This window comes from Grus americana, chromosome 3, assembly GCF_028858705.1.
Source record: "Grus americana isolate bGruAme1 chromosome 3, bGruAme1.mat, whole genome shotgun sequence".
Classification (NCBI taxonomy): domain Eukaryota; kingdom Metazoa; phylum Chordata; class Aves; order Gruiformes; family Gruidae; genus Grus; species Grus americana.
The window spans coordinates 123,359,727-123,503,905 of NC_072854.1; the positions used below are offsets into that span (position 1 = coordinate 123,359,727).

General features: G+C 37.7%; 2 protein-coding genes across 2 annotated transcripts; one reads left to right on the forward strand and one right to left on the reverse strand.

Moving 5' to 3' along the window:
* Positions 1-25,920: 25,920 nt before the first annotated feature.
* On the forward strand, positions 25,921-55,774 carry FANCL (FA complementation group L). Its single transcript, XM_054820744.1, has 14 exons — positions 25,921-26,060; positions 29,767-29,825; positions 30,810-30,870; positions 31,283-31,339; positions 33,047-33,144; positions 39,700-39,796; positions 43,787-43,855; positions 50,974-51,124; positions 52,953-53,036; positions 53,624-53,669; positions 53,768-53,849; positions 54,663-54,779; positions 55,113-55,184; positions 55,638-55,774. The coding sequence occupies exons 1-14, from the start codon at positions 25,968-25,970 to the stop codon at positions 55,671-55,673; spliced, it is 1,122 nt and encodes a 373-aa protein (XP_054676719.1). The 5' UTR covers positions 25,921-25,967; the 3' UTR covers positions 55,674-55,774.
* On the reverse strand, positions 55,432-101,069 carry VRK2 (VRK serine/threonine kinase 2). Its single transcript, XM_054820743.1, is given in 16 exon segments — positions 55,432-55,980; positions 57,604-57,654; positions 57,657-57,695; positions 58,356-58,532; positions 58,858-59,031; positions 63,055-63,236; positions 65,093-65,151; positions 67,746-67,866; positions 77,498-77,630; positions 86,353-86,445; positions 87,874-87,982; positions 88,120-88,207; positions 89,023-89,092; positions 89,613-89,668; positions 100,441-100,581; positions 100,912-101,069. Coding segments are annotated over 15 exon segments (1,731 nt in total). The 5' UTR covers positions 100,577-100,581; positions 100,912-101,069; the 3' UTR covers positions 55,432-55,737.
* Positions 101,070-144,179: the final 43,110 nt, after the last annotated feature.

The following is a 144,179-nucleotide window of genomic DNA, read 5'->3' on the forward strand; positions in this document are numbered from 1 at the left end:
ACAGTTTTGTGTATTTAATATACAGTGTGTGTTAATATCACAGACAGTTTTATAACAGCATTATAACATACACCATTCCCTCCAGCTTTTTATGGACATCCACGCTTCTGCATTAAACTACTGTAGCTTGTGGAATTTACAGTAGAAATCAACAATGAAGCCTGATGAAAAGCCTTTTAAATTGTGTTGTATACCTCCACTGCATCCATCTTGCAAAAAGACTAAAATGAAGAGAACTCTTATGTGATAATTTCTAGCATTGTATCTTAGCAAGAGTACAGGATTACCATTCTGCTAGAGAAACCATAAAGGAAAAAAGATTGTAGTACAGTAGGGAGGCTAACTTCATCTTTTTATTTGAAGTCAAGTTTAATTATTTATGTTTTCTGAGGAAAATAAAACGGCACCTATGCAGTCTTAGTTTAATAGAAGTCTCGTTTTAGTTTCTGCAGCATTAAAATACAACTAATATATCCTATCTAGAAAAATAAAAGCAGAAGAGACCCAGGAGAGAAAGAAACACAGACAGACAGATAGATACCTCTCTCCCTACCTCCGCAAAAAATGGAGCTAAATAATGAGGAATTTTATAATTACAAATCAGTCTATTTATTGTACTCTGAAAATATATTAATTCTTAATTTGAGAATTTCTATATAATTTTTAATGTAAGCTTTATGCAAGTGACAGAGTTCTTCTTATATTACCAACCAAAAAGACAAGACACAAAAAAGCTGTTCTTTTCACCTTAGAAATGCTTAGAATTTCTACTGAAAAATATAATAGATGACACAAGTTATACTTCACATTATCAGTAAATACTACCATAACCTCACCATGAGGCAACACAGGTTGTCATATCTAGTTACTATTTTCTTAGGAAATAAATGACTTCTGGTTATCATGGGCCGATGTGACATGACAGTGTAAAATCACATTCCAGTCTGTGGTGAGCAAGATGATAACATATGTCACCACTCTACTAAACCTGTGAAAATCCCTTGGAATTTCTATTTATTAAACCTCATGTTCACCACACTGTACAGTACATGGCTTCTTCACTGGTTACAGTAAAGCACTGCTTACTGTTAATTGCTTCTGTGGATTCAATTTCAATAGCAATCAACCTTAAACAAACTAGTGAAAACTCTCCTTAAAGAAATACTATGAGCATTTTTCAAAAGTACTAGTATGCCACCAAATTAACTCAAGGACAGCTCTTTAGCAATCCGCATTGCCTGTTCGCAGTCTACTAATTCAACTAAATTTAGCTCACAACTAAAGCACAGCTGACCCATACTAAAAGTGCATTACCTACATTTAAGTTCTATTTACATAACAGTTCTTATCCTCTTTATCACTCTATCGCTCAATTTTTCTCTTGTTTATCTTACTACAGATGTTCTTAATGGGGAATTATCATCCTGAAAAAATACTTTGAGGAAAATTATGATTAATCAGTCTACATATAATAGATAGAAGCAATTCCTGCAGAACTATCTTTGCAAAGCAAAGCAAAAAGGAAACTGGAAAATTTAACTCCAGAGTTTAAGACCTCTATGTTCATCTAAATGTCCCATCCTTCTTGGACTTGTGCCACATTGCTAATGTCCCATTGCAACATGCTCCACATTGTGTGAGAAGTTCGTCTTCTGCTTTAAATTTCACTGAATGTTCTTATCATACATGACAAATCCTAACCATCCTTATCAAGACATTACTTTGTAGCTTTTTATCATATCTATCATGTAGCCCTTCTGTGAAGCTGGTGATGCCAATTGTTTCAGTCTTTTCTCCTTATCCTCTGTCATTCTTGCCAGATAGAACTGAGCTGCTTCTAATTTTGCAAAACTTCTGTTTGCAGTTGGTGACCAGGATTGTACATGGTGTTTAAAATGCGGAGGACAACTGATTTAATGATATTAAAGAGTTTTTCATATTATTCTTCCTTTCTGTACCAAAACTTTCTACTATAGCTGCATGTCAAGTGGAGGACTTTATTGCACTCTTGACAATGCTATCTAGGTCTTTTTCCTTTGATACAATTAATTTAGAACTCACTAAGGTGTAAAAATAGATAAAAAAGAATCCTTGTAAAGTACATTAATTTGCATATATCACACTGAATTTAATCTGCCATCAGGCTGATCATTCACCTGACTTGTTTATTTTCTTCTGAAGTTTCTTATTACCCTTTCTGGACTTGATTAACCTGAATAATTTTGTGTCACCTGCAAATTTTATCACCTCAATGCTCATCCCTTTTTCCAGTTCATTAAAAAATATACTAAACTATGCCACTCCTGCAGCAGAACAGTATGCACTTGGATTTCAAATTCTACTATGGTGAAAACTGAGAATTCATTTCTTCCTCCTTTTTATACCTCCTAGTTGGATTGATCCATGACAAAAACTAAGTGAAATCCTTTTTGACCGAAAGCTACAGGAACTTCCTTGGCAACGGAATTTCCGTTTTTGTCTCCAGCTTTGTGACTACTTAATTTCTTTAAATTTTGTGAGGGTTTGAAAGACAAGACTTAAACCATTAAGTGGTTTACCTTTACCCATGCTTTTATGACATATTCAATGTCAATGAGCTCTGATAGATAAATTGGTACGTGAATGTCCTGTTGTATAAAATAATCAGAAAAATAATTTTTGTTTACCAGATCAGGTTCCTTTAATAGTAGTATTTATATTATACTAATTCTAGGGTGTATTGTTCTGAGCACTTTGGACATTTCAGCATGTGTCTTCATTTAGAATATTTGTCTGAAGGAGTTAATCGAATTCCTTCAGAATGTGTGGCTCCCCATATTTGTCATTTATGTTTGAGAGGACACTCAGCTCACTTGGAGCCTCTTTTAGCCCTGCCAGGTTTCATTTTCGGGAGCAAACAAGCAACCTGTTTCCCCACCTGACATGTAATTGCTCCCTAGGATAGTCTGGCAAGCAAAATCATTACCAGTACTGAGAGGCTAAGTTTCTTGTTTGTGCAAAGAAGGATTTGCAGTTGTTAGTTTGAACATAAAAATTCTCAGTATTTCTAACTAGCAGATTTCCTCAGTTCTCTGTCCCTTGAGAGCAAGTTATCAGTTCAATGAAGGCCAAAGAATGGGCAATACTACTACTCTGAAAGTAACCAGACTGTAGGCAGGTATGTCAGGGCTACCTGTCTTCCCTCTGAAAGATGAGACTCTGCTCTGCTGGTGTCCTCTGCCTGATGATGAAAGTGAAATTAATAGCAATATTGGAGTCTTCCACTGTCTGAAACAGGACTTTCCTCAAGCCCAATGATGTTTTGGAAGGTGGAAAAGGGAATGAATAACAGGGGATAGAGGGAATTATTTAATCCATTTGCTGACCTCCCTAAGACATCTTGGGAAAGTTTATTGAGCTAAGGATTTAGTAGAGGGAGGCAACTGGAAGCTATAGAAGTTTCACTGATGCTCCTCTAAAATTGGAAAGCAATCCTCAAAGTTATATTAATATTTAACTCCACATCTTGATGCTCTGTAATTCCTTTAAAAGGACTCTATATCATTATTTTCCCAGGAACATGGGCTACAATATATTATACACAGGATTAACATATCTGTTTGGTATTCATTTGGAATTTTTTTCCATGCCTTAGCGATTTTTGGAGCTTTTTGAACACCTGAGAGCTCAATATGCAGAATAGAAATATTTTTACACAAAGGAGTCCTTTTACAAGAATGACCCCCTACCTCTTTGCTGGATTATCTGTAGTATACGAGATCACTGTCAGAAAAATTCTAGTGAAGGGGTGGCACATGTCAATTTTTTTTTTTTCTAAATTCCTTGGAAATCTATATTGTGCAGTTTCAATATATGCAAGCTGAATTTCTGTGGTGATCTGATAATTTAAGATCATCTCTTCATATGAGATGAGGCTGAGAGAACTGGGACTGCAGCCTGGAGAAGAGAAGGCTGCTGAAGGATCTTCTCAACATGCATAAATACTTGATCAGAGGGAACAAAGGAGCCAGACTCTTCTCGGTAGTGCCCACTGACAGGACAGAAGATGACAGACACAAATTAAAAAGCGTAAAATTCAGCCTGAACACAAGAAAACTTTTTTACTGTGAGAATGGTCAAACACTAGAACAGGCTGCCCAGACAGGTTGTGCAGTCCATCTGTGGAGATACTCAAAACTCAACTGGACACAGTCCTGGGCAACCAGCTCCAGCTGACTCTGCTTGAGCCAGGGAGTTGTATTAGATGATCCAAGAGGTCCCTTCCAACCTAAACAATTCTGTGTAAATGTATACAGAACATTTAATGATTATTATTTAAAATGATTTAATGTTAGCTATAACTACTAATAGACAGTCTAAACACAGGAAGTAGTTAACAAGTCAAACAGAATCCAAACCAGCCAAACAAAACAACAGATTAGAGTAATTCAGTCTATGGTGAAGCTTGGAATTTCCAAACCACTTAACTAACTCCTTTTGAAGTCAGTCCTTCAAAACTTCTGAGATGCTTTGATGCATTTACAAAATTTATACCTAATGCCTCTTCTTTGTGCATAAATTTAGTCCAATTATACAGGTCCACTAATGAATATAAGCTGTCAGAATTTCAAAACATCATATAATCTATGCACCTCTCCCTCATGAAGAAGTGAGAGAAGTGAAGAATCCACCTTTTACTGATTCAGACAGTAACAATTCAGTTCCTTGTCTCAGTGTAGTTAAATCCCCAAGACATGATTTTACGGGTGAGAATCTGAGAAACGCTTTAATAAAAACTAATGCCTAATTATTTTTTTCCAGTAAAGTCATAGAATAGAGTACTAATTAAATTATGAAACCCTTATGCTCTTTTGTAAAGTCTACCTTTTTTTTCCTAGTACAAATGATGAAAATGTTTCAACAATGGTACTTAAAATATTTTCAAAGGAATCTTTATCCCATTATTGCACATTAGACGTGTTTTATGATATGTTAGTGTTTAGAGTATGAAGAAGAGACTTTTCTTCCAAAGCAACAGAAGGGACATCTTGAAAACAGAACACAACGGACACAGGAAATGTTTATGAGTTAGAGGAGCATGTGCTACCAGAGCCAACTTAAATAAGAGGTATCAGATGCTTCTAGTGATGAAAATCTTTGTGTAAGGTGAAATGGGCTACATTCTATTTCTTTTATTCCAAAGATGAGATGGATTTGAAAAACATACCTGGCTCCTTGATGCAAGGACTCGCCACATGAGATAATCTCCAGCACATTACTATTGGCAAGCAGATCTTTCACCCTTTTTTCTCCATGCATTACAGAAAATATTAAATCAGTTTGGTGTCCATAAAAACTTTTGATCCTAGGAATAGCCTAGGGTACTATCATTATCTTCAGGAGAACCATTTGTAGATCTTCAGTAGGTAGCACTAATTTAATTTCCTTGCTAGAAAAAAAGTGGCTGATTTTCTAGATCAATATTTGATTGAATATGTTTGAAATGTCAGCAGATAAAGGCCCCTTTTTCTGGCCCAAAGAGTTTTTGAACCACAGAGGTATACTGTTCTAGCTCCCCTGGGATCTGACTGCAAGGAGGTCTCAAAGATCTGTTAGAAACCTTCCTGCTGTTCCTTGTGTTCTTCCAGCAAGACTTTCTAAAGGTTGAGATGAGAAGAAAGAAGATCAAGAACCAAAATGTCTTTATATCAATTTTTTAATCTTTCCTGGTGCTTCTCTTAACTAAAAATAATCGTTTATAACACCAGTTTACAAAAAAACTCCTGTAATAGGATCATGTGAAAGGAAGAAAAAAAAAGTGAGGGCCAGTCCTTCAGATTTGCTTTAAGAAGATGCTCCAACAACTGTTGCAAGCCATTGGCATTTGAAGGGCTTTTTCTCTTTCATGACACTAATTAAAGCAGAATATCAATGTATCATCATCTTGAAAGTGATATATTAAAGAGATATGCTCAAGGCTGAAAAACCAGGGCAATGGACATATGTTTTAGAACTTCAGAAGAAAAGTTGCCCAGTTATGTCAGATAACTACAGAAAGGCATGAAAGTGAAAAGATATTCTTAAACAATGATAAGAGATGCTGTTGAAAAAAATGGCATGATGTGAGACCCTGCGTCAATATATTCCATATAAATTCATGCCAAATACATGCACACACAGACATCCCCCTCCCTCCGCCCCATACAGAACAGTGCTCATGTTCATGCTGTTCAAATGGAGAGGTTTCTTTAAATCTTCAGGACCTGGACGTACATTTTTCAGAATGAGACAATGAAATATTGTGGATGGAAACTTCTTGTAAAATTGAGATAAGAAATACATCTAAAGAGTAAACCATATTGCCCATCTTGACTATATGTATAGTTTGATGTTACCTGATTAACAGTATATATACTTCTACATAATAAGATTCATTCATCTTAACATTAAAAACTAATTTAAATAAGAGAAAATCGATAGTGATTTGCTTCATAACGTTTTACTTAGAGCTTTGATTTTATTTTTAAAGGTAAGTATGTTTAACTTGCTAATAATGTACGTGCACACTTTTTCAATACAAAATTAGAAAGAAAACTGTATCAAAGATAGTGAAAGCATGTGGTACCATATTAGTTCTGATGAAAGCAGTTCTTACTCATCTGCTGCAGTGTCTAGTATCAGTTTTCTGCCATCTTTATAAATATGTTATTTGCACGGATCCAAAGTCCCTTGCTTTAAAAATGCCTTTTCAATTAGCCAGTATTTGAGCCACATAATATACTACTATAATTTATTTGACTGTGAAGTAAAACTTACCCCTATAAGCAAAAAAATGTGTAAGATAAACCAGTAGCTGTTTCATATGTCATTTCAGTGACCCTGGGAAAGACTTTCAATCTTTTCATTTCTTTTAGAAGTAGCAAAAACGTACCAACATTTCTGTTAATCTCTTGGGAAATACAGGGAAAAAACAAAACACTACCACTCTTGTATCTACTATGTAATTTAGAAAGATGCTCTAGTAACTCAAATGCCTTGTATGTAAATAGATTGTTGGTTGCTTATTACTTCATAAAAAAAAATTAGCAGCTTTGCCACCCACTATTTCTGCATCATACCTAAATGACTAGATTATATCAAAAACACCTCATCCAGTTGCTGTACCAGGTTCTGCTAACCGAAACCATAAGCCTCCAGCAGCGAAGTCAGATACCCAATAGTCTCTCCACGGATCAAAGTAAGCCAAACAAAATCTATGTTTTGTACCTGCTTCCAATACGTTTGGGAAGCACTGTTAATGAAAAATGAGGTTGATGTACCTATTGCACACTTTTGGATTATTGTTCACTACCATCAATCTGAAACCTAATGAAACAGAGACCACCTACAGTGGAGGGATATTGTGTCCATCTGACAAACTGCATCCAATTTACTAACTGATGGGATGGCATAAGCTGCCACTGGCCATATGATTTTCAGCTTCTGATTGGTCATACATTAAGCATTAGTAATGGGGCAATGCCATTTCCACTATCATTCTCTGGCACGAGTAAAAGTATTACATAGTACACTATAATTCTGTGATAATGATAGCATGCAATGTGCTGTTTTCTCCCCTCTGCGGACACAAAAATTGTAGGAGACTTGGCTTCTCCAGACTGTCTTTATGGAATTAACAAAGAAATACACTTGCCACGACATATATTGAACCTTTTCAGTGCATTTCTGGGTAACTTTATGGGCACATGTGTTATGTATGTCACAACCAAACTCTGCAGGAAGAGATAAAATAGTGCACACATCACACAATGGGTATAAACAATGGGCAACCTAGGCTCCAACCTGCATAGTACAAAGAGGTTTTTTCAAAGAAAAATGCTGACTTTCTAAATGGAAGATGCTTTTGTTTCAGCACCTGTTTTGCTCAGTATCTTGTTAGGCTGCTTCTACTTCTACTATACGTCATACTAATAGGGAGAAGTGAAACAGGGAGAAATTATGATGGATATTAGTTGATCCTCTTGTTATTGCTAGATGTGATTATTGCTTTTTCCTGCTTGGGCTCCCTCAGTGTACTCCTAACAGAGTACAGCTTATTAAAAAGCTCTGCTGTTTAAATTTCACTAGCATAATAACCAGTTCGTTCTTTATGGTCGTTCTGAAGGCGATTCACTGGCCACCTGTCAGTTTGTGAAATAAATGTTAGGTTTTCCTAATGACTATTAAGGTTTTTCATGGATTTTTCTCCCATCATATCTCTCTGAACTTGTCCAGTCCTGTGTTCATGCTTGTGATTTATGCTTAGCAGGTGTTTGTTTGCTATGGGTTTCTAAATGTTGGCTTCCTACTGTAAGAAAGGAATGGGAAGGTGGGAATGGGTTTATTGTATTCTGTATATTGTTCCACAACTACGAAATGCATTTCCAGCTGACACGCTATGCGCTGCTACGTATTAAGCCACAAAACCCTATCTATATCGGCAATATACCAACTAATGCAAGGGAATTCACAGTTAAGACTGAAGCTCCATTATTAACTCACCATGTTGTGCCTAGGTATTGGTGTACATATTGTTTTGATATATACCAACAACACTGCAATAGGTAAACAAAAGCAGGTGAGCTCACAATACAACTTCAGCCTTCACTATGAGATTCTGTGCCCTGACTGTTTTAACCAGACCTTTTATATTCCCTGAATTTTATCTTTTGCTATTTCATTTTTTCCACTTCAAAATGTTTGTTGAGGCTATGTGATCCAGTAAAAAATATCCATGGAGATCTCTTGTGTAAATATGTAAAATGTTTAGCTAACTTCTTTTAAAAGATATTATTCACATAATAGTTTGGATCTACATGCTAAAAACCACTGCAATTAGCTAGATTAGAGCAACCTAATTTTAAAATGCATATTACTCACCAGACAAACTGTAAAAGCTCTTGTCAGAGTCATTAGAGTGTTTATTATAAATATTTTTTGCCCCTAATTCTCACAGACATTATTCACTTTAGAGAGGATAACTGCTGCTGTGAAGTTGTGGATTGTTAAGCTTACTGACAGCACTGAGGTTGTTTTCAATACTGTACCTATACAAAAGCTTCTGAGGCTGCTTCTGTCACCTGCAGGATCATTATCCATAGCCTCCTGACTCAGCAGAAAAAAAAAAATCATCGCCTTCAGTTGGGTTTGGATGAGTCTACATTTTACTATACATTTCGAAGATGGGGTTTATACATGCACAGCCACTTTTTTCCCCCAAAGACAGATCCTACTTAGCCTATAAGTCATAATTTACTTATGTCCTCAAGGGGCTCCATTGCATTTTGGTCACCATTTTCCCCCAAGTTAGGTCATCTTTTTTCCAGTGCTGCTGACTGAGCATGATTTGGGGCTTTCTTTTATTATTACATTCTCATCTTGTCACTCATGTTACTCAAGGAGTCACTGGCATGATCTGTAGTTGACTCTTACAGTTTTATAAACTTTTAACTTTTTTCCTGGTGACATATAATAGCACTGGTATGCCATAAAGGGGAAAGAAGATATAGCTCAGCTTTATGGAAAAATTATGAACCAACCCAATACAAGATACTGCAAAAACCTGCAACTGGTTATCACACTTAGTACTGTGGGCTGGTTTTGATTCACCTTAAAATCGTGATTATAGAGGTTTAAATCAGCATTTCACTTGAAATTAGAGCCTACCATAACAAATGAAATCTTAACAACAAACCCACTACACTTCATGGTGTTTATAGGACTCTACCCAAAATTTACATTTAAACTAAAATAACCTTGTATCCATCCTTTGCAGGAATTTAGTTACTGGTCTTCATTTTTCAGCCATTCAGTGTGTTTGGGAAGTTGCAATGCATACAATTTTATTTATTGTATAACTTTCCTTCATATCATTGAGATATACACTAGAGCTAAGATTGGCTGTCATTTGCCAACAAAAGGTTGTTATTTTTGTTGTTAAGTGTCTGCATGCTGTTTTGACAATAACTCTTCTGTTTTCTTGTCTCTGCTTAAACTTCATAGCACATACTAGATAATTTAGAAGATCTTCTGAAGACTGCTACTTATCAATATCTGTTAGCTGCATTTTGTAACTCTCATTTGAGGAAGGTGTCATGTGATTTATTTCTTTATTTGGATTTTTGCTACTCTATAATAAGAATACCCAGTCAATGCTCTGGGCTCTGCTGACAACCTTTTAAAAATATGCACATAAATAAATAGAATTTCCAATTGTCACAAGATCCATCAGAGAGTCCAGCAACAAAATAGATATAACAAAAATTATTTGTCCCTACAAAGTGACTGATAGTTCCAATGACCTCACTGGAACAGAAGCTGTATATCACTACCATAGTACCATAATGACATCACCAGTCCTTTCTACCTGTATTCTTATGGGGTAGGGAGAAAGAATGGGATGAAGATGAGAAAATAATGATTTGATAAACTGAGGGAAGGCACCTTGTAACAGTTCTAAGAGGGATGCTTCTAATATCTGTAAGACAACTTAAGAGAAAGGAATCTGGATGTAAGAGATCCGCATTATACCACTGTAATCATTAGTCTTAATGTGGCCCATCAATTTCTGTGGATTTTTCCATAATTTTATTGGTTTAAAAAGAACACAGCCAAGCTCATAATAGGCCTAGTTAGCATTGTAAGAATACTAACACAAACTACCTGCCAAACAGAATCACATATACATGTGTGGGTTTTGTAAAATCTGAATTCCAGTATTGTACCACAGTGGAATCCTTTTTTTCTCATAAAGTCTGCAATGATGCTGTATAGCTCTTGAGAGAGGAACTTTTTAATATAGTGTTTGAATCACCTTCCTTTTAAAATGCTGCTAAGTGTGAAATTAGTGTTGTCCCTCAAAGTGCATGAGAATAATTGTCAGTAATTGAACACAGTTTGGGGCTAATTATATCAAAATTGATATTAAAAGAATACTACAGGATTGATTGAGTTTTGCAGTTCATATTTAGTTTTCAAATTACTAGAGTTGAAAGGCTGTGGTAAGAAACAATAAAAATCCATTCAAAGCTGCTAAAGCAAATTAAGGTTTACTAGTCCTTTGAAAGACAAATGATCCAAGTGAGGTAATGTAGGGAGAACAGTAAAAATGTTCTTGACATTTACCATAGATTTAAAATATCAGGTGTTTTAGGATGTCATATGTTGAACACATTTAATTTTTCCTCTGAATTTCAGTTTAAATGGTTGGGATTTCTGTTTTGGTTTGTCTTTAAGAAGGGAAAAACTCATGATGTCGTGGAAGAAATGCCTTCTTTAGCTGTATCTGCTCCAGAATTTTGTTGAGGTTTCATTAGTCAATACATGCTGAGATGTGAGAGGAGCATAGCCTGTCATGACCTTGATCTATGCTTGTGAATGGGAGCAGGAAATTAGTTTTGGGGAGAATTTTTAACCACCACTTGTTCTAATTATATAGTGTCAGAAATAAATGGGAACTTGACAAAAGTAGAGCAAATGAACTTACCACTGTTCCTCATGCTGGAAGGAATTTTGCAACCCCAGAAGCAGTTGAAGCACTCCCAAATTTTCCTGGAAGAAGAACTGTAAAAAAAAAAAGACAGAACAAATCATGTAGACTGTTGCACGTCATAGGCCCAGAAGGTTTCAAGATCTATTGTATATGTCTTTGCAACCAGAAATAGCTGGAAATTGCTGAACAATTAAGGAAAAAAAAGTCAAATAAACACTGATCTACCCCAAAAAGTTATTGGTACAGAAACATTTCCTGTTTAAACTAGTAGCATGGAAACACCACTAAGCAATATTTTCACATGCATGTGACAGTGCTGAATGTTTTAGATGTGAATAGCCTACTCATGGAACATTCAAAAAAGTGGTCCGAAACAATTTAATTCAGGGCTTTTTTTTCACTGAAGCTTATAAGTATTGTGAGGAAGATGATACCCTCTTCAGATTTGTTTATTTTACTATAAAAATGTCATTCCCTCTTTATCAAAAGATCTAGAGAAGGTTTGTAAAAATGATCGCACATATTTTTCTCTTAATGAAAAAAAAGTATTACAATTACAATATTTTATCTAGAAAAAAAGTATTACAATAATATTTGAAAAAAATATAGGCTAGCTAAGGATAAAAAAAAATCTTGTAAAATATTTTTAAAAATCTGATAAATTTCAATTTCCATGTAATTGTTTGGAGGGTTTATCTTCCTATAAATAGTTATCATTTTATGGGATTATTGTATCAAGTAGTTTGGATATTACAAAACCATTGAATATTTACATTGATAACAAAAATATTTCTAAATGAAATAGCAAGTTTTGGAAAAAGAATGGAAATATATCTGAGTAAAAAAATCCATTTCTCTCAATAAAGACAAATTTCAAGGCTAAACAATTAAAGAAAGTAATTCCAAAGAAAAGTAATCACACCAGGATGAAGAGATATGAGGAAAGACTGCATAATACTTGCAACCTCTAAATGATCATACATAAGGAATCAGCCTCTGATGAATCATGAGATTATCGCTAAAGTCATTGCTTTAGGGAAAAAACTTTTTCTTCTATTTTACTGTTAGTATAGAGAACACAGAATTTGTGCTTCCAAGGCCTTCCTGACAGCCACAATGTCATTGACTTAAGCTGCTCTCAGCAGGTAGGCCTTTTGAAAAAATAGTCATGTTATATAGAGTCACATCTCTAAAATTCACAAATTTGGTTGGATACTAGGTATACCATGACAGCATCCATTCTGCAAAATGGTTTTATGTCCAGAAAAAATTTAATATTTGGAAAAACAAATTACATGCCTGGGCATACACTCGAGAGCAAAGTTTAGATGGTCATGAAGAAACAGAGTTAACTATTCTGTTTCCATACAAACATTCAAAACCAGACCCTTTCGGTAATAGTTTGTGACACTAGAAATAAAAGCAACATGCAGTAGTTTTGCAAATTGGATGAAATGTAATAGTGGTAAACATATGCAGAAAAAACTAACAGCCACCCAACGCTCAAATACTGAAGTACTAAATATGATTCATTAGCAAGCAATTAAAATGTTAAGGAAATGAAGCCAAACTGTTCTTTCTACAGAGGAGATGCCACTGGCTAAAGTTATAAGCAGTGGAAGAGGAAACACATTTAGATATACAGCCAACTGCAAATGCATATGATCAAACAGATTTGTCTACTGAAATGGATGTACAAACTACAGTTAATGAATCTGATGAAGTTTTTAATGGATTGGGATGCATTAAATCTATAATATATCACACTGCTATAGGCCCCAATGTGCTTTCTGAAGTAGATGTGCCACATAAAACCCAATTAACTCTCAGAGACAGAATACAAACTGAACTTCACCAGATGGCTCAATCATTTGGAGTTAATTCAGACACTACTGCCTGGGTTAATAGTATGGTCACTGTACTAAAACAACAAAAAAAGTTATGAGAACTTTAGAGATAAGAAAGACATGAATAAAGCAATCAACCTAAAGCAGCTCCCCAGAAGAGTAGGTGAAGAGGTCACATCTAGACTTCAAAATGCAAGAGAGCTTTTAGTTCGGGATGTCAGCCAAGGAGCTTGGCAAGTCTAATTCTGTAAAGAATTTATTCCTTCAACTCTTTTCAGAAGAGGTTTGCAAGAATGAATATGTTTCACAACTCCATCAGCACCTGATTTTTAGGAGTATTTTATCTCAGATTTTGAAGGGTGTGGACAGCATGGAATCAACTAGTTACTACTGACCTCCTGGGAAGTGAAGATCAGCTCCCATATCAGAATGTTTGTTTTCTATAAAGGAGAAAGAACATTAGACTGAACAGAAACACACTTCTTGTTCAGCCTGGAAGAATTTGGTTATGTAGAAGAAACTAGTGACAAAGAGCCAGACTTGACCCTGTAAAAATGGATTTCAGTGTATGAATGGAATATCCCAGAACAAGAGGCTCTGGCACACACACATTCATGGGCTTGTTCCCATACTTGAACGTATTCATCCACAACTTCTTATGGTTAAGTACTTTCTTTAGTCAATACATAGTTACAGTAGGTTGAATGACACAAGAAAAGCTTTTGGAATACAGAAGACATTATGGCACAAGTATTGGAATATTTTGAGATTAAGCAAGGTTCACAATCTCAACTGTGTTACAGACTATTTTAATATTTACTGACATGTACTTCTAAACCTATAAAACATAACAGAACGTTCACTCTTCTAGTTCAGAAACAATCTCTTGTTTAATGCCAACAGTATCGAGATTATTTAAAAATAAAAATCCCATGTACAAATCATTTTTTCATAAATCCTGCTGTCCTTGCTGAAGCCTAATTTTATATTAACACCTCTGTTTTGAAAGATAGGGGAATTATTTTACTTTTCCTATCTATCACTGCAATTTTAAAACATGTTTAACTGAGATTTGAATGTTACATAGCAAGCAGGAATCTTCATTGCCGTGAATGTTACCATCTCTTTAGCTGCCTTAGAAATATGAGTCTAAGGGCACTCTAAAAAACACATTTTCCTTACAAGTAATCCTTCCTTACAAGCAGCTCACACATATTACTGAGTAGTACAACATAACCATCATATTACCCAGTTTCACCAGAAAAATCTTTCAAGCTTTCAATAGCTTCAAGGCCACGTAGTTTGAAAAAAGAAACTTCAAACACGAGGCACAAATCCTAGTCCTTGTAAATGACTGCACTCTTAGCAAAGCCCCTCCCTATTTTCTTTGCAATCTTTCATGATTTAATTAGAAACATCTTTAAAAGGCACTTTTTTTTTTTTACTATAGTACTATAACATCTGCATTTTCAGCAGTATGCTATTTAATCACATTGGGTTATAAAGTGAAATTCTTAGTACTTAGTGTAATATCTTGTAGAACCCATACATTTGGTCTTTTAGTGTCCCTGACTCATCATCTTATATTCCTTCATCAACATCTTAATAGCCACTCTTAAAAATGTAATTTGATGGATAATTCTCTAAACCTGTTTCAGTTTTGTTGTTTCTTTTAAAAGTTGTGTCTCTGCACATGTTTTCTTTCTGTGATTACTGCACCTGAAGTTAATTCCAAGCATTCAAACATACAGACTTAAACCTAGGGCCAGCATAAACTGAGAAGTTGATAGAGCTATGCTAGGTTATGTTATGCAGGATACTGATTCCCAGGTAAGAAAATTTTGTTGGGGTCAAGAATTTCAATTTTAGCTTTAATTGAAACATGTTTATTATACACTGATGTATGCTATGCAATGTAGTTTGAGTTTGGACACCTGAATTCTGTTTCAACCCTATGTTCTGTCCCCTTGTGCTTTATTTGATCTAGCACTTGCTAGCTACAGTTAGTCCTCTGTTCCAATATAATTTAGTCAGTGACTCTAAAAATCAGCTACATGTAGCTATTTTGCAGCAGACTGTGTAGAGCATTTATTCACTTACTTGACTTATTTATTGTTAATTTGACAAAAATAAAACTCCATACAGTGAAACTGGATATTTATGAATTTTAGGGAATTCTGGATTCAAGTTTTCCTGAGGATAGCACCTACTTAAAACTATACCTGATCCAGACAGCTCTGAAAAAGATATTTATATTAAATGTTTACTTAAATCTGAATGATTCTTCTTTCTTGAATATGGGGGGGTGGTGAAAAGTTGTACTTATTTCAACTGGACTATTTAAGATAAGTGAATTACCTTTGAGAGTCTCTGTTCCTTTCATCTCTAGCAATTCACAAATAGCTATCACAGAAGCCAGGGGACTAGGCTGACTGTGAAAGCCCAAAAGAGAGTTCCACTGCCATATTTTTTCTTTGACAGATTTCTGCTAGTCTTTAAAGTACTGGGAAATAGGGAAATTCACATTACTCCCTGGACTCTCTGGAAAATGCCAATAAGGGCGGCGGGGGGGGGAAGACAAAATAGAACTGGTATTGAATTAGTGGTAAGACCTAACATGAACTGCATAGAGTTAAAAAAAAACCCAACAAAAAACCCCACAAAACCAAACCCAAAACCCAAACAAAAACCCTTTAAGGTGTTTGCCATTGTTAAGGAAATTCCAGAAAGATAAATAACTTCAAAAAACAGAGGAAAGAAGGTGTAAATGTTAAATATCTGATGGGGAGTCTTCACCTAGAACTTGAAAATGTACTTTAAGTTCTGGCTTGAAAAATGACTATGCAGTACTGATGCTAGGTTATTCAATAGCTGTGTACACTATGGAAGTCATATGTGCCTACTTAGGTTTTTAAACCATGTTCTGCAGAGTGCACAAAAATGAGACAGCATTTTCTTCCTATGTGTTTAAAAAAAACCCCACCTGTATACAAAATTCTACTACATATTTAATGACACACCCAGAATATGTTTCTATAGGAATAAAGGAATGTAGCGGGAAAAAAAACTAAGTTTTTGTCTAGAGAGATTTGCCTCACTAAACTGCATTAGTTGTTACAGATAGACAGGCCCCTCTGGGAAGTAATACAGAGCAAAAGCCTAATTTTAAGTGCTTTGAATTGTTTTTGGAAAGGTTGGGTTCTTGCTATATAGATATTGCTTGACAGCACTAAAGTCAGCATATGTGCACATCCCCTAAAGAATAGGATGGAAGCACTGAAACTTGAGGCCAATATCTTTATTATCAATCTGGATATCGAAAATAATTAATCTGCAGAAATGTGGCCTTTGCAGATTCTGCGTAGTGTTACCACCCTTTAGGGAATTCCACCAAACATTGTAAACTGAAACCCATAAAAATTCTTAATGCTTCTACAGCATGCACACAGAAAGTTAACCTTATCAGTTACATTGGATAAACAAAATCATTTTTTGTATCTATATATGTAAACATTATACCAGGATACCAGTCCTTATTTTCAGGCAATGTTGCTAAAGTCTTCATGCCTCGATATGCCTACCTCTTGCTTTCTTAAGCAAAATCCTCAAAGCACTTTGGTCCTTGGAGCACCATTGGACTGAATATATGTTTTGACTCACAAGTGATAATTTTGAAGCCTTGTTTCAAAGGTGGAAGGACTCTGTATTGCAACTTACATTACTAGTTAATTCTTAAAAAAGTAATAATTGGAGCCATCGTCTGAACTCAATATCATTACACATGAGCGAATCTGGAATAAAGCTACTGCAGTCAGGTTAAAGTCAATGAACTATATCAGATTTATATTGGCTTAACTGAGATCATAAATTGGTCCTGTAATAGGACCTTTACTTTTAAATATAACATTTGCAATTGGCTGTTCTGCCCAGGGAACAGACAACTGTATCTTGACAGAGTTCTGAATCTATTAGAATTAGTTGGGAGAGAGTGACTACATAATGAACATCTAATTCTATAAAAGAGAGGTAAGTAAAACTAGAAATAGGGAGATGCTGAATTTGAAGTAGATTATCCTTAAACTTCCATCTGCATTACAGAGTTTGTAGACCAGGAGGAGTGTTAACTTCAAGCAACACAGGTGGTGATAAAGGGTGTGAGGTCCATGTCACACTTTTTCTTTTTAAACTTAAAAAAAAAAAGAACTTGGGTTGGGTTCAATTGACTGAATGCCCATTTTCAGCTGGAGTGCATTAAATGCATTATGGCATGTTCTACTACAGCTTAATCCAAAAGGAATTCAGTTCATGTGCTTCAATACATCATGATGTGAATCAGAGCACAGAACATCAGGACAATCAGAGATCTGCTTCAAAAGCACAATGCTGATCTGAACTAAAATGACACTAAAGAGAAGAACTCCCAGGTACAGAAAGGTTTTATAGGCTTTGCTAAGATTGTTTATACACTTTTGTCTTACAAAAAGGCCCTGAGTGAATCCTATCTGCATTCTTTCCTGAAGTGGAAAGACAGGGCAAGAAGGCCTGTGAGTGAATTGCTTTTTAAATGAGACAAAATGATCTTGTCAAGATCAGACTATGCTTGCTGTGCTTTAGCCAGCTAAACCTAATCATCTAATATAAGAATGGTATATAACACATTTCTTAGGACTGAATTGTTCCTAAGAGAAACTATGTGGAAAGGAACAAGGACTTACTGAGATAACATTAACTCCTCTGCTGACCTTTAAGAGAAAACATTGACTGCAGTGTAGATACTTTTAGCCCAAACCAGCTAACCTGGCTAGGTTAAGGGCTGAAATACAGGCTTGCTTCCTTTTATATAACATCTTCCATTTTCAGTGCAGATGAAAGCCCTAAATATGTTGATAGTCCCTTTACACCCTTTCCAAGCTCACCCTCGTGGGCCAACAAGGTGTCTTACAAGTCAACTTGTAGAAGAATCCCATGTTACTTGACAACAGGTCATGTTCAGGGGAAGTTAGAAACTGTGAGGAATCTTTCATACAGATAAGGTTTGATAGCGAGAATGCTCAGATGGTGACTAGACTGTCTTGCTTATGCATGTGCAGCAGCCATTTCAGCTCTGGATGTCTGCTTCCAGAGCTTTTCTGGAAAAGGCAACATAATCAGCTTCAGTCACTGTCATCAAATACTTAAGTCAACCCAGATGGCTTTGCTAGAAGCAGAAGGATCTACTGTGTTCCCTCACTCTGACCAATCAGCTAGAAGAAGCACTTTTGGGCACAGAAGGGACAGTCAGGTCAACAGTGTCTTGAGCATCTTCAACCAGTACAGCTATTCATGAAAGGAGTATCTGTCCATGGCCTGACACTGGGGTACAAATTGGCAAGTTAACTGTATGCTGCAGACACAGCCTAAATGTAATTAGTTCTTTTGTTTAAGAATAAACTGACTCTAACCACTTCTTGGGCATGTGGTTCTTTCAAGACAAAAAGGCAAATAACTCAGTTACATTTAGAAAAATAGCTTTAATGAACAGGAAAATCGCACTTAATCTTTTGGTGCATCCTGCATTTTATGAGTAAATTCTGTGGGAAACTGTGTAAATGGAACATAATTATTTTTAAAATAGAATCCTTTGTTATTAGCTATATAACTGTCATGTGTACATAAAGCACCCTGCTGTACAGACAAAAGACTGGAAAAGTTTCCTGGAGAGTTTCTGCTATTGAAAGAATAAAAATTGAAGCAGTGGGGTGAACTTTTGGTTCACAGACTCAAATACTGAATGTTAAACCTGGCTGAGAGAAAATCACTTTATTCTGATAACCGGATTACTTAGAACAAAAATAGAGAAAATTAAGAACTGAAGAGCAGAAAATTAAGGTGGAATGCAATTTAAAGAGTAAGTAGATGATGTAGGCTTTCATTTTCATCCCCCCCAGTGTCCAGCTAATTAAAATTACAATCAAAATGAAAGTCTAAACTTGTAAATATCTTTAGCTAATGATTTTGTCTTTTTAATCATCTTCACATTCAAAGACTTTATTTTATTCATTTAGAGCTTTACAATAAAATGAAATTGTTTTTATCTAGTAAAATCCTTTTAATTTTCGTTATCTGTTTCTTTTTACATCATACATTATGTATTTTTCTTTTTTCTTTCTAATTTCTGCACAGTATTCTCTACTTTTACAGTCTGCCTCTTATGCATTTACTGAAAACTATTATAAAGTTAAATGTAATAAAGTGCTATAATGTAAACTTTTTGCTTAGCATAAAATCACTAGAGTTGCATCTACTGGCTTGAAAACTGATCTAGACAAATACTAGCTTTTTTCATAAGGTGCCTATGCAGATACAATGAACTTTTAAGCCACTGACCACACAACTTTAAATTTAGACAGAACAGTAAGTATTCAACTTCTTTCTAAGACAAAGAATAAATTTGCCCCAATTTATAGACTGTTATCCATGACTAATGGCTTTTTCTGTGAGTTGAGGCAATTCTTTTAAATGGTTCAAGGATTAAAAGTAATGAAAGACATTCTTAGTGTAACAGGCAGCAATGATTCACCTTTCTGACCTTAGTGTCTGCTGTCAGTATACTTTGCACTTCCTAACAATATGGGAATACAGAGTAATTTTATCATTTAAAAAAGCATACAAACTTACAGCCTTTGTTTTACATGTTTATGTCATTGTGAAATTCATAGTTTTGCTTCAAAATTTGTTTTTGTTACTTAAGTTTTCTAAACTGAGGGTGAGGAAACCTTGAAAATGTAGGGCAAATACTGTTCAGTGATATGGGTCTATCTTAATGACTTCCCTCATTTTGGACAATACAGGCATCTTATTTTGCTAGACAATATTTACTTAAAATGGGCACTAAGGTTGGAACTTAGCCAGTCATAACAATATACTTTAACAGCACACAAATACAACATTTATTCAGTAACCCAGTTAATTTCAGCCTCAGTGCTACTTGCATGATCCAGCTACAGTGTGAAATCTGAGGATTCTGAATGGGATCCTGGGAGTTGCCCTGTGGATTCTGAACTATGCTTGAGAGATTGTTTTGTATTCCTATAGTGTTTAGAAAATCCCACAAAAAGGGGTGTCAACACCCAAGTGAAATACCATAGGTTCAAAATACTCGGATTCAGTGGCTGGCTGATGGACAAAATTCAGTGTGAACACATCTGAAGGTGCTAAAGCCTTGAACTTTACAGAAAGACAATTCTCAAGTTTCACATCTGTAACAACTGTCATGAATGCTATAAGTCATGTGTGTACTGGAGATCTCGTTCACATGCAAACATAGACCATGGGTGCATTTGCAACTTTTAAAACCTACCTGGGAAGATTCATACTGTTGATCATCACTCTGGTATCTGAATTATCTCCACGTAAAACCTATTAGCAGCACAAGAGACCCTCAAAGCTATTGTGAAGTGTCTGACATGTTTTGGGGGTTATAAAACTACCTGGAACAAGACAATATTTTTCTTTGTTTGTTATCTTCAGTCTAGTTTTCTTGCGAATTAAGAGGAAAGAGGATGTTAGCATTATACTCGGTCTTGCAAGATAATGATCAGTTTTATATTTATATTGGTGTACATATCTCCACTCAAATATTCTCATCTTAACACTGGTAAAAGCAAGGTCAGATTTTGGCCCAGCATCTTTTGGAATCTCTAACAACATATATCCCCTGGTTCTAAAAGGCAACTTTCATCTGGCTGCTTGGAAGATCTCCAAGAGTTTCTGTTCTGCAAGGTTTGAAAGGGATTAACTGCATACTCTTGTGCCTTTAGAATCGATACAACATATGGATTGGCCTCGTCTTCTTGAGTTGCCACTGACTGCAAAGGGAGTATTTGTACAAATCAGGAAGATGTAATTGGGCTTAAAGCCTCTTTGCTTTTTTTATGTGCAGAAGTTAATTTATGTGAATGCATTAATGTTCATACATGAGTCATTTCATTGGGTCATCTGCCAAAGAGAGTGCCAAGATTTTGCCTATATGTACAAAGATGAACATGAGCTTTGAGAGCCCTCTAGACCTAAGATATTTTAAAATATCCAATGCTTAGTTAATCATTTTATATTGTTAATAGATCAATCACTGTTCTTGGTTTTGGTACCAGCATATGTTTTCTAATACTACAGTTCTGAAATACAGAATAATTACATTTAAAATCATCAGAACAGACACATTTGCTGCTTCAGATGCTTTTGTTAACAGCTGCACTGCTTTGTACTGAGGTATTAAAATAGAGATGTTCAGAGTCTCCACCTGAGTTTGTGAACTGTTAATGATGCAAAAAGGTTTTAAAATAGCCAGACATAAGAGTACAGTGCAAGACAACTCTATGCAAATTGCTAGAAATATTTTGTAGCAAAAATTCCTTGGGTAAAACAAAGGGGCATAAATGAAAACTGTGCCAGTAATAGGCTGTGGACCAGGAGGATTGTGGTAGAAGGGGAAGCCTGGTGGTTCTCACCTGTGTGCTCTTCCAGTGTCTGATCAAACCATCCTTTTTAGAAAAGTGAGGCGTTAGGCTTGTGGATGTGTGCTTCTGATGCTTTCATGTCTGCTCTACTGCTTGTCACAGCTTCAGCAAGCCAAGCCAGCCCAAAACTAATCAATAAAAAAAAAAAAGGCAATTAGTCTTTGGTCAGTGAACAAACTGGCCCAGTGTACAAGGGGATCAATGGGGAACCAAAGTTGGCAGAAGTGAGAAGGGGCTGCAGGGCCAGGAACAGGGTGAAAGGAAGACCATGACTGTCCTACACAACAACAGTGAGCTTCCAGTAGGAGCAGTAGTACAACAAAACCTCTTTCAAACAGCAACCATAGCCTGCTGCTTTAGTCACAGAAAACTCCATCTGGTCCCAATGGCTGTTAGTGTGTCTGAACTGTGCTTTCAAACAGTGGAAAACTAAAGCTCGAGAGAAGGAAACTCCTTAATTAGCTGAGGACAAGGTTTAAGCGTTGGGGGTTTTTTTGGTCTAGGACTTCAGTTAAGTTTCACTGGTTTTCAGTATGTATACTTTTGTTGTAGCTTTTAGGCATAAGCGAGTAAATTTACCTTTAGTAAAAAAAGATACAACTGCATACTATTCAAAGTGTTCTTTTTCTGTATTTGAGTCCTTTGATATGCTTTTACCTTTAAGAATTCGTTAGGGCTAGAATTCTAAAACTGGTCTATGGTGCATTTTGTAGAGGCCTGTGAAGTTGTTCTGTGTCTTTAGGTCTGCTTAAAAGGCAGCTAAAATATACTAAATATTGTTCTAGTGTGGCTTTTCCTTACAAACAACTACTGCTTTTAACACAAAACTATGATCACGAGGTAGATGAGGAATCACCTCAGAAGAGAGGTGCTCTCTGAAATAGAGATGTTCTGTATGAAAAAAAAAATCTAAACTAGGAAATTTTAAAAACACTTGATCGATGACTTTGCACTCTTAGTAACATTGACCTTCAATGGTTTGAAATACTATTGTAATTTTTCAATTTGCTATTATAAAATCCAGATTTCATAAACATATTATTATCTTTCCATTATGATTACTTATTTCCTCTAAGGTCTACAGTGCTTTTCTATAACATCAAAATGGAAATGGGATTAGGATGAGATTCTGTCACTCAGGGATTTGTGGAAAAAGGTGGGGATACACACAGAAAAGGTCACTTCTTAGGGGCGAGATGAATAAAATGACACTGAGTTATGAAGGACAGCAATAACAGTATTAGCAATTTTTCATGGTTTTAAATTGATTGTTTTATGTTGGAGAATAATGCACTGTTATTTTCTTGCCTTTCATAATATCCTTAAATAAAAAAATCAAGCTCTTAAGAAATCTCCATTATTTCAATCATTTTTTTTTTAGGTTACTGAGTGGTTTCACGTGAATTCTGTCTTCTGTGAATGTACTTGCTGTCTGACTGTTTGTGGGATAATTTTACTAACAAAATGTCACCTAGAAATCGTTGCTTTCAAGTGTTTGGTCTGCATACTATTTGTTTTGTCACCCAAGTCATGATTTTTTTTTATTACTTAACTAGCTGAATGTGATATTTGAATGGACAAATAATTAATAATACACTCCATTATGATTCTTCTGGCAAACAATGATTGTCATTAAATTAGTAAAGGTGGCCTGTGGCTGAAAGATCACATCAGGACTCCTTTGCCTTAAGAAGTACACCTGTCAAACCTCTTTCTTGCTTTTATTTTCTTTTTTTTCTGTTTTAAAAAAGCTGAAGTCTGTGTGCCAGATCAAAGTAACACGATGTTGCAAGTAATTGCATTTTTATATGAAGTTGAAAAGTGTGCAGTATATACAGTATAAGATAATGATTAATGTTCTCTGGGCCTCAGTACTAAAATATTTTATGGTTCTGATATTACAGTATTTTTATTTAGATACATTACTCCATAACTGCACTTGGCTAAAGTGACTTGACATTCCTTTTAATGTCAGAGACCAAGATAAACATGGCCAAGAGTACAAGAAAAAAACCCCTCTGTCTTCAGTTCTGCATTTGATGCAATTAAGAAATAATCTCTGTACCAGGTAAAGTACAGAGATACTTCACAATTTAAATAAAGTAATTTCTAGTGTAATGCATATTGAGAGAAAACAGCTCAAGAGAAGAAATGTTTTGATTAAAATGAAATTAACAGATAATATGAAGGATGCAATTTACTATGAAGCATTGGATTAACTGCTGAAGGCGAGCCATGCTGGGTATTGAAACGCATGTGAACAGCTTCAGGGGAGAAAACTATGGGCATACAGGTTAAATAAAATGGTATTTAAACCCTATTTGGGCATATATATTCAGGAAATGTTTCTTGAATTGGTAACTGAGTCTTGTGTTGTCCAGAGAACTCCGGACAAAGGGTGACTAGAGCAACATTCTTGCAAAGAACTGAACTGCTAGAACATTTCTTTCTCAGGTACACTAATAATTTGCTGGAAGTCTGGAACTCATCAGTGACATCTGCAAGGTGTAAAAAAAAATATATATATATATATATAATGTTAACCAGTACATATTTTCTATTTTTATTCACACATATTCCTGAAAAATCTTACTATGATGAATTTAAATGGCGAATCTTGGGAATTTTTCACCTCTCTATTGACTCTTCTTAGTGCATTGTATGCCTGACGCTTGGGCAAATCATTGGCAGAACTTGGATACAGGACAGAGGAACTTTAGTAGAATACAAAAAGAACACAAGAAACTTTAACATACAGATCATCATCATCATCCTGTATTTCCATGCAATCCCCGTGACAGGTCTCCCAAGCTAAGGGAACAAGACCTAGCTGCAGGTATAAGCACTTCTGTTGTTTTCTCTTGCTTCTCTTTCAATTCTCCTCTTATCCCTCAGGTACTGAGCTGCTGCCAGCAATCAGAGACAGTGGTTTGCTGACTGCCATAAAAACTTGAGCAAATACTTTCAGCCAGTTCCCACTCAGTTTCTGGAACACCTGAGCTCCTGCTAACACTTCTATATTTTGCTGAGCCTTCTGTACTCATTTACAAAGCGAGAAGCACTGGTTTAGAGAGATGAACAACTCAACACGTGTTGGGAGAAATAACCCCCGCTGTTACAAGAGATAACTGGAAATGTTGACAAGGTTTAGCCATGTGACTCATTCATACCATGTCCAACAGTGGAGGTCTTATCAGCTGGCCTATAAACATATGCCCTTCTACAAACTTCTGTAATATATTGCATACTAATTGGATTGCATTTGTTCCCAAGGGAAGCAGCCTCCCCGGGATTCTCAAGATTCAGTTGCTAGTTCTGCAACACACCTCTTAGGTGACTTTGGTAAGTCACCTATCCCTTTGTAGGACTTTTTTTTTTCTCAAGCATGTCTATTCAGGCTGAAACTGTCTCTTGCTGTGTCTTGTGCAATGATCAGCCTTAGTGATACGTGAAGTCTTCAGGCCTCCTTAAGTTTACATAATAAATCCCAAAGTTTTAAGTATCTTTCCTCAGGTTTTCCCAAACACAGTGACTGTCAGGTCCTAGTGGCAGCCCACTGAGAAAAGTGAGGAAAGTGAGGAAAGTTTTTATCTCAACACCTGTGTGAGAGGGCAGAAGAGCTTTTATCACCCTAAATGTGTTGCGGTGGGGAACAGTGTATGATTTCTAGAAAAGCAACACATGAATTGAGCCCCAAGTGACCCCTTGCCTTGCCTTGGGTGGCACTGCAATCTGCTTGGCACAGCTGGCTGCATATTAAAAGCCTTGCTCGACGGTCCAGCGCGCTTGTCTCCTCATGACGCGCTTAAAGTGTGAAGAAGCCGCGGGGCTGGTCCGCGGCTCGGCTCTGGCTCCCAGGAAGCCGTACTCCTCAGAGTTCTGGAACCTGCTTCTCGCCGCGGGAGTCTCCACAGGACTGCCCGCCTCAGGTAACGGCCGGCACGCGCCCTCCCCTCAGGTAACGATCGGCACGCGCCTACCCTAACGGCCGTGCCGCGCGCCCCTCCCTTACCCTCAGGCGCGTGCGCCGTCTGCCAGCGGGGGCGGTGCCTCACTCGGCGGCGCGTCGGATTCGAACGGCCGTGGCGGGCGGGAGGGAAGGAGTGACGCGGCATGGCGGGCTCGGGAGCCTTGCTCCGCCAGTGCCCGCTGCTGCTGCCTCAGAACCGGGAGAGGACTGCCTACGAGGGCTTCGTCACCGCGCAGGTACCGGGGCCCGTGCGCCGCTTGGCCGGCGGCTGTTACTCCGTGTCAGCCTCTCCGAGGCCTGCGCTCGCGGGCAGGTCCGTGACCCTGTCTGTGCGAGGAGGAAGCGTTTCCCGCCTCGCTGGGGCTGGCAGCTTCCCGGCCGAGCGCTGAGCCGCCGGGTTTGTGAAGCAGGAAAAGCCGAGGGGGCATAGCGGGGTCCCTCTGCTTGCGGTGCCGTCCTGTGCCCGGTTCCCTGCCGTGTGCCGTAAGGGTGCTGTGGAGAGGCGCCCCCGTCGCGATCCCGCGGGTTTGCACTGTTAGCGCACGCGGAATTGCTCTTTTTGGCGGTGCGATCTTTCTGATGGCTTGTGGGCTGGATTTGTTGTGCTGGCAAATGTTTTATTTTGGAGCCGATTCAATGTTCCTGACTTGGCCTAGGGTAAAGGTTGAAGCAAATGACTAATTGCGGGTGTTTTCCTTTCACTTATTGTATTTGTGAGGTTTCAGCTTAAGTAGCTGCATCGTCTTTTTGAGGAGCTGGTAAATTGCAGTGCAGGGAGAAGAACAGCGTGGACATGCTGGAATTAGTCCAGTGAAGAGCTACGACAGGTTGAGAGTGAATGTTCTTAAGCAACTTTGCCATCAGAGGCACTATGCAGTGACGCTACAGCCACAGCTCATTAAATACCACACATGTGCCTGCACACAGACCACAGAAACAGCTCTTAAGAGATGTATTTTCATTTAGAAGTAGCATGGGATTATCTTCCTATAAAAATAAGTAAAAGGCAAAAGACGTGGGCTATGTCATACTTGCATTTTCAAAAAATGTAGTTTTGCAGTCAAAATTCAGGAAGATTTTTCTTTTACATGACATTTGCAAATGTGTTTGTATTTGCATTACTCTAACAGCTGCAACTTTTGAAATGCTCTGTTAGAATGCATCCTGGAGTTAACATGAAGATTAAGACATGAGAGTGAGCATCTGTTCTCAGATGATTTCTTGATTAGGGCTAAGGCCATAATGTCACAAAGTCTGAGGTTATGTGTTTAATTTAAGCATACACTAAACATTAGCTTTGGAGGAGTTTGGAAGCAATTGATGGGCCAATGGGCTGTATTCAGCTCTGCAACACGTATCTTGGTTTTGCTCGTGAGAATCACAGAAACACTGAGGTTGGAAGGGACTTGTGGAGGTCCTCTAGCAGGGTCAGCTGGATCAGGTTCCTCAAGACCATGTCCAGTTGGGTTTTGAATATCTTCAAGCATGGAGACTGCACGGTCTCTTGGGCAGCCCGTTCCAGTGTTTGACCACCCTCGCTCTTTGAGGGTTTTTTTCATTGCATTTAGGTGAAACTTCCTGTATTTTAACTTGTACCCATTGCATCTCATCCTGTCAGTGTGTGTCACACAGAGTCTTGCTACACCTTTAGTCCTCCTCCATCAGGTATTTGTACATGCTGGCAAGATCCCCCCCCGAGCCTTCTTTTCTCCAGGCTAACCAGTTGTAGCTCCCTCAGTCTCTCCTCCTATGAGAGGTGCTTTTCCACAGCATTGCTCTCTAGCTGGTCAGCCACCAGCGTGTGCTGGCACATGAGGTGAATCCTTTCCTGGTGCAGGACTCTGCACTTTGCTTTCTTAAGTTCATGACGTTCCTGTCAGGCCATTTCCTTGGCCTGTTGAGGTCCCCCTGAATGGTAGCACAATGACACGGTCTATCAACCACTCCTCCCAGTTTTGTGTCCTCTGCCAGCTCACTGAGTGAGGGTGCATCCTGTCCCATCATCCAGGTCACTACTGAAGGGCAAGTAGCGTCGGCCCCTGGTGTGCACCATTAGTCAGGGACCTCCAGCTGGCCTTCATCCTGCTGATCACAACCCTTTGAGCCCAGCAGTTCTGCAAGTTTTCAGTCCACCTCCCTGTCAGCTTGTCTAGTTCATTCTTCAGTTTGTCTATGAGGATGTTATGGGAAACAGTATTAAAAGGCTTTCTGATGTTGAGATAAAGCATCCGCTGTATCGGTCATCTAATCACAGGAGGAAATCTGGTTTTGTTCTTAACTTCCTGCTGAAGAAATCTTACAATTTGTGGACATAATTCAAGGTATGCTGAGCTGGAACAGAGTCTGGAATAAAAGTTTTGAGATGAGTTAGCTGCCCTCTTCCTTTCAGGGAGAAGTTAAACTTACTTGCAACCCTTCTTTATTTCAGTTTTATTTTGATCATCCCATAAGAAAGTAGGAAGAGGATCACAAATAGGGACAATTACTGAAAATACAAGTAGGTGGTATTTAGGAACAGCCCCATATGGATTGCACTAGCAGGGAAAAAAATATATATTCATGTACTTGGGACTGTTTTTGTTTACAGTTTCTAAAACCTTGCTGAAATGTGTTATGGATCACTGCCCAAGTTCCTTTTTAGTGTAGTACTTTCATGATAAGAATCTGTTTTGACTTTTACTTGAGTTGAAGACAGACTTTCATGTACTTCAGCATGACTTGGATTAAATTATATTTCTTGGGTTTGTCCAGATTTGGATAATGTTTATTTTTCTTCTAAAATGTTATTTTGCTTTATGAAATGTCATACACTGAAGAGTTTTTACTAAATACTGTGAGTTAGAGGTCAAGAGTATTTCAACTTCAGAATTAAAATCAGCGTTATTTACACCTGTCACTGTTGTGGTTTTGCCCCAGCCAGCAGCTAAGCACCACACAGCTGCTGGCTCTCTCCCCAGCAGTGGGATGGGGGAGAGAATTGTAAGAGTGAAAGTGAGGAAACTTGTGGGTTGAGATAAAGACAATTTAATAGGTAAATCAAAAGCCATGCACGCAAGCAGAGAGAAACAAGGAGTTCATTCCCCACTTCCCATTGGCAGGCAGGTGTTCAGCCATCTCCAGGAAAGCAGGGCTCCATCAGGTGTAACAGTTACTTGGGAAGACAAACACTATCACTGCGAATGTCCCCCCTTCCTTTCTCTTCCCCCAGCCCCTTATATGCTGAGCATGATGTCATATGGTCTGGAATATCCCTTCGGTCAGCTGGGGTCAGCTGTCCTGGCTGTGTCCTCTCCCAACTCCTTGTGCACCCCCAGCCTACTTGCTGGCAGGGTGGGGTGAGGAGCAGAAAAAGCCTTGGCTCTCTGTGAGTAATAACAAAAATATCTCTATATTATCAACACCATGTTCAGCACAAATCCAAAACATAGCCTCATGCTAGCTACTGTGAAGAAAATTAACTCCATCCCAGCAAAAACCAGCACGTTCTCCAGCCCTTATTCCATACCATTTACATCTTGCTCAGGTCCCACATTATCCAATACATCCTCATTAACTACCACCCCCCTTCTCATCCTTTGATATAACATGCAGATATATATCATTCCCTTAGTCTATGGATCGCCCTTGTAAAATGTCCACACAATGTCTGCTGAGTTCATTTAGCCCATGAGTTTGGGCTCCATCTGTTATGGTGGTTGCTCAGGTGGCGTGCTGCATGGAGTTACTGGGCACCAAAACCCGCTCAGGTCCGGTCCAGCCAAAACCAGCACAGTCACTTATGCTGCTTTTCTCCCTAAATAAAGAAATCCTGAATAATATTCCAGAAAGTCAGATAAGACAAACTTTCTTTCTTAGTAGCTGATTTTATGGGGAATACTTCCCATAAGCGTCTAACTATTTTTCCTTGCTGACCTTCCTATTACCTAAAATTTTATTTTCAAGGGTAGAGACTTCCATATCAGGATACTGTTACCAATGGATTTTCAACTGAAAAATGCAAGGTAAGATAGTTTTATGAAAGCCATTTTATAAGTGTATGTAACAAAAGTTTATTTTGATAAAAGCCATGATGGATATGCATATGAATTAATTATTTTTTCCAATATCAGTGTTGGTAATTAATTCTTACTGGTTTCAATTTAACCTTGCAACAAAATTGTACAGCATCAGTGTTAATAAACGCTGACAATAAACATTGCCTATATCAAAATATTTTGTTATTAATTTTGAAACCTGTTGTAATTAATTAGTTTTATTTATATACAAGTTAATGTACTTGGGAAAAAATGTTCATTTAAATCAGATTATTTATATGTCACCATTTGGGAAACAGAAAATTCAGTGCAAATTTGTAAATTTAAGCAATTATGTACTTGATCGTTAGCGTAGCTTTTTTTTAACTTCATTTTCTCTTTCCTATTAATATGTATTAATTTGCATTACCCAGCTTTTCTTTAAAAGCTCTGTTCTTATTACTGCGAGTGTTTATCATAGTAATATGTGGGTGTGTGTGTATATTGTGTGTATGCACAGATACACAGATTAGTCTTTAACACTGTATCCCATACTTCTGCCTAGGCCAGCCTGCTCTGAACTGTGAACAGATGTGGTATTCAATAGCTTTATTACATTCTAGGTTGGATACTTAAAACTGCGTTATAGGTAACTTTGACATTTTCAGGATATCATTTTTAAATATTGGTATATTATATGAAGTCATATTAGCTTGCAAGAATTATGTTGTTTTCAGCAAAGAACAGGCTTTTGTAGATAAATACTTAATTTTTAATGGGTTCTGGGAGAGTGACATTTAAAAGTTTTAAATAACTTTGAATATGAAACTCAAAGAAATTTTGAAGCATTGTTTACTTCCTTTGGTGTTTTTTTGAAGAAAAACTTGTATGTTTTTGTGTAGCAGACTTTCTGATCTTTTCTAAAAATCACGTACTGTGAATTTAAAATTTATAAAAATACTGTTTGTCTAGAATAGAGTGTAGCTGGCACCTAAAGAAGATACTGCATGGATATCAGCATATTTTAAAGCAGGTATACAACTTTTAAAACAATTTCTGTTAAATGTATGCTTATAGTAATTCTGAAAAGCTTATGCTCACACACCTATTCTAAATGTAACCAAATAAGAAAGATTTCTGAGTGATTCTAAAGCTTCTGTTCTCATTGATGAAGACTTTAGTCTTCACCAATGTCTTCATAAATTCTTCACAAACTATATAAATGTGTAATGTGACATGTTGTGACGAAGGTGGTGGTTAATTTTCAGTAAAGTTCCCTGTACTCTAGGAGGTTCGTTCTGTAATTGAAGTATTTAAACATGTGGTATATGGTTGGGGGGGTATGTTAGTTGGTTTGACAATACTAGAAAAATAGACAGACTGAAATGGTTTACCACTGAAAGTTATGAGTTGAAGAAAATGATCTGATACTATGTTCCTTCCAGAGGTTGCACAGCTGTCCAGATCTTGTCAGTTTTATGGTGGAGCTGAAAACTGTTTTGGTAAGTGACAGAAAATATATATATGGGAGAAGGGATGTTCGTAAAGCTTTGGTTTTCACTTTCAGCTTTTTACTGTTTACTATTTGATAGATGGATTTATGTGGTTTATTTTAAGAAGAGGTGACTTTGCATGCTGCTCATGTACTATTTGTGTAAATATCCTTTAGGATTTTAAGTGACTGTACTCTTTGGAAATTGGAACATTACAGAAAAAATAAAATCCCAGCAAGAGATTTTAGTATAAAGCCGCCATCTTCACAATGATTTTCTTGGAATTCCTGGTATTGTCTAGATGGTAGAGAAGGCTTGCAATCATACAAAGGATTATACAGCCAGTGAATTGCTGAAGGTGCTTTCACCTGTGTGACAACCTGACCAATAAATGAAGAAAGCTTTCTCTGTAGTTCAGAGACTGCTGTTTATTCTTTTTTTAAAAGTTTTTTCTAATCTGGGATTGAAGAGTAGCAAAGTCTTTAGTCAACAACATGAAACTGACAATTTCTTGTCTGTTAGTAAAACATTCTATGAGCATTCTTGGCAAAGAATACTTGTGTACAACCTACTTAGAAACAAAACACAGGAAGTATTCTACAAAAGAATAACAAATATACCTGCCTGGTACTACACCACTGCTCTATGCCAGGAATGCTGTTCCTCAGTATTGGTTCAGTCCCTGCCAAAGTGGATTACATTGAACTGGGCAAAGGCACTTGGAATAGCACTGAATAAGAATGTCTCCATGTGGCTATTTTTGAATATTTCAGAATAGTTATTCCAATCTATTTGCCTGGATACACAAGCACTCAGAAAATGAGAATGCAATGAAGGTATAATTCATTCGGAATAGTAAAATAGCGATCCTCAGTGCAGATAGAAAAAACGGCAGAAGACACTGGGAGAACTGGGCGGAAACGATTCTTACACTGGTTTTATTATTAATTCTATTTATTATTTCTTTTCTTTAAATTAATTTTATTTCAAATTATTAATAATTTTATTATAAATGTCTTTATTTGGCTTATTTATTTGTCCTGTAAGCGTAATTTTAACTTAAGTACCATTTTAAAGAACAAGTTGCACGACATGAATATGGGACGTATGGTTTCATTTTGTTTTTCTCTCTAACCTGGCATTACCTTTTTGATACAAATTTCTTTTTGAGGCATTACGACACACTTGATGAGTGTCTGTACCAAAACTTATTCTCTGGGATTCTACGATATTAAAACTGAGAAACTGATTTTTTGATTTTTTTTTTGATTGCTATATAAAGTTGTATATAGCTACTTAAAAATAATATGGAGTATTTCATATATGTGTTGTCTTTTGTGGCTGTGGAGCCCAGGAGACAGCTGTGGGCTTAATAGAACCTTCTTTTGAAATGTTCTTTCAGTCAAGATGCTTGACTTCAAATTTATTAGCTGAAAAAGAGGCACATTTGATATTTGCATCTGAAGACTATGTTGTCAACATCTGTGGTGTTTTTTTTTTTAAATTGCAGATGTTTTCATTACCAGTATCTGAAGTAATTTACCAAACAGCTTCTTTGTCTGCTTTAGCTGGAGGCTATAACAAAACAAATGCAGTGTACAGTTAATTTTACATAAGCTTAATATTTTTGAATGACTTGCAAAAATCACATGACTAAATAGATGCAAAAATATTGAAATCTCTCTTAATGATGTTTTTAAATGTTCTTTTAAACAGGAAATTGCTTTAAAGAATACACAAGACCTGCATATACCACGGCCGCCAGAATACTACTCCTGTCTTGTCAGAGATCTAGAAATATTGGGTTGGAATAAGTATGCTTGTTTCAGTTCTTAACAGACATTATCTTTAGAATATCTGTTGTTTTATATTTGTGAGTTGAACATATCAATGTACTTGTCCTGTTAATTTATCCTCTTTAGAAACTGGTTTTGCTTTAAAAACTGCTGCTTTTTTAATTTAACAAACAAACAAACCTGTATCAACTGAAGGTATATTTTCAGTCTCAAATAATCGAGCTGAAAGTTGAGATGCTACTACTAAGAAATCAATTCTTCTTTGACCTATAAACTATTGCCATAGTAAATGTATTTAATACAACTTTTATAGTTCTCCTTTTTCTTCCTTCTTTTCCCTACTTTGTACAGCCTTTTTTGACTATTCCCATGCTATGGTTGATCATCATTTACCTTTATGTTCTCACAAAAACAGTTCATACATTGGTGGGGTTTTTTTAGAACTAGAATAATTACTCTTAAAGAACAGTTCTGTCTTGCTCTCCATAGCACGAGGATCTCCTTAGACAAAGGAATAACATAGTTAATCCAAAAAAAGGTAAATATACCAAAAAAAAAAAAAGGTGCGTGGAAGGGAGAATTTGGAAAGCTGTAAATCCAGAATTTCAAAACAGCCAGCTCTTTACAACACCCACAGAGAGAAACTTAAATATTTTTTGCTGTCCAGATAGGCTCAGAGATGAGGTCTATTGAAAAGCATTCCTTAGTCTCCAAAAACTGTGCAAGCAGACCATGTTTCGGGGAGCAGGGGGGCATTTCCAAGTGGGAAAAGTTTTCGTTACTGCACAAAGAGTATAAACTGTGTCACCTGAGGATGGAAGCTCAGTGCACCCAAGAACATGGTTTCATGTATATATTTGAGGTCATCTTCTGAGGGAAGAGCTAGAAGTGAATGTTTTCACTCCAACTAAAATGGTTGGTTTAACACTATGGGAAAGAAAGGATATTTGCAAAGGATATTTGACTTTGTTGAGGAATGAAATGTACACATAGCTGCCTCTGGGTGCCTTCTCATTAGGATCTTGAATGAGTTCAAACAGATAATATTATTCACAGTACCATATACTCTCAGATGAGGTCATAGAACAAATTTAATTTTATCCTCCTACAGAGGAAAACAAGATTGTTCTCCTCATATAGAAACCTGAAGGAGCACGCAGTTGTGATCAAGTACTCAAGGTCCATGTGGAAATTTTTCAGAAGTCTGCAAAGCTTCCTGTTTTGCTGACTTTTACTTGAAAGGCTTTAACTGCCATCACATGTGCCACGATTGGCAAGTTCTCTGATACTGAGTCTTTTACTCCTGCAGCAGAGAGCCTGAAATGGAATATATTGGAAGGCTGTCTTTAATAATATGCAATTAATGTTGCAGTGCATTCTTTCAAGGGGTTAAGATGAAAGATTGTGTAGGATGCTGAAGAGTTTTGAAGGAGAAGCTACTTCTTACTTTCAGTAAAATGAAAGTTTAAAAAAAAGTCTACATTTGCGGTTTTCAACAAGACAAATCTACATTTACCTTAGTCTTGGATGGTAAGTTAACTTTAACAAAGTGTTTATTTTGCTAAATGTAATAAAGAAGCCTTTGGTTTAAGAACAGTTTTGAGTTTTCTCACCTGACTTGCATATTAATAAATAACATGTGATTAATGCTAAGTAGACATTTGCTTTGAAAGCCCACTTTTCTTTAAAGATTTAAAACATCCTTGTTAAAACAGCTGAAGTTTTTTTTCAGTTATTACCTTTATTAAGTATGTAGTTGTGCCAGCTGATGACATACTCCATTCAAATTTCTCAGACTCAGGTCTGAAAATATTAGTTAAAATTTCCTAAACACATCAGAAATAAATTTTTAATCATGCTTGGTCTTCCCCGCCCCCCCCCCAAAAAAAAAAAAAACCCCACAACCCCAACAAAAAAACCCAAACAAAATCTTAAAAGCCCGTGCCAGCAAAACAGACACTGACATGCAATGAATATATTTTAAAGATATAAATATATGAAATATACTATATTTATAATTGGATATATATAGTATATAGCTAAATATACTAAAAAGACACTATATAGTATATAGCTAAATATACTAAAAAGACACTTTCAAAATACAATTTAGTAGCTTATTTCAAAACTGGTATTTCTTCTGACTTGCTGTACATACAAAATATCCAGTGGTTTATTATTAAAAAGCACATCATTGTTTATCAGAGAACGTGCTTCTAGGACAGAATTTCACCTGGTTTCTAGGCAAAGGTTTTCTTCATGTAGACACACAACTTTGCTGTTCTTTTGTCCAGTGTATTAATGTAATTCAGTAAACATATGCCTCTTGATTGACTTATGTTACAGGTAGGGTCTCTGGGGGTTTTTGGTTGGTGAAGTCAATCATTAATCAAAGGGCTAAGCTGTACATAGGGGATCTGATTTACTATGAGTTGGAAAGAAAATAACCTAGAGAGGCGATTTGAAGTACATTAGTAAGTTACACCTTAATTTTAGTGTGCTTTTAATAATATGATGAAGTACTAAGAAGGCCTCTTAACCTAGACTGATTTTGAGTTGCTGATGATGCGTATTTGCATGTTAGTAAAAAAACACCCTGGTATGGTCTTTCAGCACAAAACTAAGCCTGCATTTAGTACTGGCAGTAAGGATCAATCACTGCTCGCACCTTGAGAAGCCTCCAGCTTTATTTATCAGGATTTTTCTTAGAAAAGAATTGGCTTGTTGAGGACCCTAGATTTAGTTTTTTCTAGTGAGTTTTGGGTCATGCTGGAAGCTGACTGCATCCAAATCCAACTGAAAAACTGAAGGATATTTTGTTTGAAAGAGAATAAAAGCAATAGGCCATGGTTCCTTAACCTCTGAAGTGGGTTAAGAAGCTCTCAGGTGTGGCACAAATTCATTGTGTTCTAATGGCTTTCATCTAAGGAGTATGTGAAGTTTCTCAGAAACAAATTGAGGACATTATCTGCAATGATCTTACACCTCTTTCCTCCTAAACCACTGAAAGTATAAACAGTAATGAAGAGTGCAAATGGGCTTGCTGCTGTGATTAGTTATAATCACTTTCTCTGTGATACAGAAAACTTGATTCTTTGACCCAATTTAGGTGTGGGGGAGGGTGAATATGCTTTCATATTCAAATACTTGTACACAAAAGTCACAGTTCAACAAGTTATAAAATTGTACCCAATTTCCAGTGCTAAGTGCTGAAGGAGGATACTTCATTTTAAGAACATGGAAAAAATGCCAGCAACAAACCTAATCAGCTGAGGTGGGAGAGAGTACACATGTAGTAGCATTAAGCTATAGGAAAGGCTCTTCTAATACTATCTCATAATCTTGCTAGTTGATTCAATGACAATGTCTTGGGAAGATAAATTATCGACTATAAAACATTCGTAGGACTCTTATAACCCTCATGTGGATTCATAAAGGTTGCCAGTGTCTCTTAAGTTCATGGTGTGAGTCATGATCCCAATAGTCTAAAGGCTCAATGCATTTCTGCTTGATATTTGCCAAGTTTTTTCATAGAAAGTATCTTCTCTTGCCTTCTCCATTTCCATGGGAATCATGCCTTGTCATGTGCTCTCAATGAAATATCGTGTGTATGTTATGCTGAATTACAGTACTTCAGGGATTTCAGTGAGGCTTTGCATCTTTATGGTCATTCCATTTTTTTCTATATGATAAAGTGATGGAGCCTACAGAGGAATAAAGGTTTGAATAACTGCAATATCACCTATGTAAACAATTCCTCATTTGATTATATAATCATATGAAGAAGTTCATACAAATTTTACAGTGCTGAGCAACTTTCTCCAGTCCTACAGAACTGGCCCTTTCATCTCTTTTTATCCAAAGCTTGGTAGACTGATGTTAGAGAACAGGTAGCCACAAAGCTACTGAGTTCCTTTTTTCTATCCTAAATGGAAAATTGAATCCTCCTTCATTCCCCAGAGGCAGTTTATTGTTTTTACATTCTGTTGAGAAGAAGGAAGGCTAGCTATGAATTTTCATTCTGGGCATTCTTCAAGCCTGTATGCTGCTTGTCTGAGTAGTTTTTAATTCCTTGGTGTTCCTGTTTGTGAAAAAGTTTGACAGGGAAGAGAACAGTTTACTAGAAAACCTCTAAATGCATGGTTTATAATGAATAATACTTAACAGGTGTTGTCTTATTTAGCTTGAATAGTTGTCTTCTACTAGCGACTAGTTGTTGAAGTCAAAATGAAATAAAAGTCTTAAAAATTTCCAGATTGGTCTGGATTGTAGTGGTGTTTCATAGCAATAATGATCTACTTTTTTTTGTTGGTTGTTTTGTTGTTTGTTTTCTGTTACCTCCAAGCTCAGTGGAAATCACATTTTTAACTGGTTGTAAAAGATAGTTTAAATATGAATTCTAAAACTAAAAATGTTAAAAATTGAATAATGGACAGAACTTGAAAATAACTTTAGAATGTATTGCTCTACATAATTAAACTGGTAGCCATTATTAGTGCTCTTAGCACCTTTTCCAAATGCTTACATATTTTTTCTAAACTCTAATTTACTTTGTCAGTAAAACTGAAGTGAAGGTTCTTTACAAATATGATTGAACACAATGATATTGTCACTATATTTTTAATATAATGTGCATATATTTATATTTTAAATATATAAATAGACATATTTTAGAGTCTGTCAGGTTGTTAAACTAATTGTAAAAGTACCAAACCCTTAAGCATTTAAGAAATAAATTTTAAGATATCTATGTCCATTGCCTGTTGCTATTTAAGAAATAAAAAGATTTTTTTTAATCTTGTTCCCTCCCACCCAATATAGAGTGAGGAACTGCAAAAATGTTTGATTTTAAACTAAAATTCTGGCACCTCAAGAGTGAAATGGTCCAAACAAGATGACAGTCAGAACAGAGAATTTTAAATCCTAAACACCTTGACAGCATCCCTTTAATTTTTCCATTCTCTTTTGCTATCTAACCTCACAGTGCATTCATGCAAGCACCAGTTGTGCTTTGTTTTGGACACTGCTATATATTTTATTGCAGTAACCATTCTGTGCCTTAGCTGCTGGTTTAGCATTTCCCCACCCCAGGCAACCGTAGATGGAGGGGTGGGATTATAGGTACTTTCTTATCTTTATAAAACTCTGTGATATAATTTTGAGGTAAAGTTGGAACAAAGCAGGAGTAATGATTTTTTTTTTCCAGTTAGAGGAAAAATGCTCTAGTTCTTTCTAAATAATCAAGTTTAATTGACTACAGTTGAATTACACTTTTATCGAGACTTGTATTTCTTTCAACTGTTGTAGAGAAAAGGAGTGTCAGAATACTCCCAGGAATCTGTAGTTAATATTGCATTAAAGTTAATCAGCATTAAACATGAAATAACATATCTCTTCCCCTCCTTACTACCACCGCTGCTTTTTCCATCTGTATTTTTCAGTTCCCTCATTGAGGCTATGTCATTTATGTAGATAATTTTTTCTTCTTTTCACTTCCCTCTGAGGAATGTGCGCACCCTTTGGTGTATGCCTACTTTTTCTTGTACAGGCTTCTGCAACAATTGCCCGATTCACTTGAAAGAGAACCATTTTTCCCAGCATGTTGACTCGAATGACTGGCTAGTACGTAATGGCTTAAAAAAAAAAAAAATTACTTAGGTCAGCAAGCAGATGCTTTCTTTGAACTCTGATAGGCCTTTCCATCAGTCTAGATGATAAGTTGTACAATAATCTTGGACTGCTTTTTATCTTTACATAAGAATGACATAGTAAAAATGCCAAAACATCCATGTGCCCAGTTCATTGTTAAATATATGGAGAAGTTTGAACCTTTTTGGCAGTTGTTGAAGCTAGTCAGCAGAACGTACTTCTAGAGAACAATGTATTTTGCAATTGTATTCATCTTCATTGTTGTAGGAAGCACAAATCGGTGACATCTTAAGCAAAGAGGCAGTGATTATGTCAGAAGTTTTAAAACTTACCTACATTTAGTATGTACTTGCTACTTGCTTGAGTGCATGTATACTGTGTAAAACTGTCATGAAATGAAGGCAAATCATCATAAATAACTCATTCGGTACCTGTTTGGGTACTGTTTTCTGCAGAAAATCAATTTCAGAATATGAACCAATATCCACTGAATTTTCCACAATAATAGTATTGATAATAAAAGAGAACTTCATTGAAGAGAAAAGCAAATCAGGAGCATAAAAGTCTCATACAGTAAGGAACTGCAGAAATGGATCAAAGATTTGACAGGAAGTTTAATGTGTACATAAGTAGAGGCTGACAGGAACATGCTGTGTGTGTCAAAGGTTCCAGTGATGGAAAACTGAAACACAGTGCTCACTGACCACAGCATGAGCCTTGACACACATTGTAAATAACCCAAAGATATATGACTGCATTAAGCAGTAGACTGGTGTATTAACAGCAGTAAATCTAGAACAGCAGAAATGGTTGGCATATAGGACTTCCTCTGATTAATATTTGTAACAGACTAATAAGAGTATTGCAGACATTTCAAACTGTACTTCTTAACGGCGCTGTTAAGAGTGTTCTTTTTTCTTTCAGAGTCGTGTATGTGGATACTGGCCTTACCACAGTCAAGCTAAAAGCTGAAGACTCTTGTGGTAGACAGCATCTCGTCACTCTGAAGTTAAATGCAAAGGTGAATTTATGTGGGAGAAAATGTTTTAAGGCTTCCTCGAAATAAATGGATTTTTCTTAATTCATGAGGATTTTAGAGAGTTGGTTTGTTTGTTAGTATGTCTGTTCTGCAAGATAATGGTGGGGTTTTTTTTGAGAAATTTTTTCATAAAGAGTTTTCAGACTTTCAAATATATTTAAAATTAATATTGCCTTGTGGTTATCTGTAAGAATCTTTTCATATGAAACTGTGCATCACATGAAAAACACTTTATGATATTGCAATTATTTTACTGGATTACAGACAAAGCCATCTGGGAGACTTTCATTCATTATCACTCCATCCAGAGACTATGCATATAACAAGAATTAGAGGATGCTGGGTTGCTTCTTTAGCACGTCTTACTGTTAAAGCTGTAGATATAAAGATGTATGAAAAACTGACTACAGAAGTGAGTTCCTTATTTTAAAAAAAATATTTTTTTTGGTCTAAATAATGGGCTGATTTTGACAGTGCTTGCAAAGCAAATCCAAGGCGTGTGCGGAAGCAGAAAAATTTTAATTCTTCCTGGTACTTAGAACTGAACTCATGCACAGAGTAATGAATGCATAATTAATTTGCTACTCAGTCCGTTATTAAATACATTGATGGAAAAAATGTATCCAGGAAGTACAATTATGGTCTATTTAACGTGCGAGGAGACTAACCAGACTGTGTTATCACTGTTTATAAGGGAGCTGCTATCCCATACTTGGTATGACACTAGAAATTAAGTGCAGCCTGTTGCCCCTAAGTTTCTTATTGATTTTGTGGCAGCTGAAGCGAAGTATTTTAACTATTTGGAAATATAAAAGTGCAGGGGAAAAAAAAATACGGTGCAATACCCATTTTTACCAAGCAGCTGCCATGGTCAAACACTATTACACTTATGCATTGGCTGGTTCTGTTTAGCCTTAACTTACTGCTCTGCTGTAAGGGGAATCGAGATTACCATTTTTTGTTCTTCTAAAAACTTGTATATTTTCTTTATAGTAATAAAATATCTGAAGTTGAGACTCTTGTTAGCGGAAGAAAGCACGGTTTAACTAAGGATATAGTGTAATAGACTAGATTATCCAACCTATCTGTTGTAACAAGTAATCATCAGTTTTTATTTTTGTTTTCCAAGTGATTGTTGTGATGATCAATTGCTTGTCCTTTTTAAACCATGTCTGGCATTTAAACTTGCCGCAAGACTTTTCCTTAATGCATTGTCAAATGCTTCCACCTGTTATCCTTGTCTTAATGTGCTTTGTGTTAGGAACTGTCCTTTCAAAAGACTTCCTCTCTATAAACTGCATTTGTCAAGTGTCTAGGAAACTTGGAGTGATCAGTTTAAACCTGGAAGAATTGAGAATGGTCATATCATAGTTAGGGATGTTGGCCAAATCACATGCTACACAATTTTGACTTTTGTAAACTATTAGGCTTAAACTTCATAAGAGAATATATTGTTTAATATTCAGATTACATTTTGTGAAATAGTTTTCCGATTTATTTGGCTGAAAACGCCTGGTCCAGAAATCTTTATCCATTTACAATTTAAATAAATGGCCAGAGGAGTTTTCTGAAAATAAAGCATGTATCTTTGCAAGTATAAAACCAAATACATTGAGTTTTATTTATCAGATTTCATTTTGTATTGCGTGAGAAGTGGGTTGGGTGCTTGCCATTTCGGATCCCAAGAATTCAAATAGGCCACTGCAAGAATTTGCATGCCATGTAGTAATCAAGATGCTTTGGTAATTATCTGAATGATTTGGCAAGGGTTATGAAAATACTTCTTCTAGATGAAGTTAGCTGCATGCTCAAAAATAGAATATAAATATTTTATTTAATAGCAGCTTAAATTGTTCTAAAGAATAATAATAGGATGATTTCTGACATATGCATTTGAATATAACCGTAATAACATATGATGTCATTGATATGCTCTGGGATAGTATTTTAAAATACTGTCTCCTGGGGAATCACTCACCTTAGTTTATTTAAGATTTAACTCTGCATGGTCTAAAACCTTTATGTACATATGTACAGAATCATTGTTGCATAGTTCTTGGCAATTATTTGGTGCACGGTACAATATTGTGCTCTTAAAGAAAATTTGACTTAAAATGGAGGGAAAAGTGCTGTAGGTTGTTTTTTGGGTGTTTTTGGTTTTGGGGTTTTTTTTAAGCAATGTAAAGTTAGTAGAATCTGTTTGCAAGCAGTTGTTCAAAGGCACCCTACAAAAGACAGCATAAAATGAATTTACTTACCAAGAAAGCAAACCCATAATTGCCTAGTGCTGCTGGGATTTAAACGAAGTAGTCCTAAACCAATCCTACGGAAAAATTGTTCTGACTTAACGTTTGTTCTAGGCATCCTTTTATACATTTAAAAACAAGTTTATTTCTATGCAAACTTTGAAGTATTTCATGAAAAATAATACCTACAATACAGAACCACTAACACTACAATGCCTACAATACAACAACAGTAGCACTACAATAAAAGAAACTGTAACAGCCTTTGTGGATATACATTTCTAAGTTGTAACTGCCTCCTGTCCAAATTAGTTGTTTCGCTTCTCTTGCTGTGTCACTGTTGTTTAACTCGTCTGACACCAGTTTGATAAAATGGTAAAGCATAAGTTATACAAGTTGTAGGAGCTGTCTTCAGAAAGTGGATACCTAACAGAAACCACAAATGAAGGCACATTAAAAAGCAAGTTTAAACAAATTTCTGTGAAATCCATAAATCCACTAGATTATTATTAAAATCAAAGCAATGAAGAATGGATGCTTTAGGGGAGCTATGCCTCTCTTTTGCTCTTTGCCATTGAAAACTATTTGAAGTTGATTACCGTAGAATTACATTTTACATAGAATAAAGACATGTTTTAAAAATTCTGATAAATTGATTGCCAGATGTCTGGTAAGGACATTGTCTATGTCTAGAGATTTACTCTGGATGGAGAATGGTTATGGGAAGCAGCACCTCTTTGTCTTAACTCTCTAATTCTGTGAGGAAGTTGGGACTTTTTTTCTGTGTCTCCCCAAATAAGATTCCCTATAACATTTTCTTGTGTTGGCAGTTGATGCAATACTAATACAGTTTCTCTAAAACTGCTGTGTACGGCATTGGTAGATTTTGAAAGGTTGCACAGGACTAAAAGGCAGCAACTTCTCGTGAATAAAATTTTGGATAGGTGCTCTTAGAAAGGACACAGTTTATTTGTAATTAGATGTTTCTTTCCTTTGCTACTTTATTTTTCAGAAAAAAACCAGGTTTTTTCCACAGATTTAATATTGGATGCTAAACAGCAATAGATTTACTAGTGTAATGAATAGTCAGTGGTTATTTTTGGAGTTCTCAAATTTCTATAGCTTCAGTTTTCTTAATACAGCAATTTTTTCTTTTCCTCAGTGATATCTTTTAATTTGGGGCAGGGACTTGTTTTAATTTTGGGTATATGTTCATTCATCTCTTTCTAAATAGTTATGTACTTACTCTGATTACTTTCAGTTTCAAAACAAAAAATGTTACGAATCAGAGCAAATATTCTAGTTTAAATGAAAATTAGTTCTTGACTCATTAAATGATTGGTTATTGTTTTTTGTTTTTTTTTTTACATTTTCTATCCAGGTAATTAAAGAGAATTTTTTAAAAATATTTCGTCTTTTTTGTCTTAAGTTCTTTTTTAATGTGTAATGTGGACACAGAACAGAGGAAACTCTGATTCTCCCACCATTATTAAAAACTGATATAGAAAAACTGTTTACATGTAGATTTCTTCTTTAAATGATCATTAACATTCATAACTATTTCTGAAAATGCATTACATACTGTTTCCTGTAAGAGCCAAGTTCTCAAGATGCTTGAAGTGCTCATATTCCGTTATCAAATTTGGCAGCTGAGTATCAGGCTGACTTTAAATCACTTTAAAAAAACCAAAACAAACCACAACTGTGTTTTCTTTCCCTCCCTCAGTATCCAACAGAACCACCGGATTGCCTTGTGGATTTTCCTGTTCAGTTTGCTATTTCTTGGATGCCACAGGTAAACTGCTGTACTATGCATCTTTTTTTAATAACCAAGATATATATGCAGTATGTAGGTGGTAATGAGGGGTTGGACTTTATTTTTTTACTCCAGCTTTTTTCCTTGTGTGCATTTTTCTTTTATACATGCTTATGTAAATGTAATAATACTGAACGCCATATTCCTCATGGCAGCGTTTTAAATGTTTTCCTTGCCATATAGATATACCTTGCATGTTGTATGCTTTGCATTCATACTGGCTGGTTTTTTCTTAAGCTGTTCATACGACTGAAATAGCTTTAGGAATGATATTGGGAAAATATACGCTCGGGAAATGATTGTCTTACAGAAAAGAAGCACCCTCTAAAGTTGAGAGACATAAAAAACAAAGGTGGTCCCCCAGTTTGTTATCCTATATAGTTTTCATAACATAATAAAACTTTTTCAGTTGCAATCAAAAGAACAGGAAAGTACTTAATAGAATTCTGATTTCACAGTTTAACTGATATTGTTAATATAAAGAATCAAGAGCCATTGTCTTTTTTTAGTCTCTCTTGCATTATTTCATGTATCTTTTTTCCTTAATAGAGCATGTGTACTTGATTAAATGGATTTAAATGTGACCACTTAGATGTAAGTTAATTTGAATTATCTCTAGAAAATAGTTGATGTTTAATTTCATTTAATTCAGGAAAATAGATTTAACATAAATGATGGCATTTCATAATCCTAATTCTCACGAGGATTTCTACCCATCAATAAAGCCTGTCTTTATGGTGCTAAAATTACATAGGGAACATGGCTGAAAGGTTGCATCAGAATGATTTTAAGACGGGCATATAATTTTGAGTGCAAAGCTCAAGGTTTTGTGTGTTAACTTAGATCCTCCAATATGAGAGCTTGAGGAAATAACTGCAAGAATGGACCATTGCAAATGAAAAATATATTCAGTTTCACGTGTAATTCTAGATTTTGATTCTCTGGTACAGTTTGGAACAATTTAAACAGATACTGGTTTTTTTCTTAAATTATACTGGATTCCATATACTACAGGCAGAATTTCAAGTCGTGTTTCTAACCTCAAACTTTATACATACTTTTAATAGTATTTTATTAATTTTACAGCCTTGCAATATATGTTGCCTCAAATTAACAACATTTCAAATATCCTTGACAGTCATTGCTTCTCTGTATTTACTATTAGTAATTTTAAAGCTAGTAGCTGGACTTATGTTTTAATAAAATGTTATTGAAAAAACATGATATGAAGCAGCCTTCTTTGACAAGTTAAAGATGGGAGGGAATATATTAATATTGACACTATAAGTAAGTACAAAGTTAATGTTAAAAAAATTACATTCTAACTCTTGAGATCTTAAAATCTTTTTACAGTTAGAATTACCTATGGACTATTCGAAAACATGAACGCGTTTGTATGTAACTGAAGACCATGTTTTGAAATCACGGGATACTAATTCTAGCTGTAGATAGCCTACTGTAATACTGAACCAAATAACAGCAACCTGTGCATTATGCTGATAGAAATGCTTTTGTTGTACAGTCTTTTTTGAAAATTGACCTTATATGTGTGGGTGACATGAACCTAATGCTTCTGGAAAAAAATGTGCCTAGTAATTGTGTAAATTGTGTTTATTTTCAAAACACGTGGAAATTATTGCAGCGAGCAGTCCTTGTGCCATGGTAAAATAAGGGTTAAGGTTAGATAATGCTGAAACACCACTGGCAGCAGAATTTAGCAGGTCCTCAAGTAGTTGAAAACTGTGGTTCCTAAAAGGGAAAAAGAGCATGCTATACCTATTTTCTCATAAAATAACATGAAGTTTTGAAACTGATAGGTCTTAAATTTTAATATTTGTTGGTCATCTTTAATGTAAAAACTGACAAGCCTTAACTAAAATTCTGCAATTGCACTATTAGAGTATAAACTCCTATGAGAGAAAATATAAATAGATTTCAGGTAATTTTTTTTTTTTTCTTTCCCACCCCCCCTGTGTGTGCTGTGCCTATTTCAGGTTCTTTTCGGTGCTTATGGACTTTAAACTTGAGGGGTTGTTGGGTGGTTGTTTTTTCCTTTCCTCCCCCCTCCCGTATAATAATAGACATGGCTTTATGGCATCCATATTAAAAATGGGTAATTTTCCTTATGGTCCCTGTCTTCCTGCTGGGTTGATAATGTTTTGATGTATTTTTCTTTTGCTCTGATGAGAGGTCTGCTGCTGCTGCTCTGACATATTCATTTGGATGAATAATTATAACTTGCACAATGTCAAGCTGAAGATGGTAGGGTTTTGTGCGTCATGACAAGCCTAGTAGCCAGTGCAGGTGTCTCACAGCATGATCAGCAACAGCCAGTGTATTCTGGCTCAGAGGAGACATTTTAGAGTAGTAAGAAATCAGCACCAAGGGCAATGCTGCTGCTGCTGCTACTGTTGTAAGTGCCAAATAAATGCAGAGTGCTTCTCAATGACAAGTGCAAGAACATCCACTTATTTCAGTTATATTCTTTTTCTAAATAACCAGATAAATGTGCTGTCTCCACATTTCAGCATACACCGTAAGTGTGGTTCTGCAGTTTCAGTGCATCTATATTTTGCCCTCACATCAGGGTATTGTTTCTATACTGACCACTGCCCACCTGGTTGGCTACATGAAGGTCATGAGAGTGGAAATTAATGACTAATGAGGTCATGCAGCCAGCCAACAATGAAACAGTAATACAAGATTCAGAAGGTATAGTGGTACGAATGAGATTATTCTTCAGTTATTCTGATAAAAACGCAGTAAAATGCAACATAATTGTGCTTTTTCTTAGCAAAGGAGCTTCAGAGACACCAGCTTTATATGCATCTATAAATACAAAAAATTGGGATGGTTGACAAGACACTTTATAAAGGTTGCAGAGTGTTGAGTCTCAGTTTGATTTGTGCTAAGGAGGGGGAAATTGGTAAACTACTGCTTGTGAGAAATAAATAGTCTCCAAACAAATCTAGAGAATCATAAATTATTTAGGTGATTCAGGTGATCCCTTTTCCATCCAACAACTGTTCACTTTATGAAATTGTATTCTATCTATCAATTCATAAAGGGCAAGCAGGTAACAGCACCTACAGTTTAGGCTACTTTACCTTTTCCTTTAGGAGACTTTGCAGGTGTTTTAATTTTGGATAAGCAAATTTTGTGTTGGGAAGAATTGTAGCAGAAAAATCTCAGAATAAAGATCATATTTTTCTCTTTTTAAAAAAATAAATTTTAATAAATTGTGCTATATTTATCTTAATTAGAACATTGTTACTACCATTTGATTAATATTTAGTTCATCTGGGATTTGGAGCAGATGTTTGAAATTTGGCAGAATAGCCATATAGGTGTATAGCTGCTCTTAAAAGTGACTGAAAGGCTTCATGGATTTTATGGAAGGCGCAGGCTCAAGACTTTCTCTTTATTCTTCCCAGCTTCTATGGCTCTAGAAATAAGAACCAAGAGTACAGTGACTTTTTTTCCATTCCTTCCTATTCCTTTAATTGAAGGAAATGGTGTATGGGCAATAGGGGCAAACATGGGAAAGTATTTGAATTGAAAGTAAAAAAAAAAAAAAAAGGAGCAAAGAATCAGCGTGAGGAGATGGAGATGAGAGTGCAGAAGATAGAAATGGAAACAAAAATGTTGGAATACTACAGGAGACTCTTTCCTGGAAGAAGAGAAGGCATGTTCCCCTCAGGAACACATAGGTCCAAGAATATCTGATGTGCACTGACCTAAGTGCGTGCTTCATCTCCTACCAGTCATTGAAATGAAAGGAAGATGCATAGAGTCTGATAGCACAAAGGTAACATTTGGGTCAAAGGTTTCTAAAACTGCTGGGGAATCATCCAAGTTGATATGTTTACATGTCTGGTTTCCTGTAAAATAATCAATTTAACCCAGTCTCTACAACCACCTGTTTTCAGAAGTTAAGATCTCAGATTCACGGCCCTCCAGCTTAACATTAAATTGCCGTTCAGTCCCAAGAACTGTGTTGGTATAGCTTGTATCAGGTTATATCAGATTTTTGCCTCATAGAGCCTTGAATAACTAGGATTTGAAGCTGAATATATGCTTTGTTAAGAGAGAAAGCTGTGCTGAGAGTCACTGACAGTGCCTTTTCACAAGTCATCACTAATTGTATTCTTTGTTTTCTATGCTCACAACTTGAAATTTGAAAAATCTGGAGAAGCGTTGCGTGTTTAAAGCTCTGGCTATGGTCACGGGAGGCAATGGTCTAATAAAACCAGTCCTCTTAAAGCCAGATGAAGGGATCTTGAGCTGAGTATTCCAAACTAACATTTTCTCAGTCTCTTATTTTTCTATAGGAGTCCATCTAATCTGAAAATGTGTTTTCGTGATAAAACAAATACTGGTTTGTTGCTGTTGCGGTCATAGAGATCTAAAGGGAATAGGATGGTTAAATGATGCAGCATATCTCTGTCAAAAACTTAGCAAGCTCCCACTGGAAAGCAGCGGGGTGTCCTGGGACTGTAAGGCTATCTCAGGACCTCAGTGCTGGAATGGAGAGGAAGCCGGCTCCAGCTGCTGATTTTGTATGAATTCACATTTGACGGGTCCTTGTAATAGCACTGCATTAAGGTTTTGTGACTGTCCTAGCACTAGTATTTCCTCACCTCTGCTAGCTGCTCATTCCTACTCATATGGGCAGCTGATGTCAGTATCCTCAGTAGTTAGAAATAAAATGCAAGTTTTACATTATACATTAAAAATATTTTCATTTTGTTTTAAGTTGTGAAAGATTAAGCTGCCGCAGTGTTCTTTGTTTTTATAATGGATGTTTTGCCTGACGAGGATGGAAACCTAACATACAGAGGATAGAGTAACCAGTTTGGTTTTACTGGTGGTTTTTAGAGTCAGGTGGGCAGCCAGTGATGCTATCCTGAATTATGAATGTCTTATTTTTCCAAAGAATATTTGACGTATTTCATACAAATTGTAATGCATTTGTACAGAGGTTACCAAGGAACAAAGAGTTTTTGCTGTTTGACATTATTAATGACTACCTTGGTGTAGCGTAAACAAAAAAACCCAAATGTGATAGCAGTCTTGTCTAAAAGTGGGCAACAACCAAAAATGAGTTGGTTAATCGAATAAAAAGGAATGTTATAGTTTTCATGGTTTGCATGACAAGCATGTGATGTATTTAAATAGCTATAGATGCATTTATGTATATAGCAGGAGACAGCTGGCAACATCAATGAAGCATGCAAATAAGATCAAATGAACAGAGCATTAAAAAAAAAGATTTAACTACCTTTTTAAGGAACATCATTGAAAAATTACAATTAGTATTAAAATTAATTGGATTTTAAAACTTATCTGTGGGTTATAATCCCTTGATGTTTCTTTTTTCTAGTGAAACCCTTTGAATTCCCGGAAGATAAAGATAAAAATGATTATTAGAGGATTTATCTGTATGTGATATAGAAAAATGTAAAAAATCAAAATGGAAAGCAACTGTTGCAAGTACCAGAAAATTATGCTATTAATTTAAGTGTCATCAGAGCACAAAAGATCACATTTCAGGATGGTGTGAAAATTATTAAAATACTGGAAATAATAGTACTTAAGATGAAGATATTATACTCTAAGATGTGGTTAAGTGACTGACACTATTATATCACTTCAGGTATTATAAAAGTAACAAAATGCTTTTAAAGATAATAAGCGTTACATTTTGAGATTGGCAGTATTCACACTTTTCTGCTTAAGTGCTTTCCTACTTTAATATAATTTAATAACAGCAGGAAAAATGTAGCATTTTATTTCTAAGCCTCACCGTTGCTTTCTAAAATATGTATGCGTAAAATATAAAAACTTATTATATATAAAAGTCATATTTCTTCATCTGAGAATGTTCATATAATTTGCTTCTTTTTGTCCAGGTGAGAAACGAAGAACATAATTACTAAAGATTAAAGGAAACCATTCCACTTACATTTTGTATTATTTATAGAAAAATACCTCTTTAAGAACTGATCATTTGCTTTGCTTTTTCTTGTTGACCCCAGGAACTTGTTCCCAGGCCAAGAGCCATCTGAAATCTTTTTGCTATCTTTTATTTTTCTTTAAAAAAAAAAAAAAACAAAAACCCTGTACTTTACCATCTCTTTATCCTAACTGAAGAAATCTTGTCAGTTCTCTCCAATCCTTTCTGCTTTGTACTCCTGCATTTAATTGTTCACTTGTGTTCTGTGTAAACGATTCGGTGCTCCCAAATGATTCATGTTTTGCACCCTCTGGGCATCTGCATTTGGAAAGGTGTTAACCTGACTGCTGAGCATTTTCTCTACTTGAAGAAGCCTTTCCCTGTAGAAATAGTTACTTCTTTTGTGCTCGCTGATAATTTTTAAAAGACTTCTGCATTGCTGTTCTGTATATTGTCCCGCATAATGAAAGATTTTTCTGATTCTATCTAATCCACTCTCAAATATTGAAATCCCTTGAGTGTAATCCTCTGATTATTAGATGGTTTCTCCTTCTCTTACTGTATTTACATGGTTTGAAATCTAATGTTAAGTACCTGTTTTTCTGCTGCTTAATTTTGAGATAATTATGACGTTAGGTTATATTTCTTAGAGCCTTTAAAAAATAAATAAGCTAGTTTAGTTCTGTAGATATTTCTGCGTATTTATATTTGGTACCACTGCCTTGTTGCTCAGCTGAAGTAGAGCCAAAATGTCAGAATGTTGGAAGATTAATAGTAGGTAATGATGATTTTTACTTCAATTTTACAGTAGTTTGTTACAAGTCACAATGCAAATTAATAGCTGTTACCAGTTCTCAGAAAAGTTTTCTGAAAAAATCCAAATCAAATCCAGGTATGATGTATGTATATCACATGTTAGGACTACCAGGATTAGGGTACCACTTGTACTCGGGATACAGCTGTTCTTTACTTGTGTTGTTTCAATTAAACCTGAGGTTCAGTGGTTTATGCTACTGTGATACAGTTGGATACATACTAGATTTTAACACTTATTAAATTACCTACAGTTTGTTTTCTAAATATTGTATATGGCTGTAGGTAGAAACTATATGAAATTTATTTACATTTCTTCTTTTCTTAGAACTCCTTAATAGACATCTATAATCAGTTCCTGGCGGCATTGGAATCGCTGAAAGAATTCTGGGATGCCATGGATGAAATTGATGGGAAGACATGGGTGCTTGAGCCAGAAAATCCCACACGGAGTGCTACCAGCAGAAGAATTGCAATAGGTATGAAAAGATTTGAAGGAATACAGTGGATTTGAGAAGTAAACCTCGGGGTGCTGCTTTGCTTTGCTTGTCTAAATCAGATGGTGCTTGTTCGAGTTAGGAACATGAAAGGTCGCGCTTAAAACCAGCAAGACACACTCTCTTATTTTGTGTATTAAAAAAAATAAATAACCTTCCGCAGAATACTGAACCTGTTTAGGAAATTAACAACAACTTTATGGTGTTAGATAAAATGAAAGTTTCTGCAGGAAAATGCAGAAACTGTGTATTTGTAAATTATGAAAGTGTAACTGTGAAACACTGAGGACTTGCATGATAACTCCAGAAAAATCAGTATTTGTAAAAAAATGGCTTAGATGAAGCCCTCATCTCAGTCACAAATTCCATACTTTTTTAACAGACTTTAGATTGATCCTGTCCTGGAAGGGCGAAAGGAATACTGGAGTGCAGAGAAAAGGGGGTTAAAATGGGCAGGTGGAAAGGACAAAGAAATAAGAGGAAATTAGAGGCTTACAGTGTTAACTGTCTGAAAAAGTACCTTAATTCATATGCTGATGTTTGGCATTTTAAGGTCTTTATATATATACACACACACACACATATATATATCTATGGGGTAAGGAGTCCTGTAATTGCAAAGGAGAAACTTGCCACTGTCAGAGGTTAGAGATACAGGGGAAAATGTTATCTTTGAAAGAAGAGTTCTGATTTTTAGCTGAAATCCAAAATGTCAATAGCACATTGTGGAAATCTGAGAACACACAATGGACCAAAGTAGACCTAAATTGTCCCCGAAAGCCGCGGAAAGCCTGATTGCCCGCAGAGTGAAGAAGGAAAGGAGCTAGTGGGGTGCTGAGCCTGCTCCTTCACTGGGGGTGGAGGGAGGGACAGGAAGAGACAGGAAAAGTTCAGCAACCGGCTAAAATGACATGGGTCGGACAGCGCTGCTTTTTTGTGTGCGTGTGTGTGTGTGCAGTCAGGGTGGCTTTATCTTGGTTCTGCTCTGCTTTGACACAGACCAATGAAAAGGAAAGAAAAGGCTCAAAAAGTGCCTCACGTTAGATCAATGGAGGGCGATACAAGGCTTTGAGCCCTTTGTTGTCGGTCACAGACAATCTTCAGTTATGACTAAACTTTGATTTCATTCATTCCAATTTCTTCAAGGAGGGCAAGCCTAACTTACCTCTTAATTACAAAAAATGTTTTTATTTAGAAGAGAATTTGCTGTGAGGTTTTTAACCTCGATGCAGAACGTTTTTGAGCTGCTTACCCCTTAGAAATAGTGGACCTTGTGAGGAGGATGGGGTATCTTGAAAAACATTTGCTGTTTCAAAAATGTGCCGTTGCTCGCTCAGTCCCGGAGTATGCTGGTGGGGGGGGGAACTGACTTTCTTGATTGTACTGCTTAATATTGTCTTTGCGCTTCTCTTTTTGACTGTCAAAATGATGAGGAATTAATAACAATTACATCTCTACTACCTTTAAAATTTCGCTAAGATTTCAAATGGATTATGTCATCTAGCTGAGTTTGAGTATTCAGAAGTAAGTCTTAAGTGTTAAGACAGGTCTATAGGAATTGCAAGACTGGCAGTTATTTTAATCAGTTGCTATTCTTAATTACAGCTCATTTGAATTTAAATATCTAATATATACTGATATTTTGTACAATTAATTTGGATACCTATCAACTTTTTTATTATTTGTAGTAATGAAAACCAGCCCGAATTAACCAATTTAAAACTGCTTTTTAAAGAAGGTTAATGTTTCTGTTTTTCAAATACTTGACAGCGAAGAAAAGCTTCACCCATGACTTGCTTTCTCATTGTAGGGAACAACGTTTCGGTGAACGTAGAGGTAGATCCTCGGCATCCAAACATGCTCCCCGAGTGTTATTTTCTTGGAGCAGATCACGGTAAGGCAGCAGACGTACACCGTTTGTTTCTCTTCTAGAAATCTCATCGGTAGTGAACAGATACTAGTGTAAGCGATGTCAGACTCCTGGGGTAAACTTTACTTAAGCAGAGCCGGGATTTAAGCTGAATATGCGTGTAGGGGAGTTTTACACAGTAGATGCTGGGGTTTTTAACAGCCTAAATCCATAGCATGCTGGTTTGCTCTGTGAGTGACACTATTTTCCAGTGCCTTCCTAGCACAGTTTAGAGGGAACCCTGTGTCCTACATTACCCAGTCATGTTTGTAACTTAATAAAATTGTCTTTTAAAAAAATATTGAAAATTTACTACATAGTGTTTGGAAATACTCAAGTCTTTTCTTCTGTGTCCTGCAGCTTTTTACCAGCTGCTTAAGATATATAAGATGATATTTTAAATATTACCATAATGAAGAACTAAGAGCAGTCATGACTTAGGTACCTTAAATAATTCAAAACCACCAACCCATGCCTTCCCTTGTCAGTGCTGAATTATAAGAGGTCAAATTGGGAGGGGGAGCAAAGGGGACCCTAAAGATGATGTAATTATTTATGTACATTGTTTGCAGCGGTTAACCCTTTGAGAATTAAGCTGAACAACAACATGCACTTATGGTAAGCATCTTTAATAATAAATACAGGTTTGAAACTGAAATGGTATTTGCCGTTCCTAGTGTTGACTTTTTTTCTCTCTCTCTCTCTCGCACCTGCAGGGATCCAGAAATCAGTTTATTACAAAACTTGAAAGACGTCTTAGAAATTGATTTTCCATCTCGTGCTGTGTTAGAAAAAAGTGTAAGTTGCTTTTTGTTAATGATCAGTTGTTATTTCTCAATAAGTAAAATTTAAATGGTCACTTTATAACTGCCAGCAAAAAATAGGAGACTTAGAAGAGAGGTAATTGGATTAATATATTGTCATAAGGACTTCTGAACTTCAAGCAACAATTGTCAGAGCTTGTTAACCTTTGATTAGAGGTGCACACTTTCCTGTGGCCTTCATAGCAGTAAGGCGATTAATAACAGGCTTCACTATTAAAAGGAAAAGAGGAAGTTCCAGAGTAGCTAATGAGGGGTGGAAAATCCAAACATTCTGTTATGGATGTTGATGACTTAAGTTCTAATTAGGTAGAGCTGCTTAGAGGGGACGAGAGGCCATCCAAATACTGGTGCATTTCAAACAAACTCGGAATTAATTTTTGACAATGTTGTAACACTGGATTACTCGCTTTGCTTTCACTTGTGAAATTTTTAAATTAATATCTGACTGCGAGGTCTTGGGTCTAATGTCCAAATGTAATGACAAATCATTGTGTTTAATAAAAAAGAAACAGTGGGGCCCCCGAGAGTATGAAAATGCTTGTCAAAGTAGATGTAATTCAGTGAGAGGATAAAATATAGCCTGACAAAGTCTTGGACATCTGGCAACTAATCTCACTCTTTATACCGTAATGGCGTAAACACGTATATTGAGGGCAAAAATATTTAGTAGTTCTAAGGAATAAAAAAATGCAAAAGCACAGACAAATAGATGAACATGTTTTCTGCGGTACTAGCCCTGTTTCTTCCTTGCAGTTGTAGTGTAAGCTAAACCATGTTGTGTTTTAAGGATTTTGCTAAGGACTGTGGAATCTGCTACGCCTATCGACTTGACGGCACTACTCCAGATCAAGTCTGTGACGATCCCCGATGCGGACAACCTTATCACCGGGCTTGCCTGTATGAGGTAAAGTAATTAATGGGACAAACTTGCTCATTAACTCACAGATTCTAGAAAACAGGCACTGCCCACTTACATTTCAGATGAAGCAAAAGCCTTTAAGGAGTGCTATGACAGTCAGTCACTGTGTTTCCTCTTGTCTTTTAAGCCACAATTCAGCAATAAGCTCCCTGCGGAAGGGAACCTGCCTCACTTTGTGGTTATACAGCCTCTGACTTGACACACGCCGTGTCAGATGTTGATCAAATGAACTCTGTTTGGAAAAACCCCTGGTAATAGATCCTTCTTAAATTTGATGTGAAACAAATGTGAATTTTAATCCACTTACTTGTGTTGCAGTGGCTACAAGGTCTTCCTTCTAGCAGACAGAGTTTTAATGTCATCTTTGGTGAATGTCCTTATTGTAATAAGGTAAGGAAATCTAATGAAAATGAGTGATTGAACTAAATAGTGTGTGGTAGCTTAGATAAAGGCAAAAACTGTAACAAAGTCAGTTGTAAAATAAAATTTGTGGCTACTCTTCCCTTTACCCACTGGAATAAAGAGAGGAAATCTTTAAATTCCCATGCATGTAATGCATCAGTGTTTTCTAAAACAGTATAAAGAGGGCTATGGTTATCAACATACTAGTGTCAGAGTAATTAAATATCACACCCTGTTGTATTTCATAAGACTTTTTTAATGTTGCTGTAGCAAAGGTCCAGTTTCAGGAAAAAAAAAAAGAATCCCAACATTCATAACACCAAACAGTCTTGTACAAAGAGTTCAGTGCATACATAACTATTGAGTGTGGATTTGGAAATTGAGGAGAACTTGCCTTTAAAAGATCTGTACTGACAGTTATTTTAAAACATCTTTTTCAAGCCACTAACACTGAAATCTTCAACAAAGAAACTTTGAGAAGAAACTGCGTGATGGGAACACCACTGCATGCCCTTACACTGGAGATACGAAAACCATGATGTCAAAGAAAACACAAGGAAAGTAATATTAGTAGCAGAAGTACAAGTATGGCTACGCTGTAGTGGTATGTTTCATCGGTAAATGCAAGTTTGAATATAACAGATAAAGCAGGATGAGTGATGTCAGAACCAGTTTCTGGCGATGACACAGGATGATCTGTAGTAAAGAGTCGATCGTGTTTCTGTTTGGATTCTGAGAACATTGCTTGGAGGTCAAATGGTGGTAATTCTCTTGCAGTGTCTTTCTGCAGGGGAAAAAAAAAGTTATACTAAATACTAAATTTCTAGAGTAAACAATACAATTCATACAAAGTCTTAACTCTGGAATTTGTAGGTATAAGTATATTGTATATTATTAAGTGTATAATGTTAAGTATGATTAAACACCTTCTAAAGAGACATACTCTATGTTTATTATTGAAGTCAACAGCTGAAATTCTTCTGTATCCTTAATATATCAATATTTTTTGAAAACCGGTTAAGTCTTTACAGCATTCCTGCTAATAAAGTTCTAGCCTGGAAACTCCAGACATTACTCTGAAGTTTGATTTGCTGTTTTAAGTTGTGTAAGTTTTTGCACTTCCTAGTGAAGCTGAGGTTCTCCTGATTTACCATAGAAAGCAAAAATATGCTGGTAGGGTGGGATTTGTTCTAGTTCGATACAGTGGCATCTTGGGGTTTTTTTGGGTCTCCAGAAGCAATGTCCATCCTTAGCTTACCTTTTTGATCTCCATCTCAGCATAGAAATGTTTCTTGGTTTAATTTATACCTAAGCCATACGTGCTTTCCAGCAGCATCCTACCAAGCAGACCATTCGTTCTTTCATTGTCCCAGCTCTGTGATGTTTTCCTGAATATACTTCCCCAAAAGATAAACCAGAGAGGTTTTACCTGCATCATCTGTTAATGGCAACAGGGTGGCCATCCTGTCCAAGCATCTACGCTACAGCGAGGTGCCTGCAGGTAACTACTCCAGGCAGCTGCCTAACTGCAGCTTTTGGAATTGCTCTCTGGAAAATAGCATGGCGATGGGCTGTCCAAGCAGTTCCTGCGTGAACCATTGGTTCTTCTCCCGCTTTCTGCCTGAAGAACCCTGAATTTTCATCATCTCAGTGCTCTAAAGTTTCCTATACAGCTTTTCCTTTATCTGTCTCCTAAATTATATGAAAGGAATTGAGAGGAAGGCTGGAAAATGAAACTAATACAATCCTGTCTTTTTTTTCCCCCTCCAGTTTCTCCTTTGAATATCTTAAAATGTTATCTGACATCTATTTTAACTCTCCCCTATTATGCCCAATAGTGAGTAGTACTGCAGAACTATTCTACATAGATGCAGAATTATTAATCATATTGGACTAGCAGCTTTTCCTTTATAAAAACTAAATCAAAAGACAAATATAATTAAATACTAGACCAGTGATTGGCCCCATTTCTGTAGAAATGTACTTTTCCTTCCTCCCACAAGAAGGATGGACACACAAATCCCCAAGTTACTCTCCGGTGTCAAGATCTACAATCCATACCATGTGCTTGCTGTTCAAGTAAATGGAGGAAGTTACACAAACTATTTTTTTTTCCCAGTGTCATGTTGGAAACCTAAACAGGGTTCTCTTCCCTTATCTTCTACTTTCTTAGAACTAACAGTAGCTTTTATACCAAATATACAGGAGGGAGGAGATTTGCTATTCTTTTTTGCTCATATTTTTTAAGTTTAAATTTGAGGACTAGGAAGCAGCACTGGAATATCTTCCTATTACAAAGTTGTATTTATTACTTCAGGTCACTGTTGTGTCAGGACTCCAACGACTTTTTCCGAATCTGTCTCCCTTGCTATCACCCAAATCGTCTCCAAAAAATTATTCTGCTCACCACTTTACTGCCTGATGCTCTCAGGTACAGCTGTGCTTTTTCTGCTTCACTCTCCTAGCTTGTACTGGAGTCTCCAGGCAGTGATCAGCAGACTGCTTGAAGCAAAGAATTTTGGATTAATAATAAAGCTATCTTGAAAGTTGCATTTTTGTGCTTATTAGAAATTGTTCTGATTTAACAAGTTATTTTTCTATAAGAAAGAAAAACAGGGTAGAATCTCTTTATTAAAATACACTTAAACTCCACAGAAAAGGAGTACAGTGTGATTACTAAGATGTACTTTATTCTGCCATTATTTTTACTAAAACCTTGATTAATTTTTCATCCTTTTTTTCATGTACAGTTGAAGACTAAGACTGAATATATTCATTCAACCCTTTTATGCAGTCAATTACTAATAATATTTGAGTTGAGTTAGTTTACTACTACAGTCCTCAGATTAAAAAGTCAGAATTTAAGAACTTTAATTAGAGTGCTGTGAAGTTTTCCACTATGTAGTAAAGGAAACAACTGAAGTAAGTTCCTACCAAGAAAACAACAGGGTCCACAAAGGGAGACTGTCATTTCCCAACACTTTTATCTGCACACAGAGTGTTATTTCAGGAATAGTATGAGCAAGCAACTATACACAAACTTGTAGTGTTTGTGGCAAACATCTAGTTTGCATACATTTAAACTCTTAAGTTTTCGAAAAGCTGATCTTTCTTTCCCAGGGTGCCATGACTGCTCTAAGGTAACACCAAAAACCTCACCTGTTGGGGGGGGTCAGGCTCCTGAACCGTAGTGTAGGATTTAATGGGCTTCTCTTCAGCCTGGAATTGCCGGCGCGTTACCCGAGCGTGGGGCCTGCTTACGCAGTTAGATTCATCCTCTTTCCCCGTGTTTTGCTTCTGTTGAGCTGGTTTCGGTGACGGCTTCAGTAAGTGAACCTGTTGATGTACAGACAGTAATTCTGTATGCTGAAAAGAGTTTGGGAAAGTTCAAAATTATCACAGGTACCATTCCAACACTTGGACCTGTCAGGTTTGAGACAGGTAAGGGTAGTGCCCAGTTCACGCCTACTCTCTGGGCTTACAAGAAACTCAGAGGTTTATGTTTAGAATAATACCAGCCAGTAAGAATAGGCCAACGTCTGGAGTCTGTGACATAGCGTTGGGCTTTTTTCAAGCCCTCTTTTTCCTTTTCCACCCCAAAAGGTGACCATTGAGCTAACAGAGCAGCCAAGACCCCCAGGAGATACCACGCATTACTCACCTGCTGAGGCTGTGTTTGGTGAAGCATCCTGTTTAATTTACTTGGCTTTTCTGCATCTTGGAGTTGTTTGCCAGTTACCCCAGTACAGGCTTTGTTTTGACAGACGTATTCTTCACCTTCCACCATTTTTTGCTTCTGCTGAACTGGTTTTGGCGTAGGCTTTGGTAAGCGAACCTGTTGACGTGCAGTGAACAATTTTGTATACTGAAAAAACGTCAGTATTTCAAAAAGAAAACCGTTCCATCTTCAGTACCAAGAACACAGAATCAGAGAAAGCTTCTTCTTTCTCAAAAGAATTGTTTCCAGCATTTTAATTATCAATAAAAGTCTTCTTCAAACAATACAAAGTTAGAGCCATGCTGTACTCAGGAAGTATGCTATAAACTAAACTTCAGTTCTACATTTCAAACCATTCACTAACACCCTTTATTGGGAATGGTGACAGTAAGTCATAGTTCGTTTCATTAACAAGTAGAGCTGAATGCATTTCACATCACTGGATTGAGTCACATGCAAAACTCTCTAAGATTACCTGAGTCAGAAGATGTCATGATTATCTAATTTAAGAGTTAAAGCTGATTTTTTTTGGCGTCTTCTAAAATGTAAATGGGGAATACGCGGTGAACAGTTGCATGAGTTAATACAAGTTTTTTTCCAGTGCTGCTCTAAGCACTCAGTATCAAATGATGTCTGGTTTTGGCTTTTGGAACTTGGAAGACAACCGTAGCCAAAACACAGGCTGTATGCCACATGCCTTTGGTACTTCTGGCACACTAATAACTCTGTAACTGTAACATTTGCATATGGTCCTCTACGCAGCAGCTGGATCTCAATAAAGCAGCTAAAAAGGAAAGAATGAGCTGCTTTTTATACTGCAAATTAAATACATACAGGAGATAGAAATGGCACAACCTAAATACCCCTGGAAGTGCCAGTAAGCACTTCACATATTAATCCAAAACTCCTTTTAAGAATATAAAATTATTAATGTTTAGAAACATAAAGGTGTATCTGTTCTGAATAACAACTCAAGCTAGTTCCAAACAGTCTACACCTCAGTACGTAACACTGGAGATAGCCCTGAGAAATGGAGTTGCACAGGTGAGGCTCAAAATGCCACACTGACCGTTACCTAAATGCTGTTTTCTCTGCATCACAACACCATACTGCACCATGCAAGAACTGCTAATCCTGTTGACGGCTAAGTCCGGTATCTTCACAATGTATATGATACCTTAAACAACCACATTGCTTTCAAAACAGGGCTCGCAGCACTTGTGAAAATATTTATTTTATGCCTAAAAATCACCATATTCCATACTAAGAAAAATGACAGGTTGGTATCGATTTAATATTTTTTAATATGAAATCCACAAAATCTAGCAGGTAATCAGCCAGCCTGACCATACGTCATTTAGCCCTAATGCTAGCACTTTCTCTGTAGGCGAAAAAGCCGAAAATATTTATCCAGTGCCAAAATCTGCAGTAAACACATTTGAGAATGAACGCAATTAATATTTTATCACCTCTGTTTGGTGTGCAATTGAAACAAAGAACCACGACGTAGCCACTGTTACACTTTTTATGTTATCTCAAGATTAGATTCACGTACTATACAGGGAGCTGCATCTTAAAATTCATGTTCTGTAGCAATTCCTCTTCACATCATCTTCAAGGAGCTAGTGTTACAGGATCCCCTTATTGGTACTTACGGGTGTTTACTGGTCTTCAGAAGGGAATTGACCCAAAATCACCTCTTTCTTGTGTACCAAACTGGTAGAGGTGGAATCAGACAGGTCATCTGGAGTCAGATTCTGCTCATAAGCAAGAAGTGAGGAGACAGCGGATTGTTTGTAGTGGCTCCCACTATTCTTAGGTTGCCTCTTTAATGGGAGAAGTGTTTGGTGAATAAAAGGAGAGGTGGAAAGGGAATGCAGAGGGCCGAGATGAAAAAAGTCAGACCTAGGATAACGACAGACAGTGCCGTGAAGAGATGCAGTGGGAAGTGCCTGCCTGTCATCGAACACTTTGTCAGGACTGTAGCACCAAAGTGCACCAGGCCTTGAATATCCTCCACAGCCACAGACTGAAAAATCGCATTTTCTGAAAACAGCAATACATTTAGAGAAAGTTCAGTTATCCGCTGTCTCGACTTGTATTTAAGTACTCCTTAGGTCCGTTGAATAACCCTAAAAATCTCCTTTCTGCAGCTGTTCTGCAGCAAATGTTACAGGAAACTTGTGCATGTAAGCAGCAGAACTGGCTGAAGAAACACACTCAAGTAAAAACCTGCTGATCATTGAAGAAACCATTCTTACTACTCCAAGAAGCAAGACAACATTAAAAATTTCTCTGAAAAAGTGATGACAGGTGCCAAGATTTAGCAATATGCAGACATACTCCCTCTCTGATCTTGTTCTTGGCCATCAAAACCAATTCTGCTTAGTCCTCCAGCACAAGAGTGGTGATAACTGACACTCCTCATTCACGGATTTTTCAGTGAGGTTGCGCACTTGCAAATAGCAAGTGCTACGGCAGCTTTTACAGCCTGGAAGGTCAGGATCATCTTTTATACCAGCGTACTGTCAAGTCTTCAGCCAGGCAATAAGAAAATAGATTTACTATTCAGTATCTGACTCTAAGAAATCAAAGACTCTTGTGAAACAGAGATCCAACAGGATTAGCTGGAGATCAGTTAACAGCTACCTGAGATTTCAGTTCGGTTCAGAAAACAGTACAAACGTAAAAAAACCCCACCACCACAAACTTCTCAAATTAGCAAGGACAAATTGGTCACCATCATAGCAAGAGAAACACCGTCACTGAAATAGCTTTTGGTTTTATTAAAAAAAGAAAAAGTAGTGATAAAACCAGATAAGTCAATAAAATAGCTAAAATAAGTATCTGTAATTACCAAGATCAAACCCCAATGCCTTTTTATTAAACATGAACTTTTGTTCTGCCTTCCATAATACGTAAATAGTGCTGACAATTGGTTCGTGAGGCACTTGCTACAATAAAATGTAATTGTATCATGAGAGAAAGGTGACAATCAGGAGATCATGAAAAAATTACATATTCTCACTGGTGGTTAATTAGCCATGCAAAACCCCCTCAAACAGATATTCTCTTCTATTAGGAATGATTACTATGCAGGCCTACAGATGTCAATACCACAGTCATTCAAATACTTCTTTCCCTACTAATTGAAGGTTGTAAAGCTCTGGTGCCAAGGTTTTGCTTCCAAAGAGCTAATTTATGACTAGAAGGATATTTTATGTCTTCAGTTGCAGCAGCTACAAAACTCAGCAAATCAGAACCATCTGTGCACTGATACTTGAATCACCATTCATCTAGCAGCCTATCAGTCACATTAGTTTGCATCCTGCATTCTTGGCTCACGTACACTTGTGATGGTCCAAAGTTCACCAGAAATATTAAAAATGAATGGTACCCTGACCCTGCCTTATTGCACACGCAGCCGAGACAGAAACGGGGCTTTTGCATACGGGGAGTTTCCAGGCAGAGGTATGATGGGACTGACATTTCACAGCAAGTCCAGCAAGACTGCTAATTACCTCAATCTCCCCTTATTAAAACACGGGTTTATTAACTGTATAGTTTCAGACTTAAAAGTACAAAAGGAAAATATAACACGATAGCTGTCAGTTTTAAAATTCTGTGTTAGTGCATCACATAGCACTGCATACCAATAACACAGTTAAATCCCAGAATAATACCTCCTCCACATTAGCGGCTGCAGGAGTATAAAGGCAAATGACAAAGAACAGTTTGAAAGCGAGACAATGAATTAAATGCTTGCACTAATAAAGGTAACTTTGCTTTTAATCTGGAACGAAGGAAAAACCTGGCATTCAGGCTCGTCTTCAAGATGTTAGTGAACAAAGTCCTTGACTTCCCCATTATCCTGAAAGTAAATCATTCTTCACAGACCTACCGCTTTGAAGTGAGAGGCTGCAGGTCAAAAGGACTCATGACAGTTCTTCCTCCTTAAGGGTTGACATCCCACTTTTTAGCAAAGCCAGGGGAAACAGGAATTAACAAACACAGTGTATTTAAGGCAAAAGAACTGCTGTGTCAGTCTCATTTTGAGATCTTAAACTATTTCCTCCTCTACAAAAGAAAAGGCAACGATCAAGCAGATGTCAGACATAATCCCAGCACTGTCTGACTTACTTTTGACACTTTAGCAGCGCAGTGATTTCGCGTGCCTGCTGCGGCGGAAAATTCCAGAGGGCCATCGTAGCGAGTTCCACTTGACTCTAGTCCATCCAGCAGGATTTTCTTGAACGCTTGATACTTTGGCTTCTCATCATAAGCTAAGCCATAAACACATGCCAAAAACTTGGATATTTCACCTGTAGAGCATATTTTAATGTAAATTTCACATGGTGTAGACCTAGAACTTCAGAAAGAATTGAATTCCAAAATGGAATCCTGCATTGCCAAACAAGATGACACAATTTCAGCTGAAGATACACTCAAAACACAGACCTGACAATATCTCGCCTTTTCGAGATGAGAAAAGGAAAAGGTAGACTTGGACAAACAAGCTAACCCTTAAGTGCCATGTCTTATTATACACATGCACTAATTCTTATAGTACTGAAAGCTATCAAAGTATAAAAACTAATCAAAATACTTTATAGACAAATAGTGATAGTTCTGTATAAAATAGAAGTATTCTATATTTGAAAGACCATAATAACCCTCTAAATATTAACTACTCTCAACAACACTATTTTAATCGGCATACATATTATACTTTGAATGCTTTGGGGAAAAAAGCAACCTTTTTTTTTTTTTTTAACTTCTAATACTTGGACAAATATTGGTTTTGAGATTACATCCCTAAACCAGTCTCACAGCAGCATTGTTTTGCTATCATTATCGAGTGGTTCTAGAAACAGAGAAACCACTGAATGGGCAGAAATAAAGCTATTAGGAAAAACATATTGGGGGCGGGGGGGAGTGTGTGTGTGTGTGTGTCAAACTTTTCTTTCAATTGAAGACCCAAGCATATCCTAAAACTGGAGAACTACACCAGATATTACATCGGGTAAAATCCCAGAAAAGATTTATACTAAATATGCATACACACCATGAATATACTTTATGCGATATATGATGCATTCCAATAATGCAAATACAGAAATGTATTAATAAGTGAATAAGTGCATAAAGTGAATAAGTGAATAAATCAAAAGTAGATACTGACCTTTGAAGGGAGTTTGGTGTTTTCCCTGGTTTACTTTTGTATTTCAGTGAAGGAAGAAACACACGACAAGACAAACCGTCCATTTGTTTGCTTTTTCAAACTCTGACTACTAAGCAATAAACCTTTCGTAGACAGTTGCTTACTATGTCCACACTAACAGCTACTTCTGTTTCTAAGACAGTCACTGCTTCCTAACACCTTGGATTACATACGGCCAAGATCCCTTATGCCACTCTATGGTGTACATCACACATGAGGCTGATCACGATTTTGACACTACCACACACCGGGGTTCAAATTTAGCCCTCAGTGTCTACTTCCTCTACTTTGTACTTGTTCATGGGATAATGCAGGAAAGCAACAGAAAGAAAAGAGTTCCTGCAATAAAAACAGTAAGTATCCTGTACCAGTAAGCATCAAGTATCATTTATTGCAGAGTGACCAGCATTCCACAGCATCCAGAAATTTACCTTCTGCCCTTGCAGTAAACAAGCCTTTGAGGTAAAAATGCTTGAAATATAATAAGCTTGTACATGAAGGGCCTGATCCAGTTCCGCTGAAGTCAGAAATAATACTTGAATTAAATTGCACCCTGAATTAATGAGTGTGACATATAATCTAACAATGAGTATCACATAACTACTGTGTTATCAGCTAAATCCAGATGTTGCAGGCTCAATTCTTCTGTTGGATGCGTTTGTGTAAGAGTGGTTCATGCAGGCTTGATTTCGAGGGGTTGATTCAAGGATGACTCCTGCTTGCACACTCCAGTTTGCCCTACGACCAGAGCCCGGTAATACTGTAATACTGCACGCGCTCAGGTGAAGGAATCTACCTTAAGGTGCAAAACTCAGCAATTGCGTTTAAGAGTTTAAACTGAGGACTTTGTTAAATTTGTGTTACTTTTACTTTTGTACTGCTTCCCCCAAACAGACTAAGCCAGTGAAATATTTTTTGTAACAGACTAAATATGGTACGTAGTACAAGCACACTTACTACAGCTGCTTCCAGAAGAATCCCATTCCATCACTGAATCTGGGAGCTCGTCCATGAGTCTGAAACAACACGAGTGCAACAATTTTATGTGGTTTTGGAGCAGGTGATTCTTCATTTGGGATTTAGGAAGACAGCAAGTCTCAATTCCAAAGGGAGTGGACCTCCGGGATAGCTAATGGTTCACAGTACTGCTTTTAAAACAAAATCTCCTCTTACCAGCTATATTTTTAACTCTTTGGAGACTGCTGATTTCAGCAAGACCAGGCTTACAGCTAAGACTGCACTTCAACATTAAGTTTTCCTTTGCAGATATTTTAAGCTTTCTAGAAAGAAAAAGAAAAATCCTTTTGAGCTGAAATGGCTTGTTCTGATTTCAGCTTAATGATTAATATTTGTATTTTGAAATTGAAGAAGCAGTTCTGGTCTGCCTACTAGTCATTTAGCATCAGGTTCTTCCTGCCACGTAGCTCACGGGCAGCTGGGTGATGGCCATCAACATTACAAGCAGGCATGGCAGGGACAAGAGGGGAGAGGGAGGTTAAAGGACCTTAAGTCCCAGACACTTCGTAAACCGAAGGGCAGGACCACAGAGGTACTTTCTATCTACCCAGAAACAAAAATAGCAAAGGACACTGGAGCTCAGAATCAATCGTACCCTAAAAACAGATGAGGTAACACCAGCTCTCATCTTTGTGCAGGCATGAACCAGCGTGATCTCCGAGCACCTGTAGGAACCTGCAGCTGCACAAGCCCCCTTGCCCTAAGCGAAATCTCTTAGTTCAGTCCTGCTGTTAATTCTGTCAAGGGATCCCTTTTGTTTTGTTTGCTTGTTTAAAGGAGCCATAAAGCTCCACCAATAAGTAACAGGATGTGTTCTCAAATACATAAAGTTGAGGCATACAGGCAAATAACCTTCAATTCAGTAATCTGTTTAGTATCAGAAATAGGGGGTTCAATTTTGGGGAAAAGAAGCATTTAAACATTTTCCCGTAATCCAGCTTAAATTCCAATTCAAATGGAGCCTCTCCTCCAATTATGGCACCGCACAAACATTCATAAATTCAGATATATCAGCAATCCTTAAATATCCCCTTACCAATGCCCAGAGCTTTGGTACTGTTGCCTCATCACCCCGGCGTTACCGGGAGGAAATACTAAGAACTTGTAGTGAAGGGATGAGAGGATGAGACAACAGGTAAACAACAGTTTGAGGTCCTGCTCAGGCTCCTGCCTTTCAACTGCACACCACCTTCCAGGCCCAGCCTCTTCATCCTCACCATCACACAGACTCCACAGCAAAGGACGGGCACGCTCAGAAGTGATTTGCCTGTGCTGCTTAATGTACTTATTAACTTTAAAGCAACTGGATACGCACGTATATCCGTGTGTCTATTTCTGGCCTTTGAAAACAGTATAGGCACTGAAAATTAAGATAAAGAAAAGGGGATGACCTGGACCTAATACCACAAATGTCATTTATTAGACTAAAGATATTTCTGATAAATGGAATCTGTACCATTTTCTGTGCATTTCCTCTAAGCATCTGTTTGCATGGCATCCTGAAAATGCTGGCAATTTAAGGGTTAACTGCAAGGGAAGAATTAGCAAAGCAGCTTGATTGATTACATTGATTTAACATTGAATTGTATAAGTGTTACCTTGCAGGGGGCTGTGTAATGATCAGAACTTCTAAAGGAGAAATATTAAACATAACATACGATGTCAACATTTACAGATGCAATCTGTATTATCCACAGTCTGCAGGCTAACCTTTTTCTCTGTTGAGAGCCGATGCCACACTGAATTTGCAGATTGATTTCTGTGGATCAGCTATCCCTATTGTGTACCTCTGTTGTGACTTGTCCTACTTAAAAGTTTGCTGCCTTCTCCAATTGTAATGTTACATTTATGGGTAACTACTCTTCTGTATAGCCTTCTACAGGCTACACTGTACCACATGCAATTAACTCTCTCAAGTCCCAACTGTGAAAGCAGAGAAAGAAAACACTAATACACTCCGTTGCTTTAGTAAGCTCTAAATGAGTCATGCTGGGAAAAAGGGAAGATTTTAATCAAGTTCTTCAGTATTTTGGTATTCAATTGTTTGCAATGGCAGTGGGCTTACATAACATTAAAAACCTACATAAACACATCTGAAAAATAGCATCATATAGAAAGTTAAATAAATTGAATGCACGTGTGGAAAAACTTCCAGGAGATGTTTGTACTATAGTCTCTACAAAGCACCCATGAAGTTTAATGGAAACACACAACCACCTTCGGTACGTGCAACAAGGCCTGCACTAATTCACAAATCTTTTTTTTAAAAGAGTATTAAAAAAAAATACACAGCAGACAAAATGACTGTGTACTGTGCATTTGAATGTATCACCTCTCCACAGCAGTACGTACATAAACACGTGCAAGAGGGTATATATGGACATAAAGTTCGCATTTTTAACTGCTTCTAACATCTCTCTTAATTAAGGAGAATTCTTTTAGCTTTCTTGTAAGGTACTATTCTACCTGTAAAGCTGTGTATCTCAGACCTGTTTTGTTAAGTGACGAGGACACTGCAGGGTCCTAGGGTGGCACGCGTGCGCGCATGTATACGTGTGTGCGCATGTATACGTGTGTGTTGTTTTATTTTTACTTTGTTTTCGCAGTCTGGACAGCTACAGGGTCCTTCAGGTTCTGTTCCCAGGGCAGCTTCCCACATAACCATTGCAGCATGCAGTAGCCAAGGATTTCAAGGTCACCTCGTCTGGATGGGGCTAAAATGGCGGGGGGGGGCGGAGAAGGAGAAAGGAAAAAAAAAAAGATGAAGAATAAGAACCTCTTCTTAGGAAGTAGAAACTACTTTGATTGAACTAGTGTTGATGAAATATGAAAAAGCCAAATGGGCAAAGTGTTTTGTTTATTCAGCTGTATTAGACCTAAACCGCCCTGGCTTTTGGCCACGGTCCACAGACAGGCAGTGACTTGTTACCGTTGAAGTAAGGGTCAGTTTCCTCACCTCCTCCAACTTCATCCTTCCTCAGTCTGGCCTGTCACATGGACTTGATCCCCATGGCCTCTGACATGATCCAGACAGCCCATAACTGAGTACCAACACTTTCTCAAAGAGCCAAGCAGTAAAACAAAGAAATAAATGTCTGCTGCTAAATTGCTAACACATGTTCCAGGAAGTCCATGGGGTCCACATTGGCCATGCAGGGACCCTGTGAGTGCAGACTAAACACTGATGGCCTTTCCTGTTCTCCTACAGAGCTATTTCAACTTGGAAGATATGACAAAACTGCCATCTAGTGTACATTTACACACCAAGGTTGTCTGCTTACAAGTACCATGAACCGTTTTGAAGAATCGTAGCACAGGCTAAAATACACTTGCTGTTTAGTAAGTCCTGTGTAAAAGCTACCAAAACTGCTTCCAAAAAGGAAGTTATTTCAGGAACAACTTACTCTCACCCTGCACACCCCAGACAGATATACTAACTACAGAATACAAATACAGCAGACACAAGTCAACTGAACTTAACCCCATCTATGCAGAAAAACAGGTAACCAAAGTTAATCTATAGATTGCCTTTTCCAAGAGAAACAGAAAAAAAAAGTGTAATACTAATAGAATTGCTACTGCTTGCTGCTATTCAGAGGAAACCAAACTTGAAAAAACTGAACAAGCAGGATTGCTGCAATATTTCTTTGTACACATTTGACTTGCAGCCTATAGTTTGCAAGTCAACATCACGTGGAATCTGCAAACCCAGAAACTGTTCATCGTAATTAAAGACAGACAGAAGTAGAAGTTAAATTTATGCTTTTCCAAAATGAATTTGCAGTTTCCAGGAAGAAAAGAAGATTTCAGATTTGTTCGGTACTTTTTCTCTAGTGTAAAGACTAGTAGTTGAGCACAGTGCTGTTAATCCAGCTGTAAACAGATATCATATTTTATGGGCCTTCATTAAATAGATTCCAGAAAGTCACTCAGCAAACTTATCTTTTAATTTAAAAAGTCATCTGCTAAAAGCTACGGTGCCAACACATCATAACTGTTTCTTGTTACCGTACACACATTATTGTAAAAGCAGAAGATTAGTTCTTATACATTCTCTATCTTAACTGCTATTAGACTATGGGATTATTAAAGGCCCTTCAATCTAACAGAACGCTACACCATCCCTTGGGAGTCGTTTATTTTCTGCACTAGATTCAGCAACGTCCTAATGCAAGACTTGGCTCTCATATTAAAATAAAAACACAATCTCTACCACTTGCTGTTCTGTAGTGATTTCTTCAGCCATAAATCTCCTGTTAACTGTGGAACAATTCCATTCATACACATGTGTTCACAACTCCTTTTTCCATTATGGCAATTCCAGATTATAACCATATAAGCCAGAATTTTTGATTGCAGATCCTCCAATTTTCACACAAGGCTTTTCTGGCACCTGTTTATGTAAGACGGGCTACAGGAAGCAGCCTTTTGAGAAAAATTGTCAAAATTACAATGGACCACTTTTTTCCGCTCAGGGACTAATTGATATGAATCTGTAAATAACGCTAAGTCAATTAGATTTCAGAAGCTAACCTAAGATAACTCATTTTCTGACAAAACAGTCCCCAGAGGATAAAGTTTACTTCACAGTTAACAGTTTGGCCGTGACTAATTACCTTCTCACTCACATGCTGCTCTTCCAGCCATTTCCTGACTAACACTAGGGCAAAGCCATCACAAATAGGAGATGTGTGCAAGTAAGACTTTACTAATACCTTCCTAAAAGCCACAGTAGTCAGCCAGGGGGGAGAAAGGAAAAAAAAAAAAAAAAAGTACATGTAACTAAGTCATACATCACTAAAAAATAAAAGGGGAAATGTTTTACAGAGAGATGGTAAATTCCCATCTCACTTTATTTCCCAGGTCACCACAAATGTTACTACATAAAGACATTTACATGTGTTTTTCATAGAACCACATGAAAATGTCAACGTTTGATTGTTTGACCATACTAGCTTATTCTTCCTCTCTGCTCCTTTGTCAGCTCGGTATTAGAGATGCTAATTTCCTCAACTTTTTAAATCATTTAGATCCTTATAAAAAAAAAGTATTCAACTAACTAAATCTTTAATGAATTAATATTATCTATGAACAATGGAATAATTACATTTTTAAACTCAAACAAAGCACTAATACATAAATTTCAACTATATGTTTACTGGAAAAAATAAATCTGCTAATACAATTGGAGATTACAAGAATTCTTGACAAACATCAGCTGAGAGAAATCAATCTGGCTTCATTTTAAATGTGATAACCATGCAAAAATAAAACAATTTTGCTTGATAACTTGTCACTGTTACAAGAGTATACATTCAAAACAGTACTTATTTAAATCAAATTCTCTTGTCTGTAGATTAAAAACTTGTTTGAGTTTTTTCTTTCTTTTTTAATAGATACTCAATTTCTGCTTTTCTATTAACCAGGGGGTTTTTGTTATTATTATTTTAGTCTCATATGAAATACTATTTAATGGGAACATGTTGGCAATATTTTATTTCATAATATTTTTATAGTTTACTTTTTTAAATTTTAAGCTTAAAGGCCTGATTCTGTCCTCATTCCTGCCAAGATAAATCAGGAACAACTCCACTGAAGTTAATGAACTAACAACCATGTCAATGAAATCAGAGTCAGGCCGTAAGAAGTTTTATATACACCACAAACATATACTTAACGTGAAGGCACAGGGTTCAACGATAACTCAGAATAATATAACTGAAGCAATTCACCCTGAGAAGAAAATATATGATGTATCTCTGTATACTGGATTTGGCAGCTATCTGAGCCCTAATTTATATTCAGATTACTATTTCTAAGTAGATCATAAATGATATCATACCAGCCACAATACACTCTCAAAACTACACTGCGCCCAAGAACTCATCTGAAATCCACATAAAAATGGGAGTTTTCCTCTATGGCCCTTATTAGGCTAACTTTCTCAAGCCTTTTGTAAAGATATAGGAGGCTAATGAGTGACAGATTAAATGTTCTTCTATTATTTTTAATTAGCACTGTTACATTATAATTTCACTATTAGTGAAATTTTTAGATTGGAAGCTTTGCCTAAAAAGGATCATTTTAGTTGCTCATATAGCATCCATGTGCAGTGGAACCTCCAATTCTCACTGGCATTACAGCATAAAAATTTGTGTTAATTCACAAACAAATGTAACTCATACCATAGCCATTAAGCCAAAAGCCCATAAAGGAACAGAGTGGTAACATGACCATGGAGAAATATAATTATGTTAAAAATGTATCATCACAATGTTTTAATAAATGAACTAAAAGTGATATAACTTCTTAACTCAGGGTTGATATGATAAAAACCAGACAAATACAAGACATGTCAAAAATCAGAGCCTATATTAGGGGCAGGAGAAAGGAAAAGACCAATAAAAGCTGATAATGTAGCATTGCTTCCCCAAGGTACTGGTCAGTCTGAGGAGTTCACTGCAGCAGGACAGCGACTAACCCCCAACTGTGGGTGGCTACAGGGAAAAGGTTAAATACGGTTAAATTTAAGAAGTTCGATAAATACGGCTGATCAGCACGATCAGCAGAGCTGTCAGGAGTTCCCGCAGTTGTTCACAGGGCGGATACAACCGTGACTGCCCGGCACCGACCTCACCTTGGGCGGTCACAGAGGTGCCATGCTGACAACATCGGCCTCACAGTCCTGAGGGCTCACGTCCCAGCCCGCACATCAGCACTGCCCTGTCAGTTCCTGCACAGTAGTCAGATAACTCGCTTCAAGATCCTACAAAAGTAGCAACACTACTGCTGCTGTCCTCCCGCAGCCAAGCTCACGAGCGCACTGTGAGCCAGCAGGTCCTGCAGGCCAGAAGTTCCCAAACTGTGGTCCTCAAACCTCTTCAAAATAGCACAGCTGCCCTGGATAATCACAACAGCCGAATGTGCAGACATGTACAACCACCTCCAAACAACCAGCAGTTACACATGTCCACTGACTGGCAGGATCTAACTGCATCTGAGATACAAGAGTGCAACCAGCAGCAGGATTGCCCTCTAAACACAAACAGGGAGTGAATAATCTTCAGGACTGGTGGAATGAGATGTGCTGAAAGAAAGAGGGCTGGGGTCCTGACTTGGTGGGGAGAAGTTTAGGTAGTGGAAAAGTACGAAGATGCAAGGGAACTTCACCACAAGACCTGGGTGGGAGATTAAATGATGGTGGCAGGAGGAGCAGGCACCTCGTCGGAAGAAAAAGGTCCCAAGCTTGCAGTAAGGAGAACATGTGGCAGGAGAAAGGGGACAGCAAGTTTTACTCTTCTTTCACATCTGTGTGGCAGAAAAAAAAAATAATCACAAAGGTAAGGAGCTGACAAGCAGCTGCGAGGTCCACTAACTTTTTGAATTCCTAGTGTAGAGAATGAGAAGCCAAAATTAAGCAACCAATTCCCAGCCATGCTCATCAGTTGTGCTGGAAAATTGTGGTGCTCACCATCTTATTTTTGCTGCTTCTAGACATTCTTGGCAGGACAGAATAAGCTTACAAAGGTGGTTATAGGAACCTATTCAATCTTCTCCTTGCTAAAACCCAACTCTTCTTTCACTTGCAATGACCTCCTGCTCCCTCTTCTGCTGGGCACACATTTCTAATGTGAAATGTCTAACTTAGAAACTAAAACATCTTTTTATTTATTTCACACTGCAAAGTTCCACCCATTTTTCACCAGATCAGTTATATTTTCCTTTTATTTTTAGGATTTACAGTTCGTCCTGCACACAGTCTTTGGGAAACACATACCAAACTGCAGCAAATCAGTAATTCATTTGACTGACAAAAAAACCTAACAGGCTCCCTCTGACTCCTAACTATACATGGACAGACGTCAAATAAACCTCTTGATCCAGAGCCATTTAGAGCTCTGGTGTCTGGAAGCCATGTAGGCTCAGAAATAATATGTTTCCATGTACAGGTGTTTATATTCTTGCACATCCTTCCTTGCAAAATGAAGCCTGCATATATTCTAGTCAACCCCTGCATGTAAAAGAAAAAACGGACAAGCACTGAGCTATGTTTTTAATATCAAACAGCAACAGTTCTGTCAGACCAGTGGGGAAAACAAGAACTGCAGCTTTCCCTACAACCAGCCCAATGCCTGCATTGCCCTGTACAAACACAGTGTACGAGCATTCGGACAGATCTCAAGGAGTGCAGGCTGCAATAACCCAATGTGAGGGGCACAAAGAACTGGCTAAAATAGGTCATCAAACATAGCTCCAACTGCCTTCCCTAATACAGGATGTGAAAATAAACAGAAACATTTTTGTTTGATGAAACCAGCTCAGAGAAAACTTATTCACCAGCTACAAAAAAGTGACCACCAGTGGCCCTAATTGAGGCAAATGTCATCAGATGCTCTACATATCCATAAGCTTGCCAAAAGTCACTACTACTGTCTTAAGCAGCTTTTCCTATTCTAGATGTAGATACAAGTTCTGCAAGGATTTCAGCTGGCGCTACCCAATGCGAGAGATGGCAAAACTGCTATTGCATACTGTGAAACGTTGTTAAAAGGAAGAGGAGAGTTATCTTGAAATCTATGGCAAACACAAATATATGCTGGAGGGAATTCAACATAGACAGTTCATACTCTTACGTTCATCAATGATAGCAAATTAAAACTGGTCTTACGCACTCAATGCACAGGAGTGGAGTATTTAAAAAAACCTCAATATGTTAAGCGCAGTATATCTCCAGAGAAATTAGGTATTGACTGCATGCCTCAGTGAGTAGAAAATCTACAAAAATCCATAGGAGGCATTGATCCGAATATTACTTTTTAACACTAAACTATGTAACAATTTTTTAAATGTATACTGGGTGCAGATATAATTCTCTTTAATTATCAATCAACAAACAAAAATGTAATACTGTTTATACAGTGTAGTCTTTAAAAATGAATACAATGAACACGCTCAAATACTATGCTAAAACTAACAGTGCAGTTGTGCCATATGAAATTTGCATCAAAATAAAGAAGTTTTAAATTAAAAGCCCCACATGCTGGTTGCAATAAGATCCAGCCAGCAAATACAGGAGGGCTGATGGTGTGGGTCAGACCCTGTAGCAAAGCCCACCTTGGGCCCTGACTTGGTTCCAAGTGAACTTGACACAGATAGGGGATGTAACTGAGGTTGCGATGGATACCTGCAAACACCGGACAAATCTGGAAGCCTCCAAGCAGCACTGCGGCACAGAAAAATCACCCTGTGGGACCTACACACACTGGGCAGAGCAGAGGTGAGCCGTGCAAAACCAAAGACAAGACCAGCGTGAAGAGCTGACACACGAAGCAGGGCAGCCTTTCCCAGCTCAGGGGGAATTCCTCTTCAGTTCCAGCACAAAGTCAAAGCCACCAGCACCATCAGCGTACAACGGCACACGCTAAAGTAACTTGCTTGAAGGCAGCAATTCGCCATCAGCTGCCACAAGAGTGGCATGTCCAACTCAGCCCTTACCAGAGGTTGTCAGAAGAACACGTATTAATTCTAGCACCCAAAAGCGTTACCATGCAGCTGCTGCTGGTTGGAAGCTTTCTGGATCTCAGCAGACTGCATAACCTGTACACCTGATGAACTCCACGGACGGCTCAGGGAATACATAGGCATGCAGCTGGGTTAATCTCTCGATTCAACTGGCGAAACATCAGTGTTGATCTGAATTAGTGGGAAGTGGTTGCATTTGATTGCCAAGAGGCACTTTTGAAAGCAACAGATTCATAATTTTAAGTTTCAGCATGTCCCTCAAATTGCTGTATATCTTTAGGTAGGTACTTTATGAATAAGTCAGAATGTTCTCATTTGTTTAGCTCAATACAGCAACTGGTACTATTCAGGGGTTTTGAGGTTTGAGATATATTTATGTTGCTATGTACACTCAGGAAATGCCCTCTGGAAAGCATCTCGTTTATATAAAATAACGTTTAAAGACTGGAACTATATTCCAAAAGCATTGAAATAAATATTCCACCCTGAAAACACCACAATGAAGACTGTCTATGCAGCTTTAATTTGCCAACAGCAAAACAGTCTTTAAACACTTTTCAGAAGAGCACCCCACCTCACTCGGTGCATGAGACTGTGCCGAGACTCAATCACGAGTCAGGACTACAGGAGACTGTTAAGCAAAGAAGCCCTTTGCCACAACTGTTGGAAACATCTCCACAACTCCAAAGCTCACAACAAGAGACGAGACAAGGGAAACCAGCCGCTGTGTTCTGCCATCTGGACCTGTGCAATCTCCGACAGAAGTCGCTGCAGATGCGTATTTTCCCTGGGATGTTGAGAGACCTGCTGCAAATGGGGCACTCTGGTAATTTGACCTTAATGGATTCAGGCTGTTACAAGGTCAGAGCTGAGCCATTCGATGCAAATAGTTTGGATTCTCTGCAACATACCAGGTATCACATCATGTTCTGCAGGCTCTTCTGGCAGGAGCATCAGAAAAATCTGCGGCTTTTCTGTTTGCAGCTACTAATAAGGAAAAAATTTTTAAGTGTGAGATGGGGGTAAGCTCCCTCAAGCTATCTTCCTGAATATTTTGTTTTCTGGAGTCCTCTGCTTTTCACCAAATCCATCATGGCTTTAGCTATTTGAGGGGGTAATCTAACCCACAGATTACAAAAGACAACAACTTAACTCACACTTGCAAGTGCACACCCTTTGCCACCCAAGTCTGTAAATACCCCTACTCTCTAAAATAAGGGGAATTATCTGTCCTGTAATCACATACCCATGCGCAGACACCCTTCCACTAGACAAACTAGCTGCTATAACTATCCAACTGCCAAACCGAAATACTCCAGCCTCCACCTGTTCTTCAAACAGCATCCACATCAAATACTAGTGCACGACCACATCCCTCACACTACCAGGAAAAACAGCCAGAGTCAGATCTCCAGAAAATGCACTGTACTCTTGGGAGGGCTAGAAGAGTCTGAAGCAGATACTCTCTTCACCACAAAATATTTTCTAGCAGGTGAAATTGTGCAATTGTCTTAGCAGCAAATACTTGACAGTCTTATTTCATTTTTCCTAATGACCAGAGTTAAACGATTGCAGGTTTTAACAGCGCCGGCAAATTATCAAGACCCTCTACATTACATGGTCAATGGTCCTTTTAATAGAAAAAGCAATAATATACAGTTGTTTGTGCCAACTAAAACTCGTTAGAAAGTATTAGTTTAAGGTAACAGTTCAGCAGCTATTAACAAGCACAAATTTCTACAGTTATCGCTCGTGACACTATGATCCTAGCAAAGCTGGCAGCAGAAAACCATTCCTTTTGTTTTAGAAGATCTTGGGGGTATGGGGGCGGGGGGGAATAGGGGAAAGGAAAGTTAACAAAAACACCGTTTCGTAGCAGGAGTCAAAGTTTTTCAATAATCACCATTTTTTTCACTAGCATAACATTAGAATTGACTTTTTGTCTTGCTGACATAGCAACTAAGAAAGTTGTGTTGCATTGACCATATTGATTGTGAACAATGCAGCCATCAGTGGGACTGTGCACCATATATTTTCGATATTGACCTCCCATTCCCTTTTCCATGGCTCTATGGGTCTGCTATTGGATTTGGACTGCAGTGTAATAAACAGCTAAGGTTTAATTAATGGTAAATGAATACAAGACATAGGTTATGACTTTAACTAATTAGGGAATTGTTGAATTAAGTCTGCCTTGGAATGCAAGGCAGTACAATCAATATCCAATAAAAGGACTATGTATGTAATTTACCTGCAAATGTGTTTCCAATACCATCAAAGTGAGTTTAAATAAGTAAGATATATGAAAGGCTACTGGAAAAAGATTTCAAAAAGTTAACACTTTACGGCTTCAAAAAAAGGTTTTTCTCCTTGCAGAAGGAATGTCATCTTGAAATATCCTCTCATAACACAGATGGTGACACTCAGACACAGCTCTCCCTAAAGGACAGTGCAGTCTCGAAACATTTTTCCTTGGTAATGCAACATTAGCAAATATTGCCTCTGCCTAATACAGCAAACACAAACCAGTAGTCCCAACATGAACTAATTAAGTTTAACGGCAAGCTCTTCTTAGGGTGTCTTGGTCCACCTTCCAGTACCATATGTGCAGCAGCCTTTCCATTTTAATCGCACTGCCCCCCCTTTCCCCACCAGCCCTGAAGAATCATTCCCAGGTACAAGAAGAGGTCACCACACAAGGGTCTGATCAACCCTGAGTAATCCCCAAGACTACTTCTATTGTATACATCAGCTCACACAGCCTGATTACTCATTCTGTAATCACTCCTCTGAAATAAAAAAAAAAAAAAAAAAGAAACCTACCTACTCCCTTGTGAGCATCTACGCTGGTAAACTCTATTGTCCCATTATGGCCCTTCCTAGGATTTTCCTGATACTGTTTGTGGTTCCCATTGGGACAATATCTGTAGGAAAGTCCATAATCTGCAAGATAAACCTGGAAGACATGAACAGACAAATGAATAATGCTTTTGTCCTTTGAAAGTATAACCTTTATAATTAAGTCTTAAGAAACTGATAGGTTAAGGACAGCCTTAGATCTAAATTTTATTAAACCAAATGGTGCCTCAGGATAAAATATGTACAACTGGGGGCTATAACAGCTGCCCTCCCCATTTAAATCCTTCCACTACTATACTCTTATCTTATTTCAGAGTCGAGCAGAATTTCAGTCTTTTTATTTTGTTCCTAAGCTCTCTCCTCTCCAGGTGGGCATCTAGATACCGTAAACTGCAATATGCCTTTTATGTATCCTCACATTGCTTATGGGACCCCTTCCTCTCTTTACTTAAACAGGCACATACGCACCCCTGTTCAAATTTTCCAGTAGCTGAGACCGTACTATTTCATAACAGCAGTGCAACTTAGAAGCCGCAGAGGAAGCAAGAGGCAGCAGCTTCCTCCAGCTGGACTGGACACAGGGCTCCAGAGTTAACGGGGACTGTGACCACAGGGCTGCTGGACATTAGCCTAACTGTAGTCTCCTCTTTTTCAATGTCACTGTCAATAACTTCTTACTGGCAACAACTATTTAAATATGAAGTGTAAGACAAAACAAAGCAAAACAAACTAGCCCACTCCCCAATCCAGAAAGCAATCTTAGTAAATCGCTCCTGAATTTAATATAAATTTTAGAAAGGCACAGAGGCAGACTTCACTCTCAGTTACTCTGAAGCAAATCCATGGAGCTAAATCAGTTTAAGAGGGAAAAAACATTTGGGCCCTCGCTGTGTATATTATAGCAAGCTCATGCATTCTGCAACATTTACCTTTCCATCCTGGCACAGGTGACTTTTTTTTTCCCCCAAGATGCTTCACTATAGCTACCTAAATAACCAGAGGGAGTAAGCCCCACAGTTCTGAATGACATATCTGGGAGATGCACTTGCATGTTCTTAGGACTTAACTGTGAAAGTATTGACTGACTTTAAACTTAGTCTTGCTTACTTTTATGGTATATGAAGCTGAAAACAGAACAGCTCAGGAGAGCTGAATTTTGTGGTGTTCTGCTGCCTGTCAAGACAAACCTGAACATGCCATCTGGCTCCTGCGCCTCTATTTCTCTATAGGCATAGCACACACAGTACTGCATCCGTGTCAATTCTGCCACTCACATAATTTAGATTAAGGGCACAAGTCCACTCTCTGAAGTTCAGATTAACATGTTCTGTGCTCCAACAGGGGTGGACTTAATACATGCACATGGTCAATTACTGCAGCGCAGCTGACAAGCAGTAACTTGTTGAAAGCAGCTGGAATTTAATCACAATCTGTCCACCCCACAATATCCCATAGGTTATTTTCTCACTCTGTCATTTTCACACTCCCACCTGGCCTTTGCTCCTTACATTGACCAGTTCTCACATTAGGTAATTGCTTTTTTTTTTTTTTTTATAAATACCCAAGTATAGTACTTTCACTTAAAAAAAATAAAAATGCTACAGACTGCTATTATATTGCCAATGGAACTGATCTCTGGGGCAAAAGCTAAACCATCTGAAGGCATAGAGAGATCTTTTATACTAAATCATACTATATCATAAAGAAAAACTTTTTCTTATTCGAACCTTAGTTTTGTTTCCTCTTTAGCTAAAAAATAGTATATGCCTTAAAAGTCTAAAATAAACTCTTTTGGCACTCACTTTTAATTATGTCACTCCTGGTGGAGGAAAAACAAACAAACAAAAAACCCTCAAGAAAACTTAACGCATTATTTCGTATCACGTTCCGTTGAACTACTGATTCCTGTTTGTGCTCCAGGCAGCTTCAAATCCTGGGATGGCTGGTCTCTTGGTTTTATGGTTTCTGCTGCAGGATCTGTGCTTATTTGGAGCGTGTAAGCTGGGATGCAGCACTCACTTCCTGCAGGGTGATGGCTTTTAAGATTACCGATGATGTTTTTCACCTGACAGACTATACAAACTGTGATACAAGATTAAAGACCGTAGGCACATTTAGAAAATCTGGGACAAGGCATAAACTTTGTTGGGTTGACCGATTTGATTTTCTCCTCATCCGTTCTCCAGTGTATTCCTGATGCTCTGGTACCTGTCCTAATTGAGCCCACAGTCGGTGTGAGAGAAATAATTTAAACTACCCTAATATCAAGTTTAGCGAGTCTTCTGCATCCTTTGTGGGCTAGGAAGGAGAGGGAGTAGGCTAGAAGCCGTATTCTTCCCAGGCAAAGTGGTACAATTTGGATTTTACTTGACTACAGATTTCTGACACATACAGTTGACCAGAAACAAGAAGATGAAATACAGAGCAGATTTCAACCTTTAAAAATTCAGGCTATGCCTTATAGTAAAATGAGATTTTAACTGTCAGAAAAAACAATACAAGAAAAGCATCTCTGCCAGCACTCTAGTTCTGTCTGGGCTGGGAACACTAGCTTATGTGATAGACACTCCCATATGGCAGCACAGCCTTGGTGGTCTTTCAAACTATCTGAACAACAGGGCAGCTAGAAAGTAGCCACGAATATTTGCTAGTCAAACTGGAACTATAGAAAAAAGTTACCGGTTATCCTACAGATAAATCACGGTAACAATGTGTTCTTAATCCATTTTTAAACAACAGATTTGCTTAAAATACCTTCAATAGTATCAGCAGAGCAGTTTGAAATTTATACTGAAAAACTCCTCTAAAAGTGAGAAGTAGCTTTAGGTTACCCTGCCTCGACTGATGGTGGCAAGACCTGGAAAACCAAGAAGCAATCACTTCTTAAAGCCACTCACATACAATTGCAACAGCATCTATGATTGCACCACAGTTTGCTCCAGAAGTTGGTCATGAGTGCCATTGTTCAGCTTACTTCTAGCTGAGCCATTTATCACTTCCAAAACTTTCACACCAGATTTTTTTTCCACAAACATGCAACCAATGGTAGCCTCTCAAGGCAAAGCCTCTTGGCCACCAACAAAAATCAATCCCCTTCAGCTTGCACAAAACCAGCAATGCACTGTTACAACCTTGCCACAACCATTATCAGAATGACTACATTATTTTAAATTACCATTAATTTCATTTCATCAATTCTCATTATAACCCTTTCATCATTAAAAAGATATATAGTTCTTTATAGCTAGTTGTCATTTTTTGATAATGTAACACAACGTGCCCTTTCAAATTTGCTCAGAACACGGTGGGTAGGGGTAGTTAAGGAGTATGTAGGTTGTTGGGGGTTTTTTTAAGGGTATAGGGAGGGGGAAAAGAAGATGAACATTAAAGAATATTGAGAAAAATTGTGTTAATATGTGTTTCAATAGCATAAATATTTTTCATCTGCATGCTTTTTTTAGGAACAACAAAGCAAATATGAACAAAAAGAGAACAAAACATATGCAGAGTAAGATAAACAAGACACTTGAACAAGAAATGGTAACATGGATGCTGAAGGTGCAACAGCGACATAAGCCTAGAACAGCTGGCTTTAGCTGTGTTACATTGTACACTCCTTCCCTCACATTCACTTATTTTAACTCTTGTTTTTGTTCAAGTTTCTCTTTTTTTACACATCCCAGACTGCACTAGACTCAGCACTGTTTAGCACGGTCTGTTATTAATAGATTTTGTTATAGATTAGGAGCCAGATTTCTAAAGTCTTCGCACTTAATTTCATGCAAACATGAATGTGCCCATCTTATTTCAAGCGAACAGCCACACAGGCACAAATAATTATTTCTGTGCACAAGCAACCAGCCGTAGATTCGGCAGTCGTCTTGTCCTTTCTGTGCGTGAATCCCTTGCGGCGCTTTATATTTAAAGTGCTAAATATCTGCTAAACGTATAAAATTCTTACAACTTGTATACATTATGATATATAACTGCACTGATCTGGGAAGTCTGGCACTTTACATTCTCATGGTACTCTCTTTATCTTGAAGTACACATAGCAGGAGATTTATCGCTGAAAGGATAACACCACAGTGATTTTCTTTGTACATTTTTTTTTCCAGTGGTCCCATTACTAGGCTTATGTAATGTGCTGTAAATAATTAAGTAGATACCTACTAATAAGAGGCAGATCTGTTGCTAACGGCCATAGTGTTGTCAACTTCAGTTGGACACTACACTACAAAAAGGTTAAAAGTGGACCAAAGTCCATCTTGGAACAGGAAGGCTGAAGTATAGTGTTTGGGACAGAAATAGCATCTTTCACAAAACAGAAGCCAAGGAAGGAGGAAAGCAGGTTAAACAAAGGAGAGAGGGGGAGAAATCTTCTGTGACTTAGCAGTGGCAAGTGCCATTGCTGGAATCAATTGAAGTCCAAGATATTTGGGGCTTTACTACAAAAAGAAACTAAAGAAAATAAACAGTTCTATCCAAATGTAGCGGGACTGATGAAGGAAAATTAAGGCCATCTGACTGTGAAGCTACATCTTAGATTAGGGGCATAGCCAGCATCCACGAGTTAAAATTCAACTGTTTCTGTATGGTATCTCTGCATACTGTATCCTTCCTAAAAACACATGAAGGAGGACAGAAAAGATTTTCATTTTTCTCAATTCATCTGCTCTTTAGCAAATCTGTCATACTGGACTAAAGAGCAGGAATCACAATCATTCATCTCACAATGAAAAATGGCTTAAAGTTGTAATTGTTTTCATGCATGTTTTTCCCATTTGATCAATGCATGAGCTCTTTATCTTCTACGCTAGTCCACTGAAAGCTGGTCTTAAAAGTTAACATTGTGAAACACTTTGTATTCTTTTTTCCTTTTCGGTTAAGGCTATCTACAATAATCAAGTCTGAGCATTTTATTCTGTAACCATCTTGTCTAAGAAACGTTTAAAATCAAAATCAGAACCGAGGTGCAAATGCAATTAAAACTTACAGCTTAAAAATCCAAATAGGCAACTTTTGGTACAGCCTTGAGTCTGCAACACTGCAGCATGTCTGCCCATATATTCCATGGGGGAGAAAAAAAGAAAATGCTACAAGGTAATTGTTTTGAAGAGGCACTCTTCCAAACCTTATTTCATTTCTTAAAAACTCTGATTTTAAGCTCTTGTCTAGTGACTGCTTGTCCCTTTTAATAGTATCACTATTTAAATTAGTTTAATGGATTTGAATTTCTCTTTTAGAGTCTATATCAATAATGCTTATTCGGCTTTATCATACATACAGTTACTACTCTGCACCGAATTATCTTCAAGTCACCGCAATACTGAGACAGTGCTTCACTTGCTCTGTAATTTATCGGTCTGATCAAGTTTTCTTTCAGGCCTCTCCAAGATTCATGGGCTGTGTACTTCCCTCAGTACATCACTCCTATTCTGTCAGTCATTGTGCTGGGTCCATGTTCAGAAACATATTGACTAGAGAATTGATCTTTTGACCTGTAACTCACTCAATGGCCTCGCTCCCTTCTATTGAATAGATCTGCAGCAAGCTGCTCTTTGAGGTCAGTTGATTCTGATCTTCTAACCATTTCTAAACATCATTTGGAGGTCAGAGAGTGACAGGACCTTTACTTTATTTGTTTCTCTGCCTTGCCACAGAAGGTAGAGGATAGCAGTATGGATTTCACATGTTCTTTCAAAAAGGGGACTATGATATTTGTTGGCTGTGGTGTAAATTTACCAGGTTAATTTACAGAAGAATGTGTGGCAGCAGAAAGTCTAACATAGAAAAATGATCTTTTTTGGAACGGCAGGAAGTTAGTGGCAAATTCACACGTAATAGTACACAGGAACAGCCACTAAATGAGAAAGTTGAGTATAAAGGTAGACAGGCTTTTTTTGAACAGAAATTTCTACCGCTTCACCAAAACAGCATATGGAAACACACTTTTAGTGTGTGTATATATATATTATTTTATTATATTAGATATGGGCTTCTTTTAAAAACAAATTTCTAGAATTCAAGAACACCTCCAATTTATTTTCTCTTAAAATCCTAGACCTAAAGAGCAAGAACCCACTAGCATAAAATTCTGAAGAAAAACTCACAACAGAAATGGTTAGGCCAGACAGCTTTATTATGCGAACTCCCAGTGGAGCTACAGGTCTCTCAGCTTGTATTCCTGAGCTCGAGTTTGCTGCTGGCTAGATGCTCTCACTCCCTATTTATGAGATTAGTTTGATCACTTCAGCTCCCAGTTCCATTGTTTTAAAAAAACAAGACCAAGGCAATCTAGCTATCTCCCATTTTAACAGAGAGAGAAGGTTGGACAAAACACTTCACAGGCATTTGGTAGCAATAACAGTGTCTGAGATTTTATCTGAAGTGTCTCAAGGTTAGTACAAGATTGCCAAATTAAAATACAGTGTATCTCCAACAACAGTTTAGAGGATACCGGACAGGATATTCCATATTGTTGTCATATATAGTCAGTGGTAACGCTCCACAGAGCTTCCCAAAACACTGTTCTGGTAAATACATAATACATTCAGCTCACTAGCATGTTACAAAGACAGCTTGATTTGTAGAAAAGGCTGTCACAACATCATGAAATCTTACATAGGAACTGGACACGTTTAGAATAGGAAGAAGCAACTTTCATGGCAAAATTACATGCAAATCAATAGCACATGCAAATAGCCAGGACATGACAAATGCAAAATCATCTGTGCAAGTACACATGCACAGTTCTGAATACCTGAATCTGTGTGAGGATACTGTCTAGTACTGCTCCTAACTCAGGTGAAGTACATTTATTGAAACACAGGGGCAGACAGCACATCAGAGGCAACAATTCCAGGGGAAGGACATTCAATTACACGGCCTATGTAGATCTGCCAATTTGAAAGTTTTAGCTGTGGTGTTGGTGAGATTATTCCTTCTTTTCATGCCCTGCAAACCACAGAGCATATGTGTTTCAAGATACAGTGCAAGTTGTGTCTGGAATATAATTTTTTATGTGACCAGAAACAGTCCAATTAAGACATCTGCCCTGCTGTAAGCTAAATATAGTACACGTTACCTTAAAATACATTTAGAAATAATCATCGCTGTCTATATGGCTCTAGACTGGTATGACATAGTTATCATGGCTTGGGTGAAACCAGCAGACCTGTGGACACTTGCAGAATTTCTGAGCTTCTGGGAAGCTTATCCGACTAATATCTGAAGAGGTCTAAGTTTTCTTAAGCATACAGAAATGAAAGTTTAATTCATACCTTACAAATGCAAGCAGATATTAGAAATTCTTTCCTGTTAGCTCTTCTGAATTAAAATTTGAACTTTTTAAACCATTTTATAGAATTATTTCAGTGGAAAAGAAATTTTACTGAAAAAAATTTCTGCACAAAACCTCAGCAGTAACATACACTTTGTATGTGTTGAGCCAGGAGCTACTTAAATTGGAATATCTATTGATTTCTTTTATTTAATAAACATAACTTGTTATATTTCCACCTAAAACCTCTGACCAATAACTCATAAATACCTTACTTTTAATCTGTCAATGAATATACTACTCATGAAAACAAAATACTAGTAGCACAATCTTCATGCAGGCAACATAAGAAACAAGACAGAACATCACAATCTGGCTAATTCAAAAGCAGCTGATCAAAGTCAGCTACATGTCTTAAAATTTTATGATTACTGTAAATGGACATTTCCAAAATTATTTCAATGTGAAAAACAGCAGCATATCTTGCTGTCATAAAAATACACAACAGCCAAGACAAAAAAAAAAAAGTCATTTGAGTTATGTTAATGGGATTGGGTAGCAGATCGTTTTGCCTCTAAATAGCCTCCTCCTTTGGATTCAGCAGGCTGGTAAACACCATAAACTGAGATTATGTACTAGCTGCTACCACTCTCTAAAAACATGGCTCTTTTAAACAGTCATGATAGTTTTCAAACTACGTGTTTTAGAAAGCTGAAAAGTTAAATTTGAATCAACCATTTAACTTGAAAATTGTAAAAAAGCAGATATAGTTAAATGGTTCAACCTCCAATGGCAGTGAGCTGTTTTGCAAGATCTGTTTCTTCATCACTGCAGTAGAAAAACAAAAATTGAAAGAAAAGGAGAAGTCTTGCTTACAGCTAATGATATTTAGGTGAAGTTAGAGATGTCCTTTTCCCCTAAATGACGTTTTTTCCAAGAAAAAAGCCTGCTTAGATTTTATTAACTGAAGAAAAACAAAGACATCGTAAGAGCACGTAGAGTGTTAAAGGATCAAAAGATTTGTTTCAAAACATTCCACCAAAACACTTCTGTTTCAAGGCTAGCTTTAGGCTCTGAAGTGTTAGAGAGCAGCAATCTTAATCCTACTCACCTGCTATATCCACTACAACGTGCAGGACATAAGAGTTAGTGCCATGGAAACACAATTCATGACAATATTAGAAAGCTAGAACTTTCCAAGAATGAAAATACAATGGGCCACATCCTTAAACTCTACTAATAAACTGGCATAACCTCGAACAGCAATTAGGTTCTCTAACTAATCTCTTGATTAGCTTACCTGTCCATACCACTATCCCAATCAGCAGAGCACAAAGGGAACAAAGCAGAATTTTGTCCTCCTCCTTTCTCAGACCTTAAGCTCCACAGAGCCACTCTCAGATTTGTCGTGAGAGGATGTGAATGTTCATGAATAAACTTCTTTTAATATGTGAATTGTAAACACGGAATACATATAAAACTATTAAACAGTTACAAACACATTAGAGTAACAGCATAGATAAGTAAGCATGCTTACCTCATGTGGATTGGTGTAGCCCAAAAGTAGATTTGCTGCTTTAATGTCACCATGAACATACTCATTTTCATGTATGTATTCCAAAGTATCCAACTAGGAAAGGATTTAGAACAGAAAAGAAAACATCATCATCTGTCCCTAACCCTATCACCAAATATTTCTCACTTATACAGTGAAATCAAGGGCTACACAGACTGAGCTGACAAATTAGTTTTGAGTTAGAGCCCAAGGACTGCCCACTCTGTCCACGGGGTCTGTTCCCACCAGGCACATAGCTGATGGCAAATCATAAACAAGCCATACTTTGCCACGAGTATCCCTGTGCAAGTACCTATGAGCACCAGCTTCTAAGCTCACAAAACAAGAATGAAACTAGTACTTTATAAACACTGGAGGAACTGTTGAGAACACCAAGCTCTTAAAATGAACATATTCAATCAGCCCTGAAGGTTTATAATATATTTGATCTTGCTAATTATGACATGACCTGCATTTCATGTCACAACCCCCCCATCACCATCCTTCTCCAGCACCTTACTGAGGTATGATAGCTCTAATTGTTACAAAAAACATGTTTGCACTTGGCAACTCATACAAAGGGCAATTATGCAATCTAATCCTGGCTTTTGGAGAGTACAGCGTTACAAGTTTGTCAATCATGCAACTACAAAAGCCCTTCACTTATTATTATTATTTAGATTAAAAGGATAATATGGAGATGTCCAGTTTAAACCTCCTGCTTCAAGCAGGACTAACGTAAGTTAGATCAGGTTGTACAAGAGAATGAATAGTCAAATTTTAAAAGTCCCAAAGGATGAACATTCCACAACCTCTGGGAAGCATGTTCCAGTGCTAAGACATTCTTTCTGCAAAAACGCAGAATATTCAGCCAGAGTTCCTCTTTTTGCAACTTATGACCATTGCCTCTACTCCATTTGCTGTGCACCTCTGCTCAGCAACAGCAGTTTTTCACAACGCAGATGATATTACAAAGGAACAGGCATAAAATCTTCAGTTAGTATGTGCCAGTCTACACACATTTGAAAACAAAACTGATATTTGCAGACTAGCCTAATCTTGGCCTGTACAGTCAGTGCGTTCAGCAAACACACTGAAAATTTTGCATTCAGGCATGCAATTGTGAACTTTGACAAATATGGATGTCTAATACAATACCCTTCAGACATTGGAAAAAAAAATCAATACATGTTAAAGCATATGAGAATAGGCTTACACATCTCAGTCTAGACATACATTTTGAAGTGCATGGTCTATGCTTTAACCTATTAGAAAAAATTTTGGTTTGAGCCCACCAACTTCCAGTCTGCAGGGGGTCTTGATTTTCAACTTAATTCTCATTTAAAAAAAAAAAAGAAAAAAGATGAAAAATAAGAAAATACATAGCATTTACACATTTAATTCTAAACTCAATAGCTACCTTTAGGAACTATATTAGAAAGATAATTTTCTAGTTGTATTCAACAAGTTCGAGACATAGCAATTTCCTCTCTGTGCACATACCATTCGTGCCCCAAGTTGCAGAACAGTCTCCTTCTTAAATCTGCTTCCACAGTCTTCAAAGATTCTTTGAAGGTCTTCCCCCAGTCGCTCCATGACCATGAATCTATAGCTACGAGGAAATATATAAAAGGGAGGAATCCTTTAAGACAAGACTGCAAGTTTGTGTCAGATGAAAGCATATATCTCCATTTTGCTGAAAATGGATCTTCAGTCAATTTGAGGCTTAATTACAATTCGTCTTAGTACCTTTTTCCCTTGTACTCAGCCAAGCCCGATCCCCAAAACACTGGAATTCCTAAACATCTTATTTTTTTGAGATTCATCCATCTTCTTACTGTAATAATAACAAAGAGATAACATTGGGCTAAAGGTAGCTAGAGAATTTCAGGTTTGGTGTGGGGTTTTGTTGTTGTTGTTTTGTTTTAGCTATCAAGCCAAGACTTTGAACAAAACAATGAAACAAATAGGACTTATTTGGCAGTTTGTGTAGCAAACAATTCAGACCATAACTTTACTGTGAAGTTCTCTACATTCTCCAAAACAAGAAGCAGTTTTTTGTTCTAGCAATGTGGTAGTTTGTTCCCTTAGAAGGCAGATAAGCAATTATCAATAGCTGAAGAAATAATTCCCTACTCTATTCAAAACAGAATGCTTCAAGCTATCAAAAGTGCTTATGTCTACCAGCAATCTAAGTCATCCAAAGTCTTCAGGACAGTTCCCATGAATAAATCACATCAATGCTTAAGTGTCTGCAGAATCAAGTGCCTTGATTACTACTAAATCCTCTGATGATTACACACACTCTTAGCTCTGCCCATGGAAATAGTTACTAGCAGAAATATGGTCACCAATTAGTCCACGTAGTACCTCTGTTCCAAGGCTGGCCTCTCTCTGGAGTCCATTCATTGTCGTGCACTCTGAAGTGTGCACATAATCAATTTGGCATGCTTCTGTTCTCCCTTCTGATCAGAAAGGACGAGGATGATATCCAAGTAAAGAAACCTATAGCAACCTAAAATTATTATAGCACCAACTAGGATTAGTTCAGTGTATATGAAATGAGTTGGCTATCAGGCCCTGAAGCAACAGTTGTTATCAGAAGTAGTTAAACCCAAATTTGTCCTTAAATCTATCTGAATCAGAACTTACTATGCTCTTGTTTTGCAGCCCTCTGGTAAAACTTCAGTTCAGAAAATAAGGGGCCATTTTCAAGATATTCCTATTGAGAAATAAACAAACTTAGTATCATACAATATATTGGAAACACAACAGTTTCTAAAGAAAAGTGTATAAAAAATTCAAAGAGGATGGAATCCTTTTTTTTCTTCCCCATGTCCCATATACCATGCCATCTGAAATGTAATTTTAGTAAGTAGCTAAAAAGAAAAGTTGTTTGGCAACACAGTTTCATAAACAACACAGATTCTTCCAGGAATTATTTAAGACACTATTTTCAGAAACATTGCAGATCAGGTATGTTTAAGTTCATAGTCTGATTTTCCTTACTAAACTGTTGAGGGCAGTAATCAAGGAAAGGAAAGAATCAAGTCAAGGAGATACTGTGTGTCAGGAAAATGCCAAATATATCCCCAAGCAGGGAAAGTCTATCAAGATACTAAAAAACAGGGAAAAAAAGCCACAAGCATGCAATATAGACCCAATGTCGAAAATAAGGATAGATAATTAAGAGAAAGAACTGCATACAAGTTAACAATTTAGAAATGAGATCTACACATTACCACTTTAATTACATGCACTGCATCATCTTCTACAGGAACATGAATTTGAGGGGAAGCTGCAAAATGAGAGAGAGATGAGGATCAAGCCATATGCAACAAAATATAATTGCAAACAAAGACCAAGCTAACATTGCATAAGGTGACCCAAAAAAAAAGATGCTTAACATTTTTCTGAATTACTGCTTTTAAAGGTCAGAGTTTTGCCAAGTTCAAAGAACAGCAAAATGAAAACAACACACACACACTCAAGTTTTAATCAACAAGTACAGAAGCAATTTTAACCCACATTTTCAGAACTCTATCCCTAATTAAGGAGTAAGCAGGATGTCCCCATTGCACGTTTGCACCACAATGAGGTATGCCATTATAACAGACTACGTTTAAGCCATTCCAGTCAATTGGATAACCTCTGTATTTGGTTGCTGTCAATCCACTGTCGTGACAAAGACACCACTTAAAAGTTATGACCTACATTATGCCTCTAGACAGGATTGTCTGCTTTCCTCTATTACAAATTAATTTGGCCCTAGAACATTGATTTCTATTCTGACATTATTTAGACACTGGCCTAAGTTAGGGATAGCACAGCCACACCTGCCAAAAGGGGAGATGAGGGATTGTGCCTCTTAGTGCAAGTAGATTTCAAAACAATAATTGACCACAGGTGCCAATTACAGCCCAGGAGACAGAACCTCTCTGCACAGACAATGCAATCCTATTTTCTTCTGACCCTGAGAGAACTATCAGCTTTCTCTGATACTACTGAAGCTACATGGAGCTACACTGGGATTAAAATTTAATGAGACTAAATCATCTTTTAGAATCATCACTGAAAAAAAACTAAAAAGAATACAGTTCCTAGGAAATAAGTGTCCCTTTTAAACTTCTTACAATGATCAAATACCAACAACAGTCCAGGTGTGAAACACTTCAACTATCAGCACACACAAAAATAGAATACTTTTATCCACATAATAAAAATCAAGTAAACTTGGATATAATCAAACCATTCAAGCTCACATTTTTTGATGGTCAGGGCATAAAAATATTTTTACAATGAACAGACTCCTTCAGCTGCCATCTTCCTTCAACTTTATTCAGCATCTGGCTTGAATCTGGCAGCATACACACCCCAAACACCAGCAGTGTCCCCACTGCCTTCTGCTTGGCACTTCCCCATGTGAATGCTTCTGTGCTAATAACACATTAAGATAAAATGAACATATCCTAAAACAGTAGCTCTAGAAGGTGTGAACTATCCATAGACTCAGAGAAGTAGCAGTCACATTCAGAATGCAATTTAAAACTGTCATACAACCAGGAAGGAAATTTTGTTAAACTTTGTTCTTACCGTATTCTTGTACTGAACTGGGGAATTAAGGCACAGGTGCCTAAGTCTTTATCTCTCTCCGCCACATGTAGACTATGTGTTAATAGCTGAAGACATTAATTTAAAAGGAACACATCCCATGTGTTTTCATTGTATTCACCAACATCACATTACCCAAACAGAATTAGATGTGCTCCCTTACTGACAGAGATCAGAAAAGGACTTGTGTATAAGAAAATGTATTTTAATACCAAGTTACTAAACAGAAGTTTGATAGGTATAGAGAAGTATCAAATTTGAATGTATTTGAAAGAGTCTGATCTAACTTCCCTGTAGACATCTTGACATTTTATAAAGAGAGGCCTCATTCATGGTAATCTGGAACAGACAGTAACAGCTGTCAGGGTAATGAAGAAGAGCAATTAACAGGAAGTAGCCCAGCAAAAGGGCCCAACCCCCATGGTTCTTACACCATGCCAGTGTGGATGCTTTTTGGAGTCACACTGAACATCCTGAAGAAAAATAAACCCAAATCTAACTGTAAATTGTTACAATGTGAGAAGAAAGAAGAGTCAGACAAAGCTCAACAAGATAAAGGAACAAATCTTTAGTAACATGACATTCAAATCTACAAAAGGAGAAATGGTATTATTGTTTTCACTGCACATACATGAAACAAGGCATAACATTCATAACGAATAACACTCTATACTTCTTATACACATAATGCTTAGACAATTAATCTCATACATACACATAAGCAGAAGTTGCACGCGTACCTTTAGCCGCAGCTCAGAAATAAGACAGACTATTTTTTGTCCATAAACAAACATAAATGGTTTTTAAAAAATTGTCTCATTACTATGTATAGTTACTTAACAGACTGGAAAGGCTCCCAAGGTTTAACAAACAGTCTGATTACATACCTCATAGACCACCACCACATACTCTCCTGCGAGTTTAGCTCATAGTTAATTACTGTATACTCGTAATTAGCCATGTGCTAGCCTCGTTCTGTGTGGTAGCACATGGCTATTTATAATATTACAATCAGTTAAATGCTAGACTGCAGGACAGTAAGCAGAGACCCTGCAGGAGAGCAATGCTGATAGGCAGGAGGTCTCTGATGGCATATAAGTACACACATAGAGTACCAGGAACACTATATGGCGAGATTATGTTTGCAAAGGATAGCTTAAAATAGCATAACAAGTGTAAGAGTTTACAGTTTGTGTTGCTTTTATCAACTAGAGATGCAGAGTATCCTTACATTTGGGGGGAGGGGTGTTGATGTATGCACACAATCAAAACCATTGTCTGCATAATTGTTAACTGGGAACACTGGCACAAGATGAAGCTGTGTAGGGGGCTGTGGCTGTTTCCATCTCATGCCAAGATGAGTCTCTCGAAACATTTGCAAAGGGCAAAGGGCACAGCTCTATTTTCCCTTCCTCCCCTTTATCCCACAATCGCAGCTACCATACCAGCAAACAGCGTACAAATTTAAAATGCGCTCTGAAATAAAGCAGAGCAGGAAGATTCACATTCTTTGCCATATTTTCCAACTGTTGTGCCTACACAACACAGCAAATAACTTACCTCAAACTACCCCATGTCCAGAATTCCCCAGTTTCACCCGGGCACAGCAGTTATGGCCTTATCATCCACTTTAATCGTGAATTTCATCAGTTTTGTTGCTGAGTGCCACAATCTTAATTAACGTAGCTTTCTAAATGTTAATACGACATGGTAACAAAAGAGTGTTTCTGGATGAACTGCGATTTCCTACAACCACACAGCGCAATTGCATGCAGCCTGACAAAGAAACGTGCCAATTCTATTTGCCAGTTCAAACGTGCTTGTTGTAGTTTTAGCAGTTAATTTGTGGCAGTCACATTTGGAATATGGTGAAATATTTTCAATGGCTCTCACAGAACCAGTTTTGTTGACAAAGTTTACGCAGTGGAAAAGAAAACAGCATTGATTTGGCGGTTTGAAAAAACATCCCTGCTCCTGTCCACAGCTGGTGTCTTTGCTACTGCTGGATATTTTGAGGATATATTTGTTTGGGAAACATTAATAAAATTATTTTCATAAGTTCTTGGGTTGCTAGTATTTTATTTTTGCTTTGTTTCATTGGTTAACTCATCCTGAAGAATGATATTGTCAGCTTAGTTTTTTGCAGAAATAAAAAGTAACCTCAAAAATACCATACTTTGAAGTTACAGGCTACCTATAAAAAAGCTGGAAAAATTCTGACCCCATTTAAGTCAAACCAAGAGCTGTTAAATTCAATGGCTGACAAACAGGAGGGAAGTGTTGCTCAGAGCATCTAACAATAAAAAAAAAACCAAAAACCAATTTAAGTCACAGGAATATAGTTACTAAAACCAAGTGTACGCCAATAAATAAAGAGTAGCAGCTGCTATTTAACACACAATTTCAAATATTTCCTACATACAGAGGGTAGTAAGGCAAATATTTAAAGGTGAACAAAGCACCTGCTTCCCCCTCCCACCCTTTGCAATATCCAATATTTTTCAAGAACTGAAATATTCAGTGCTCGAAGGGTGTTTACAGTCCATTTTTAATGTAGCCTAAGGAACACCTGCTTCTCTGCTCATATTGCTACTTCAAAGATGCATCAGCATTTCCTGGACAGACTCTTTTCTGAGCAGTGTTAATGAATAAGATTTTTCCTAGATTCTTCTTCTAGGTAGCTTTATGAATGAGGAGTTTTATTATACAAATTACATGTACATAGCCCTCTGTACCGTGCTTGTGAAACCATCTTCCACAAGACCTAACTAAACAGGTTTTGGTAGAAAACAGTGCTCAACTGCTAAACTGTTTTGCAGGTAACTGCAAATGCCTCCAAGTTAAGAACATTCAGTTCTGGTAGGAAATTTCACTATATTTCTTACTCATCTTTCTATGAAACCTTAATCTTGATTCACTAGAGCCAAAGTTTTGTATTCCACAGCAATGGAAGCCACTGTTTGACTTTCAAAGTTAATTACTCCAAGCTGGAATACGTATGACACATCCTTTAACCCCAGGCAGAAAAGCTATGCATGGTCTGCTCTTACAGCACTCTCAGATGGGAGTCCAGGCCTCTAATATTTAAAACTTGATGCACAAACTGTTTTCTGGCAAGATTCTGCTCCAGCCCATCTGCTAGTCTGACACGGTGCCCACTCAGAAGATACTATGCCAGTTTCAGTGGGGTACAGGTGCCAAAGACGGCTGAAGGGAGTGCCCTCCATAAGGCAACAGGTGCCTTATCATTCATCCAAAGCTCCTCCTGTTACAACATAACACTGCTCAGAAATACACACCCCACTAAAAAAAAAAAAATTAAAAAAAAAAATCAAACCTGATCTCTTGACCTTCTAGTCTTACTTAGCATGCCAGGATCTCAGTCCCCGGCCAGAAGTCTCACAGGGTGGACTAACGAAGAGCACAACAACAGCTCCCAAATCCAGGTCCACACACATGGAGAAAAAACAAACAAACAAAACATATTATGTGGTAGAACACTAAAGTGTAATAGTGATGATCTCTGTAGACTTTGGTATGAGTTATGCTTTCAAAGTTAAGACTTCTAGCCTACAGAGGACCAAAAAAAGAAGAAAGTGGGAAGATTCAAGAGGAAGCAGTCATTAGCAAGAACCAGTTGAGGTACGGAGTATTTCCTCTTTAACAGATGGTGCAGGCTGATCCTGTACCATGTGGTCAGCCTTAACTAACCACTGAGTAGCAAAATCAGGCTAAATTTATGATTCAGTTTGTCTACAGACAGGGTAAAAAATTAGGTAATCTGCTTGCTATATCTACATTTATACAGTTTAATATTAGTGACTAGATAAAAAGACTCTTTCTTGAAGTGGTGTTTCTCTGCTAACAAATTTATTTTCACACTAAGGTTCACACCTGCAGGTGCAATGAGACCTTTGCTGAAATGCATTTTAACATCTGAAGGTTAAGAAAAATCCATCCCTAACCAGTCGGTTACCTGCTAGTGCTTTTAATTACAGGGTTTTGCTATTAATATTCTTCTTTCATTGAGTCTACAGAAATCATGCTAAACGTATATCTTTTTGTATAATTTTTACTGCATTTTTAATTCGTTTGCTGCGCTACAGTAAATATTTTCAGTGAAGTTAATTTAAGCAACTGTTGAAGTATTTTGTTTCTCTAGAACCAATTCCTAAAATCAGCTTCCTAACGCAAACCAAGGAATGAACAGTGTGACAATGACAGAATGTGCTTCCATCAACGCTTCTCTTCCTCAACACATGTACACCTCATGTATAGCTCACAGCTATCCATGGAAATTACTTCTTCTGAAATAGAAACAAACTTTCTTTCACACCTCAGCCTGATTCCCAGAGCACCAGGCCTCAGAATAACAGCAGCAGAATGTACTACGGTCCAAGCTTAAAAGCAGAAAAGGCCACAACCACACTTCTTCCCTACCTCCACCAGCAGCAGAGCTCCCTGTGCTGCTAGTATTAAAAGAGAATACCCACCCATTTAATCACTGTTTACTGCTCAAGTAGATATTCTTTGTCTCTTCTTGGAAAATGGGGAGGAAAAAAAAGAAAAGGATAGTGTGCTGGCTATACTGGTGATGGATTAATTTGATTGTGACTTTATCGATACATACTTTGCTGAGCTTCCCATATTGTAACAACACATGAAAAAATAGCAGTCAAACAGCAACATATAAACACCTGCTGCAAAGCCAGCTACAAAAAATGGTTTCAAAACTCTTAATTTTCACCCATCACTTACAAAGTTTCATTACAATATACACACATAATACAATTAAAATACATTTACAGTGTAATAAGTACTATTATAAAAGACACCATCTAACAAACATATATGTATCTAGAAATAAAAATAATATTTTGCAGAACCATCAGTTTCCATGAGAAAGAAGCCTGCAAGCAGATAGTGCTATGTACAGCAGATTTCACTGTGACAGTGGAATCTTAACAAAACATTGTGTGACCTTTCTGCATTTAAATTTTCAGTCCAAATTGTGTATTAATAGAGTGCTTGCAGCAGGACTAGAGAATGATTTATATAAAGACTGGTGTTAATTACTGACTGTGATCAGGAAGATAAATGAGAGAATGTAAGGCTCTCAGTAGTACCCTCCTCAACTCTTGCTTAATTTTCCAACGTACTGCCACTGTTCTCCACAGGGCTACAAACTAGCTGTGAGACCACCAACACATCATATTCTTCCCCAGTTGCTCTCCATTCTGCTCCCCCTTATCAAAGGGATAACAGTTCTGTCTGAGGTGCCTGACAGCAAATCAGCACCAGTAACAGAAATAAAATAAAACTTCTAACATACAATGGCATAGTTAATTCCTGCTTATGATCCATATCGCTCTTGCTACAACAAAAGCAGTGCTTGAAAGAACATCTCTAGATGGATTCTATTGCTTCTGGCAGCAGAGGAAGCTCTCCTCTTCAGAAGCACTGGGAGGAATCAGTATTTGTAAGCCTACTGCTGCTGGATTTGCTCTGGTGGAGTGAAAATGCAAAGGGTATCCAAGGGAAGGAATGAGCCAACAAAGAAAGAGACAAGATGGCACAGATGGGAAAGAGAAAGAATAATCAGAAAACCAGGGAAAAATATTTGTGAGACAGAGCAAAACTTGTAGATAGTGGTAACTTTCATGTACATAATTAGAAGTTTAGAATCCCTGCACCTGAAGAGACTATTTGCATCCTAGGGCTCAGGGTCAGTAAATGGCTTTCAGCAGCTTTGATTCAGTGAACAGAACCTTCCACGGAATGCATCCCTTGTAAACATATTTTGCAGAGATACCGTAAAATTTCTCAAGAACATTGTTATAGATTAATGGAGTATGGAGTACCCTTAATGGGAAATTAAGCTATAACAATGCACATCAAAATCTTTACACCGCTACTGTAAAAATACTTATTAAAAGATATAGCTGGCAAAGTTAACCTTTACTTTTATAAAAGGTCTGTGCTGTTCCTATCTGGTAGGCAGTCGAATCTGTCTCTACTCTCCTGTCTTGCCCCCCTCTCCACAGCTCTTTCGGGGTTAGCTTCTCACCGAAAGTTTAGTGGTCCTCTCACATATTGCTGTATATGCACTGAAAACTAGTCTGAACAGCACAGAAAAAGGTGCCTCTCAGCACCAAGCATCCATATCTTACTCAAAGATTCATCTTCTATTTCACTCCCCTTGACTCTCAAAGACAGCTAAACTCTTTTATAGGATCAAGCCCAAAAAAGCTAGTGAATGGTATACTTTACATATAAACATGTATCAGAGATAAAGAGGTGGACTAAACAAGAAAGCTTCAGACAGCGTCAGTACTTGGGAATAAATCTTGCCTGTTTCCTCTTTTAATTGTAGGGTGAGCTACAAGGGGAATTAAGCCTTCAGTTCAGTGCTGCATGCAACATTCACTACCCCTTCTGAAAGAAGGGATTAAATGAATACAAATACCATTATAAAAGTAGCAGCTGTATTTCTTCAGTCATGCTGTCACTGACGAAAAAACACAGAATAGTAATACCAAGGGTCCCAGATTGTATTCTCATTCTCAACTAATCCACTGACTGCTTTCCACCTCGGTTCAGTGGGAGCCAAACTGCAACAAACACCACAATATATGAAATCACCTCAGTGGTCTGTGTGATCAGGCAGAAAACTAATCAAATCTGCATGAAATGGACTGAATCCCATGTGCTATACCACCCACAAGGTCCAGTGTGATTTGACTGCAACAGAAAATGACAGAGCTATATTCCCAGTGATTCAGAAACACAACGTTTTTTTGTCTTACACATGGAGAGCTACACCCACTACAACCTTGCTTTCTGTACTGCATCCCCAGTTCCTTTAGTCCCTTCTCTCTGTGGGAGCCCTCTGCAAGTTTCTGTTTTCCTTTCCTTTATCCTCAAATGGAAATATCCAGAGACACCTTAACTTCTTAGCTCATGCTAAGGTCTATTTTCTTACAGTAACATCTCGTATACGCTCTATGCACGGCATCTTTCAAATGTAACCAACTGATGTTTCAAAGAAGGTCAGAAGCTATCAGATATATCAAAAAGAGAAAGAATATAAACATTCTAAAAGCGCACGAGCCTTTGACTCCTCTGTAACTGCAGTTAAAGCCCCTATCACCCTCACCGGTTCAATCTGCACAGCCATTAGCTGTATGTGAACTATATGAATTCCAGAGGAAACCAAACCAGAAATTCCACTACAGGAACCCACCAGATGCACTCCAACTACTAACAGCATCATAAGGATCCCAAACAGTTCCTTCAGACAGCCTCAAACTACACACTTGGTGAGGGAATTCAGTGCAGCAGCCCACACCAAATCTAGCCCAAAGTAAAACAAATCTTAACTTAAATAAAGGGTAGATGTAGGGCCATACACACCAACAGTTGCCATTTAGTCATTCACTTCTGTTACACCAAACTACTTGCAAATATACACAGCCTTAGTTTTCTCCAGATTTTTCAGTGACTGCATTTACTTTGCAGAAAAGCAGAAGCGATGGCATTTAGGTTGTTACTGAAATCTTTTGCTTCATTTACACAGGCATTCAGTGGAACAAAGTGCCAGCTTACGCCTTTTTTTCCCCCCCTGGAAAGTTCCTCCACTCAAACCTGAAGTCTAGATGCAACTTCAGTCCAGATGCACAAGTAAAATTGTCCACCCTCCTGTAGTTTATAGCCACACATTAATAGCTGGAAGAACAGTACAACTGGGCAACCACTACAGAAGCAACATCTGACCACATACGGGACTATCACACCATGAAATAAAATATGAGTCTTCAGTTGCCATTCAGTTCTTTGTGATTAACCATAATGGACATGAGGAGGAAAAAAAAGAGGGAGAAGAAGAACACTGCAGTACAACATAAAATGTTCCTGAACAGCTGAAAGCAGACAAGCACCATGAGATAGCCAGACAGACGTAACAAAGATCACAGTAAACCTGTCACCAAGAGACCAGTGGCACACGAGTGCTACATTTACATCCGCAAATACGAGAAGAGCAAACATGCTAACCTTTCAATACAAAATGCACACTTTTTCTCTCTACAGTACATGCCTGATGCTGCAATTTGACACTGATGGACAACTCCTTCACCTCCATGAAACCACACTGAATCTAGCACAGTCCTGCATATTTGAAAGGAGTTACTAAAGACAAAAGAATTGAAAAGGCATAAGACATATGATGCCTGTTCTAGTGAAAACTCATCTCATTATAAAAATCTGGAAATCACACTAAGTGGAAAGCTCATGCTGCGTAACAGTGTATTAACAGATTCTTTTCCGACAAATCACTCAATATGAAGGAAATATCATTAAGAGATCAATTGAAAAAACCAAGAGTGGGAAACAATCAAAACTGTATTTCCCATGACAGGAACAAGCAAAAAGGAAAAGCTTAATAAAGGAAGGTATAGCTGATTTATGCGTAAAAGGAGGTCAATGCAGGTATAGGAGTGACTTGCTTATCAAGTTTTAAACATTCATACTCCAAATAGAAAGTTACCATACCTCTAACTTCAAAAGATCATGTTTGGCTCCACAGATGATGTACTCAACTGCTTCTAGATAATTCTTTACTGCTGTCTTAATACAAGCTCAATTTAGTCCCTAACAGTCACTGTGGAATAGTTTGCCTGTATATGTTTGCCATGAAAACAAACCAAATTCTTTGCATGAAAAACAAACAAACCAACCAAACTCATAATATTGCCTTGAAAAAAAGGATTTGCTCTTTCATAGAGACCAGCAATAGTAACATACATTATACCCCCTCCAGTGACCCAGAATGCTTTACAAACTCCTTTTTCAGAGCCATTAATTCCTTATAAAACACAGACTGAGTAAAATGCAGCAGCTTCTTCTAAAGAAAATACAGAAACATATCTAGGCGGGAGAAATAAAGAACAGCATTTCCACCTCTGGTGAAAGGTTTTAATTCAGAAGCAACACACAGCTAACTGTCATTACCGCTATGTTTCCTGGATGAAAACTGATTTAGCCTTGGCCAGAAGATAATATTTCCAATAACCGGAAACCTGAAGAGCGCTACAGAGCATAAGGCTGGCATAAGTCCAAGGCAGCGGCTAACGAAAGCATCGCCATTAATTTGAAGAGCATCGCCCGGCAATGCTCTTCGATAGTCTTTAACAGGAGCAACACCTTGCCAACCCCACCCAAGCTTCATAGAAAAGCGCACTAGGAGCCAGCAAATTAGGCTGGACAGCCCATGGAGAACAAGCTACACCATCAGGAACGTTTCTGAAGAACAAGGACACCACAAACGTCAGAAAACCACACTTCAACACAGATGACCGCCAGCACATAAACAACAGTAACTTTTTTAACCCATTCTGTCTTATGTCAGAAAGTTACAAAGAAATTTACAAGTCACCCTTCTAATCACCACCAGTATTTTACCTAAATAGATTAAGCCAAATCCTCCCTGGCCGATCTGGCTGCCCAGCCTCCAGACTTTTCCTTCGGTGTCTTTCAGGATCATGTCTCTTGGGAGAGGAACTGGCAGCTTGCCTCTGCCACGATCCTTAGGGGGCATCGCACCTTTGAGAGGGGGTGGGGAACGAAAGAAAAAGTTGACTTTTGTCAGAAGAAACAATATCCCTCGATGTCCTTTGCCCAACAGGCACCCAGCAGGGGCCCAGCTCTCCACGGCCTCCCCCAGCGATCCCCCTCAGGGCAACGGCCGGGCGGCTCTCCCCCACCCCAGGGCCAAAGGGCCCTTCAGCTCAGCGGCAGGCCGGGCCGCCTCAGCCGCAGCAGCCTCCCCTCCAACGGCGACAGTGAGAAGCCCGCCCTCGGCCCCACCGCCTGCTCCCACACACCCAACCTCCGCAGGGCCCCCGTGGCCTCCCCCCGGCAACGGCTACAAACTTCGCAGCCGGGAACTTCCCGCAGGCCAGGCCGAAGCGTCGAGCGCCCTCCCGCAGCAGGAAGAGGAGGAGGCGAGCCGCCGTCTTCCCGCGGGAACCCCCGAGGAGGCGGGGGGGTGGAAGAGCGGTGCCAGCCCCGGCCGGGACGCCTCCCTGCCCGCCCCGCTTCCCTTCGGGAGGCGGGGCGGAGTCGGTGTCGCGCGCCTCCCTTAGGCGCGCGGGGTTTCCCGCCTCCCGTCAGCCGCTCGCGCAGCGCTCCCTCCTGAGGCGCTGGCACTTCGCTTCAGGGGGAAACGGAGGAGTCAGAGAGGGTAGCTGGCCTCCAGTCGCTTCGGCTCTCCTTCTTTTTAAGCTACGCTTCGCAAGTGAGGAATTTACTTTTTCGTTTTCCTCTTAAAGTGCTGTGGTGCATACAGAAGTAATTGATCAGACCATTCCCTGCCCAAGGTTAAAAAAAATATAAAAAAATCAGCTCACAGGGATTTCAGTGTGCAGGAAGGACTTCGGGCACAGTAATGAAGTCACAGAGCTATTGTGGTGCCACTTTGCAGTCAGGCCGCTTAATTTTTTACCTCAGGATCTTCCTGACATCGGTCAAGGACCACTTCTACACACAGAAACTTACCCAAAACCAGCATGCAACACCTCCCGCGTTCACCCTGGACAAGATGACAGAGGTTCTGCTGCCCAGAGTGCTGGGAGCCATCAGCAGCCCCACAGCACAGTGGGAAGAGGCCATGGACACCTCACAGGCTGGTCAGCCGTTGCTCCAGGCAGGTACAGAGGATGGATGCAGCTGACCTGGGAGTCAATCAGCCTCGTCACCACCATCAGCTTGTGAGTTAGTAATAAAGGGCACAATGAGTTGTGGTGATGGGTTTTTTTTTAACTCCAAGATCACAGGGCATACATCTGATCACAAGCCACCATTTTGTGCGAGCTTTGCTTTATTAATAGGTTCCACCCAGCCAGCACACTACACTTACTTAGAGCTCGCTGGAGATGACCACATCTTCCAAGGAAGAAGTCCTTTTACCAAAAAAAATTCAAGAAAAATCAAAATCCAGAACATCTTCAGCAACCACATGATTTGCAAGTGAACTTAAGAGTAGTAACACTGATTATGACTGCAAAGTGTATATTGCCATCAGTAGAGTCAGCCTTAAAATAACAGCCCTTTCTGCTTCATCAGTCTTGCAGGCTTTGCAATTTTACCAATGCTGAAAGGACCAGCTAAAGAATTGCCAGTAGAAAGCTCAGCCATAAAGCAAACAAATTCAAGATTGCTATAAAGCATTTCCTGGGTTTCTCCCCTTTGCAACAGCTGTCACAACAGGCTGTAGGAGGGTGGTGGTTGGGTTAGTTGGTTTGTTTTTTCAAAAAAACCCAAACAAAACCACAGTGCTGCATCAAAGAAACCATTACCACTCACTGGAGAGAGTGGTAACACCTTTATTCACAGAGACCATTTGCAGAATGTTCTCAGGATATCTGTCACTTGGGATGAGATCCACCATTCTGTCCTGGGTGAAGGGTTTTCTCGGAAAAAAATTGTCTTCAAGTAGTTGCCTAGGAATCAGAGAACCAGCCTCTATTGAAAGGGAAAGCTGTTTTGCACAACTGTAACAAAGAGGTATTCACATGATTAAACTGAAACGAAAGTAGGTATTAAGAGAGCTTGCTGCTTCTGAGCTATCTTTCCCTGCCTCCAGAAGTACATCAGGATAAGAAAGTGAAACAAATCGGATGAGGTTTGCATCTGTCTTCTAGACATTTAGCAGATGTCAGTGATAGTATTATTTTGCTGACAGATATCTACATTTTTAATATAGTTTAAGGCTTTTTTTTAGTAGAAACAGGAGAACATCCCATAACAAGTTAAAACACTCAAAATTTGTAGAAATTAAGTGGAGAAAAACCAGACTAATTAATAAATAGAAAGATACATTATTCTAAGGAAACTAAACTGATTAGATATTCCTATTTTTAAGGTACAGAAGAACTGGAATTGTTTTCCCTTTTCTTCCCACAAAACCATTGAAAATAACATCAAGAAGCTAGTGGAATAGACTGATTCAATGAAAGGCTGGGGTTCCATGCAAAGCTTTACAGTTCAGAAATATAAGTTGTTTTGAGCTTATTTAATAGTTTTTGTTCATAAGCGAGGATAAGGTCACAAAAAGAAAACAAGTTCTGAGGAATAATGAAGTCATCAGAAAAGGCTATTTTTAAAATAGTTATTATAAGCTAATAGCAAAACTGAGTAGAAATAGATACACAAGGGTCTATTTCATTGTTAATGACTACAGTAGCATAATGCAATCTGTTACTGTTTTTGAAAGCTTAAGTCAGGCTACATAACATCCCTTTGACACATGCAACAGTGATACCTACATAGGAAGATAAAGTTTAAGGTCTTTAGTTTTTAAAAGAAAGTTTCATTGTATTACTAAAAGAAAAGAAATTGCAAGTTCAGAGCTTCAACTCTATCCAAACACAAGATTATCTGAAGCCTTAGCAATCTTTAATATCATCATATAATATAAAACATCATTACATGGTATAAAAAGATTTAAGATATATACCCTATAAGTCACAGAAAAGAGTTATGAGTTAGTTTAGGATTTTTTTTTGAGGAAAGAACAGATATAAGATTAGAGATTTTAAAGTCTTTACCATTTGGTACAAGAGTTTAAAAACCCTCAAAGACAAATACACAGGAATGTAATAGAGAAGAATAATATCACTCAAACAAAAAAAAATAAAAGAGAAGCTCCCTACAGGTACCAGGCTACTGCTGTATAAGTTTTTTGTCACTTAAATCCAGAACTGTATTAAAAAACAACCATAACTAATAGGCCCACAAAAAAAAAAAGTAGGCAAAACTCACTAGTAAATTTTTCATAAAATTTTGGCCTATACAAGGCAACAAAAAAAAAATTAACCCATATATCTTTTTAAAAACCAGCAAAGATCAAAGACTTTACCTGAGAAAAGCTCTGATCAAATTAAAACTTGTTACTAGGCCCTTTTCACCCTATAAATAGCACATCGCTGTGTTTTGTGGGTGGGACTAAGAATCCCTCTTTTCCTGTTGGGCTGAACTGGAGACAGAGCTTTTTTTTTTCTTTCCCTGCTTATCATCAGCCAATTAGCAACCCTCCCAAGAAACATGAGCTTCATTTAGTCAGGTTAAAGCCCCCATTGCCTCTTCACAGGTGCTTCAAATTAGCAGTTTGGGGATGTGATGTAAAGGGAATGAATTGCCAAAATAATTATGGATGCGAGGGTGGGTTTTTTGTTTGATAATTTTTTTTCAGGAAAGCCTAATTATGATGGAAGCAATTTCCCTTCAAGATGATATAGCCAGCATTACTGCCAAATTCAGGAATCCTTATAGGAGAAAGGTGTGTATGCTAATAAGAGTAAAAATATACAAATCCTGCCAGCATACAACTGAAAATACTACCAATTTACTGTTATTTCACTTCCTAATGGCACATAGCTGCAGACAGCTGAGGGCCATAGGCCCTTCTCATGAAGAATCTATCCCTCATGCAGCTCAGGTGGGCATTTTCTTGTTACTCAGAATTATATATTGGAAGTCGTGGTTGAGACTCTGGTTAGGTGTTTGTTTTAGTGCTCCTGATATCTTCAGGGTTTTTTTTTAATTTGTTTTGCTTGGTATATGCTTACTGATACATGAGGCAATATGAGCTTTTCTGCAGAGTTGGTACAGGTAAGGTTGTTACTGTATTACTAAAAAAGAAAGTGGAGATGCTATGCATTTTAAGTTATTCTGTGATTATTGCTAATAGCCTGGCCTGGCCCTTCTATAAGGTAAATGTAGTGGTCTAGTTTTGGGATGAGGATATGAGTATAGGTCATTTTACATAGTGGAACAAAGTTATATACTCAAGTAACTTTTGAATGTATGGTTCTACTATTTAGCTATGTATTCAGGTGTTTGGTCCTATTTAATATCTAGCCTTTTGGATTTGAGGGTGTCCAAGAAGCAATTGGAAATTTAGAAGTAAGCCTATAAGGTCCAAACCTTGGAAGTTTTATCCTGATCTGTGGCTCAGAAGCAGTACCCTACTTCTAATATGTTTTTCCAGAATAAGTTCTAGAGGATGACAAAAAGTTATGCTGTGTTATCATGGGTTGCGTTTAAAAAGTGTGGTGAGATTCACAGGGAGTGCTCTTTGTTAAGAATTTAATAATATAGCAAGCTATTTTTATCTCTGTGCTGAGGCTGTGTTGGTTTCTGTCTTTGTTTTAAAACCCTGTACATTAAATATATGGTCCATTTTCTGTTTATTTCTATCCTTTTTTTCTTTTCCTTGCTCAAACCTAAGCTTGAATATAAAAGATTTCAGTCAATTATATGTTACCTTGCAGTATCATATACACAAAGCCCCTTAAATTTGCTACAGTAGGTGAGCAACTTGTAGCTTCTCTCACTGTTGCATTGTGATGCTTTTGTGGTATTTAACACTGACATTTTAGCACTTACAGGTTTAATTCCCCCCCTCCGCTCCAGATCTCCCTGTTGCTTAAAATATCACAGCTAAATTTACACTAGAGATGTAACATCTCTGTATTAAGACCATTGACAAGGCATCAAGTTTCAAACTGCTTCCCAGTTTCTGCTGAGAAATCATTTGTGTTCGTGCATCTGTGAGAGTCCCATGCACTTGCTGTGCTTATTCAGTTGTTGCTGTGCTTGCTGCCAGTTTCTTAGAACTTTTAAAGTAATTACTTTTTGCAGTATCAAGGGATCTCCAACATCCAGGGGGCATGTTGCTCAACTTAGTCATTGTCTAGGTGCATTGACACCCATTTTAAAGACTCTTGACTCTATTTTGTGTGACTGGCCCCATGATTGAGATCACATAATTACAATAATTAGGAAGCTCACCTCAGGATATTATCAGAGCAACCCACCCAAACCTAAGTCCATATGGTTTGAAATAGCTAATGAGTCAGTTAATGTGCTATGTCCAGGAGTAATGGACACTCAATATGGATGGCATGAAGACATAATTTACCAACTTCCTGACTGATTAAGGTTTCCCATGTAGACAGTTCTTGTATTTTGCATCTCACAATAAGTTCAAAGTATTAAAGGCTTTCATGTGTTAAACAGAGCAGAAGAAAACAGCTGAGACTTTTAAGATAGGCAAGAAATTAGGCTTCTCTTTAAAGAATAAAAAAAATTAAGCTCCCAGAACTTTCATCTTCAATGCTGTGAAACAAATTATTTGAAAAGCTCTATTGAAGTACTGGAGATGACAATGGCAATAGGTGACATTTACTTTAATGCCAAGCAGCCTGAATGAATGACTTCCACACTGTCCTTTGACCAGAAAAGAAATTCCTTCTATAGGCACTGCCTTAGCCTCTGTAATTTGCCTACTCAGTCTCCCTTTAACACTTGCCTTGCTACTGATACAAGAGAAATGTGTAACTCGTTCTACATCCTGAACTAACCAGAATAGAGGATTAATACAAAGACGTCAAACCTTCTGGCAACAAAAACACCAAAAGTGCTGAAACAGGGAAGAAGTGATGTCTGGTTTTTGAATGAGCTACAGAATCTGTCTGTCCAGTTGGGGTCAGGATTCCTCTCCCCAAGTCTGTTTCTGCTGTCGTGTTATTTTAATGGCTGTTGGGATGAGATGTTACTCCTGGTTCCTGTCACTATAACTGAAAAGACAGTCAGCCCCTGGGTGTGTTCCTTATCTTTTTCTTGTATGTCAAAGCTTTTACTGCTCATACCTTTAGAAAGCAATTATTTATGAGCATTGAAGAAAAAGTGTTTTCTTAGCCATGTTTATTTATTTTCAGAAATGTGCAAAGAGATAATGTAAGTTTATTGGTGTTGTGGGAATGGATTGTATTTGCAGGGAGAGCAGAATATCTAGTGGTTAGAGCAAAGAAAGGGATCAGGAATGATTTTCCTTATGGGAGTAATTCCAGGAATCCTAATCCTGACTCTGCTACTGACTGACCTTATACAAATAATTTCAGATCTGTTTCATTTCATCCGTCTGAAGTAGTCCAGGTGGCTTGTTTTAAGGCACTGAAATTCTCAGGTGAGAGTTACAGTGTATGTATTATTGCCATGGCTATTATCTGATGGTGAACATTAGCCCTACCTTATCATGGGATGTGTGATGCGTTAGGACTGGTTTCCTGTATAGGCAGCTTGAATGTATGTTGTTGTTTCTGTCATTTTCAAGTGCTTTTTTTATTGGAGCTTCTCCCCTCCAAAACCAAACACATATGGAGCACATAAAATTTGCACAAAGTTAAAGCTGTCACAGCCTTGCAAAGAAAATAAGTATGTTTGCCTCCACTGGTATTCTTGTGCATGTTGCCCTAGGCATGCAAGTAAAGATACACTGCACCAGCAAGCAGAAGGAAGGTTGCTAAGCTTTCCAGGGTGGTTATTTCTTAGACACTAGGCCTTATCAAAGGATATCTAGGAATGGAAATGAAGAAAAAGTAGGAATATTAGCAGTAGCACACCAGTGTTCTTGGTCTATGGGAAGCAGTGACTTGTTTTCTACACAACAGTGTATGTGGAAAGGTTTAGAGAAACAAGGAGGAATTTGGCAAAGCGCTCAGGGAGAAGGTACATGTACTCATTTAAATCTTTCCACTTTTGAAATTATTCACATAAAGTTGTTTGAGAAGGGAAACTCATCTGTCATAGCATTCATTATTCACATATCAATGCTACTTTTTATATATAAACTTAATTATGATGATAGTATATATTAAATATGACTCATTTTACTGCAAGATTGATTTTTTTTCCTGACCTCAGAATAAATATTGATCTTCATGATCTTTAAATGTAGTGCAAAGGTCATTATATTAATGGCATATTAATAGAAAGTAGCCCTGACCATGCAATATTAATATATTTGCATTGTTATTTCTCAGTTCCCATCTAGAAGGAAAGAGGGAGGGTGCTAATGCCTTCTTTCCCAGGAGAAATCAGGAAGCAGTTGATTTTAGTGACTGTTAAGACTGCTTTCAATTTGTTGTTGTGCTTTGATTTTTTCATTAAAAACAGTGGTGAAGTGTCAAATAGATTGTATAATCTAGTAAGATAGCAATGTGTTGCTTTTTCAGCATGCCCAGGAAAGCAAGGTGCTGTCCTCACCTGATAGTGCTCCACTACCCATTGCCACACAGTCAATTCTGTGAGCAGAACCATAGTTGTGAAATGAGACTGGGATAATTTGATGGTTTTTGGATTCAGCATCTGGGGCTCTGATTTCTCCAATAATCATGCTAGTAATTTCCTTAACAGATTATTTTTAAAAGCAGTTAGCTCATTCAAGTGAGGCTTTGCCTTCCTTGTGTGACTTTTTTTGCTTCTTTTTTGCACTTTTAGTGACTCTTGAAAATCCAGGCTTAGAACTGCTGTTCTAATGGTTGGCTGAACCAAGACAGATCTGTTGGTTTTAAATATTCCTCATAGAGGATATTTCTATAAAGTCTGCTCTATAAAGAGCAGGGATAAGAGATCATGCATTGAAATAACCTTTAAATAATACTGTACGGTTTCTAGATGTCCTGAGAAAACAGTGCTTACTTAAAGGAGGAATACTTGTATGCCTTTTATAAACACTGTTTTATGAGTGGTCTTTCTGTTTAATACATGTTTTGAGTGTTTTGTGTCAGGTGACATAAGTCAAGAGGGAAGATGACAAGTTTCATTCTGTAGTTTACAGGCAGTAAGGAAAATAAATGTGTCTAGTATGACATATTGCCATACAGAAAATACTTACAATTAAGAAAGGAAAGGGATTTGAGCAACTAAAAACTGGTAGCCTGACTTCAACAGTTTGTAGCTTTAGAACTAATTGTGAAAGAAAGAATAATAAGAGTCCACGATGATAAATGGAAAATGCAATAAAATGCAGTATTGTTTTGCATCAGGTCAAACTAAGTTGGTATCTATCTTTGCTAAGATAACTGACTTGCTAGACAAGAGAAGTGTGATACAACAAATTCATTTGGACTTCAGCAAGGCATTTAATACAGAATTAATTAAGCTGGAGACTGTGAGACTAAGTGCAAAAAGTGTAAAACAGTGGAGCAATGGGCAAGGAGTAACAAATTGAAAGGGGAAATGGCAAAGAGCTAACTAGTTTCCTAAGGATCTACTTCAGGACCTGGTCAATTCAGTATTACTAATTGCATGAGTAGCAACAACAAAATAGAAATGTCCTTATACAGTTTGCTGATGAATGTTATCTCTAAAACGATGCAGACAGAGAGCAATGATCATATTCAGTTCTGCTGTGGAAAGCAGAGTTAGATCATGACTGTGAAATGAGTCAGATGAAGACCTCTTCTGCTAGAAAGAGGTCGTCTTGTAAGAAGCAGATTTGAAAAGAAGTTGTGGAGAAATTTTTTTCAGATGTTAGGTGTGTTGAGGAGTAGCAACACATAAACTCCTTTGCATAAACAATAAGTGGTAGGGAATTAGTTAACTTGATAGATTAATTAGGAGCTGGGTGGAGGACAAAAAGGGGGTATTTGTTTTGTACCTTGAGAAATATCATCAGAAATACCATGAAAGGTAATAGGCTGAAAGTAATATAATGTGAATTATTTTAGGATATGCAGAGCTAGATTTTTGGAATCAACCTATCCTTCTCTTTAGTTCATGATGTGAAGACCTATTACTTGAGTATACTTTTATCCCTTTCACAGGAAAAAAGGAAGAACTGCTGAGTTTTGAGATAATTTTGTTTTATTCTTATGGGTTTTCCTACAAAAAGGAGAGATTTCAGCCCGTTTAAGCACCATTATTATTTTGATTCTTCCGAAGTATAGTGATACAATAATGTTTGTGCACTATTCAAGTAAATTAAGACAATAGTATTTTAGTAATATTTCAGTAGCATCCTCGGCTCAGTTTGTCCCAGAAGTTTTCAAGGAAAAATCAGGCCTGTTTACTTGTTGACTTAGTATTTTGATGAAAATGTAACTTTTTGCATTTTTTTGTGACTTTAAAAATTAGTAACTATGCTTATATATTAGGGATATCAACAGAAACAGGTCATGTATATTACTGTGTACATAATACACTGCATATGGTAGTGTTGATTTGCTTGTTTGTATGTCTGTCTGCTCTTTGTGTATCTGCTTCTGTGTGTGATATTTTATTGGAGCACATATGATTTGAAGAAGCTGATTGCCTGCTGTGGTATTTATCCTATATAAATTCTACATTAAATGACAAATTTTAGACCCATCAGAGACAGAAGACTAAGTCCATCCATTGAATTCCTATTTGTATTATTACTTTCTAATGAATTCTGTACTACAGCAGGTGTCAAATCATATCTGTTGTTTTGCAATCGAGTATGAATAGAAGATGTATTGCTATTGCAAATGAATCTAATATGAATCTAATGAGCAGTAATGAGCAACTGTTTTGTCATTATTGAGGCAACCACTGTGATGCTAATAAACTCTCATTTCTGCTCTTTAGAAAAAAGCACTGACCAGGATTTATAACATGGCCTTAATGTCCCAAAAGCCTGAGGCAAAAGAGAAAAGTGGAACCCCTAAACTGAGCATAATTTAGTCATTTTCTGTGTGGCAGTCCTCTTATTTTCTCTTATTAAACTAAACCTGGTTTAAGTCTTTCAAGCTTTCTCACATTGAAAGGAAAAAGATGAAGAATGAGTGTCTATTAAAGGAACATAAAGTTAAGATGATGGGCATTCTGCCTTAATTTTCTTTAATGTAAGTACACTAATTCCATACTTCTACACTTGACAGTGCTTTTGTAATAATAAAAGCAACTATGTGCAACTGTTCTAAAAGCAGTCTCTTTAAAAGTAACAGGCCATTAAATCAATACAGAACTATAATATATTTTGGAGAAGTATCACAACTGTCTCTTAATTGAAACTTCTTTTTTTAATTTATTTTTGTTTGTGGATCATAAGACTGCTGAATAAACAAAGATACCTTTGACACAAAATATTGATAGCTTACGATGTAACTGGTATGTAAACGAGTTCTGACTCCTGTGTGGCTCTGCCTTTTCCAAGTATAAATAATACATAGAATGATACATAAAGCTGTGTAAAAGGGACAGCTGGGTACATGGTACTTACAAGTGGAGCACAGGAAAACCAGTCGGCACTGCTTTTCTAAAAGCTAAGTACTATACTTCCATCAAAAAATAATGCTTCTGTGTATATAGTCTTCATGGACTCATCTCTCTGTGCAATAAAGCTAGATGCACTGTAGAGATTCATTTCAGTATTTCATTTGGAGGTTTGAACTATTCTGTGTAGGGTACAGCTGTTTGTTTTACTACAGTACACTCCATACTTGCTTTAACTGCTGAATTGAGATTATATTGCCAATATTTAAGGTATTATATAGACACAGCAGTGAAACTGTGAATTTGTGAGCAAGCCAGGGGATGGGCATTAGGACAAATTACAACAGTCGTGTCTCAAAGTTGCAAATAGGGTGTCAAAGGTTGTATGAAAGCAATAAACTGTTCCTTCCATGCTGGGGCATTAAAAGGACTTCTGGCCTGCTGAGCGGTAGCTTGTAATAGTTCTCATTTACTGACATTTCAATTTCATCTTGACACCTAAGATGAGAAGGGAGCCGGAAGTCAGGATGCTACTGGCTTTCTATCAGTTGCTCTGCCAATGCTGTGTTGTTAACTGTTAGGCCATTACATCCAGCTTCTCTTCCTGTGATCAGTAATATGTGGATCATATTTACTCACCCTTTAGGTATATCACAGGGTTAGTTTTTAATAATGCTTGATATGCAGAGTTGAAAAAGGCAACTCAGCTTAACAGCATCAGTATCCTAGAACTCACCAGGAAATACCTTTCTAGATATATTTGCATTAACTCCAAAATTCACATAGCTTTGTTCACTACAAAAAGAGTAAGTTCTTATATTCCACAACTGTTCTGTAACACAAACCAAGGCATGACAAGGGGAGACAATTAGGAGCTTTTCTTAGAAAGTATAACCCTGATCTGAACTAAAACACTGATGGAGATGCATCCATAGTTTAGAAGAAAAGGTGAAGCAAGAACAAGTCCCGGTCTCAAGCATTACTATCAAACTGTCATCTTGACACAGGAGAGTCTGCACATCATTGCATGTGATGATAAAAGGACTTTGGTTGTTGAAAGCTTTTGTACAAAATATCTGACTTCTCTTTGCATTATGGTGTAATGCACTGTATTAATTTCTTTATTGGGGATTTGATTCCTTAGATGATACATAAGTTCTTGTGATGCGTCACGTTTAATGAAGGCTTTTAGGTTGCTCATGGAATTAACTGTATCATACATACAAGTTACAATTTGAAGGTGTAAATTATTAGTGTATAAATGTTCAAAACTATATTTCACTTTGGTAACTGTAATTTCACAAAATCATAGAATTTAGGCCAAAAAGGAACTCTTGAGGTCATCTGGTCCATCACCAGTACACAAAGCAGGACCAATTCTGAAGTTATATCAATCTTCAAAGTTAAATCAAATTGCTCAGGGCTAGAATTTCCCTGTCATTTGAAAGCTGTAATAGTTTGGTATTGAATGTCTGGTAGTTTTATTACAATTTACATTTTTTCCAATTGCTTTCATCTGTGGTAATAACAAATGTATATTACAGTGGCATCCACAGGTCTTTGTTAGGACTGGATCTTTCCCATAGCAAACATGGTAGAAATAGGTAGAAGTGGCTACTGTCTGAAATGTAGCTTATGGTCACAAGGTAAATATGTTTTGTGGTAGTAGAAGCCATCTTTCTGTTGCTTTGTTTGTACAGCACCTTATAGACAATGTCTGGATTCATGACTTAGGCTCCTTTGTGTGTGCCATGTGAACAGTGAGAACACATGGAGTCAATTTTCTTGTTTCCAAACAAATCTATCGCAGTGGAACACATTCAGCATTTCATCCAACCAAAACCAACAGGCTTTTACTGGCTACCTTTAAGAAAACTATGTGAAAGTACTCATTCAAGACTAGCAGCGCATGTGTTGTTATGCATCTTGTATACATCAGTTTGGTGTATTTTATGATTTAATTAATGTGAATGTCATTTACATTTCAGTAGAGACCCATAGCTCTTTATATTGATATACCCATAGCCTCTAAAAATACCATTTAACCTACTTCTACAATGTCTGTGTTTCAGCATCAATGGGGAAGATGGGCTCAAGATAATAAAAGTTATAAATTTGTTGGAGAAACAATGACCTGGAGGTAGTTAATGGATTACAGAATTTTATGCCAGAGGGTCTCTTCATCTGAAAGTCTTTTTTTGGTGCTTATAAATTTTGCTAACATAGAAAGGCAAAATAGTCGTTAACTCTGAAACCACCTTGTCATGGAGTTGCCAAGTAGTAGAAAGCTGAGCTGAATGTTTCCTTAGATGCTGTCACATGTTTGCAGGGTGACTTTCATTTACAGTAAGTAGTTGTGCAGTGGCCATTCTTGTGCTCTCTGACCACAATTCTGGAAACTCTGGACAATTCTTTGAGGTCTCCCATATCTTCTGCAGTGCTGAAATAGAGCGGAGTTGTTGCATGTGTGAGGCTACAGAGGTCCAAGGGGACTTGAGCAATTGAGTATTCAGAGAGGATTCTGCCCAGTTAGTCCAAGTGGCAGCAACATTCCCAAAGATTAGATGAGAATGAAGAAAAAGCTGGCAGAAAGGGAGCAAAGGAGAGCTCTTTGATTTATGCATAATACTGTAAAAACAAGAGACTCACATGGTATCATCACTAGTATGTAGATTACAAGAATCTCCCTTTGGTGGGGATGTGAGATAAGAAAGCACATGTTCAAGGCTTTGTGTTGTCCACCTTGCAGCTCATGTTCTGGAGTGGCCTATGGGTGGAGTGGCTTGGGTAGGAAGGAGATTGCTACAGAAATTTGGGGCAGGCAAGGTCGGTAAGCAGTTGTTGTTTTGATCATTTTTGAATTCTTTAGTTACACAGGGAACTTTCCAGCGGCTCTACCAATGGTGTACAGACTTGGTTGTGCTGAGTGTACTGTTTGCAAGCTGTGTCAAGCCTCACTTGGAAATTTGCACCAACAGGATAAAAACATCAAATTGAAGCACAGTAACTGAAATAACTAGAAATTCAGCTCTGATGACTACAATTTTTCTGCTTGTATAAAACTGCCTTACTGTCTTGTATAAGTGTCTGTCCCTGACATTGTCATTATATCACTACAGTGACCTACTGTAGTTGAGTGGTTCGTCACATTGAGGCTTTATGGAAAGTAGATTGTCATGGGAAGGCATTTGATGAAATCCCTTAAGGATGATAAATATCACTTGCAGGAATCCAGAGGCATGTCTTTAGGAAAAGAAAAAAGATTTCCTTCCAAGAATCCTAGTTTTCATATGCTGCTACTTTTTACATAAATAATGAAAGAGCTGTTTAGCATAACCATTGAAGACATGTACTAACTTTGTTTACATACACACCAAAACCTAGACAGTCTCCAGAGACATCCTTCCCATTGCTTATGGCTCTCTTCTGCTGCCTCTTCTGACTAAATGTCAACAACAAATTAATCAAGGGGTCATTAAGCTCTAATAATCTACCCCAGTCCATCCCCTTGTTCACATAGACTAGAATCATAGCCTCATTTAGGGTTGAACAGACCCTTAAGATCAAGTCCAACTGTAAACCTAGCACTGCCAAATCCACCATTAAACCATGTCCCTAAGTGCCACATCTGCATGTCTTTTAAATAGCTCCAAGGATGGTGACTCAACCACTTCCCTGGGCAGCCTGTTCCAATGCTTGACAAACCTTTTGTTGAGTAAATTCTTCCTAATATCCAATCTAAACCTCCCCTGGCACAACTTGAGGCTGTTTCCTCTCATCCTATCACCTGGGAAAAGACCCACATACACATAGCTCTCTTCCAGCCCCACACAGACAAGAGCAGGAAAAAAACAGCAGTTCCTATTCTTCCCTATTACACTACTGCCTGTGTACACCCACAGTAAGTCAGTAAATCTTCTCTGATGTATCCTCTCCATCAGTGTGATCGGTTCAGTGTCTGGTGGAGTTAATGCATGGGGAATGGGTACTAGAAACTAGCTGACATCCTTGGGATTTTGGTGAGAGGTTTTGGTAGGCACATGGCTAAATTTCTGGAAGAAGTTGGCATGAAACATTATAAGGAGAAAGCTTTAGCTTTACAGCAATTGTATGCAACACAGCTTTATAAAGTTATATTGAATTGTATTTGCATTATTATGAAACCATTATAAACACTACAAGAGCCACATGTAAACCAGCAGTGGTATCACCATATAGATAGCATTTCGTTCAGATTGATAAATACAGTCTTGCACTTTTTCTCTGTTAAAGAGCTGACCTTACACTTAAGGAGTGAAGGGCACCTGAATCCAAGTGAGAGAGACAATATGCATAAAGAAAATGGAGTTACATTCCCTATTCTAATAGGTGGCAGAAAATCTATAAAGAAGCTCTTTGTAAATTTGTTCACAAGGCATGTAAAAATGCAATAATGCAGCCAATGTTACCCGTACAGAAGACGAGCCTACTGTGTACTAACATTATAGAAGGGCTATATGTACTGTGTAGTACAGTAAGAATATATGTATAAGGAGTACCACAACCTAAAGGTGATGGTCTCCAGGATATCCTTGCTATCAGCTTTAATCCAACACCAATCTGGGCCTCAAAACTTCTGCAGTGCTGCTAAGCCTCCTTCTCAAACTCTGGAACCATAGATTTTTAAAGGATACTGTGCAGGGAATGGCTTCCCACGCATCAACCATATAATGCATACCTGGCCGCAGGCTCCCCTTCCCCCTACAGGAGGGAAATATGGCCATTCACCAAGTATAGATGTTCTCAGACATATGGCTACACACAGTGTATACTGACAGATTGTTTTTCTCTATGGAAAATAGCCAGATTATTTTAAGGAGGCTTGATGACATAAAGCCAAAAGCTCCCAGCCAACAGTTATGAGATGAAGTTAATGGTCAAGCCACAGGACTGGGAGAGAGGAAGCAAATCCATACTTCAGCTTTGCAAAACTAGGGTTTCTTTCAAATGTCTAGAAACCATTTTGGTTTGCCTTGAGTACTAACTCTATGAAATATGAAGTATGGAAGAGAGAAAAGGTTTACAGATGTCTTGAGATATATTTCTTGCCTACAAGCTATATAAGTAAACTTTCAGAGTAAATCTCTATCGGCTCTTCCATCCTATGAAGTTATGACAGACCACATTTTTGGCCCCATTAACTAGGTTGGGTGTGGAAATTACAGGCTGAAGTTTTATAGCTTGTGATTATTTGAACAGATGATCACAGTGGCTGTCACAGCCTTTGTATCTCTGATATTTCCAGACCTTTCAACTGTCAGGCAAAGGTGTACCCACTGGATATTTCTAACCCTGGTTGCCACTCCCGTTTCATTAAAAGGAAGTTCTGTTCCCCACCTCTGTATAGTTGCTCCTAACTTGAAAACAGATGCCATCATTCAGTGACCTGATCATTTTAGCCATAGCATATTATTAATCAGATATATGCATTGTTTCTGGTTTCACAGCAATTGTGCTCAGTAGTTTAACATAATTTTGTACTCCAGATAGAAATTGGTTCAGTCTGTTTTACTGCCTGGTATGCAGAAGGTGCTTGTTTGCTACAATGAGATGAATTGGAACTGCTTAATTTTCCACAATACTTTCTTTCTGTTTCTCTCAAGGTATCAGTGATCTTGTTCTCTAGTGCTCACATGCTTTGTTCCTTGACTCTATTGTGGAGTTTCACTGTGACTTTTAAATCTCTTTTTTAATAGCTAAATGCACAAGGGAGTGAGGTTCATTTCTAGTTCTTGGGAGGTATTTCTTGTCCCCAGTTCTTCTGTACTATTACAGGTTTATTTTTTGGCAAAAGGAAGAGCGAGATAATTCCAAATGCACCCTCCGAGCACTACTCTGTATTTCTTGACTCCTCAATACTGTGATGCTTTTGTATTTGCCTAATGCAAGGCTTTAATTTCATCAGTGTTCTCATGCAGCCTTCCTGATTAAATAAGAGCGTATGCTTGGTAACTGCCCAGATCACCTTTGATCTGTTTTGAGAATGGCCTCTCTAGAGGGTCTTAGTTACACTGAGCAAAAACTTGGTGTCAGTCCATGGCAGAAAAGTTACCTTGCCCTGTGGAAACCTTCCTGCTCCCTTGTTTTTGCTCATCTCCTTTAGTGAGCAGTTGCTGTCATGAGCAACCTGCTGTTTAGTGCAGAGAGCCTTAATGCAGCTGTGCTTGTGATTCCTGATGAGCTTCATGAGAGACTACACCATGGCCCTCAGAGGAATTTGCTTCTTCAGTTGAGCTCTATCCTTCTCAGAGCCATGCTGCTTTAGATGACAATGTGTTGCTGATGCTGAATGTTGCTGTAATGCAACTGTGTGAGGCAGGCTGATGAAAAAGTTGTTAATATTTTCAGTTAGAAAAGGCAGAACTTAAGCAAGCATCTGAGTGTTAAGATTTAAGTTCTTTTCATCAGCTAGTCTGAGATTTTTGTACAAGGCCGTTTGCTAAAGTTCAAGGGTAACTTGATTTTGAAATTTTTGTTGTTATAGCAAGGAGAGTGTTTTTCCTGATGGAAAAAGAAAAATTGCTGGCATAATATAGCTTTTTTTAAAAAAAGAATATTTAAGGGAAGAAGGAGGTATGTGTATTAGACAAAGACGTAATTTCTAAACAGAGAAAGCATAAAAACCATCTCCCTATTGAACTCTGTAGTTGGGGACAAAACAGTTTCATGAGACTATTGCAAACAATAAGCACTCTGATAAAGACACAGGCTCAGCCTCTGCAGAATGGTTCCAGTGATAGTCATTAATCTTCTGATTTGTGCAGTGAAATCCAGAAAAAAGGCAAAGGATGTCCCAGTGTAGTAAGTGGATAAAGGGTAATAAATATTTTACATCCCAGATTTAAAGAGATTTTAAAAAGTAAAAGACAATAAGGAAAGAACCTAGCTTTTTATTCTTTTGGACAAGAATGTTAGAGACTTCCGTAACTTCAAGGGACTATGTTTTTGATGTCTGGAATGATTTTTCATTTATTTTCCTGAGGGGTCCCTAAGATGGATTTTTAAGGTGCAGTGGATAAATAAAATAGTATTTGCAGCTTCTCTATCCAGCTTTACAGTGAAAACATTGTAATAAATGCAGCACACATGCAAAACATCTGTCAAGAACCTGACATTATTTCCTGTTTATAGCTCAGAGTGGTTTTCCATTAATTGGTTATAAAATGAAAATATCAAAAAGCTTGTTCAAAATGCATGGTAAAAACCATAAATGCTTAGAGGGCTGTGTTTATAAGTGTGATTTTCATGCTGACATTTGAATGAGCCATGAAACACAAGCAGATGAAACAAATGTAGACAAAGTGTTTAAAAGTCCAAGAGTTCAGTCCATTATTCTTCTGTTTTACTAGTTGCTGTTAAGGCATGCAACGTGCTTTCAAGGTTTTTTAAGAAAACCCTCATATCTTATAATGTGCTGTGAGATAGTATGTGACGAACTGTCCCAAGTGACATATGATGCTTACATATGAGGTCACTTGAGGATTTTGCAGTTTTGCAAAGACAGCAAAACCTTTGTAGCTTATGAATCAAACTACTAACTTACAAGTGCAGGTCTTTTGTCTGTACCAAGCTTGAGACTACAGACTCTCATAGAAGTAGGGGGGGGAAAAACCCCAAACAACTGTTGAAGAACTTTTACTGCTTTGAAAGCGGAAGCAGTTGAAAGTAGCGTACACGCACATGCTTTTACTGGTGTGATCACAGCATTGAAGTTGCTCCTAGGGTTTAAATGGAATCCAAACACATATTGGGTCTCTACTTCAGTGAAATAGAACAGACTGTTAGTCTGATGACATAATTAATGGATATTTGGCAGAAGCGTGAGGTACCAAAGGGTACTAAACAAGCTCACCTTCATCAGTATTTAGATTTTCATGAAACTTGCATCTTTTCATAAAACTTTTATAAGTATGCTGTCGTCTGTCCAGGGTGTATAGCAAGCATTCATAAGAATTTAGATTTTTTTTTTCCACAAAACATCTGTATCTGTGTGTATGTGGGGGGGTTTGTTTTGCTTGTTGTGGTTGGTTGTGTTTAGTTTTAATGAAACCATTGACTTCTGAGGAAAGAAGCAAACTAGCAAGCTTGTATTAAAGTGCCTTTGCTTAGTGATTTTGAAGTAGACTGTAGTGATGTTGGTAGCCCAGGAAGGTAGTGTCATATGAGACAATTTCAAGATTACAAAGAATGTGTTTAAAACATTTGTATATTATATTTTTGTATTTTAATTCATAAAAGTATATCTTGTGTGACAGATATGTAATATACCATCCCACTGCAAAAATAACTTTTCACAGTTAGATACAGTTTAATTTAAATTGTTTTTTTAATTAAGTGAAAATTCTTTCAAGTATTTTGCTTTCTCCTCTGGTTTTTACCCCTTGTTACAATTGTCATTTAAAGAATATCATTATTAATGATTTGTCATTTTTCTATAATTCTGAACAAATCCACTAAGTAAATTCAATATAGAACAGAATATCAAGAATAATTTGAATTTAGTCAAGGTTTGTATAACACCAAAAAGTCCTGTTTGGTCTAGTGGCATGAAAATTTAGTTTATTAAAAAAAGGAAAGGTAACTGTCTTCTGCAAACTTCTACCTGCAGAAAGTTTTCAAAGATGTGAAAAGTCTTATATCTACTAGATAAATTACTTACCTCAGTTCCTTTTAATCTTTTTACATTGTGTAACCACAAGTTATATTATAAGCCTAAGTAATGTTTTGTTTTCTTTCCCTTTTCCTTCTCCCCACTTGAAGTAAAAGTCCCAGCTCAGTCAAGTCAATGGAAAACTCATTGTATTCTGTGGAAACAAGGCTTAGAACAGAATACTTGGTTCTTCCTTTTTTCACTTCTGCTTTCTCAATTTTTTCCTGTTTATCACATGATTGTCTTGTTGTGTGAAAATGGAAATCAGTTTCAAAGATAATATTTTTAAATAGGCCAGCTGGACTTCAATGTGGTATTGTTTGGAGGTCAGCACAGGAAGAAAAAATTAAATTAGTCATCAATAGAGTGAATAGGATACCTTTCCCAAAAATACCATTTCTATCATGCTGGTATTTGGACCAAAATATTTGCAAATCTGTTTGAGTCAAGGTGATAAGAAACCAGTCAGTGTGTTTTGTATCTCTTTTTCTGCAAATGTTTAGAATTCTTCAGATATAAAGGTGAATGTTTGAAAAGTTTTTGTAAGCTTTTATGCAAAACCCATAATAAATAGAACTTCAGAAGTCTTCTTGGAAGCCACATCGCTTAAAGTATGTTTGGCCATCTTTAGCATTATAGCACGTTACTGGGAACACTTTCTCCTTATGCTCTGGCATGTTTTCCTAATAGATTGCATTGCCAGACTCAATGGACTGCTTTGTACGTACCAGGCTCTGTTCTTTTCTCTAGTCATCTCTTGTAAATATGGCCCCCAAAATCACTTTTTGATGATTTGACTTTTATCCCAGTCTTTCAGGAGATTCTTCCAAGCAATTCTGTGAACAAGACCTTTGTTGTTATACATAAACATCACAAAATATGGTCTATATTGCTTCTCCTTGTAGCATTTGGCTCTTCAGATGAAAAAATTGTGTCCAAGACTCAGACAAGGTTCCTTCTGAATTCAACAGGATTATCTTCCCTGGGATAGGTATATTTTCAATCTCGTTCAGTTTTTCTTTAAGGCTCTGAAAGATTGTGGAATTTTCATTCTTGGAAACTACTTTGGTAATGGTAGATCTATTGTGTCTAAAAGCAGCTAAAGATTGCATTCAAATTTCTGTATTTTTCAGCTGGCTTTAGGAGGTGATTGCAGGGCAGTTTTCTGCTACCCATCCCTACATAAGTGTCGTAAACCCCAAACCTGCAGAGTCATGCATCTGCAGGGTGATCCATTGATTTCACTGACTTCACTGAAAATACTTGGCAGAATCTTTCACTTATCATAAGGGCCTTTTTTAACCATTTAACTTTTTGACCTAAAAAGTTAACAAGATATTTGTGATCCAGTAAAAATGTAAATATCTTCCTATTCAGAAATCTACAGAATTTCCAAATTCCTGCAAGTACTTAGAGCATCCTCTTTTATTTTAATTATTGTATTTTGGGGGGGTTTGATGTTGCTGGTTTGAGGGTTTTTGCTTTAAAGAAAAGCTAGATTTCTGAAAGCAGTGTACCCTTTAGTACTTCTTAATATTTTGCATGATAGGGAGTTACCCACAACTGCAGGTTTGAAAATTAGAATTTTCAAATTCTAATTCTGACAGAAGTGTAGGCTGAAGGGTGTCTGCAGCTTCTTGCTATATTCAGGTATCTTATTATATTTTCTAGTCTAAAGAAAATCTTCTGTAAGGACCCTGTCATAAGAATTATTACCTATATTATGGACTTTTGGTAAAGTGGTGAAATTTCCATTTCAGCTAGGTAGAGTTAAAAATTATTCATGCTTTCCGACAGTCGTGGACACAGCTCCTACATACATGGATTTGCTTTTGCTAGGAAGTAGCTGTAAGTCTCTCATCTGTCATGTAAATTCTATTTAACTTGAAAATTCAGTTTTTATATCTGCAGAATTGTCATTCTCAAGTGTTTGAAATTATATATCCACCTCTGCAAAGTTTTAGCATTGACTTGAAGTGATTAAGTAAATGTTTGTCAGGTTTTTTATATATCTCCTGGATTTCTATGATTTCATGCTTTCCAACTTCTCTTTTTAATGGTAAGGTTTCCAATCTTCTAGGGTATTGAGAGTCAATAAAAATTCATCTCTTATTCTAAGAAAGCTAGGCCTTTATCAGATACTTCAAGTATCAGAGCACAACAGTAAGAATAAAAAAGATCCTTGATGCAATAAAAAATAAGAATCGGATACTACTTAATATTATATAATTTCTTCATTTGTGAGAGGCCAGTACTGTGAACAAACAGCTACAGGTGGTGTGTCTAGGAATTGTCCTACCATCTAGGCTTCAGAAAGGGCAAACGTCTTTTTAGTTTTAATCGAAATCTGGCACACCGTATCTCAGTCTGTCAAAAGTAAACAGAATTGAGGACAAATAGCACTAAAATGTATTTCCGGGGACTGATACATTTACTACATTAGCCAGTGGAATTAACTGAATGTGTGTGTCTGCCTTTGAGTATAGGAAAGAGAAGAAAAACAAGGTCAAGTGTTTGGGACACAGGAAAATCCCAGAGAGGAGGGCTACAGGCTTAAGCACTGACTGGGAAGGGGTCTTGGAATTTGAGCAGAAAAAGTGCTGCTTGTTGGGTCCTGCTGTCTTCAGGGAAATGGAGCTTCTTATGCTCTTTACAGACAAACAGAACTGCTTGGAGGGGATACACAGCTCCATTGCCAGTTCTGCCTTCTAACTAGAATATAATCTAAGACTCTTGAATTTTTGGCTAACTGCTCAGAGAAGAAAAGATAGGATTTTGTGTATTTTTCCTCAGCCTGGCTTGCCACAATAAACTATTTAAGCTTTTGCATTGATTGCTTTCACTACCCACTTTTAACACAAAAAAATTAGTAGTTGTTCTGGTGTGGATGTAGCCTATGTAAGCAGCAGTATTTCCTTCCAAGTGGTTAAACTGCTGCCACTTTCTTGTAGAGTGGAAGTGTCTCTATCTTCACTTTACATATGCTCATGAAAGTCATGCCTCTTCTAAGGTCCCCACAGGAAATCAGTATCAAAACCAGAAATAGATTATTATGTATATACATAAATATATAGCTGCAAGACCTTTTCTTCCTTCGAAAAGCCCCACCTTACACCTCAGTTCTTCCTTTCTGGACCACTCCACACTCCTTTCTCTTCACAGAAAAACTTTTCAGATCCTTCTTATGGTGAGCATTAGTTCCTCTGTACAGTCATAATGCTGCTTTATTGTGGTGTGAGATCCAACTGGGGTGAGGAGGATAAGGGGCAGCTATGCTGCTTCTCTGCTCAGAAATGCCAAGTATAGTCTCCTGTTGCTGGAGTAGAGCTGCAGGGGAAACGGGGCTCAGAGCACGCAGCTCAGGCTTAAAAGCCTCGCCTCAGCAGCACAGAGTGACAGCCATGGAAAGTGTCAGTTCTTGCCAGGTATGACACTGCAGCATGAAGGGTTTGAATGTTGTAAAGACAGCAATGAGTATGCCTAAGTTTGAGGTTTCTCTGGAATTAAAAAGCAAAACACAAATAAAACCTCAGCTGAACAAAAGCTAAGCATATGAAAGAAGTGTGTTAGTTCCAGCTTCTATAAAGAGAAGCTACTTCAGAATAAATCTGACCTGATAGTGACCTTCAGAATAGGCCGATCTTCCCAAAGGAGCTTCCTAATTTGTACCTATAATGAACACATCATCTATATAACCAATTCCTGCATTTGAACTATGCCATGTTTGTTCCATTATATGATGAAATACAGATGTATTTCCAGGCGCACCAGGAAGCTATTTCTAAATCATCTTTTGCTCCACTGCTGACTAAATAAAGTGATTCCAGGCTTTCAGGATTTAAAACAGGTTCCTATCTAAACAGTTGTTGAGGGTTGCTTTATAGTCCCTGTAACCACAGAGTCTTGCTATTTCACAGGATACTTGCCCAGCACATGTAGAAAATTAGAGTTAATAGCTTATGCTAACCATTTTCTCCCACAGTTTTCAGAAGCTTTATTCTGTACTGTAGTGTGCACAGTCCTCATGCTGACAAAGAAACTGAAGCCTGTCCCTTTCTAACCATATGGTCCTTATGTTCTTTCTAGCAAGGCAAAAAACCTCTTATATATGCTTGTTTCCCAGGATTGCTTTCAGAGGGGTGGCCCTTAAAAAATCTCAGAGAATGGAGCCACAACACCTCTAAAGAGAAAACTGGGACTAACGTCGCCTTTAGGTAGTTACCTAGAGCAACAGATTGCTGTGGTTAGCAAAGACTTTTGGCTTTGTGAGCTGTTGTGTCTATATGTAATATGTTGGTTTCTGTGACTTTTCTAGCCATCATGTTAGGGGTTGACCATCAGTTATCCCCTTACTGTTATTCCTGACCTGATCCTGATTGTCCTAATTCTGTACCAGTCTTCTGTGTCTCCCCATTCTGGGCTGTGAGCTTATCTTTGGAGCAGTGGCTGTCAGTTTTCATGGCTCTGGTAATCTTTTCTAATAACACCTAATGTTCCAATTTTTGCCCTGGTTGTTGGGCTATCTTGTTCAACCTGATTCTTTTATGATCTGGTTGGGCTTGGAGAAAATACAGCTATTGGTTCACATGGTAAATTCAAATCTGTATTAAGTGTATGAAATTAGGAGAAGCTAAGACTTTCTTTGTGAAGGGCAGCATGCTGCTACCTAGGAGTGTCAGGTACACTTATGTCTGTCACTTGGGTTTGAATTGACTATCTTTATGCCACCTGCTTTCCCTTTTCACTCCTTTTGCACCAACCTGGAGCAGCAGTTCTGACCTCCAGCACGTTCTCGGCAGTATGCTCTGGGCATCTGCAGTTTCAGCAGTCTGCTGTTGAAGGGGTGTGATTTGTGCTCATGTTTGCAAGACAGGCTTCTGCAATGCTGTTTCCCTGGCTTCTATAAACATTCTTCTCATGTATAATGAATTGTACATACCTGCAGACTGAAATGCCTGGATGCTGTAGCAGGCATATGTGTGTCAAACTACAATGAGAACTCTTTAAAAAAAGCAGCGACCAACTTGTAATGTGATCAGAAAGGGACAATACATGTTTCAGAGTAGATTGAGCACATTCTGGAGGGAGGCAAGAGCCTGGGGGGTTTTTTTTAGGTGACTGTAATATGCTATAACTGCATTTCCTCTTTGCTTCTCAAGGCTTAGATCTGGGCTGAAAAGGTTCTATGTCCTGTCTGGGCAGCCCTAGGGAACCTCAGTCCAGCACCTTTGTGAATCTGGCATGTAGATACGGTGCCAGGAGGTATACGTGTTTCAGCAACAGATGGGCAAGCAGCTCTGCTGTGGCATTCTTACAGGAGATTTAACAAAGAGTTTTTTGAATTGCAGCCTTACAAAAGGCTCTTCCTGTCTCTCGTTGATGCAGTTTCATCCTTCATGAAGCAGTTTTTATAAGATTTACCTGATGTCTTTTGGCTTTCCAAAATCATTTGGCCTTATATGGATAACAGTGATGAAAGCGTAGAGTTGTCACTAAACTTAAAGACAAAACTTAAAAATCATGCAAAATACAAGCTTATCAAGCCATAATTTCATTCCTTTTATGTGATACATCAGGGGAAATATATGAATGAAATATTAAAAATCTAATTAGATCAAATACAAAAGGTTATATGCTGATTTTCAAAATCTATCTAGTCTCTAAAACAATGACAGAAAAAGTCCTACTTACGATAAGTGATACCACTGTCAAGAGTTTCTTAGACTAAATTTTGTACAAGCAGAATCTCAAATGACCTATTTTTGGTGCTAGCCAAATTTCCTCTTGGAAGTTTCCTATTGGGGTGTTTTCTCTTTACGCACTGTCTTCAGCTGGAACTGCTAAGGTAATTCAGTCTGACTACAATAACAGTTTGGGGATGTTTTAAACCACATTTATAATTGAGATAATTGCTATTCAGAACATTTTACTGATTAATGCATAACAGTAGCACATACATAGATGCCCCATTCCACATATATGATTGTATAAACTCTGCGTTTGTTTTTTTGTGGTAGCATTACCCCCCAAAAAAATTTACAGGCATGTTGAAGTGGAAAAGAGGCCAGTAGTACTGGACTGTATATGACTCTTTCAAATTCTCAATATCAAAGTGCTCAGTAAAACCCAGACGGATCAGGTTGCATGGAGTATGAATGAAGCATGTATCTTTATATATGTAGGGACATGTATGAGTTTAAAACTTTTTGAGCTTAAACAGCATTAAAGCTTAGCTTTGCTTTCTCCTGATAAGGCTGACACCACATGCCCTGAGCTGAGACAGCCCCCTCAACAAATTGTTGCAGGGAAATAACTAAGCGTATGGTCATCAACTCATACCATATTTTCCTCACAACACCATCAGCAAGCAGATGCTTTATGTAATCAGAAATTCCTGCTTGCTAACAGAGAAATCACAAATATGACACATTGCCCAACATTTGGGCTTTTTTTTACTATGGGATCGCTACAGGAATTTTAAATACGTAGTATAAAACTAGTGAGTCTGTCTTCTGTAATTTTCCTACAAACATAGTCACCATTTCAAGTCTCTTTCTCCTGTCTCATTAAGCCAATATCCCTTTAGAAGTAAGGTCATAAGATTCCTTTTTTGCATCCTAATGACTTTTTATTAGCCCACTTCTATGGCCTTGTTCCCTGTGCCTTTGTCCAAGTCAGCTGTGAGGGCTGGCCCATTCCATCATCCCACCCTTACAAAGAGGTGGCAGGTATCTTATTTTGAATGTCCTGGTTTTTACAGATTTAAAATTGTATTCCTTGCACGTGGACAGGACGTGCCTTTGGACACCTATCCTCTCTTACCAGAGGAACAGGGTTTCCCCAGGACCTGACACAATGTCTCAGCCTCTGAAACTCCTGAAACGCACATAAAGGGGGAGAAAGAGCATGAGTATTGCTTATTCCCTTCTTCCTTGGTGTCCTCAAGTTCTTCTGAGTCTTGTGATCTACCTGTCTGACTTCCTTAAAATGCTCTTCCTCCCTTGATCTCCTCACTGTTCATTAGTTCCTCTCTCCTCTAGAATTCATATGTGTAACTTGCTTTCTTTTTCAAAAATATTTTTATTTTATTTACTGTATATTATAAAATATATCTTTGTCAAAGATTTCTGCATTACTAATAATATATACTCAGCTGGTTTTCAGAATTCCTTTTGAGGTTCAAATGTGAACTGCCAATAGGTATAAAATAAAGTAAGTTAATATTATGCATACTCTTGTACCACCCAGCTCATTTTAAAGTTGGTCAGTAAGGTGGAAGCCATTCTTGATTTCAGCATCCTAATATGTCCTATAGTCTCTTAGGATCAGGAATTTAGACACTTACCTATTCAGGGTGCCAAATGTTGAATGTTAAGAACATTTGGAGCACTGTGGAAAGCTGTGGTTTGATCCACTAAGGATATGCAAGAATAGAAAAACCAGTTTATCAGAACTGTATCACTTAAGAAAAGCTGTTTTTTACAGGCCATATTGTCAAAAGCACAGGCAAATGTGACCCTAAGCTTATGACTCTAACCTTACTTTGGATCCCCATGAGGCACACCAAATTTCAAGGTAATTTGAGCAAGTATGTGGATTTTAAAGCACTTAAAGTGTCGACCTTTAAACAGAAATAGGTCCTCAACCTTGGAGAGCCTGCACTCCCTGATAATTAACAGGAGGATTTAGTTTTTAAACTGTATTGTGGGAATGTAAAAGCTCTTTGTTGATATTATTAAAATGAAATTTTTGAACTACGACAGGTTTAGATTTTGCTCTTACAGATTCTAATGAATAACACTGCTTAGAACACGTTGGAGCAGAGCTCTCCTTAAGGATCTTTACCGCTATAATCTGGAACTGTCATAAAATGCTAAAATGCACTTCAATGTGTGTCTTCAGAAACCATTTGTATTTTCTCAAGAAAATGTTTGCATTGGTTGTTTTTTTTCCTAAAGTCTATTGCAAGCAGTGGCAGATGAAAGCAAGCAGTCTAACCAGCATGCCTCTCAACAGATCTGGAACATGAAATGTTGCAACACTTAATTTGTTAAGCAGAAGATCATATTGTGGTATTAACTACAAACTTTGTGATTGTCCTCACACACACACTAGCTGTGGTCAGAGGGTGCTGTGTGTTACGGTAGCACCAAGCGGTCCCAGTAGAGGCCAGGTCCTTACAGAGGTAAATATTGCAAGCCACATACACCCCCAAACAGTAACTTAGCAAAACTAAAAGGTGTGGATAAAGATAAAAAGATATAGTGACAGGAAAAACAGAAAGAGCAATGGGATTGGTGACAGAGGTAGAAAGAGAATTCACTCTTTTTTCATACCTGCATGCCTCATTGTCTTTCCATGGACATGCATGTATACTGTGGAGTCAAAAATGTTCACTTATTTGATATTCTGGCAATAATCATAAATCTTGCCTTTAGCACAATCTAATATCTTCTTCAGTCTAGCTGCAAACTTTCTTACAAACTGGGACATGTTTAGCAATACTTCTTTTATCCTTCTTGATCTCAGAAATCTTAAATAACCAACTGGATTCTGTGGTTTTTTTCAAGCATGTTCTGGTTGTAGTCCAAACTGTAAGTAAAGACTTTAAAACAGTAGGATGTTTTTCTCAAATTCTGGAGACAGACTTACAGTTGGTATAAGTGGCCATAAAACTTTTTTCTGTCACCTACTTATGTCTTTTTTTTTTTTTGTTGCCAATTCATCTGCAAAACCCTTTCCTCATGGACAGTGCAGTGTACTCATACTTAAGATGGTTTGGTCATGCAAAACTAGCCTTTACATTGAGTAAGTCCAAGGTCTTGATCCGCAATGCGTCTTCTGTATTTGCACACCTATGAGCACAGTCCATTCCTTTCTCAGTTCTGCATTTGTCATTCAAGTGCTGTTTTATTTTTTTTCTTGCCTGTCATTAATACAAATGTCAAATGAGCATGGGCCTATCACAGAACCTTCTGGCTCCCCAGTAGGTAGCAATATACCAGGTTGAAATGTGTCAAGTATCTATCATTACCCTTTGCTTGCAGACCTTTAAGCAGCATCTTTCACTACCTCTGGCAGACTGTTTCCTATAAGCTGTCCTGAAAAATTAATATCTAGTTGCTTGGATAGGGGGACTATGACATAGATGTATTAAATAATTCTATCAAGTGCTTTTTGTGTGCTGTTTTTGTGAGTGTGTTAATACAAGAATCACAGATATAGTCTGGTCTGCTTTTCCTTTTTTTAGAATCCTGGTTACTTATTGTTCAGCATTTTTGTATTTCATCATAAATTCCTATGCTTTCAATGGCTATTGAAGATAAAAGTGTGGATTCAAATTTGTATAGTTAATGCCACAAGTTTTCACTTATATGTTTGAGCGTATATGATGATATGACACACACAAAAAAAAAAATCATTCTAACTTGTTTTTATCTACTTCATCCTACTCATTCACATAGTATTTTTTCATAAGAAACAGTAATAAACCAGTGAAGAGAAAGTGGTATCTACCTTGCTTAATCCAGTGAGAGTCTGCTGTTCTGGAACAAAAGAGGCATATTTTCATTCACTAAAGCAAGTAAATATAAACTGAACAAGATATGTTTACATGACCTAATTGAAGTTATATAAATTAAAAACATAACTAATGGAAGTGTAAGTAGTTAATATTTTAAAGAATTTTTAACTAAATTCACAGGCAGATTTATATGTTAAAATTGTTAAGCCTCAGTAACTTGAATATTTTTTCTTTCTTAGTTGCTCTATGCATGTTGTCTTAGAAGATTTCCTTAGCTTGAAAAGAGCTGTGGAAGGAAAAATGCTTTGGCCTGTTGGCCTGACATTGGAGACACAAATTTGAATATCACATCAGACAAGCTAACTTCTTATTGGTGTGTCACCCCTGGCAAGTTCTTTGTCTTCTAAAATGTAGGTGTTTTGGGATGTGGAAAATTACCTTGTCTGTACTTTTCGTGGCCATGTGGTATTAAAAGACAGTAAAAATAGACAACTAACAAGGGAACATCTTTACAAGAGGGCAAAGAAGCATTTAGACCTGTGGGAGATGACTCTTTCCCCCTCTCTCTTTTTTCTCACACACACATGCACACACGCACACACACACACATATAACCCAAGACCTGAGTGATCAATGCATCTGCTGGGCCAGGCTCCTGCTGAAATCACAAGCGAGTTCTAACAAAACAGCTGCCTTCGTGGCCTCCCGTAGCATGCTCTTCAGGACAAGGCGAATGCATCCACCTAAAATCATGTTTTGTTTGCATTCTAACGGAAACAGCATTAAAGGGGGAAATGGGAATTCAGAGCTGCCAGCTACAGTATCTCTGCTATCAGTTCACCAATAAGGCCTAGTATAGACCTGCAGAGCCTCTGGATAAATTGTATTTTCCAAGGGTTAATTAAGCTGTCTTGAGCTTCTGCATGAAGGGGAACAAACTGGCACTTGCAGCGTTTTCTGAAACCTGCTGTCGACATTACAGTCCCTGCTGCTTTTAGCTGTATCGATCCGATGCCTGACCTGTGAAATCCTTGATGGCTGCTAACACTAGAAGCTTACTGGAGCTTTCCAAGGGAGCTTCAGGACAGCTTGTGTAGTCAAGTACAATTACCTGTCCCTCCAGGAGAGCCAATTAGTTCACAAAGAGCTGGAGCAGAACAAATGTTTTGTGTGTGATTTAGAATCTTTAAAAAAAAAGCTTTGTTCTGTCTGATTCTTTTGTTTCTAATTTTATGATTATTACTCCGTTCATGACAATCCATACTGTATTTCCATCCGTGTCTCATAAAGGGCTACTTGGGCATGAGAAAACAGACCTAGTTATTATTTTTTAACAGAAAAAAACCTCATGTGTGATGCAAAAGCCAGCCTTAGTAATTTTAAATATCATGGACCTAAAAGTAGAATGCTTACATATTGAATATTTTCAGAGCCTTAGATTAATGTGTTTAAAACTGACAGCATATGTAGATATTTGTGCTGTAATTTTTATAGCACATATATACATATATGTATATATAGTTATACACAGATTTCACTTTAAATTCTGGGTCTTGATTTTCTGAAAGTGAAAAGACAGCAACTGTTGTAAAAAAAAAAAAAAACATAAAAAGAGTGGAAATTGAAAAGATCACCATGTATATTATAACCCAGTTAATGCAGTATTTATAACTTTTTAAAGTAGAAATAGAAGACAGTGAACCAAAATTTAATCTCTTATTCCAACCTTACTATTTGGCTCAAGCTGTACAGGGGTAACAGAGCAGCATTGGCTTGGTAACAAACCTCTTCAATTAATCTGAACTAATAATTCAAATAAATAAGAACCTAATAATTTAAGTGGTCAGTTACAGTGGACTGAGTCCAAAATACACAGTGTTCTGCATATAAATCAGACTATGGCAAAGGTGGTTGCAATAGTAAAATGTTGGATGGCTATCAGCTGGTGGTGAGAGGTGTCCTGGGATCAGCAATTGAGTTTTATAGGTATTGCACAGCTCATAGCCTGTTGCTGAAAATGGAATCCTTGGGGTTTTTTTTATTTTGGAGGGGTGGGAGGTGAGGGTGTGTGTTTGGGTTTTTTAATCTTCCCTTAGAAGAGTGGTAGAGAATAGATCTCATTGGCTTCCAGTTTAGGGCTCAGGGTTCAATGACACATCCATTACATTTGGATTCCTTCCAATCCTGAGAACTCTTGGTGTTGCTGTGCTGCTTGAGAAATGGAAGGAAGGGGAGTGGGACATAGACCTTTTCATTTCAAGGTCACTGGTTTGATGAGGTCTGGGTTAGCAGTGACCAAAAGTTATTACTGCATGATGACTGTTTTGGTTTCCAGTGTGAAATGAGATGACGGTCTTTTAGTCCAATTCCCAGTTGAAGAATGTTCGTAGTATAGAAACCACCATTACAACTGACACTAATTGGCACTCTGCTTAGCAGTGATAGCAGATAGACCAAGGATTGAATGGACATTAGAAAGGATTTATATTCTAATTCTTTGTGGTTGTCCTTCCAAAGGAGGTTTGAAACACTGCAGTGTAGCAGCAGGGAGACATAACTTGCTGTTTCATTCACTATACAGGTGTGTCTTGTAGGGGATGCAGACTTCCATGCTATCTAGTTGGCAATTCTCACATGTAGAAATAAAAAATACAAGTTGATCCACTGGGAAGATGACCGGAACTTTTTTACCAGACTAAATGGTAAAAAAAAATCTTACATTTCTTAACTAAAGTAAATTACAATGTAATTTATGTTAGAAAATTGCAAGAACTTTAGATTCACATCTGAAAAAAAAAATCCTGAGTCAGCCCTTATACGTAAGAAAAAAGGCTTTCATACTCATGTACTGGTAAGGACTTTGTAAAAGTTGAAGTTTCCAAGCTTTTCCCTAAAGCATGAGCATATGCAGGAAACGGCTTTTGTTTACTCACTTCCAGAGTTTGCTTTTATTGTTACTCTAAGTGTCACTAAATCACAGGCATCAATTTAGGAGACAATGTAAGTTTGGCTAAAATGCTTTTGTCAGCTCTTTTTCATCAGCTTTGGGAACTTGTCTTACCTCTTGGACTGGATGTGTTATGATACAATAGGACATGAAAGAGACATTAGGAGAGAAATCCACTGCAGGAGCTGCTACAGTAAAATTTGCTGTTACCAGGCAAGACAGCTATTTCACTGATGATGCTTGTAACTTCTGAAGGTCTCTTTAGCATGTGCAAGTCAGTCTTTTTCACTGCGTGTGGGTGCATGCATCCATACTTCATAGGTGTGCAAGGAGAATTGTTGCATTTGACAGCCCTCTTCCTGGTTGAGGTGGAACATCTTGAAAAAGATCCAGGAATGCCTCATGCTGAGGAACATTATTCTTACATTAAACTTTATTAGGCTAAGGCTCTGTCAGGCATATTCGTGGTAGCAGAGCCATTCATAGTGGGAAGGATTATTGCAGTGTCTCCTAGTTGTGCTTCTGCCAGGTTCTCTGACTCCTAGATGCCTTAGTGAAGACAAAAAGCATGGACTGTGTTGGAAATTCATGGGTTGGATTGACCAAGTGACATTGCATAGAGTCTGGAAGACTGAGATTTATAAATGTGCCAGATTAACCTTCAGGACAGTGAGACAAGGTGCTTACCATTTGAAGGGACACTCACAGACTTTCAGAGACTTCAAAGAAATCTACTGGCAATGACAGAGCAAGATGATCCTGCGATGGGTAAGGTGATATGCTCTATAGGTGGTCTTTTGTTTGAGCTAGCAGTTCCCACAACTACATTCAGCCTATGGTCTTGTCAAATGGCAGCTTAAGGAAGGAACCACGTGAACAAATTTTGTCTGGTTTCCACTGGATTACCTATATACTGCGCTAAGTATCAACAAATGCCTGATCCTTTGTGCATTACATGCTCTTGTAGTAACTGGTGCTGAGCTATAAAATGATCAATTATTTATATGGGAAGCATAATAAGTCTGAGTGGCATTTCTGTAACCTGGAGCTTTGCAATTAATAAATAACACCATTTCTTCTACTGTCAGTGGCCTGTATCCTTGCTTGCTGAGCTGCATGCTGGGCAGCCAGAAGAGTATTTGTAGGGGCACATTGCCATACGTTTGCTTTGCTGGTGTAATTACTTGGCAGCATCGTCAATATGATCTACCTTGCTTAGAAGAAAAAGGATATTACTGTGAAAATCTCTACAATAATATTAAATGAAGCCTTACTTAGTCATTTGCTAAGGAAGCATCATAAGTTATATTGCAGCAAGCCTTCAGAACAAGTCCTTTATTTGGATTTCTCCCTTTCTTCCCTGCTACTTCATACTGAGTCCAGAAAAACTCCATGATGTGGTGGGCAGAAAATACAACGTTAGCAGTGAGGAATAAGTGTTAACCCCCACAAATGCTGCAGTATTCTTTGCAGCATAGTGATTTTTGTCCTTTGGGTCAGGGTTAAGCACAGTACAGCAGCACTTTGAAACTACTGTATGAGTATGAGAAGCTGCAAAGGAGATCATCTTCTGAAGGGTCAGCAAAAGCAAAATAACAAGGTATATCTGTGTGTAGGAGGGAAATGTTTGATGTGTTGGTGGTGCATGTAAGAGACCAAGTGAAACCTTTAAGAGTAACGTACAGCATCCAATCCTCAAAGTTCTTCTGTGTCTCTTTAGGTTTCTGATTCAGGTTTCTCTTAGAGGATGGCAACTTCTTAAGGGTAACAGAAGCAGCAATTCATACCACCAAAATTTTGCAAATTTTCACTTACTAGGTTTTATCCTCTGATACCTTTCTGCAGAGCAGTCTCAGGTGTCTGGTTGACAAAGACTTAGCCACTCTTACATGACCTAGCTGTACAGAGGGAGAGAGAAGAGTGGCAGCGTGCCAGGAGAATTATCAAAAGCATGTGCAGAAATGCTTTCTGTGGCTTCCAAGCACAAAAGGCTACCTGTCCCCCATTGTGCTCTGGTACAGTGAGTAAAGCAGGCTGGTTTTATGCAGGAATTGAGACTGCTGAGGTTGAGTCCTTTCCTCCTGTATTGGGAGAGTTGTGAACTCAAGCAGATCCTGCATTCCTATGAAATCAAGCATTTACTTGGGCTATAGCATGGAATTGAAGGATTCTGGTACTGAGAAGTGAAAAAGTCAAATTTTGGTTGGTCGACTGATCCAGGCCTTTTGGTATGAGCCCATTCGCATGCCAAGTCATTGGAAATCACCATGCAGTCTAGTCTGGAGGCTTAGCACTTCATCTTTTGGATGGTTTTTTTTTTCCAGACTGGGTTTCTACCTGCAGGTCGTACTTTCTTTTGCTAACATTTAAGTAGTTCAGTCATCTTTTTAATCTTTTACTGCAAGAAAGACACAGAAATCTGAACTTCTGTTTTTCTATAATTACAGCAGCAATTTTCATTTGAATATTTCAGAGTGTCTGACTGAGGAAATTTAACATGGTGCTGAACAGCTCTCATGGAAGAAAAGTACCTGTGCTCCACAATTCCACTGAATGGAACTTGGGACACATACTGTCCATTTCTTACAGGCTTGCATTAAATTTATAAAGCGTGCAACTAAAAGTCCATATGCTAAGCATGTGTGGTGAGCTAAGTTAGCTGTGTAAGAAAAAGCCTGCTGAAGGTCTAAGATAAGCCAAGATGCTTATTAATTAAACATTCCTCAGCATTAAAACAGTTTGAGCTTTTCAAGTGCAGAGATTTTATTCCACTTATCCACAATAATCATGTGATCTGTGGCCAGAGAGGCAGTCATATTTTAAAAAAAGTAAATAAAAAAATCCTACAGTGTCCCTACTCACTGTTGCAGCTCTCCAGTGGTCTTCATAAAAAATGGATTTGGGCAGATTATAACAAATCTTCAAACATCTATGAAATATCACTGTCCACAAAACACTTGGGTTTTAATTGTTTGAAATGCCTGTCTTGAAAAATCAAACTCATTTTTAGAATGATGATTTTCTTTTCAATGTAAGCAACACTTTTGTTATAAAAAAAAAAATCCTACAGCATTGTCAGAAGTGCCATGTTCCACTTTATGAACCCTGAAGTAATGGCTCTACAAAAGTATATGCAGAAGTCCGTTATTGACTGCAAAGACATTCAGTACCGATTGACTGTGAACTAAAGCATGATTTTCACTCTCAAACCAGCATCAAGATAATATCCTATTTGAACCTCTGATTTCATTGATACATCTCAGCAGCAGGACACTTAGACTTTTATGTCATAAAATGAAATATTTTATGTTACTGATCACAACAGCCTGGCGTGCAGTAGTTAAAATTCGATGAAGTTCCAATCAATCCTGTAGTTACTAAAATACCTAGAATCTTGCATTTTTGTTCTGAGGGGATTTCCAGGAAAATGTCATAAAGTTAAAATGGTGACTAGTCAGTATTCGTACTTTTAAGGTTCTCAAATTTTCCCAGCTTGCAAAGGTTGCTAAATATAGACAAACAGTTGTGTAAACAGCAGCTTGGAATACAGGCTGACTTGCCCATTTTGCAAACTGAAAACTGTATTTTACAAGCATACTTACCTACTAGTTTTCAGGCAGAAACATTTTGTGCCTTGCTCAACTTGGGGGTCTAGTTTTGAAAAGTCTTTCCTAAAAATTCTTTTAATGACATACTTTTACTAAAAATGCAGGTGATGTTTGAATTCTTCAGGTTTTGTAAGGCAAATCTCTATCAATTAATATAGAAAATATTTAGCTTCAACATCCTCTCAGCATTGCTTGTATTTAAAGAAAAAAGTAAAGGTTGTTTCAACTTTTTATATGAACTGCCCATCTTGACAAGTTCTTAACTTCAGTATATTGTGCCTCATTAGTACTTTAAAACCTGCTGAAGCTAAACTGCATCTTACTTGCCTATTAGTTCAACCTTAAGCCCATCAGCAGAGCATTACCCAATGTCTTGGGAACAATTAAGGCATGCCTTCCCTACCAAACAGTTTCTAAGTGGACAAAACATATTTAACAGTAGAGTTTGTGGCACACAGAATGGAAATGCAATGAAAACTACTGGGAATATGCATTAATCCTAATGCTGAACAAGTTCCTAATAACTCACTTGAAACTCCTGGGGATATAGTATCAAGTATGTACTCTCTAAATGCTACTAATGAAACATTTACAGTCTACAGTGATAAAAGGAAAATAGAAGAGTCTGTGGCCAGTTAGAGGGCTACTTGAACAACACCCAGAATGCAGACTTAAGATGTACATGATTATTGATCTTTTCAGCAAAAAGGCTTTATGAATAATATTCATACCATACCATTAGAAGCTGAAGTAGCCTGGGAATTAAGTATCAGCAGGAGAGCAATTGATGGATTTAGACAGGTCAGACAATGTCATTCTAAAAGCAGCTAATCAATATGGACAAATGTGTCAGAAAGGTGATTTGAAAAATGACTTTATAATAAGGGAGGGAAAAAAAGCCAAGTTCCTTAGGTCCCCAATTTTTCCTCCCTCAGAATTATATATTATTGAAACAAGGTTGTTAACTGTTTCACATTTCCACAAGCAGCAAAAAGAAATTAAACTTAAGAACACAAGGGCAAAGCTACAGTTTTCCCCCCACTGAAGATGAGTAAATAGGTTGACACCAGGGGAATTTTGCCCAGTGTAGCTACAGTCATCTCCCTGCTGTCCAATTTTACAGCTGGGCCATACGTTATCCCACCTCGTTTTGAATCCTCTTTGAAGTTGCAAACTTAGCACCAGAATCTGTGCAGCATTTTGTTGAAAAGGGTTGCTCCAGCACTCCTGAGGAGGCAAAACCTTTCTAAGCTGGATTCTTTTTGCAACAAAAGAGCTGTGATGGCTTTAACTTGCTGGCTTAGGTAGCTTTCCAGCTGCTTTGTTCTCATTCAAGTGGTGCAAAGTGGTCAGAGAGATGCCACTTGATTTCCAGTTGGACTTCTTCAGGAGTCGACTGCCAGCCATTGGATATTGTTAAGCTTTTGTCTGTCAGATTAAAAAGTGCACTACATTAAAGTGTGATGTTATTTGCTCTTGCAGTTCACCATAACCTACCAGCTGCCTGAACAGCACACGCTTATCAGAGCTTGTTTAATTCTGGACTTGCTCACCCAAACTTCTCACTGGTATCTATTCTCTCCAAACCACAAAGAAAATCTAGTGACTAATGCTTAGGGCTGCAGGTTAATGTTAAGTAACTACTTCTACTTCTGACAAAAAACTTCCTAAGTGACCTATTGGACACATAACCAAACCTGTCCTTTACTGCAATTTTCCCATCAGTAAAATAAGTAGAATTGTACTTCACTGCTTGAGAAGTTCATATGAACTCCCCTGAGATATTCCAATGGAAGGAATAAAAGAAAAGGTTGATAAGTACTTAGAGGATTGTTATTATTTCTGCTTTTGTAAAACACACGGCTACCTTCAATTTATTTGAATCTCAAAAAGTAGGAAAAATAGATAATTGAAAAGCAATGGATGTGGAAGTTCAGAACAAATTTCCCATTCCTTTTTGTCTCTGCTGTCTTAGAAAACACTGTTAATTGCATCAGTCCCTCTGAAATTCTTTTCTATTATCTTTCCCTGTGTGACTCCCCACTCTCTGATCTGGTAGTTAAATGTGTCAGCTGAGAGATTATGTTTTCCTCCCCAAAATGGCCATTTTTTTTTTTTTTGAGGCTCATGCATGACATGTCACCTGAGCAGGAATTTCAGTTTTGATATCCTGCAAGTATTGTAGCACATCTGAGATGATTCTTGCTGTACCCCTGGAAGAAGAAATACTAACTTGGGTATCATCAGTAGCTTCTTGACAGAGTTTATTACTTTCTGAAAATATTCTCACGTCATGACTGTGGATGAATGCAGTCAAGATGAATGTGGTCCCTTCTGTGCCTGCAGAAGGGCTCTTGGGGAAGGTTGTCCATTGCCACCCTTTGGGCCTTCTAGGGAAGAATGAATAGAGTCATTGTAACCGGTACCATCTGGAAGCAATTGGAGGCAGGGCAAATAATGAGGAACAATGCAGTCAGATTCAATAGTTTCTGGCTTGTGTAGGTACTAGGTCAATAGAGGGTAAATACATTTCAATGTAAAAAAATAACACAGGGCTAAGAAGTACAGTTGGGGATTATTTACTAACCAGGACATTTATATAGCATGCTGAGGAAAAGGATTTTGTGGGTTGCAGTGGGGCAGTAAATAAAATTCAGCCAAGACCTAATGTATGTGAACGCTGATGCCATCGTACTTATAGGAATGGAGATCTGTTCAAAGCTATCATACTCTATCCTTTTGCTGCTAGTTACATGTTTATTAGACATATATGTGTTTACTCAATTCTGAGTCTTGGTTTAAAGACTGAAAAAGATTTACCTGTGGTGAGGTGCGGCTCATGCATAGCCTTGATGTCACCCTGGAGGACAGGCCTTGCAGCTCTGGATCTGAACTAGAGCTAAACGGTAGGGATAGTCACAGAGCTTATAAATGAAATCTCCCTTCACCCCAGATGACATAGTTCAAGAGGTCTGGCTTCAAGGTTCCAATTTCTCCTGTTACTGTTGGTAATTATTTAAATATAACACAATCCCTAGAATGTGCAGTATATACCTTACTTATTACGAGATCGTCAGTTGTTGGTTGCATTAGTTCTGTGATCAAGTTCAGAGGAAAAGCCTTTAAGAATATCAGGTTTTTTCTTTCCTCCATAGTCCTGCCTCTTTGGCATGGGTGCTCACAGCAATTCCCACTAGTAGCAATAGGTATTGAATAGGGTTTTTTCTCCCCTTAATGCTACTTCAGGAGCACAAGGTCAATGCTGCTTTCCCTCTGGTTTTCCCACCTCAAGAGAGTAACACTTTTGAACAGTAATCCCTGGTGTTTAGAGCTAGGATGTCCCCCAATCCTGAAGCTCATCTTTGCTACTAAAAACAAAACTGTATTCTCCATAGTGCAACGTGCCCGTGATACTAACCCTGTAACCTGCTGAGCTCCTGTCGCCATCTGCAAAAATAGATCTGGAGTCTGTTTACAAATCATAGGGATATTCCCAGGAACATTGCATTGTAAAACAACAGTTTGTCTTGAACGTATTTTGATTTTTCAAAACAGTTTTATCTTGAAAGCAATCCTGTAAGCCTTATCAAGCAAAGCCCTAGTTCCAATGTATCCATTTGCTGAATTAAACAGCGCTAAACATTTAACATTCTAAATGAATTAGGCTGGGAGATGTGAAGAAAGCTGAGCTTTAAGATGAAATGTAGGACAAACTCAAAAGGATGTTTTGCCTGTTTCATTCAGCATTAGTATCTTGCCTATAGGCCTCCCTTTGAAATAATCTGTGAACATGGTTACCATATAATTAGCTGAGCAGTAAGTTAGGTGTTTAAAAATATTTTTTCAGGTGCTTTTTTGTATTCATGATAGCTTCTCAACACCAAAAATCAATCTCAATCAAAGCTGCTACTGAGTTTATCATAAATTATCATGAAAAGGTTTTCTACTGAGTAGATGGTTAATTACTATCTAATTTGAATAATTTTGCATATTAATGAGAAATGAATGAAAATCATTTTTAGATTTTTAACTTCAGCTGAGAAACCCATGGAGATAATGGCCCCCTTTTAAGATGCATGTGATCCTGTTACTAAAGGAGACTGAGAATTTTTTTCATTTACCAACTTGTTTTAAATTGATTAATGGATTAGCATTTTTGTCATTAATAAACTATATCCAAATGAAAGACAAGTTCATTATTTGACTGTGTGGCCTTATATCTGCTGCCAGGAAAAAAAGTAACTGACTGAAAACAGATTAAGGCTTTGCTTAGGGAGGATGTAGCCTTGCACAATCCTTTGTAAATGCCAGAAAGCCAGAAAACTGCAAAGTTACGCAGAGCTGGTTTGAGGTAGGTAGCAATTCATGTGCTTTGCTATATGAAACATGAAAAGGTATCACAAACGCAAGCCCCTTTCTTCTCCTCAGCACCCACATCTAACTGTGAGTGGGCAAAAGTCCCGCCTGTGGAAAATGGGGGATGCAGCCCTCTGCACTGCAAAAAGCAATAGACCTATTTTGCCATAGCGATTTCAGCCTGGCGGGTGGAGCAACCTTTGTGCTTTCAGTGTGCTCCTGTGAAATGGCAAAGGACTGGAGAGAGCCTTGGTGGTAGCTCATCCTGCATTGCTCTGTATCAGGCTTCCCTGTACACCACTTTACAGGGAAATTAGCCAAATGACCGCTGCCCTCTTGTTTCACTGGGTCAAGCCAGTTCTGCATCTGCAGTGTGAGATGTGAGACTCAAAATATAAATCTGTGCAGCAATGGGAGTACAAGGCCATTGGAAGTTGGGAACTGTAAGTGACAGTAGATGCAGGTGCTCTGCAAACCTTCTGTATTTTATGTTGTCCTTTACGTAAGGCCTTTAGAGAGGTGACAGTCTTTTTGCAGAGTACCTAGAATGATGTAGCTCTGACAATTGCGTTGTTCTTTTCAAACTGCAGCCATACAAATAGTAAATAAGGATAAAATACACACACCATTGTGTAGAACTGCACACTTGTTCAGGGATGTCTAGTTAATACTGCATCTATTAGGACTTGGGTTTCTGGGATTACTCCCTTCTGATTTTCAACTGTGTGGTGTTTATAATATGAGCAAAAGGAACTTGGAATGAAATTGAAAGGTTGTACATTAAAAATGAGTATACAGTGCACTCTGGGAGTAAATAATTAATTGTCAGAAGATATCAGTGAAGCCTAAGGAGTGACATTTATATAAATACAAGACTATCCAGATATCTAATGGCAAATATTTAAAGACGGGAGGAAGAATTTTTGTAGGAAAATAAACCATCCTGCTTCAAAGCATATGCTAGATACCAGTCCTGTGGCCTGCCCAGTCATCCATAAATATTTTTTAATTGTTTTTCTTAACTTTTATGAACTGAAAAGGAAAAATTATATGCGTTCTTTAATAAATCCCAGGACTTCTTAGGGCCGTGATCCTTACTCCTGACTGCAAGGTAAGTGGTGCTGTGTTTGAAGGGAGTCTGGACTTTTCTGGGAAGAAGTTTCTTGAAATATGATGTTGCGATTGCTGAATTTGCACAAAATAAGAGGTTGAAATTTGCAAAATGGAAGAGGGTATTTAGCACACAGTCTTTAGTCTTGATAATGAAAAATATATAGCTAAGTCTACATAAAGATTTGGAAGGTATAGATTAATGTGAAATGTAACCAAAACTGTAGGGAGATGATAGCCTATTTTGGAGTCAGTTTCTGATCCATGCTATGATCCTTTCCTTAACTCGATCTATATTTTTCCAGCGCATAAAATGTTGCTTCCAACATATAAAATATTTCGGGGATTAGCATTTTTTTCTGTGTTAGCAAAAACTTCTTCACCCTTACTCCTCTCCATTGTCTGCTTCCTTATTATTACTTCTGGGAACAACTACCATGTGCATGGCTAAACTAGTGTTTGATTGGATTTGTCTTGGGAGACCTCTAAGGATAAGCTGTGGACTCCAGGCTATACCACAATTAAAACTGATATGTCAGCATGTCAAAACACTGAAAAAGTAAAGATGGAAACTGTGTATCAGAAGCAGCTAGTTAATTAACACAATTGCTTTAGTATGACAGTATTTTTTTACGACTTGGAATGAAATACCTGTAGAAAAGGATGCTTAAATTAGCAATATGAGAATTTAGTAATGATCAATATGCTTCTCTTGCTCCCTAGAAGGGTACTTATATATCAAGTCCACCCAAACAAAATGTTTCTTTTTGTTTAGAATATCATTGCAATCTGTGTTAGTGCTGATAAAAAAAATCTTAACAATTATAATTCTTAACAATGTGTGAAAACTCTGACACTTTGTACAAGCTAATAAGCATGTGACTAGCATCTTTTCCTGGCATTTAGCCATACTTTACAGATGCTTATATTAGTGTGTATCTCAAAAATTATTTGGCCCAGCTCTTGGAGTCTTCATTCAATACTCTGATTTCAAAAGAAATTCTACCTAAGTTTTGACTGCCTGTTTGAGTCAGTGGCTTTGTCCCTAGGAACACTATTTCAACAAAAATAACCTCTATTTGCAGAGGCTCTGCGGGTGTGGTTTGTAAATCATACCAATGGATTTGGTCAATAGGTCAGTAAGAAATAATGAAGCCGTGAGATCAAAAGATGTGTTAGCACCTTTAAGTCACCATGCGTGTATGCACAGAACCCGGTGCCTGCCACTGATACTGAAGTATCTAATGAACTATTATTTTCAGGTTTTCTAGTTTCTTACATTGTAGAAAAGGCTCTACTGCTTGTACATTTTTCTGGTGAGTAAAGTATTTGCCATCATCAGAAACATCAGCAGAAGGTCAGACTGACTGCATGAGAATTGTGTGAATATTTTTGCAGCTTTCATTAGCAAAATTATTTTAATTAGTGAAGCCCAAAGTAATTGAAGGAGAAGGTCATCTTATTTGTTTAGGATCAATGCCTCCATCACCATCCTGGTAGAATAGATCTCTCCAGTTGTGAGGACTTATTCTAATCTGGTGTAAATCAAGCCTAACTCCACAAGGTAAAATAGAGCCCCTCTACTATAAAACTCGAATCTTAAACACTGCTTTAATGGTGAAGAATGAAGCTGGGTGCCTGTTCCCATTTAGTGCCTTTCAGAGGTACTCTGCCTCTCAAATAGTCTTTGGACCTATAAGATCATCTGCAAAAGTATAGTACACTTTTAAGTACATAAATATGACATGTATGTCCATTATATCCATGATGATATATGAATGCAGTAGGGCACTGACCTTGTTCAAGGTGTGAACTGCTTGCCCTATAACCACAAGCTGGCAAATTTCTTGCCAGCATGATCATTCTAACAAGTTGTAGTAAAGGGGAAAGGTATTGCAGGCTCCTTCATGCTACACCTGAATATAAATGTTTGATCATATATTTCAAACATTGAAGCCTGCAGAAAAGTCAGGCCACAGCCTGGAGAAAAGGCGGCTCCAGGGAGATCTATTTGCAGCTTACCAGTACCTGAAGGGGGCCTACAGGAAAGATGTTGTGGGGCTGTTTATCAGGGAGTGTAGTGACAGGACAAGGGGTAATGGGTTTAAGCTGAAGGAGGGTCGATTTAGATGAGATGTTAGAAAGAAATTCTTTACTGTTAGAGTCGTGAGGTACTGGAACAGGTTGCCCAGGGAGGTTGTGGAGGCCCCATCCCTGGAAGCGTTGGTTGGATGAGGCTTTGGGCAATGTGGTCTAGTGGGAGGTGTCCCTGCCTGCAGCAGTGGGGTTGGAACAAGATGATCTTTTGAGGTCCCTTCCAACCCAAAGCATTCTATGATTCTATTTTCTGTATACCTAGTTATTTTTTCAAGGAGACCACACATAGATAGAATGAGAGGAGTAAAGGCAGCCAAAACTGAAGAGCTCTGTTGGCATTACATTTTCTTTAATTTTGTGATGTTTTCACCTCTACACTATGTACATAGGTTCATGCACAAATTTCCAGTGCACCTTTTTTCTGAACTTCTCTCTTGAATGGCACAGCTCTAACTTCAGAATCAGTCATAGGAAAGGTGCTGTTCCTAGAAGCCAGTGAGATTAAGATCCAAGTGCTTCAAACATCATTTGAAATGATCAAGGGCAGGGACCACTCATGAAAATTACCATGCACCAAGGAGCTAGACATTTAAAATAAAAACACCACAAATAATTGCAGGGCTTGTTCTATATCCTATGAATTCATAGAGTAATGACCAAACTGTGGCACAGCTCCACTCTCACTTATATTGAGTGTAAATTTATAGTAGTTACAGTGAAGTCAATAGCTTTTCTTTGGACTTACAAAGGTTACTGAATGTCAAATTCTGCTTTCAGGCTGAGAACAAA

Bases quoted from the DNA above. Each gene is read 5' to 3' on its own strand.
- FANCL (XM_054820744.1), top strand. From the start codon at position 25,968: ATGGCGGGCTCGGGAGCCTTGCTCCGCCAGTGCCCGCTGCTGCTGCCT. The intron at 29,826-30,809 runs GTAAGATAGTTT...CTGTTTGTCTAG, and splicing joins TTTCAACTGAAAAATGCAAG to AATAGAGTGTAGCTGGCACC. The intron at 43,856-50,973 runs GTAAACTGCTGT...TTCTTTTCTTAG, and splicing joins CTATTTCTTGGATGCCACAG to AACTCCTTAATAGACATCTA.